Below are 144,179 nucleotides of genomic sequence, written 5' to 3' on the forward strand. Positions count from 1 at the left end.
CATTTTTCTTATATGGAACTGCTTTTTTCCCCATTCCATTTCTTTCTGCTTGGCCTGTAAAGCATTGAGTGTGACCCGTGCCTTAGAAGCTGGATTGCAAAGGGAGCCATATACTCACATCATTATCAGAAACAAACATTTCTTGAGCACTTACATATTAGAAAACTAAATCCAAAATATGGTAGACTGTAAAATCCACCTTGAGCCCCTATGCTGGTATTGTGGAGGCAAAGAGAAAAGAGGGGAAGGGATGAGGAACAGCAGTTCAAAGAACAATAAGATCCTATTTCAGCCATAAAAGGGGACTAACACTCTTCTTCCTCCTTTTTCATTTGGCTGTGTGGGACACAGATGTGATGGTGGATCTCTAGCAGCCATTTTGGACATGAGAATTAGGGCCACATCCTAGGAATGATGGATCAGAGATGTGGAGTCTCAGTCCCTGATAACTTATGGAAATTCCCCAATCTTGTGGTGTAAAACATTTTTCTTTTGTGTTTTCTGCCTCGTGACACCAACCCTAATCCTGATTACAAGATTCAAGTCCACATAATAGGTTTGCCTGTGAGATCTTCCTGGGAATCTCTGGTTCTCTTCAGGAGCACGATTAGCAACTACGCAGTTACTAATCACAGGCTTCTCTTTACCTCCCGTGTTATCTCCTGGTAGTCAAGGGGATTACCCCAGACTCATTCCAAGAAAAGCTACCTAAACACTGGATTGGGAATCTGATCCTACTTGTTTGTGTGTATCAATTATGATGCTTTGGGTTGCAGGTAACAGAAAACCCAAGTCAACTATTTTAAACAATAAAGACATTTTATTATATCATTTGACAAGAAGTCCCGAGGTAGAGCAGTTCCAGAGCTGGTTAATTCAGTGGCTGAGGAACACCATCATGGGCTCAGGTTCTTATCGTTCCACTTTGTCATCTGCAGTGTGTTGGCATTTGTCCTCAAGTTGGCCTTTCTTGGGTGACATTACTCCAAACCTCTTATTCTCATGAAAAACAAACAAACAACAACAACAAAACTCCTAAGATTGTGTAGCCCTTACTATCATTGCTCTTTAAGAGGGAGGGAAACTTTCCCCAAAGTTGTGCATCAGCAGGCTTGCCTTCATGTTTCATTGATTGGAACTATATCACATTCTCACCCGAAACCAGTCACTGCTAAGGGAGATGGAATTACTATAACTGGCTTAGGCCTATCGATCGAGATTCATTCTCTGGAGAAAGAGAGGGGTGTTAGTCTTTCCTGAAACCGTGGCTGCCCAGTAACAAGCAAGACTGGGGGTCTGTTGAAAGGAAGAAAGGGCAGGAGAATGTGTAACCTTGGACCATTCGTTTTCCCTCTCTGTGCCTCAAATTCTTATCTGTAAAATGGGATGACTGGACTAGAAGTTCTCTAGGGCCTTCTCAGTTATATCGTGATTAACATATCTACCTTCCTAATTGATTACAAATGCCCAGTATTGGCAGCAGAAGAACCCAAACTGACATTTAGGGTTCAAGCCAGGGTTCTCAGCAATAGCAATAACAGCCTGAGAAGGTCTAGAAAAGATTCAGAGGTTTTTGGTGGTTGCAGCCTCCTCCTCCAAGGAGCATTTTTATAATATAAAAGCTCTCCTTAGCCTCTCCCAGGCCATTGGCCTTACCAAGGGGATCCAGCCAGCCAGCTATTCATTTATATGATCCTGGGGCCCTACTATGTGCCGGGCTCTATGTCGTGCCTCCACTTTGCTCTGCCATTACCAGGATATAAGGTGAGGGAGGATTGGGGGTGGGGTGGGGGAAGGATGTAAAGTTGAGGTGGCAGTTTGCGCTCTGCCAGCCAGCTGAATTCCAGTTCACAGCCTTCTTAGGAAGCTTGTCAGAGCCCTCTAGCCCCCTGCCCAACCTGGAGCATGCATATCCTTAGAGACATGCAGTGGTTGCCAGGAAAACGGGAAGCCACAGAAAAAAATAATTTGCCTCTCTTTGAAGTATCAAGATAAAGTGTAGATTGAGAGAAAAGATGAGTTAAGTAATGAAACTAGTCAAAGTTCAAAATATTGATTTAGATTGACTTAATCCTGGGTATATTAGAAAGCAATGATGGTGTGAATTTTTGAAAGAAATAAGGTTTCTAAGAAATGTTAAGCTTCAAGCTGTGGCCCAGACAGATCACTGGAGAGTGACAGACATTCATTTTCCTCGGTAGTGGTCAGTGTGGGAACCATGGGAAGAGAGTCTGAGACCCCATTCATTCAAACCCTTGGCTCTGCCACTTACCAGCTTGATAGCTCAGAGTCCTGGGGCAGACTGTCTAATCTCTGGGAGCCTCTTTTCTCTTCTGTTGAATAGGAAGCCCCATTGCTAAATGGGGATGTTAACCCCACTTGCCTCATTGGATGAGTGTAAGAGACAAAAGTGATAAGACCTGAGTCCCAACTCCTTGGACTCCATTTGCTATTCTCTTTTTTTCTTCCCCACACCTATCTGTTGGTGGTGAGTGTTCTATTTGCATTTCTTTTCATTCATTTCCACAGCTTTTTAAATTGTAGGGTTGGGGGTTGTGGGAAAGACAGGAAAAGGGAAGGGGGAGAGTAGTAGCAGAAGAGAAAGAGGAGGACATGGAGATGAAGAAAAGAATTACCTGGAGTTAAGGAACAGAATTCTGGAAGAGGTAACCAAGTTAGTCCTCGATAATTGCTGCTGTGTCATTGGGGAAACTGAGGGCCTGAATGATACTTTTAAAGAACTAGAGTTTCTGAGTATGGCTAATGTGGAACTAAATTCACTAGCCAGGCTTCCCAGCTTAAATAAACTTTGGAAGTTGGAACTTAGTGACAATATAATTTCTGGAGGCTTGGAAGTCCTGGCAGAGAAATGTCCAAATCTGACCTACGTCAATCTGAGTAGAAACAAAATCAAAGATCTCAGCACAGTAGAAGCTCTGTAAAATCTTAAAAATTGTAAAAGCCTTGACTTGTTTAACTGTGAGATCACAAACCTGGAAGATTATAGAGAAAGTATTTTTGAACCACTGCAGCAAATCACATATTTAGATGGATTTGATCAGGAGGATAATGAAGCACCATTCTCTGAAGAGGAAGAAGGTGAGGATGGAGATGAATATGATGGAGAGGAAGAGGAAGATGAAGCTGGTCCACCTGAAGGATATGAAGAAGAGGAGGAAGATGAGGATGAAGATGAAGCAGGATCAGAATTGGAAGAGGGAGAAGAAGTGGGCCTCATACTTAAAGAAGAGATTCAGGATGAAGAAGATGATGATGATGACTATGTTGAAGAAGGAGGAGAGGAGGAAGAGGAAGAAGGGCTTCTAGGGGAGAAGAGGAAACAAGATGCTGAAGATGATGGAGAGGAAGAAGATGACTAGATCATTCTAAGACTAGTTTCCCTAATGTTCCTGGATTTGCAGTAGAGCAATCATGTCATCTTTGTTTCTTCATGTATGATAGCTATCCCTGAAGATAACATATAACTTTTTATAGAAAAAGTGTGGTTTTACTATTTTTGCCTTCTTATCATTCCAAATAAGATTTATTAGTCTGTTTGTGAACATATTGTATGTAGAGAAAAATTCTTTGATGCCCATTGTGAAATTCCCTAGCAATGACTTGGAATCTTAATTTTTCTAATTCAAGTTCACTGTATTAGTCATTTTTAGCCCATAATTAAAACATGATAGCATATACACAGGTTTAGTATGGTGTGTTTCATCATAAGGTTTTAAAGTTATTTATAAACAAATCGAAATCACAGTAGGCTTTAATATGGAATGGCAATAGTCTCTTGAATGGTAAGTTGGTTTTTTTTCAGAGGTGACCCAGCAACCTTTAGTTTAAAGACAATGATTTTTTTTTTTTTTTTGGCTGACAGTATTTGGGTACTTTCTGTCACATGTGTAACTTGGAAAGTAGAAGCAGAATTGTAAAGGTTCTATTCAGCAATAGAGCTCATGGATTTTATGGAGGCTTCTGAAACCTCTGTTAAGCCTGGTGACTAATAAGATTTTATTTTTGAAGGAAAAATTGCTTATACTAAGTTCAGAGATATGTAGGTGAGCTCTTTTTCCTTCAAGCTGCAGATCACGACATGCCAGGAGTTTATTTTGTTTTGTTTTTAGGTGTGCATTCTTTTTCCTCTCAGCAATTCCTTTATGATCACCTACCTTTCTTGTTGCACTACCTTCCCTCTATCTCAAAGGAAAAAAAAAAAAGTTGGAAAACTTGTGGATACCCAGGAAAACCTTTAGTCTTATATCAGAACCACTTTTTCAGATCTCTTAGTTTTAAAAGACCAAGTGAAAGAAATTGAGTATTTTCTCCGATACAAATATTGTTACCCATACAGTTTTATGCAACAGGTTCTGCTTAAATGTAAATCTCTTTTTGTTGATAGCATGTATGGACTGTATTGGTAGGATGGAGAGAAGGAAGCAGGGGAGGCTTTCGGAAGCAGCATCATTGTTCTTCAAAAGTCAGAACAATTGCCTTGTTGATAATTAATGAGACATACATGTCAATATTTTTGAATTGGCTTCCCAAATGATTTGAATACTACTTTGCAAAATATTTTTAATTTTTAGTTATTTTTCATACAGTTAAAAGCATTACCAGACATTACAGCATTTAATCAGAATATAGTAGCCAGTTGGAAAATTATTTGAAGCTAAATTGATATTAAAATTAAGATTTGTCTCTAAATGGATGTCCAGTAAAAATATAAAAGTATTTGGGATAGGTGTGAGTATGCATGTATGTGTTCCTTGTATGGCTAGTAAATAAATTATAATGAGTAGACAAGTACATCTTCTCTTTTGTCGTGGAGGCTTCACTCAGCCATCTAAATTTTTTTCCCCTTTGTTTTGAGTATTTGTAAATATTTTTTAAGTTGGTGTCAGCAGATTAATTGAAGTTATGTTTGAATACTGGGACACATTTAAATTACTGAGTATAGTTCTACTTTTTATTTTTTTATTTTAGAATGTAATACTTTGGGGTTTTAAAGTAAAAATTATGAAGTTATTTGTGGAGAAACTAAAAAATGTGCACAACTGAAATAAAATTCTTGGGTAAGTTTGCTGGGGGGATTGAGATCTCCAAAAGACTTAACATTTTACTCCTTTTTAACAATTGAAATGCCCCATAAAAATTTTCATTGCATTACTTACCAGATTATAAAATACTTATTTTAAAATTAAATCTATGTATTGACTTTCTTATCAATCATCTTATTGTGCAATCAAAAAATAAAGTTCGTTGGTTTGAAAACAATAGCCTCCAGATAACTTTTAAAACTTATTTAGCTTTGTGGGTGGCATTTTCATGCCAGTAAATAAGGGTGGGTGTTATATTTTGTAGAGAGGTTTTTGGTCCTATTTTAATGCTCTTTGTATGGTAGTATATATATAGTGTATTAAGTTCCTAAAGAATCTCTCTTTAAAAAACTTTGAAGTTCATACTTTTGTGCAACTGTGTTTTGAACAAAGCCACGACAGTGTTAAAAACATATAAAAAAAAAAGTGATAAGACCCGAAAATGCTTAGCATGGAGCCTCAATAAATATTAGGCTTCTTTAAGTACTAAGTGCTTACTAGTAAAAAAAAAAAAAAAAATAGCATACAACTAATGTGTGTTAAGAACCTACTATGTGCCAAGCACTGTGGGAAGCGTAATGAAATAAAGACAGAAGGATCCTGCAATTTAAGTGCCTATTTTGTACCAGCATTGAGCTAGATGCTTCCACATATACATTTTTTTTTTAGTGAAAGACAAACACATATGCGTGCGCACACACACACAATCCATGTCTTCATGTACCCTATGAATTTTTAGTAGAGACATGCTGTCAATAGTCAATTACCAAAAGCGAAGAGCTAGAGACAAGATAGGCAACTGACAGTCAACAAGCTACCACTTCCGATCTTCATCAACTATCACTTCCAGCCTCCTGGGAAGCCAGATGGAGAAGCACTTTGTACCTGGGCTCTGGAATTAGCCCAAGGGCTGCAGCTGGAATTCTGGCTGTGCCCCGTGCTGAGTAACCATGAGCAAGCCACTTGACTTCTCACAGTTTAATTTTTTTTTTTTTCATTTGTAAAATCGAGGTAAAAATACTTCCTCAGAGAATTGAGTGATTATTTTCTCATCTGTTAAATGGGACAAAAATAGTTCCAACCTCATAGAATTGAATAACATAATACACCCAAGCTCTTCACACACTGCCTGGGACATAGTAAGTGTAAAATAAGTGAATAAGTAGCACTTATAATAATTATTATTAGCTTCTTCCTGCCCTACATAACCCTTTACCAGAGCTAGCACACGCATTATAGTCATCTTCATATGAGTCATCTCCTGTCATATCCCATGAGGAAAGCAGTGGGAGTCAGTGAAACACGGATGTAAGTTAGTCCTCAGCTAGAATTATCCAGCTCAGGGATGATAGAATTACCCTTTACAGAGCAGGTAATGTGCTGGCCTTTATGTGCCTCTTCACAGTTAATCCTCACAATTATTTTCTGAGGAAAATATCCAGCCCAGGCCCCACACTGTCTCCTTAAGAGCCCCCCTGTTCTTCCTCCAGAATCTAGAAGGGAAAATGTCTCCTCCAACATCAATAGCAGTGACCCAGTTACGGTGTTTCCCTGGCTACAAGACATGCAACAGGATGACATCATTTTATGTGATCATCCCTTACCCAAGTGTTTGCCTGTTTTAATTTCTTTTCAGGGTGTTTAGACGTGCATCTGCATGTATCCCATTTTGATCTCAAATAAGCAAATGGTCCTTTGGTGTATTGGGGTGTACATCCATCAAGGTGCTATTTCTGTGCTGTAACTCTTCAGAGACCTGAACTAGTCCTCCCTAAATAGAAAGGCAGACCATCACCATACCGTGGTTCCAGAGACCCTTTGGAATTAAGGAGGAACCTGCTAGAGAAAGCACATGGTAGTGGTCTCTGGTCCAGGCTAATTGACATTGGGCATCTTAACCCTTTGGTGTGTCAGCTGCCTTTTCTGCAAAACGAAGACAGTGGACTCTGTGATCTTAAGGTTGCTTCACTTATCCATTAACCAAATAACTATTAAGCTCCTGTAGTATGCCAGGCGCTGGGGTTACCACAGTGACCAAGTTAGGCAAAGTCCTGCTCTCACAGAGCTTACGTTCTAGTCATGAAGGAGACAGGTAATAAAGAAATAGCTCCAGAGAATGAGGGCCATGTAAAAAATAAAGGAGGATGACAAGCTAGACTGCGCCTTGGGTAGGGCACGGGGAACCAATTTATATGAGACAGTCAGTCAAAGGGCCCCTAAGAAAGCAACATTTAGCCTGAGAATTGAGTGAGAAGGAGCCAGCCATGTGTGGGGAAGAGGGTTCCAGGCAGAGGGAAAAGTTGTAAAAGTGCGATTTTTTCCATGGGGATACAATGTGGGTCTATAATACAGGAGTCATTGAGCGGCTCAGACAAGGAAATACTGTTTTTACAAATGTTGTGTTGACATCGACCTCCCAGCCCGTGGTAGGGGGCACAACCCAGACTCCCCCTCAGCAAACATTTGCCAGTGCCTACTGCACGCGAGGCAGTCTGCCTCGGAGTCTGAATCACTCTGCAGAGCCAAGTGTGTGGGGGCAGCGGAGAGGAATGCACACTGACCTTTCTGAGCGGCAGTGACAATGATAAATGAAGGGGGAGAATTTGGAAACGTGCCCTTGACTATAAGAGGAAACAAGCGGATTGCAAACTAGGGCTCAAGTTCTGAAGCTTCAGTTGCACCAACTATACAAGTTTTGAAGCTGCCTGCTCCCACCGAGTAGGGCAGAAATTTGGACTTACAGACTGACCTACTGGACTTACCAACTACCCAGCTACAGCCTGAATCACTGAGCCAGAAATATCCAGCCAGTCTCAAATTAAAGCTCACAGCCTCTGTTCGGGGATGGCAGGACTGAGGCAACATAAAGGGCAGTGCTGGCAGTGAGAACACCTGGGTCCAGGCCCCACAGGGCCCAGGGTGTAGGGAGACTCTCCGGCCATCACAATAGAAACGAGTGAGCGTGTGCCCCTCCCCACTGGGAGACCATTTCACCCGTAGCACAGCACCTTGGGGAAAGTATTCCTAGTATCCCCATTACACAGATGAGGCTCCAAGAGGTATTGCAACCTGCCAAAGGTCACTCAATGGCAGAAGTGGGATTTGAAGTTGGGTCAGGCTAATATCAAGTTGTCTGTTCCATTATCTTTGCAACTCCCTTGGTTTCTTCATCAGTTCAATAGGAATAGCATTCGTATGTGTCCCACCCCCCTCCTGTGGTTATTGGAGACTCAGATGAGATGAGAAAGTGCTCTGCAAGCTCTCATGAGCTATACTAGGGTCTGCTGGTCCCAGCGTCGTTTCTAGCAGCACTGCTGTTACTGTTTCCTGCCCCCTACCCACCCCCACACACTGCTTTTCACTCTCCCACTTCTCTGTGGAACACCAACCAGCCCCACTGAACTACCCTGAAATTCTTGTCCACACTGCCCCTGGGGTGCTGGTATATCCACCCACGGCCCCTTTTTCCAGAGCATCAGCCACCCTGTCCCAGTCTTGCTGGGAAGTCTTGGCATTAAGCCAGCAGGAAGGGGTGGTTGTGTGGAAAATCTGAGGAGATGTTTTTCTTTCTTGGGAAGAAAGCCAAACTGCAGTTCGCTGGAGTTCTATAAATTATGTACCCAGAGAAGATTTAGTTTAGAAAGAAAAGGGGGGTAAAAATCCCTTACTGTTTTCTTTGTGAGCCAGGGCCAAACCCCACATATTTGGCCTAACTTGCTGTGTTTGCAAAACAGGCCCATGCTCCAAGAGATGGCCAGAAAGGCCGCAAAACAGCCAGATCTCTGCAGGCCTTTCCACGGTCCACTTTCTGTCCCCCTTGCTCCAGCCTGGGCCTATGGTTTGGTTGGTTTCTTGGGCCTGGAAGGCTGGGAGGTTCTGGGAAAGGTGGGTCACTAAGACTTCTCTCTGCACAGCAGCTTTCCCACTCCCTACCATTCAACCCCGTGAAGCCCACCAGTCGGGAAAGCTGACCTGAGGACACCACCTGGGACACCTCTCCAGGAAGCCTACCTGGGTTCGGAAGCTGGGTTAGGGCTCTTTCCTAGCACCCTGTATCATAGCCCTGGTCCCTGGTCAGTCTTCACAAGCCCCTTGAGGGCAGGATCCCTGTTGGTTTTGATCACTGTGGTATCCCTGATACCTAGTTCATGAAGAAATAAACGAATACTCCTCTGACCTCTATGTCCCACCCTGGGGCTTATTCCCAGTTCAGATCCAGGAATTCCTTCTAGCAGAAGAGAAACATCCTGGGTGTTGTGTTGTTTGTATTACGTTTTCCTCCTACCTGTTATTTTCTAGCCTTATCTCTTACTCTTCTCAGCCTTCCACTAAATGTTCCTTACGGAGTGAACTGCTTGTAATTTCCCACCATTCATTTTCTGCCCCCCATGTCTTTCTCACACTGACCCTCTGAACCCCATACCCTCAGCCTTGAAGAATCAGTTCCCACCTCCTCTCATCTAGAAAGTCTCTCTTAGTCCCCTCCCTGGAGATGCCCCCCACTGCGGGCCATATTTGACTGGTGACCCCTTATCTCCAGTCTAATAAAACCCTGGCATGCCTATCAGTGGACTGACCCCCAACCCCCAGTGATTTGTTTATATAGCTGCCTCCCACCCCTAAACGCCAGGCCACTTGGAAACAGGGACATGTTCTAATCATCTCTGTATCTGCAGCACTTAGAACAGTGCCTGACACACAGCAGCTGTTCCATACATGCTTGTTGAATTAACTAATTAACTAGCATATGTGGAAGATAATAATAGCATGAGATGTCATGGGGCAGAGTGTGATTAGGATCCAAGCAAAGGCTAAGAGCTCAGAGGAAGGAGCAGTGTATGTGGCTGGCGTGACTCAGAGTGGGAAGGGGATTTTGTAGAAGGGGAAACCTATGTGAAGTAAAGCACAAAAGACAGGATTTAGAATGACCACAGGACAGTAGAGGAGAAATGAGAAAAAGTCTGGGCTTATAAAAAACATAAACTAGCTCCTTATCTATTCCTGCTTAAAACACCAGTGGCTTCTGTATTCACACACACAAGAAACAAAAACAAAAACAAAAACAAAAACAAAAAAACATTACAGCAAGGCTTCTGAGGCTCCAGACCTAATCAAGCCCTAAAACTTGGCAGAAAGGGGAATTTGGTCCAATAGAGACATTTATGAAGATGCTATGATCACATTGTTTTTATTTAAAATTCTGGGGGCTTTTGGGGGGGGAGTTAAAAACACTTAACAAATGTTTAAGATTTTTACTATAAATGTATTTGCCTTCAGTTTGAAATTCGGGTTTTTTCCTTATGTGAGCCAAGTCCTATGAGCCTTCCTTTATGTAAACACAGTTGAGATTTTTGCTCTTTCCCTCATGACCCATTTGAAAGCTGCCCTATTTAATGCCATAGGAACCTATTTTGGGGGTGTTTATCTTTAAATTGCTACAACAGATTTAATGTTACGGCCTTCACACTGGCTCTCCTGAGAACCAGGGAAAGAAGGGTTATTTGTGGGTTTTTCCATCAATAGCTGCTGAAGACCCTCTTCGTGCCAAAACTGGGCCAAGAATGACTCAGACGTGGTTCCTGCCCACAAATCGGAGTGAGGAGGTAGGTGGTACTTGATATCAGGTAAAGGTTTTTGGACACGTACTATGGGTCCAGGACTGTGCACCACTTACATACTTTTACACTTTACTCTCCAATAATCATAAGGCAAGACATTATTACCCCCATTTTGTAAACGAAACTGCACTGAGAGAGACTAGAGACTAACCCAAGTGGGCACCTCATGAGTGTGTGAAGTGGGAAACTGAGCCCAGGAGTGATCTCTTGATCACTGTCTTGCCTCAGTGAAAGGCAAACATTAGCCATACAAGAAAAGGAAGCAATTGCTTCAAATGAGTAGTAAAGCGCTATCCCAGAATTCACACAGCCCATCCGTACCCCTACTGAATGAGTTCATGTATGAGTTAACACTTATTGATCATCCATGTGTGCCAGACACTTTTGCATAACTCTCTTCCTCACAGGGTAGGTATGCAGTTTCACACACGCAAACGTAGGTAGTGCAATTCCATTTTACAGTAGGGCTTAAGAGATGCTCAGAGATGCTAAAGAATTTGTGTGCTGGTCACAAATAGTTAGAGACAAAGTCAATATTCTAACTCTGTCTTGTCTGCAAAGCCTTTTGTCCCACTGCTCCCAGCTTAGAAATAAGTAGTGAGTACCAAACTATTTGGTTTTTGCTTCGAACTCCAGGAAGACCAATGAAAAAGGACTTCAGAAATTATCCTTAGTGGAGCTGGGCTTGTCCTGAGGCAGGAACTCATAGGAAATGTATTAAAGAGCTTCCATCTCTAAAAGGACTGACAAGAATGGCCCAGGAGACTAGACAGACAGATCTCCTGGTGCATCACAGCAGAGTGGGGCCCTTTCAGCTATTATTGCCAGTCCAAAAAGAGCATGATCCCCAAGCAAGGCATGGGCCAAAGCCAGATTATCCAAAGGCATAACTGCCACCAAACCAATTCTACAACAAAGAAAAGTATATATTGAATATAAGAATTATGAAACAGCAGGAGCCACCAAGGCAATCCAAGATGGGAGCCCACAGAGGTGGCAATAGGAAAATCAGACCAGAAGCCAGACTGACAGATCAAAGCTTTCTCCACTGCCCAGGGCTTGGCACAGAGCAGGCAGGTGTTTGTAGTAACAGTGGAGTCCCTTTTGGTCACATTAAAGATATTCAAGCCAGTTATATGCACTTGGAGGGTGGATAGAGAAGGGGGTTGGGGCAGAGAATAAGGAGGAGGAGGAAGAGGAGAGGGAACCATTGAATGATGCCTATGACTTACTATGTTTCGATTGTCACTTGGCTAGTTTATGGTTGTCCAGTTGTTTGGTCAAACACTGGTCTAGATGTTGCTATGGGTATTTGTAAATGGAACCAGCCATACAACCAGTTGACTTTAAAGGAGATGGACCCTTGATAATGTTGGTGGCCTCATCCAATCAGCTGGAGGCTTAGAACAAGGAACTGAGAGAGATTCCGGAGAAGAAGAAATTCTGCCTTAAGATCAGAACATCAATTCCCTTCAGGATTTCCAGCTGCAGCTTCCCCTATGGATTTTGGACTTAGGCTTCAACTCAACTGCCCCGCCACATCCTATGGAACTCAGACTTGCCAGCCTCCATTACTGCATTGAGTCAGTTCCTTAAAAGACATTTCTTCATACACATGCATATATCCTGTTAGTTCTGTTCTCTGGAGAACCCTACAGTGCCTTGACGCACAGCCATTGCACTCCATAGGGCATGCCCCTGAGTGAATGTGAGGTGTGGAGATTTGCTTCAATTCCTTCAGGACCCTCTTGGCAAGAGCATCTCATGACATTAGTGATTCTTATGTTTAAAGTTAAGTTCTTTTCATACTTCTACAGAGGGTACTGTGCCAGTTTGAATGTATTATGTCCTCCAAAACCCATTATTTTGAAGCAATCTTGTGGGGCAGACGTATTATGTTGATTAGATTGTAATGCTTTGATGAGTGTTTCCATGGAGATGTGTCGCCACCCAACTGTAGGTGATAACTCTGATTAGATAATTTCCATGGAGGTGTGGCCCTGCCCATTCAGTGTGGGCCTTGTTTAGTTTTCTAGAGCACTATACAAGCTCAGACAGACGGAGCGAGCTTGCTACAGCCAAGAGGGCCACTTTGAAGAACACACAGGAGCTGAGAGAGTAGTTGCAGATGAGAGACAGTTTGAAGACAGCCGTTGAAAGCAGACTCTTGCTCTGGAGAAGCTGAGAGAGGACAAATATCCCAAGTGCAACTAAGAGTGACATTTTTGAGGAACTGCAGCCTAGAGAGGAATGTCCTGGGAGAAAGCCATTTTGAAACCAGAAGTTGGGAGCAGACACAGCCACATGCCTTCCCAGCTAACAGAGGTTTTCTGGACGCCATTGGCCATCCTCCAGTGAAGGTACCCTATTGCCTTGGACACTTTATGGCCTTAAGACTGTAACTTTGTAACCAAATAAACCCCCTTTATAAAAGCCGATCCATTTCTGGTGTTTTGCGAAAAGGCAGCATTAGCAAACTAGAGCAGTTACTTTCCTATGCAGAGTCATAGGGAATTTTGACGGTATCAGCATCTTACCTTTTGTGCTGACTTTGGAATCACTCCAGGCCGCTGACACTGCACTGTCATTGGATGTCTGAGTTAGTGGGGGTTCTTTTGAAGGCCCAGGGCCCAGAGCCTGAAGCCTGACATGAACCGAAATTAGGTTTTGTTTTTAAAATAGAGATAGCCAAATTCCTTGCCACTAGCAATTATAGTGTGATAGGATAACCCAACTAGGAAATGTATTGTTCTCTTCAGGAAAGAAAGAAAAGCATTTTCCCCCTACTGCTCTCCCCCTACGTGCCTTGACTCTACTCTAGGAAATCTGGGATTCTCTTACCCAGAGGGAGAGTTTAGGGACCTTTGTATTCTAAAGCTACCATGACATGCAGCCCAGGTGTTCCCAGAACCAGGAATCATGTACAGTCCAATGAGAGGAAGGTACCCACTAAAGACTGATGTTGGATTTCTCCTCTACCTGAGGAGGGGGGCAGGGTGCTTAAGCTATTTGACTTTTATTTAGAAAAATGAATGAATGCATTGTTTCTTAAGCCTGAGTTCTGTTCCATAATTTCATTTCTGAATGTTATTGTTACTGTATTAATAATAATAATATCTAACATTAGCAGAGGGTTTCTCCATTTACACTGTCACATGCAGAATCTACTGAGCCCTGGAGATTGTTATCCTTTGGAGTTATGGATTACAGAAAGAACACATGCCTTTGACTTCATCCTCAAAGATTGGGACCTCTTCTACAATACCCTTGAGTGTCGTTGACATTTGCCATCATCCATTTCAACCTTTGAGAGAAGTGAGTTTCTTTAAATAACATCACTAAAACTCCCTCACTGTGCACAAATGCCACTTAGATGACCTCAAGTATGTGACCTTTGTGATAATTGGAGTGACTGACTCATACTGGGTGTTCAATAAATGTTTGTTGGGGAAAATAATGAATAAGTGAACAAAGAAATTGATTAAAGTTTTTTCAAAATCTCTTTCTGGCCTATATTATCTCATAAAATAGGGAATTACATAATGAAGTTATGAGTTTAATCCCCACAGAGTAAAACCATAAAACAGGTCCTGATTTATTTGAATTGAACAAACTATTCGAACTTTAAAGTTTATTCCTAAGTTCTAGTATACTTGGATTTAGTGAATAATATGCTATATAATTGTCCCCATGATTTCATTATGGCTTTTTCAATTTGGCTACCAAGACAGACTATTCTGAACAAGTCCATACCCATAGGGATTATATATTCTAGTAGGAAAGACAATTAAAAAATATACAAATAAAACTTGTAATAAGGTGGACAATCTGGATAGGAAAAGATCAGATATAAGTAGGCAAGAAAACAAATATATTTTCCCATCATCCTCCGTTGAACACAGATTGAGTCTATATGTGGAGCCAAACAAGGATTTCATGGAGGGAGGTATAATTCAGAGTCAATTTGGCTTCAAGGAGATACTACTAGGAAGTCTCTTGAAATCTTTTCCAGAATGTTCAAGCAACCCTGCCGCAGGGAAGTGCAGGTGTATTAAGGGGAAAGATACTTTAAAGAAAAACTTTAAACCATGAAACAGAAAGGAGAATATCTTTACATCTTATCTCCCCAATGCCGGTTGTCCCTCTGTATACCTTTATGTCATAACCCCATACCCTGGGGACATTCCTCTCCAACTAAACTGGAAGGATCTTACCTTTCTCTTATTGCCCTTTACATTGCTACTTTGCCCATAGTAAGTACTCAAGAAGAGCTCACTATGTTGAAAGAGGAGGCATTCAACAATGCACACGCGAAAAAAGGACTCCAGTTTTACCCTTAGTGTTCAACTACCACAAAAGCCAAACAAATACAGAAATATTCTCCTCTTGGTAATTAATTTTTTTTAAGCTGCACTGGAATGAAACCAGGATATACATTTTCAGAGCTTTGTAATCACTGACTATTCTCAGGCATCCTGGGAAATGTGAACTTGGATGAGCTCCAAGAGTTTTTGCAACAAGCAAGCAGCTCCCAACCAGAGCCTCTGATCCTCTGATCCTCTGATAGGGCCAGAAACCCAGAGACAAAACATTATTTATCTACATTAACTGTCTTGCTTCCAAAGCTGGAATCCCAAGGACCAGTGCAGTGCTAATGAGAAGATTCTCTGCCAGGATGTCGTATTGAGTTAGGAAGGCCAACCCATTAAACAGTCTGCATGTCACCACTCAGCCCAGACTTAGGAGTCAGGGCAAACATATACAGTGGCTTCTGAAAGGCCCAAGCACTTGATGGTTGAACACCAAGACAATTGCCATCTAGCTGGGAGTGTGGGAAAGGGCACAGACTGCAGAATGTTTCCTGAACTGATGGGCAGTGCCCCACAGGGAGCAGTAGAGGCTGCCAGCTGCAAGCCTGGGCACCGTGAGTGCTCACAAACTCCTGGGCAGGACAGTCAAGGCTTCCTGATTATTTGCTTGAGGGGCAGAATCAACCTCTCTCCTCTCCTTTCAATCCTGTCTTTACCAAGGGCTTCATTCAGGGTCCAACAGCTGACCCAGAAGGGAGATGCAATCTCAGCATAACAATAGTTGTCCCTTGAGTTTCAGGAGGATAATTTAGTACTCTGAAAAACTCCAAGAGTAGGTAACATTTCTCTGCACCCCATCCTGTGTTTGCCTGACCTCTGAAACATCTTGGGATGATTCAGTGAACCAAGCAGAGAAGAGGGCCTTGATTCATGTTAGTAACAGCTAACATTCCCTGCGCCCCATGCAATGTGATAGGTGCTTTCCACTCATCACACCACTAATCCTTACAACAGCTCTGTTATTTAGTAACATTGTGAACCCCATTTTACTGATTGGAAACAAGCTAAGAGAGACTAGGTTAGTGGTTCTCCTAGAGGCAGCACCCCTGCCTTACGGAATCTTCATTTCACATGGATGCTCAACAGTTTGGGCCTCTGTGACAGCCAAGTGCCTCTGGGGTAGTACCAGGCTCCCTCCAGCTCTCCAGCCCCCATGATTACCATAATGAGCTCTAAGCTCAGACCACTGACCTCTGGAATACTTGACGGGCATGCCCAGGAAGTCCCCAGGTTTTTCTATACACCCAGGTCCTAGGTTACCTGCTTTAGTCCACAGCCAGCATCAAAAGATCAGGGAAACCTGACTTCCAAGCCAGATTATTTCATTAGGTGGGGGCTAATTAAGCCATATCCAGCTCCACTAACTCAATAACTTCTCCCCTTCAGAGAAACATAGACAAGAAGGCCTCTGAGAGCTGATGTCTGTGCCCAACTCTAGGAAGAAAATACCAGAGTCACCCTCATTTTGCAGGGCTGGGCCTGGGGGAACAGCTGCATGGAACCTAAAGGGAAAACAGAAGTCAGCAAGAGGAAAGTGTCGGTGCAGGGTTTGCACCACATCTTCCCACCACATCCATGCCTCCTCCCCCAACACACTTCCACAGACTCCCTATTAGCCGCCCAAGACTACCTGCAGAATCACAGTTAGAAGAACAGTAATTTCCAGACGAGAAGCATGACAAGGCAGCAGAGAGCAGTAGAAAGGGCCTTGCACTAGGTGTCTAGGCTCACCAACTAGTTACACTTCTCAGAACCCCTGTTATTTCATCATTGATCTTCTTGTTACAAGAAGCAGGTGTCCACTCAAGCCAGGCCAGGAAAAGGGAGGCCAACTCATTCTAAGGATACAGGTCCCATGGAATCCAGCAGCAGGAAAGAAAAGCCATTTGGCTTCATGGGAAGCAAGAAGCTATTGAGAACTGAGGCTCTGTCTTTCAAGGGTTGCATGATCCATCTCTTCTCCTTCTGCCTCTACTCACTTTCCCTCTTGCTCTCCATGAAAGAGCTTCCTATGCCGCTACTCAATGAGCACCATAATCATCACAATGGCCTTTGTCCCTAAGACCAGCTGAGTTCCCCACAGCTAAATGCATCAGTCCCCCAGTGTCCCAGTTTCAAATTCCCAGGGGAGAAATCTGAATCCATCCTGGATAAGGTGTCCTTCCTTCTCCCAATTAGCTGTGACAGAGGGGCAGGTCACCCAGGACAAACCCAGGCACCTAAGTCGGGCATCTCATCAAGGGCTACAAGGAGAAGCAGCCTCCAAAGAAGGATGCTGTGGGTGGGCAGCCCCCCAAGACATGTCTACTACAGTAATACCAAAAAGTCACTGCCATTTTTTAAGAACCTACCAGATGATGCACACTGAGCTGCATTCGCACACATAAACCTAGCTTCAAACATTCAAGGTAGTTATTAAAAAAAATGGAAACTGAGGCCTATAGAATGGAAGGAACTTATCTAAGTTCACTCAGCTAGTTAGAGCAGGCATTTCAAGTCTGCCAGTTTCCACAGCCAGTATACTTTCCATTTTGCCATCCAGCCTAAGGAGATTGGACCGGACAATGATACCATCTCATCAAGTCAGGAAAAAATGGAGGTTACCATCTCTACCCTGCCTATCCTACCAGATTCTACTGAAGATAAAATGAAAGAGCAGACGGAAAGGGCCTTGGGGAAGATGTGCAAAGATAAATGTGAAGTCTTGAAGGTGCCTGCTGTGACCACCCACGGTGTGTTCTTTGTTCCCTGGGCATTTCCCCAAGAACTGCGAAACGGCTTTTCACCTCTGCTCTGTGGCCAGAGTTGGTCACAGCCACAGCATGCGTCTTAGCAGCCGTCCAAGACCCCCTGGAAGGAGCTGTCTGCTGCTTGCAATCCAGTGGTGTGGCCCCACATAAACAGGATCTGAATTCTCGGCCCTGAGCTTGGCACTCCAAGGTGGGCAGCTGTTTGAGTTGGAGTAACTTTCTTGTTTTTCACTAAGAAACTTAGCCTCCAATGCCAAAAGGGTTGATTAATTGAGCTTAAGTTGGGCATAACAGAGCACAAACCACAGTTACAGGCAACTCTCAGTTTCTAATACTCCCCTTTGAACCCCAAGATGAGGGTTGGGTCATGGAGTTTTCGCCCAGAAGGAGAGGTAGGTTTGCAGGGGCTCGTCTGCACTCTGGCATGCTGAGTATGAAAGATATTATCTGATACCATGGGACAGGCCATGCTCTTTGGCCACTGATGGTGGCCTGATGACGTTCATCTCACATTGACTGAGTAGCTTCTGCAGGCCGAATCCTGGGCCTGAAAAGGAGAGAGAAGCAAACCATGATGCTCAGTGCCCAGGTTTTATAGAGTGAGCCTGCTTTCTTCTGTAGGCTGCTGTCTCTCCCCCAGAGACTAAGGTAACCTTGCAATGCTTGGTAAGGTGAGAAGTGGTAGACCGTTGCTACCCAAAGTGTGGTCCACAGAGCTGCATAGGCACCACCTGGGAACATGGTAAAAATTTAGAAGCTCAGGGCTCACCTCAGGCCAAATGAATCAAGATCTGCATTTTGACAAGATTCATAGGTTATTCAAAAATACATTAAACTCAGAGGAACTGTGGTTGAAGGCAGACTGATATTCCAGGTGTTAACTATGAGTGGAGTTCCTGGTTGAACTCCAGCTAGCTCTGTGCACTTGAGCAAAACTAATAAGGAGATAGGCATGCTCAGAGCTAACTAATAAGGCTAGGTTATATTAGTGAAGTTCACTATGTACCAGGTGCTAACCTAGGCACTTGACATGTATTAACTCTCCTAACCTCCCATCAAACCTATGAGGAAGGCACTATTAATATCTCCATTTTACAAGCGTCAAACTGAAATTCAGGAAAGTTAAGTAACTTGCCCAAGGTCACACATCATATAAATAGTTGAGTCAGGATTTGAACTCAGAGAAAAGACTCTATAGCCATATACTACCTCTCAGATTCAAGGCAGAGAATCTTCACAGAGGTACAACAGGTATATAAGAGAAGCTCTGTTATAAGAGTAATTCAGTCTGGCTGCGTGGTTTAAAGAAAGCCCCATAAACACAGCAACTTTTGAAATGGTCTTTGAACAACAATTAGGAATTTGATGGGTGTTATAAGCTGCTCGGCTTCCCATGGGTAAGAAGGGTTAGTGTTCCCAAAACCAAGATGAAGTTTCCATGCAGCCAGGCACTCCTGTATCCATGCTGTTCTCTCTGCCCATGACAGCCCCACCATCACCCTTTCCACCATTTACCTGGTTACCAGTTTACCTGACAAGCCATCCTTCAGATCTCAGGCTTCCAAGACCTCCAAACTAGGCCAGGCTTCCCTTCAGAACTCTTCTAACACTAATTGCTTTTCCTTCACGATAATTCCGCCAGCTTATAATTAAATGTTTATTATGTGAGAGTCCCCGATTGATTAATGTCAGTCTTACTCTCCCACTGGAGTGTGAGCTTCTTGAGGGCAAGGACTGTACTTATTTCTACCCACTTTTGTATGCCTGGGGTCTAGCACAGAGCACCAAGTCAGTATCCAGTGAGTGTTAAGTACATGTGCAGCAAAGATCATCTGCTGCACTCAATTATCATCACCATCCCCTCCACCCACACGGTTGGAGAATGGGCAGTGACCCAAAGCAGGAAACCACCCTCCCCTTGAGTAATAAATGACAAACAAGAACACTGCCAAACCTGCATACCTTGGGTTTATCCATTTCAACTAATTCCTAATTTGGAGCCACAATAAGCACAGACAAATAGCTGTTTATAATCCTAAAGGTTGTTACTTGTAAAATGTTGTGCTGTTACCTCTACGGCATAAAAGATAAATCGTACATTTAAATTTAAAATGTGAAGCAAGTTCCATCAACCTGTGGCTTCTCTAGAAATCCAGATCAAAAAGGAATGAAACTCAGTTGAATCCTTCTATGTTTAAGGCACTGTGAAGTTCGTTCAAACACCAGTAACGCTGGCCTAACGGGGCAAATTCTTCTGAACTATACAGTAGATTCAACAAGTTTTTGCAAGTAAATTCTTTTTTCAATATGAAAACCTTCTTTCAGAAACTAGCCTTCTTTCGATAAGGAATTAATTTAGTGGTAAATGAAAGGCTCCACTGCAAGTTAGAAGCCTGGTTCATGTGGTCTGCTTGGGAGCTTATTGCAAATCCTTCATCCCAGGTCACTTGGCTATGATGATGTTTAAACAAAGGCGTCTCTTTTCTCAAATCGGGTTGCCATTTATCAAAGATGCAATTCTTCTCCTTCAGGGTCCAGTTCCATGTTTATCTGGTTGTTTATTGAGTCTCAATTGGTCTTTCCTACCCCCAAACATAAGTTCATGTCCAAATTTAATTTAGGGCCAAGGATTTCTGAAAGCAAGTTAGACTTCAGAATGTTGTTCTTTCCTGTAGGAAGGCCTTATCAGATCCCATCACACACACATATTAATTTTGTGAAAATAAACTCACTCGAAAACCACTAAGAAGCCCAGCTTTGGGGCCATTGACAGTGAAAACAAATCATAAATATAGCTGTGAGTTCCACTGGCAGAGGTTTCTTCTATTTTCCAAATATGGCAAAGGATCTGCTAAGGGATGTTCATTTCTCCTGTAATTCTGAGCTGCCTGAAGCAAATATAATTTGAAGCAGAGATATTCAGTAGCCCAGTGCAGTCGGGTGGGTTGACTTGAAGTTGGGAATAATTGATTTCAGAACGAGAGATTTCTCTGGATAAAAAGAACCATGTTTACATTTGCCCTTTGCAACCCTTCTGTTTGTTAGCTAGTTTGTTCACAAAAAGCAAGACATTTTTTGGAATTCAGGGGGGTGATTCATTTATGCCTCCACTCAACCCTCTGCTTTCTGGTCTTGTGTATTAAGGGAAACAGAAAGTTTGACTTCTCTTTGCTAAACAAGGCCCTGCCATATACTTAAAATTGAGGGCCAGGTCCTTTGGTAAGTGCTTTACATGCAATATACCATTTAATCCTCACAACAACGTATTAAGGCAGGAACATGTATGTATCAGCTCCATTTCACAGATGAGGAAAATGAGGCTCAAAGGGTAAATAGCTTTCCCGGAACTTGTAAAAGACAGGGCCAGAACTTAACTCCAGGTCTGTCTGACTACCCACCCTAAGCTAACCTGCCTCTCCAAATTAGAGTTGTTTACTACTGGCCTCAGACAAGTGCCGTGGGTCTGCTCCATGAGGATGGAAAGCTTCCATCCTCACAGGCCTCCTCATCCTCCATCCAGGCTAAGAAAGCTGTTCCAGGCTTGTCTTCTCAGTCCCCATCCTCTCAGGGCTGCCCAAGGTTAACTTAAGCCCTGAGGATCCGCAGGAAGGAAAGAAGAAGCAAGTACTGCAAAGCTTGACTCTTCCCTGTTTGAGAGGGAGGGAGTCTAAATGTACATTGGGTACTTATCTTGGATATAATATCCCTCATAAGGGTAACAAGTTAAATCATTGATCAAATTATGTCTTCATATTCACTTTAGAACAGAGAACCAAGAGAAGACTAAATTGAAACTTTCAGAATCCCTCAGATTTTACCTTCTTCTTAAGTAAATCCTCCAAAGTCACTCTAAGTCATTCATTCATTCATCAAACATTTACTAAGCACATACCATGTGCTAGATGGCAGGGAAACAGAGGTGAATGAAACACAGTCCATGTCTAAGAGACAAAAGCTTCTCAACAGGAACAGGTCATTGTGTTACAGGAGTTGTTGAACACCAGTTAGAAATGAACACTAGCTCAGGAAAGTCTTGATGAAATATCAATAGCTGAAATAGCTGCCAAATGTAGAAGGAAACAAGGGAATTTTACAAACACACACAAAACTTGAGTAATCTATTTCCAGACCTGGAACCAACACAAAACAATGGAGCAACATTGACCCTAAATCGGTATTACCAAATTGGGTTTCATAGAACCCTGGCACCAAGAGACATTCTATGAAAAAGAAACCCATGGTCAAATAAGTCTGGGGAATATTGCTCATGACTGTCTTCCTGGAGAGTCAAAGTGAAGGTGAACTCTCTGAGAAGTCTTATAGTGAAGACAGTTTAGTTTAAATCAGTGTTTTCCAAATTCATTTGGAAGAGGCTAATGAGCTACCAAACAAATGTGGGAACTGCCACAGGCACTTTCTGTTCTTATTTCATATTCACCAAGTGGCTACTGGTTCTTAAAGTGCTGTAATGACTGCCACATGGCTAGTAAAAGGGAATATGCTAGGCAGTCAACACAAATATCCTTGACAGCAGTTTTATTTCTCCTTGGAAAGTCCAAAATGACACGAGTATAAATGAACCTAGCAGACATAAGGCAGTGCAAGCCATCTTCTCAAGGTCTGATCATCCTGAATTGAACTGAACACCGAAGGGTCAGGTCTCTGGGTTGGAGACTCAACTAAAACACAGAGCAGGTACATGAGTCTTGCCACATACTATCTCAAATCTCTAGTTCCATGCGAGTCTGCTAAGGCAGCATCATAGCCACAGCCAGAGAAAGTCACATGTGAGCCTTACCATTCCAGCGTTCCCCTGGAAAAGATGGCCAGGGGATTTGCAGACTGCTTATGAAGTCGGTACACGCTACTAATAACCAAAGGCCCACTATGCCTTCTCTATGAATGCCTACCACTCACTTGCATTGTGACCCTGGGAAAGACACTTAATCTCTCTACCCCTCAGTTTCCTCATCTGTAAAATGGGGAAAATGATTATACCTGCTTCATGTGGGTGTTATAAGGACCAAATAAGTTCATACCTGAAAAGATCTTAGTGCAGTGGCTGGTTTACAGTAAGAGCTCCGGAAGTGTTTTTATTATTATTGTCATCATTGCTATAGATATTGTTGCAGTGTTTACTCTTAGGATGTGCAAATGTAGTAAAAGAGACAAATGGAGGAGTGGGAGAGGAACAGGAGTACCGAAGACAAACATTCTCCACACGTGAGCGTATATGGTTGTACATATTTGAACACTGAGATAAACTGTCAACATTATACACCAAACAATTTATATGAATTATTTCAGGGAGTAAGGTAGAGATGGACAGGACAGGGAGATTATTGAAGTTCACCTGAGACTTTGTTATATTCAGTATGTAATTCTTTATATTAAAACAGATCCCAGGCTACAGCAATCAAGATAGTATGGGGAGGTGGGGCAAGATGGTGGAGTGCTGAGGTTTGGGTTTTAGTTATTTGTCCAGGGCAGTTGGTAGAAAGCCAGGAACTGGACACCGCAGAGCAATTTGACTTTGGGCATACTTCATACAAAACTCACGAACGCGTGGAACAGCTGAGATCAGGGAAATCTGTAAGTTCTTGTGGCCAGGGGACCCACGCCCCTCCCTGCCAGGCTCAGTCCCATGGGAGGATGGACCATCGGTGCTGGGAAACAGGAGGGAGAACTGCAGTGGCAGCTCTGATTGAAAACTCAGACTGCTGATCAAAAACTCCAAACATAGACTGAGACCAGACATCAGAGAATCTGGGAGCAGTCAGCACGGTGGAGAGGAGATAGGGCTAGCAAAAACAGCAAAAAAAAAAAACCCAAAAATAAAAACTAGACTCTTTGGAGTTCAGGTGAACAAAATATGGAGAAGGGCAGAGCTCAAACAGAATCAGGCACATATGAAATCCAGAGGGTGAGGACCCTTGTCTGAAGAGCCAGTTTCTCTGCTTTCTTGATTGTTCCTTAATGGCCCTCACCTTCTTGTCTCTTAGCATTTCAATATCCCATTAGATCTGCAAGGAGGGCCCTTCCTTTTTTTTTCTTTTTTTTTTTCTTTTTCTCTTTTTCTAAAACACTTACTCTAAGAAGCCCATTACAGAAAGCCTCAAAGACTTGCACTTTGGGCCCAGGCAAGAGTGGAGCTAAGATAGCTCTGAGAGACAAAGCAGTAAGTCTAGTGACTGAGAAAATTCGCTAAACACCATAACTTCCCAAGAAAGGGGGGGGCATCCCCTTACAGCCATCTTCCCAGCGGGCTGAGAACACTCCTGCCCGGTGCCGGCACCACAGCCCAGAGCTGCCCAAATAACCCAGTATGATGGAAAGTGTTTCCAGCAGCACATGCACACGCCACAGTATCAGGCGTGGACAATAGCCTTTTGTGAACCTGCAGTTAATTGTCCCGGAGCTGGAAAGGCAGAGCTGTGTGAAAAGGGGGAAATTAACATGCCCCATTCAGCCATCCTTTCAGCAGGCTGGGAATGCCCCTACACAACACTGCGGCCCAGAACTTCCCTTGGGGGATGGCACTCACTTGTGACATAGCAGCCTTCCCTCAGCAGAGGACTTAGGAGGGCACGGCTTGGAAGAGGGACCTACTTGGAAGTCCCATGAACCATACACCAATACCAAGGACTTGTGGGTCAGCAGCGAAGACGAACTGTGGCGAGACTGAACTGAAGAATTAGACTCTTGCAACAGCTTTAAATCTCCAGGAACACCTGGGAGATTTGATTATTAAAGCCAACCTCCCTCCCTAACTGCTTAGACACATGCCCCACATTCAGGGCGGGCAGCACCAACTGCACACGCAAACTTGGTGCACCATTTGGACCCCCAAAAGACTCAGATCCACACTCACCACAAAGACAAAGTTGGGGAGAACTGGCTTGAGGGGAATAGGTGGCTCACGGATGCCACCTGCTGGTTAGTTAGTTAAAGTGTACGCCACCAAGCTGTAGATCTGACAAATTAGAGATAAGTGTTTGAATCAGTCTACGTATCCTGAAAGAACACTATCAAGTTAAGCAAATGCCAAGAGGCCAAAAACAACAGAAAATTTTAAAGCATATGAAAAAGCCAGACAATATGGATAAGACAGTATGGGACTGAGATAAAAACAAACATATAGATCAATGGATTAGAAATGAGAGTACAGAAAGAAACCCTCACATTTACATTCAATTGATTTTCAACAAAGGGCCAAGTCAATTCAATAGGTTAAGAACAGTCTTTTCAACAAATGGTGCTGGGACAACTGAATATTCCCATGTAAAAGAATGAAGTCAACTGCCACCTTACACCATATATAAAAATTAACTCCAAATGTATCATGGAAGAAATATAGGAGTAAATATATATGACCTTGGCTTAGGAAAAGGCTTCTTACATATGACACAAAAAGCACAAGTAACAAAAGAAAAAATAGATATACTAGACTTAATCAAAATTAAAAACTTTTGTGCTGCAAACAATACCATCAAGGAAGTAAAAAGACAAACCACAGACTGGGAGAAAATATTTCCAATCATATGTCTGATAAGCAACTTATATCTAAAATATATAAAGAACTCTTACAACTCAGAAATATAAGTAACCCAATTTAAAAGTGGGCAAAGGATCTGAATAGACATTTCCCCAAAGAAAATATACAAATGGCTAATAAGAACATGAACAGATGTTTAACATCATTATCCATTAAGGAAATGCGAAAAAAAAAAAAAAAAAAAAAACCTGCTATGAGAATATGGTTGAAAGGTGTGCTTTAGAGTCATGGATGTCACTGGAAGGAAAGCTAGAGGTTAAAATATGGGATTGTATAACACAGTGAACCTTGTGATGGATGATGTTTATGATTAACACTACACATATAAATAAGTTCTTTCATGAACTAGTACAAATGCTTGACACTTATACAGAGTTAATAATAGAGTGGTATATGGGGGGAAAGTATCTATTGCAAAATATAGACTCTAATTAACAGTAATATCTTAATATTCTTTCATCAACAGTAACAAATGTACCACACCAATACTAGGGGTTAATAATAGGGGTGGATAAGGGGTATGGAATGTTTTGGGTTTTGTTTTTTTATGTCTATTTGTTATTTTTCTTTTGGGAATAATGAAATGTTCTAAAATTCGTTGTGATGATGATTGCACAACTAGGTGATGATACTTGAGACATTGATTGTATAGTTTGGATGGATTATATTTATATGTTGTGAGAATATATTAATAAAATTTGCAGTTAAAAAAAAAAACCACAATGAGATACCACTTCTTACACACTAGTATGGCTATAAAAAAAATATGTTAGCGGTGTGTCGGTGAGGATGTATAACTTTCATACACTGCTGGTGGGAATGTAAAATGGTGCAAACACTTTGGAAAACCATCTGGAAGTTTGTCAACAGCTTAAACATAGAGTGTCTAGAGTGTCTATATGAGCCAGCACTTTCATTCTTAAGTATATACTCAAGAAAAAATGAAACCATACATCCACATGACACTTTGTACTCAAATATACATAGCAGCATTATTCACAATAACGCAAAACAGAAAACAATTCTAATGTCCATCAATTGACAAATGGATAAATAAAATATGGTATAGCCATACAATGGAATATTATTCAGCATTAAAAAGGAATGAAGGATTGCTGCATTCTACAATATGGATGGACCTTGAAAATATGCTAAATAAAAGAAGCCAACCACAAAAGATTACACATTACATGATTTCATTTATATGAAATGTCCTGAATCAGCAATCTGTAGAGACAGAAAGTAGATTAGTGGTTGCCTAGGAGGTTGGCAGTTTCTTAGTGGTTACTTTGGGGAAGGGGGTAGCTGGCAGGTTTCCATTGGCTGTCTTGAGAGCAGGAACTTGGGAGTGGAAAGTGGGGAGCGGGGACGTGGGAGTGGGAAAGTTTAAAAAAAAATTTTAAACATTATCGCAAACTTGCATAATTCCTAGGGGCCCAGGGTGGGGGGTGAGTGGTGGCTCATCGCGGACTTGCAGAATTTCTAAGGGCGGGGTTGGGGTACTGCCTAACAGGTACAAGGTTTCTTTTTGGGGTGATGAAATGTCCTGAAATTGATTGTGGTGGTAGTTGCACAATTCTATGAATATACTAAAAGCCATTAAATTGGATGCTTTAAATGAGTGAATTGTACAGTATTGATTATATCTCAATAAAGTGTTTTATTTTTAAACTCCCAATACAATAAAGTAATAATAATAATAAGGTCCTCCTATTATAATTACTTATCACACTCCTAATTTTCCTTCACATGCCAGCCACAGTTTGTAATTATATATTTATTTCTGAGGCTGTTTCTTTTACATCTCTCTCCCCACCAGATTATATACGGTAGAGGGCAGGGACTGTGTGTTTCTTGTTTCCCATTTTATCCCTAGTGCCTACAACAGCACATCAAGGCACTCAAAATATTATTGGTGAATGACTGATGATTACTGCGGATTTAGATCCCCTCTTCTACAGTGTCACTCATCTCACCTAGGAAATACCCTATACTCCACACTCCTCTTATTCTGTCATCCAGGTCACAGATAAAAACATTCAGCCAAACCCACAGTCCATTTTCCTCACTCACCAAGACAGACCAGTTCCACCTGTGAAGTCAGGAAGACCAAGAGAAGAGAAAGGAGAAGAAAAGAGAAAGGAGAAGAAAAAGACTGTGTGGGAAATGGAGGGGGGTCGGTAATAGATCTGCTTATATCCAGCAGCAAACCCCTTTCCTACCACTACTTCATTATTTAAAGACCCAGAATAATTGAAGAAATTTGAATTTAAAAATAAAGCCATGAAAAATTTAACAAAACTACAATCATCAACAACTTCTTACCCATTATTTATATTCATTGCATTTTTTTAGTCCTTTACTTGAGAACAGGAGGTCATAGCAAAACCAAACTAACCAGTTGAGCTCTGAGAGGCCAAAAGAATGTCGACCTGTGGCTTTTATTTATGAACAAGGCCCATTCTCTACTAAAGATAGGTGAACTAATTGTTCTGCGTTCTCAAATAAATACTAAAAACCAAAGTGAACAGTTACATACATGACAAATACAACTTCCAGACCTGGTGTCCCCTTTGGAATTTATGATATTGATTAGAGTCACTGATAGCTCAGTGAAAAGAGCACTGGACTTTGTGGACTTCCCCCGAACCCTTACCACTGACAATCTGTGTGACCTTGTAAAAGTGACTTACCCTCTCTGAACTTTAGTTTCCTCAACTATAAAATGGGGATAATTTGAACTTTACCTTCAGAAGTTGTTGTGAGGATTAAGTTAACTATTGGCAAACAAAAGGTCCTCAATAAATATTAGTTGAATGTCAACGTTAATGGCCTCTTGCCCACATACTACCATTGCCCTCTTGTAGTTATCTGAATATCCAAAGCCCCTTAGGGGAATTCACCAGTGTTTGCCTATGCCAAGAGCCCTACTATACCTGTTACTTCTTCCTCTTAGCCTACCTTCTTCCTCCAATCCCTACAATATTCCATTTTCTCATTTAACAAAACATAGTTGAGAGGCAAGCAACTGAGTCCTTGGTTGCAAGTAATTCTCACTGAAGTGTCAATGGCCACAGGTGAAGTACCTGGGTAGCTTTGCAGCTTTATCACAGACTCAGGGTAATTAACTTGATTGTGTTTGCCTTGCACTCTCTCTTCTGCCTTACTTTCTTCCCTTGTAGATTGAGATGATTGAGTCGGATAATGCTGGAACTCCTGTTCAGCATTATCAGTCGATGGGTTCTCGGCATACATTTGTGGTCAGGAAATGCCAGCTCTTCTACCTGAGAGGTCCACGTTTTCTGTTTCCAAGTCCTCATTCTGGGACCACAGCCTTCCCCTTTCACTGCCCTCCAGGACTCTTCTCTGCTTGGCCTCTTCCCCCAGCATAGTCCCGTTTGTAAGCCATTTAAGGGCAATACCTATTCCAACAGGAGGAAAGCCTCAAATACAAACCATATACAGATTTTTAAATTGAACTTATTCAAATACCACTCATTACAAAAAGTATCAGAGGTGACTTAGAAAAGAGACAACATTAAGTTATAATACACATTTATTATGACACCAGATGAGATGCAGCTGAAGTCATTAACTAGGCCCTTAATAGGCCAGGCATCTCAAAAGTTTAGCCCAGTATTTCGGGTCTCTTAGTTCTTCCTTGCTTATGCAGGTTATAAACAAATTCTACTCCACACTGTCTCCATTCTCTACTCTCTGCGCTTTCCAGAACTTTGGGGCTTGCTGTCACCACAGGAAAGGAGAATAAAGGTGACAGGACAATAGGAAGTTCTTACCCCCGCCCTTCCTGGGAGTGCAAACAATGGTTCTCTTGATGCTGTCCTCTGGCACTTTAACCACCACCTTACAGGGCACCCTAAAAGCCCTTGCAGACTTTCCCTTGTTCCTACAAGCCAGTGGTTCTCAACCTTGGCTGCCACAAGAATCATTTGGGGAGCTGAAACCCAAAGCGATTGACTCAGAATCTCTGGAGGACAGGCCTGGGCATCTGTATTGGAAAACTCCTCCAGTGATTCTTATGTGCAAGCAGGGCTGAAAACTACTTGAGTCGATTTTTCACCTTTGGACTTCCTTTCTTGCATTGTCTTCTGGAATTTCCAGGTTCCAAATCTATTAAAATTGAATATTCCTTGGGGTTGGGAAGGAGTGTAAGGAAAGCAAGGACAATGTCATTACTCTTATCTCAAAGGTATTATTCTTAAAAGCAGCAATAAGAAATAATTTCACTTAAGGGGAACAAAATAGTTATTCATGGTATAACTCATTTTCCTCATAGCCCTTAGTAGGCATTAAGAAAATATGGGGATATTTTATTTATCCCTATATTTTGTGTTTTCAGATGCTACTCAATAAATCCAAATGAGAAATTCTCTACTCTCACATATAATTGGTAACAAAATAGAGTTTTTGCAAAATACGAGCAAATTCTATCAAAAGTCTATCCCTGTGGTGTGCTAATGGTCGTTGCAAAAGCCACAGAGATAGGAATCTGTCTTATTTTGAAGATAAAAGGCATCTTTGAACAGATGGAATGAGAGGCATTTATTTATGCATTCATTTATTCAACAATTATGTCTTGAATTCCTACCTGGTTCCAAGCTCTACTCCAGGCCTGGTATCTAGGTTTGCAATTTGAATCCCCCACATCATGTTTCTCCACCTTCAGCCTTACATGTTAATTATTCATATCCTGCATTTCTAATCAAGTCATCCTATGACATTTTGACCTTCTCCTTTTCAATCTTTTTTTTTTCTTCAATGGTTGCTGTCCTCATCCTCATTGAATTTCACTTTGGTCTCTTTGATCTCGTTGTACCCAAATGTTTCTCCTTCAGTTCCTCTAGAATTCTTTCACAGAGTTCAGCCATTTTTGTATTTCTTAAGATATTTAAACCTCTCACTAATTTATGTAGAGGAAAAATTCTTAAAAGCAGTCACAACCTGTTATCAGTTGGCCAGCCTCAGTTTTGTCACCATCTCTGGACATGCGGCCTGAAACTTAGGGGAAAGAACAAAGGCAGATTACACCTCGTTTACCTGCATGTAGGAAGCAAACTCCTCCTCATTCAGGAATTTCCGAAAAGTCCCAGCACTGAGACTGAAATTTAAGCATTTAGAACAGGAATCTCACAGTAGCAGTCTGCTGGCTGAATTCAGGTGGCCTATGTTGATTTGCACTGATAGGATTTTTTAATTGAATTTCAGTGTCTTTCTATATATCACCCTTTCTATTGTATACACCTAGTGCACTTCACTAATTGACAGTACCTTCTGGTTCTTGAAAGCCTTTGAATTTATTACCCCTCATAGAAATAGAAATCTTTCTGAAAAGTGTTAAAACCTTCCTACTCTACTTAAACAAAATATCTGGAATATAGCTTAACCTTTTCCTAATAATTCCTTGCAGAAATACCTTCAAACATTCTTCAGATTTTTGCACACTCAATAGACGCAGGCTACTGTGCTTTTTGAGTTTTTAAAGTTGTCTTGTCCTTTTCTGATTAGCTATTCCATTTCACTGTTGCCAGTGTGACTACCACCCCCCCAAACACACACACACACACACACACACACACACACACACAATAAAAACTTTTAAAAACACACACAAGCCTTTTAACCCTGGACTATTCTGTGGGCTAGGAAACAAGAAGCTGATTTGATTAGCATTGTCTGCACAGTAATAGTAAATAGGATCTGAGATAGGAAGTCCTTAAGGAGGATGCCTCTAAAATGGATAAACTTTAATGCAAGTTCTTCATTCCCCATTTGACTGCTCAGAAACCATCATTGTTCAGTTACAGACTGTAAAAAACATGATTTCTGTCTAATGAAAGAGTTAGTAATCAAAATTCTGCGAATTGGATTCCCCATGAAGAATCAAAAACCCACTCACTAAGCCAAGTAAAAAGCATGCCACTGACCAATTCTTGGCCTTCACTGCCGACTACAAAACAAACAAGTAAAAACAAACAGCCACAGATGCCCTGACATGAGTTGATTAGGAGGCACCAAGAACTTTTGTGCAAGCCGCTGCTCATTAAATGGACAGCTATGGCCAAGCCAGCCTCGCCGAGAACTCCTTCTCACACAAAAGCAGCTGACTCAGGAGCTGGGGGCCGCCTTGCTCCCCTCTCATGGATCAGGCCCAGCACCCCCACCCCCACCCCAGCTTCTCACCTGGGCCTTTACAGTGAGCTCCATTTGGTCTCCCGCTTCCCATCTCTCTTTCCCTGAGTCATCCTTGTCAAATTTTTTAACCCTCTGCTCTCATCCCATTGCTTCCAAATGAAGGCAAGCTTCAATTTGTCTCTCTATTACCTACAGAAAAGAAAGATAACTTTCTTCAACCGCCGTCATTTGGCTGCACCTTAAACTTACTGCAGCCTAAGCCCTACGGCCAATCACATTTATCCCTTCACTTTCTCCCCACACTGTAGTTATTGCCACTTTCTCGTGCTGTTGTGCCCCTCCGGGAGCATCCTGTCTTATCCCTTCTCTCTATCCAACACCATCCGTCCTTAGTATCTCCACTCAGGAAGCTTTTTCCAGCCACTCCACCCCATAGGGGCTGCTCCTCTCATTCAACTCCTTACAATTCTGAATGTTTTAAGGATCCCTTTTATTTTCTAATTGTCCTAGGGGTAGGCCCTGGAGTAGAGCAGGGGTCTTACCTGAAATTTATTTAGTGGCTCCAGCCCAATTTCCATCCTTCTACGTCTAACATGATAAAGAGCACATAGTAGGTGCTCGATGAGCACCACTGACCTCGTAAAAAAGACGACCCGACAAACGGCGAGGTTTGTGTTTGAAGAAGCTGCAGTGCCTCTCCATAATAATACGTTGTCCCTCGTTTCATAGAAAAAGTGGATATGGGCTAGGTTCCCAGATATCTGAGCAAAGAACGGGCAAGTTGGCCTCCTCCCCATCCCCAGCCCACCTCACTCTTGCCAGACAGCATTTAAAATGCACTTCAGTGTGTTCATCTTTTTATTTGGAAAGGAAACAAGTCTTGACATTAGGTTTCTCCCATTTCCCATTAAGGACGGAGGTCATCCCAGGAAGGGGAGGCGTTGTTACCAAAGGGGACTTGTGAGCAAGTAGAGGTGGGGTGGGGGCACTCGCTTACCCCTTCTCTTTAGCATGCTTCACCCTTTGAAGAGAACAAGCCCAGCTTTCATAATGAATTAGTCTCAGGGCTGCCTCTGCCAGAACTCAGCTCTCCCTGGCTGAGGCAATACCCAGAAGGATTGAGTGAGGGCCCAAGGTCAGACAAGGTGCCCAAGCAGGACTGGTTGGAGGAGGTGGTAGCACTAAGACAGCTGGGAGATGAGGGAGTGGAGGAGGGGATAAAGGAGCCAGCAGGGTGTGTGTGTTAAATGGAAGCCCAGAAAAAGGAGAACCCGCAAAATTCTCTCCCCTTTTCCCCCTCCCTCTCCCTCTGTCTCTCAAATACACACGCTGCAGTATAGAAACACATTCTTTGCTTCCCCTCCTCTTCTGTAGCTCTCCAAGGCATTTCTATAAATAAATAAGACCCTAGCCTGCCAGCTGCCCATTAGTAACTCTTGCAGTGTCCTGGCTCTAAGTGCATACATCCTCATACTTGCCTGCACCTCATGGTTTGCAAAGCCCTTTCCCATGTGTCATCTCCAGCTGATTCTGACACCATACACCATAAAAGTACTACAAGCCCCTCCTCACTAATCCCAGGCACAAAATTAAATGGTTACCCCATACCTGCACCCTCAAATTTCTTAGCTTTATACTATATGCTTAAGGTCAGGCTACTCAAAAAATTGCCCATGATTCAGGCCACATCCACCTTAAAACATTTGCACACCCCTGATAATCAGAACCACCATCTCTTGAACACTTGCTCCATTCCAGGCCCTGTGCTAAGTGCTTTACCTGCATGGTCTCATTTAAATTCCACAACAATCCTGAGGTGTCAATGTGATTTTATAGATGAACAAAAGGAGACTCTGATGTTATATTACTGGATTGAGACACTAGGTGTTGAGGATGGGGTGCTGAGATTTGAACCCAGGACTGTATGACTATAATGCACATGTTCTTAACCTCTGTCCTGAGATCCTCTTGCTAAAGTCCTCTGGCATCTAAGCTGCCAGAGCACCTACTGAGGGGTCTAGTCAGACATCTGGAATACCAAGAATAACCAATTTAACTTTCCCCCACATCTGCGGTGGTGTCTTTTACTTTTCAGTTCCATGAGCATTTATTTTGCCAGACTCTACTAGGCACTGAAGATAGGGCAGTAAACAAGACGGACATGTCCTGCTCCCATAGCACTTACAGTCTAGTTAGGAAAGATGGTCCTTAAATGAACATGCAATTAAATTCATGTACCTGTTCACCACTTTCAAATCAATAGAAAATAAACATGACATAGTTTTCCTCAATTGTGCTATGTCAAATCATCCTCCTCCCTCTTTTCTTCTGTTTTAAATATCTCAGACAGATTCCATTACTTCCCTGACACTTTCATTGTTTTTTTTTAAATTAACTCTTTTTTTTATTTTTATTTTTTATTTTTATTTTTATTTATTTTTTTTTTGGTTAACTTTCTGTTTATGCCAAGTGATACTGGTTTTCCATTTACCATAGTAATATAAAGTTTCTTTTCAAAATAAATCTGTTAAGCCAAAAAGAATCAGATTAGGTAGCACAACATTGTCAATGTAATTAATAGGAAATATATATATTGAATGTGGTTAAAAGGGGAAATTTTAGGAGATATATATATATATTACTAGAATAAAAATGTTAAATATATATATATATATATCCATAGGACTGTACAACACAGTAAACCCTAGAGTAAACCACTGAATATAGTTAATAGTACAATTATAAAATTGTTCTTTCATCAATTACCGCAAATGTACCACACTAATGCAAGTGTTAATAAATTAACTTTTTTTTAATTAACTATATAAAAAAAAATAAAGAAAAAAACATACAATAAAAAAAATTCAAACAAACTATAACATAACAAGGGAGTAAGAAAAAGACAACTAACCTAAAATAACTACTTTACTTCCAACATATTCCTACTCTACCCCAAGAAAATAACTTAATATAGCAACATTTCTGTGAACTTGTTCCTACCATACCCATCAGAAATTAACAGACCATAGTCATTCCTGGGCATTCCCAGAACGTTAAGTTTACCCACGATAGCTTATCTGTTCTTATTGGGTTATCGTTCCCCCTTCATTAATTGCTCTCTACTGCTAGTTCCCCTACATTCTACATTATAAACCATTTGTTTTACATTTTTCAATGTTCACATTAGTGGTAGCATGTAATATTTCTCTTTTTGTGCCTGGCTTATTTCGCTCAGCATTATGTCTTCAAGGTTCATCCATGTTGTCACATGTTTCACGACATCATTCCTTCTTACTGCCGCATAGTATTCCATCATAAGTATATACCACATTTTATTTATCCACTCATCTGTTGAAGGACATTTGGGTTGTTTCCATCTCTTGGCAATTGTGAATAATGCTGCTATGAACATTGGCGTGCAGATATCTGTTCGTGTCACTGCTTTCAGATCTTCCAGGTATATACCGAGAAGTGCAATCGCTGGATCGAAGGGTAATCCTATATCTAGTTTTCTAAGGAGCTGCCAGACTGACTTCCAGAGTGGCTGAACCATTATACAGTCCTACCAACAATGAATAAGAGTCCCAATTTCTCCACATGTTCTCCAGCATTTGTCGTTTCCTGTTTGTTTAATGGCAGCCATTCTAATTGGTGTGAGATGGTATCTCATTGTGGTCTTAATTTGCATCTCTCTAATAGCTAGTGAAGCTGAACATTTTTTCATGTGTTTCTTGGCCATTTGTATTTCCTCTTCAGAGAACTGTCTTTTCTTATCTTTTGCCCATTTTATAATTGGGCTGCCTGTACTACTGTCATTGAGTTGTAGGATCCCTGACACTTTCACCTATTAAAATTTAGTCCAGACCAATTTAAAATCCGATTTCATCTCCAACCAAGACTTGCTGCCAGAGGACCTTGGCATAAGGCAGGGACCTCTGCTCTGTGCTTAACTCCTGAACTGCCTCCTCTGGGCTGCAGCTCCCTCCGCAAGGGGAAAGAGGGCTGGAGTTCTTCCTTCCATCCCCTAACCCTTGCCAACTGTAGCCCACCTCATAGACTCATTGCTGAAGATGCCCTCAGCCAGAGGGTGGCCATGTTGGGGGGTGGGGCCAGTAAATCGGCTGAAGCCCAGTACCTCCTGCCACGTCACGCTGTGGGAGAGAGCCTGCCCCTTTGCCATCCTTTCTTTCAGCCCTGCCCTCTCTCGCCCATACTTTTCTCCCCTGGAACACAAATAGACACAGGACAGTCAGCGGTCCAGCCAGGAAACTTGATACCAGTGATTCGCTTAGCATACCCCCCGACTCCGCCCTAGCTTGCAGGAGGGAAAAAGCACCCCCTCCCCTCCTCTAGGGAGGGAATACTCTCACCATGAGCTCTGCACCTGAGGGCTCCGAGGATCCTTGTCCCCTTCTCCAATTCAGCCTTCTCCTCCTGGACCTTGGATGGGAACAGGGTTTATGGTTTCAGGACCAGTTCTGCTTACTTCAATTGTTAGAAACATGGGATGTGTAGCACCTCTTTTTTCACCTTTGGGCATTGGCAGCAATCCCAAGATAACAGAAAAAAGGCTCACTTGACTTCATGTTACAGATAAAATTACAAATGTGAGACAGGATGAAGACAAAGGAAAAGAACAGGGTACTATGAGATGCCCATGCTCTGGAATCAGACTTCCTGGGCTCAAATCCCAGCTCTGCTTCTTACTTACTGTGTGACTTTGAGCAGATTACTTAACCTCTCTGTGCCTCTGCTTCCTTATTTGTAAAATGGTGATAATAATAGTCCCCACCTCATAGGAATAAATGAGAAAATTCAAGTAAAATTCTTAACATGGTGCCTGATAAATTAATAAATGCTCAATATATCTGAGTTCCACAAAGACATGGATTGATGGATCCAGGCACTTCATAGGTGCTCAGCAACGTTTGATGAAATGAGGAATGAGGGAGAATAGTGGGTATGGTAGATTGAGTTATGGGCCCCAGAAAAAACATGTTCTCAATCCCATTCCTGTGGGCAGGAACCCATTGTGATTAGGACCTTTTGAAGATGTTATTTTTTGTTAAGGTGTGGCCAACTGAATCAGGATGGGTTTTTATCCTGTTACCAGAGGCCTTATAAAGTGAAAGCTACGGGGAGGAGCCAGAAGCCGGAAGCCAGCAGGAACCCGGAAGAGGAAGGAGAGGACGTTGCCCTGTAACCGGGAAGCCGAGGAGCCCCAGAATTGCCAGCCTGCCTGAGTGCCTCTGCCTGGGAGGAAATGAGCCTTCAGCCTCCAGAACTGTGAGACAGTTCCTGTTGTCATAGCAGCTGGGAAGTTAAGTCAATGGGGAGTACCTGTGTGAGATTGGTAGTCAGGGAAGACCCCTCTGAGGAGGTGCCCCTCAGCTTTGACACGAGGGTGAGGGGAAGTCAGCCAGGCAAAAAGCAAAAGGGAAGGGAAAGGGACCAATTGCTTTATGGCTCCTTGTGGCAGCATTTCTCCAAATCCAATTTAGTCAGATTGTAGTGGTATCACATTACATAATGGACCTAGGAAAATGTTGCTTTGGACATTTTAATATGATGTGTAAATACAAGGCTATAAGATGCTGTCAAAGAAACTGCACTGGACAATGTTAAATGAGCAAAGAAGACATTATTTATAGCTACTTTGAGTAGACCTCAGTTCTCAAGAAGGCAGAGGGGTGGTTGAGTTTTATAGTCAGGACAAGAGCAGTGAAAAAGCACTATTAGGCCATGGGGAAAGAGGGGAGGGGGAACTCGGGCGAGGCTGATAATTTGGAATAGTTAGCATCTGTTGTTGTCCATTTTCCCTTTTTCTCCCCTGCAATCTAAGTTGGTTTTCTCTGCAGTCCTATAGCTGCAAGATTGGTTTCAAGGTAGTCAGGGCTGGGATGCAACGAATAGGGACGTGCAAGGAACAAGGCTGGCAGCTTGGTCAAGACAGACAAAATTAATCTTGGTCAGTCCTTCCTTTTGTTCAATACAAAACATCAAGTTTCTCATTCAACAGCATAGTCAACTGGGTCAGCTTTTTTCTGTTGGTGGAGAACACGTTGAATTATTTGTTGAGAGATGATGGTGAAAGGTCAGTTATTTCAGGGTCAGGCATCTTAAAGAGGTATGTCTAAAATGAAAAATAAAAATGTTAATATAGAAAGTTGTACTAAAGTCTAAGAGGCTGGTGGTTGAAAATCATTCGATTTTGCAGCACTGCTCCTTGAATTTCCTGAAGCTAAGATGTGATGCTCTTGGTGATGTTGTCCACAGTCATTTAAGGGTGTACATGACGTGAGCATTCTACCAGGCCTTTTTAATGACCCGGAGCAGCTTGTCTGGGTAGAAAACCAGCTCACACATGGTCTGCTGAGACAGTGAGTCCTTTGAGGTATATATCAAGTCAATAGGCTTTTCAGCCTGCGGTACTCCTTTAGATCCTGGGAGAAAGGACAGCTGCAAAACAACCTAGAGTTTCTAATAAGGATTTGGGCAGTCAGATCTCAGTTTTCAGTGACATCAAATCAAGAGGGTGGAGGGAAAATTGAAAACATTGGTTTGGAAAGTTGTAATCAGATATTGAAAGGAACCGTAAGAATTGGAAAATTGGTAAGGGTTGACAAAATATGCAAGATGACAGAATTTCATCCAATTTACAGGTAGGTCACAAAGCTATTAGTTACCTTCAGTTTACAAAAAACTGTAAAATGGCTCAAAGACAATGAACAAGAGTGGAATTTGAGAACCCACAGGAGGATACTAGAGTTTTCTGTTGAAACACAAAATTTCTCTCTACAGTCACCTACCTTTTGATCAAAGATAATCCCAAAGAAAGATTATCCTTGATTATAAAATAAGGCTGGTTTAATTAGATTTGGCCTGGTTATTTAGATGGGTGCAGCAAGAATGATTAGCTACCGTATAAGCCTTTTTAAGTTTGCTTTGTGGGAAGTTTTTATAAGGAATTTTAGATTGATCTTTCAAAAGCCTGTCCAGACTAAGAAGCCAGGCCAAGAACTTGCATCAGATTTAACCTGCAGAACCTATGGATTTGGATGAATTGCTCTCTCCTCAAAGTCCCCCTTAAACATCATATTGTTCCTGGGCCTGCCAGCAATTAACCTTCTTTTCTCACCTGTATGGCTCAGAACTTTGTAAGCCAGTACCAGGCGGTTTTTCCTAGATGGCTTTGTAAGTTTTGGTTCCATAAAGTCAACCTTAGTTCCTTAAAAGTATCTTAGTTCCTTAAAAGTCTTGGTTGTATAGCCAATGTTTGTGTTTAGTCCTATTAGCAAGGAGGACAGATTATTATTGAACCTATGCAAATAATTTTATTGCCTAAAAATAAGAATATTTAAGAGTTTCCAAATTCTGGAGGGATCAGGCAGAGAGAAAATGATACATGTGTCGTTTTTGTTTACCAAACTGGTTTATTAAATTATTGTGAGTTGAAAGTATTAAGTGATCAAAGAGTATGATGTATACAACCTATTCTCAGTTGTTTAGAAAATAGATAAATAGATAAAAAGTTGGATGGATGGATGGATGGATGGATGGATGGATGGAGCAAATGTGGCTCAACATTAAAAGATGGTAGAGGTAGATCTGGGTATCTGGATGAGAGGTATGTTGGAGTTCTTTGTAAGGGATTGGTATTATTTTTACAACTATCCTATAAGTTTGAAATTATTTTAAAACAAAATTTTAAAAAATTGTTATGAATTACAGATAACTTAAAGTAAAAGAGAAAGGGGTTCTTTATATCCAGAAAATAGAACATTAAAGCATCAGAAATATTTTAAACAAAACCTATAATTTTCCTTTATTAAGTCATTTAGTCCTAAATAATTGATTCTTGTTCCACTCTTATCTTGCACTAGAAATCTCATGACCCCATCATCTTTTCCACTAAAAAAGCTAGAAATTTTGACTCAGTCCAGTAGTATGACCTCAAAGTTTTTAAAACAATACCATTAGAAACCTGTGTTTCAGAGTGCCAGGCATAGTCCTTTCATGCATCTTTGAGACAGCCCCTTTTATGTTGAAGATGAAGCACTGTGGCCTGTAACTGATTGCAAGCACCTTTAGGGAAGTATCAAAAACAAACCAACAAAAACAGAAGATTTAAAGTGGCCATGGTTAACTTACCAACATTTTACAAAAATGAAAGATCTGATGAGAGTTCATTATAAAAACCATGTAACTGACAAGGAAATTTGGTTGTTTCTGTGGCTTGTATTATTTTTTGAGAATAACTGGAATTATGACTGATATCATTATACTGTCATTGTCTAACATCAGGCAAAGCAGTACCAGGACATATGGACAGCAAGGACATTGGCAAATCTCTAGGAACTTTATACAATTTCTGAAACATTTAATAATATTTTATCTGTACAAATTTTACCTTGGAAAGGTTAAGTATTTTTTTTAATGTAACAGCACTTTCTATGCAATTCACAATATATCAAATAAATCTAATTATTTCTTGTACCACTCTTTTTACAGTGTGAAAGAATACATCCTTGGTGGTTTTCCAGGGCCCTCTGTAAACTCCCAAAGACAGTTTGAAATAAAAAATATGTCATTTAAGGTTTGATTTTGGGGAGGCAAAATGTCAAAAGTTGTCAAGAGGTTTGAACACTTGGTTGAAAAGGATGACGTGTCACTGTGAAACAACACTTGGCTCTCTATTTAACCAAAGTACAATAAAAAATTTTAAAATAATTATAGGAGGTGACATGATTATTTAAAAAAAAAAAAAACCTTAGTTCTTTCAAAAGTGAGAGGACTTGATTCTCTTAAACAATCAAGGCATGATAAAATCAACATAAAGTACAGGAAATTATTCTGATAATACAGACTCTCTTCTAGGCTAATTACTCAGAAGGTAAAGAAAACCTACAGCCTCTTATTAAGAACAGACTGATAATCCAAGAAATTTTTGTCATTTTAAGGGAGAAAAAAAAACAAATTCTGGTTTTGCAATTAGCATCTTAGTTGTTTCTAAAGCTCTTTTTAAAAGTCTTGTAAATAAATCCGTTAACATCTAGTCAGCTTTTTGACTACAAGAAATAAAATTCCTTTTCTGTAAAGTTTTTATAATTTTTTATATCCATTCATGTTTTATTCTGTACCTTCCTCTTTCTCTTCATGCAACAACCAGCCATTTTACTTTAGGACAGAACTATTCTCTTTTTCTTAACAAAAGCACATCCTTCATACTTTGCATACATGACTTAGCATAAGCCTAAGGTTTTAAGTTATCAAAAGATCTTGGAATCTATCTTGGGGCTGACATCCTACAAAACAAAGTTGCTGTTGAAACAAACTTTGTCAGAATAATGTCTCAATTTGGTTAAATGCAAACTTACATTTTTTAATCATCTTAAACATCTAGGCAATGTAGTACCAGCTTATTTGATCAGTTAACTTGTGTAAGTTTAGGAAGAATGGGCCAAAGTAGAATAAAAATACATGTTTGTATTATACCTAACACTGATAGCTCTGAAGACATAACTGTTTTTATTAAACCCACAATATTGTCTCATTTGCCAAAGATTTACCTAAATTATGTGAACATGAATTTTTAAAATATTTGGAGTTAGTTTTTACAAGAGCACTTTAAAAAAAAAAAAAAAAAAACTTTGGAAGTATTGCAAGTTAATTTAATTTCTGGGATTTTAGGAGTATTTAATTTATAAAAGCACTTATTTATCAAAGCCAATCTGAATAGAGCTCTTTTGAGGAATTTTATAAATTAATTTAGTAATACCATTCAGAGGTAGGAAAATATCATACATATATAATATATATGTACTTTAATGTATAGACTGACGCAAAGCGACAGCTTATAGCTTCAATTTAAAAAATTTCATCAGTGAGTCAGATATAAACACAGAAACCCCAAACTCACTGGTTTATATAAAAGAGCTGGCTTTTTGTCTTTGTCCTGCTCTTTATTTTTTATGAGGGTTGTTTGTGTTTCTGAAAGATGGCACAAGTTGAGATTACTTGAGCAAAAGCTTCCCCACTGATCCTTGTGAGACTTTTTTTCCCCTGGTGTGTCGTATTGTGGAGTCAGTGGACTAAATTTTGGACATGGGCCTGAGGAGAGGCCAGGCAGCTGTCTGGGTGTCCCCAAGTCCATCTGAGTGGAGCAGATATCCAGTCTGTTCCCAGTTAACCTTCTCAGCCGCAGGTGGTTGCTTCTAGTGTCCCTGAGCCCCTGGAGAGTCACCAATGGGGAGAAGGGGGCCGAAATTGCAGAGACCATAGGGAGTTGAGAGCCTGGAGCAGGAAGGGAAAGGATTCAAAGTTGCTAAAGGGAAGGTTGGAGGTTGTGAAAGGAAGAAAGGAGGAGAGCATGGAGAGATCGTAGATGAGCCAGTTTGGAGAGATTTCAAGTTTCCCAAAAAAAGCTATCGTAATTCTGGGGTGTCCTTAGTGAACTCACACCATGGAGAAAAAACAGTGTTAGTGCCATAGTGGCAAAGTAGGCCATCAACAGGAGTCTTTCCAGGAGGAAGGGTGTGGGTACACCCACGGTTATGTTTCCCTGGAGAACCCTGACTAAGTCAGCCTCCAAAGCCTTCATGGGGTGCAGGACAAGAATGCAAATGGAGGCACCAACCTGCCCAGTCTCCCCTCTCCTCCCACCCTGGATCCGTCTTGCACCACTGTGGACCTCACCCTCATGCAGCAGACACTCCAGCCCATGTATCCTAGCCCTGTGCACATGCACTTTCCCACCCCCATCCCACAAATAGCCACCTCTGAGACTGAAGGCCATGTATTCCAGCCTGAGGAGGATACACTCAGAGGTGAGGCCTACAGGCCCTGAGATGGACTCAGCAAATTTGGTGAAGGAACTCCAGGGTCCCCGGGTACAGTGAACCTGGTCTAGAAAGGGGATTTGTGTAAGCTCCAGGTGGCCATGTCCCATTGGACTCCTTACCCTAAGAAGAAGGGTGTGAAAGAATGAAGGTTTTAATCAAAATTTAAAAAAAAGTAAAAAAAAAAAAAAAAAGAAAGAAAGAGAAGGGTGTGGCTAGAGGAAGATCAGAGGACAGGAGGTCTGGGAATGGTACTGAGAACTTACAGTGGAGCACTTGAAAGTGGAACTGGGACAAGTATGTAGAAGTTAGGAGGAGGAATATGCCTTAGAGAATTTGCACACACCCACACCCCACCATACACAAATTTATATGTCCAGCTCAAAACATCTGCATTTCCAGTTATCCATAAAATATTTTTCTATGGGTGCCACACTGTCGACAATCTCTAACTCAGTATATGCAAAAATACAATATTTCTCCCAAACTTCACAACATGCCCCATTTCTGTCTGTGGTACTGTCATTTCCCCCATGTCCCAAGCTAAAACAGGGACTCTGCAATCTCCACCTTCCGCAATACCCAGTTTCTCTGTCTGAACCCATTTAGCTAAAATTTTCAAGATATGATAAAGCAATAATATAACCTATTTGTTGTGAGAGGCAAGACTTTGGAAATTTAGCATTTCATTTGGAAAAATAGCATTTCAAAGCAGTCTCCACCTCTGAGCAATACAAGAACCCACCTCCCTATCATGTTTTAAGTCACAGGCATCCAGTGTCTGCATCCAGCTACAGCACCCCTATAAGCATAATCAAACTCAAATGGCATTTCAATGCCAACTGAAGTTACTTCCAACATAAAGCTAAGATCTAAAAAGAATATTTATGACAATGATAGTCTAAATGAAAATAGTTGTTTGTACATAGAATATTTGTTGTTTGCTTCCAAGTGGTTGTTCTTGGTTTCATTTCCGTTTTTTAAAGTTGTTGGCAAGGACTTTGTTGGCAACAAGACCAAGATTCTGGCTAAATGCTAGAGATCTGATTTCACATGATCTAAAGGTAATGGCAGAACAGAGTGTATCGTAAATCCAAAGGTAAACATATGGACAAGCAGTTTATACACTGTTAACTATCTCTGAATATCCAAAGATTGATTTTGAAGGTTGAATCATCCAGCAGTGTACATAGCTGGACACTCAAATCTTTGTGTGTCTGTGGTTGCAGCTGTTTTTGGTTACTTTGGATCTGGTCAGCATTATAAATGGCAGGGATAAAATATCTGCTGGACGGGTAGGTATGTGTTGATTCACCAGCTCATCTGACTCAGTGGAACCATACCTATCATGAGCTGTTAATACCAGGACTTATTGACAGTGCATGAGTGGGGCAAAGGGGCCCTGAAAGCAGTACCAGCAAATGGCCAGGAGCCCCTGCTACCTATCTTTATGTCTGTATCTTTAAGGATCAGTAACTTTTATTGCTGCAGTGGTGAGCTTTTGGCATAGTGTGTGGCGTGATCATTGTTTTCAAGCACACTGAACCTGGACTGTGTTATAATGGAATTGGAACTGATCTAAAGACAAAAGGGTGCCTCTCTCTACCCAGGTTTAATTTACTCGGTTTAGACAGGTAAGAACTGGGAGACTGTGCTGGGAATCAGAAGGGCAGGGTTGTGCAGATGCCTGTACCTGTAAGTGGTGGTATGAGCAGGGGGCTTTCCATCACACAGATGCTATTTAGAATTACAAGAACGAGTGGTTACCCTGTTATAGATAATAGGATTTCCCTCTTTGTCACCTGGAACCCCTCTCTCTCATTAAGGACCTAGGGAATTGCTGGGCCTTAACAGAATAAAAGGATTTAGCTTTTTTTTCCATGTCTGCAGCAGCAGTGGAACATTGTACTCAATCTGACTCAATCTGGCATCTTGAAATCAAAAAGAAGGCTAGGAAAAAACAAAAGGAAATTATCTATTGTCATGAATTCAAGCCACATCCTAAAGGATAGCAGAACAATGCTTTCAAATCTCAGATATTCCAGAACAATTTATTCTTCTTAAGGGTTATATAGGGCAGGGATCAACCTCCCTTCCCACTCCGCCCCCCTCCAAGGAAAAAAACAGGGAAAAGAAAATAAAGCGCTATGTAGTGCAAAAGGGAAAGTTTCTACTGTGTTTACAATACTAATAAAACCTGTTTAAAAATATAGACATTATTTATATCCAAATTAACATATATAATGCACATATAAGAAATTTTAGCTTAAGAAAGAGAATATTAGCAATGCTTTTGAATTTCCTTTGTGTCCCCCTCCAGTTCCATCCATCCTCCTCCCTTAGAAGTAATTGCTAAGCTGAATTTTATTATTATTCTCTTGCTCTCCTTTAGTATTTTCCCAATATATATTGATTCCTAAAATAAATAAAATATATATATATATATGTTGTTTTATGTGTTCTCAAACCTTATATAAATGGAATTATATTGTATGCATTTTCTGCAACCTATACATTTTGTTCTATTTGATGTTTGTGAGATTCATTCATGTTGGTAGAGAGAAGCTGCCATTCATTCATTTTTACATTTGTTTAGTATTCCATTGAAATAATATAATAGAATTTCTTTTTCCAACCTACCCTCAATGGATACCTGTGTCGATTTAAGTTTTTGCTTTTATAAACAACACAGTTAAACTTGCTTATGCATCTGATACACTCGTGCAAGAGTTTCTCTGTAGGATATGTATATTCAGAAGTGAAATTGTTCTGTATCTTCAGCTTTACAGTGCTAAATTGTTATTCCAAGTGGTAATACCAGTTTATACTCTCTGACCCATTTTCCACAAGTTCGCCAACACTTACTGTTTTCAGATGTCTTAATTTTTGCCATTCAGATAGATGTGAAATAGTATCTCATAGTTTTAACTTGCATTTTCCTGATTATTAATGAGGTTGATAATCTTTTCATATGTTTATTAGCCATTCATGGTTCCTCTTCTGTAAAATGCCTATTGAAGTCTTTTTGCCTGTTTTCCTGTTATTTTTTTTTCTTATTAAATGTTATAATTCTCTATATATTCTGGATACTAATCCTGTCAGTTATAGCTTCTCCCAGTTTATAGCTAATTTTCTCACTTTATGTTGTCTTTTGATTTTAAAAAAAGTTCTAAATTTTAATGTGTTTGAATTTATCGGTTGTTTCCTTTTGGTCCGTGTTTCTTCCTGTAAAAAATTCTTTCCTACTCCAAGGTCCCAAAGAGCCTCCTATATTTTCTCCAAAAAGTTTCCCTTCCTTGTTTAATTATTTTATTCCCTGGAACTGCTCTTTATGAAAAGTATGTGGTAGGGGCCTGGTGTCATTTTCTTCCATGTAGATAACCACTGGTTTCAGCACTAGTCATTGGGAAGTCCATTCTCTTCCCACTTAGTATCATTTCCAGCTCTGTCAAAATTCAGTTTTCATATATGTGTGGGCTGGTTTCTAGACTCTCTATTTTGTTCCACTAGAAATTTGTCCATCCCTAATTTATATCATACTGTATTAGTTACCATTAATTTATAAGAAATCTTAATATTTGCTACAGAAAGTACCCCCATATTGTTCTTTTTCTTCAGGAGAGTCTTGACTCTTCTTGGCCCTTTCTACTTCCACACAAATTTTAGAAGCAATTTGTTAAGTTCCAAAACAAAGCAAAACCCTCTTGGTATCTTAATTTTTATTGGCATTGCATAAAATCAGTAGATAAATATCTTCATGTTATAGAGTCTTTCTTACTATGAATATGAAATAATTGTAGGGACCTGGTATTCAGGGACTACTTTTTTGCAATCCCATTTTAATATTTTTCTTTAACTTCACTGGCTTGGATATCTGATACACTGTTTAAAAGAAGTGGTGATAGAGGACCCTGTCTTAAAAAGAGTTTTAACATTTATCATAGTTTGATATTTGTGATACGTTTTATTTGTTTTTGTTTGTGGTAGATACCTTCTCAAATTAAGGAAATTCCCCTTTATTCCTAATTTTAAAGAGCATTTTCATTAATGATATAAAATATTATAAATATTTTTTGATATCTATTGCGTTGACCATGTTTTTACTCCTTTAATCTATTTATATGACAAATTACAGTAAGAGATGGTTTCATGTTGTATCTATCTTGCATTCTTGGAATAAACCAAATTTGACCATACTAAATTTTTTGCACATTTTTTGCTTCATTTTAATAATTTATTGTTTATAAATGTTTGTATCTATTCACAAGTGAAATTAGCTTATAATTTTCTTTTCCTATAATGTCCTTGTAAAGTTTCAGTATCAAGATCATACTAACTCATAAATGAGTTTAAATTACTCCTTTTTTTTAATACTGTGGAATATTTTCTATAAGATTAGAAATATTTTATCCTAAAGAATATTTTATACAACTCACCTGTAAAACCATCTGGATCAGTTTCGTTGTTTGTAGGTAGATTTTAAACTACCAATACATATCTTTACTGTTTATGGGACTAGTTAGGTTTTTGTATTTCTTCTTGAGACCACTTTGATATAATACAGTTGATCCTTGTTATTCATGGATTTCTTATATGTGAATTCTTCTACTCACTAAAATTATTTGTAACCCTCAAATTAAAATCCTTGGTGCTTTTGCAGCCCTCAGGGACATGCGAAGGGTGAAGAAAAATTTGGGTCGCCTGATGCACATGTTCCCAGCTGAAGTCGAGCAAGGTGATGCTCTGCCTTCTTGGTTCACTCTCATACTGTAAACAAGTGTCCTTTTCACGGTCCATTTAGCACTAGATTCTTCATATTTTTGTGCTTTTTTGGGTGATTTCACTGTTCAAAATCCCTCCCAAGTGTAGTGCTGAAGTGCTGTCTAGTGTTCCTAAGTGCAAGAAGCTGTGACGTGTCTTATGGAGAAAACACGTGTGTTAGAGAAGCCTCATTCAGGCATGCGGTGTAGTGCTGCTGGCTGTGAGGTCAATGTTACACAATCAGCAATATGTATTAAATAAGGTGTCTTAAAATAGAAACACATAGAACAAGACTTTGTATTGATCAATTGACAAAATTATTGTGACTAGAGCCTCACAGCAACCTAACCCTGTATCTCCCCTAGGAGCATTCGTTCAGTATTTGTTAATTCAGTGTTTGCAGTGACTTTGTAGAACATAACTACCATGAATAACAAGAATCAACTGTGTATTTTTCTAGAAATTTGTCCATTTTATCTAAGTTTTCAGGTTTGATAGCATGAAGTTGTTCATAATAGCCTATTTTTTTTTTTTAATTTCTGTACTACCTATACAGTAGTTATAACCTTTTAAATTACCCTTTTTTTTTTAAGCCTTCTCACTTCTGTTTTCATATATCTTACCAAGGATTTGTCTTTTTTACTGTTTACATGTGAACTCATATGATAGAAATTCTTTGAGGCTTAGGTTGAAGGCATATTCTTAAAGAGAACACTTGTGTTTGCTTCTGCCAAGCACCTGTGGATACTGCAACCAGGGACCATTTTAAAATGAATTCTAGGCTTGAGGTTTTTCAGAAAATAAGGAATGTGAATTCAGATTGCAAATTCATGTAAGGGCCAGATTGTGGTTATGAATTTTAAGAGAAGCTTTTATTTGTCTCTCTATCCAGAACAAATGGTGAAGCAGGCATCTTTCCGGGCTTTAGGCTGGATAGCACTCTTATTGCACCTTAGTGGGCCTAAATCCTTTTTGTCTTCTATCCTCTTAGCAGCCATAGCTTTTTTAGGGGGCATCTAGACACTATATCTAATTTTTACATTTTCAAGGCCAAAGTCATTTTGGTCATATTATACAGACTATAACTGGGGACACTGTCAAGCACTTGTTTAGGTATTAGAACAATCACTAAAATGCTTCTAGAAGACAGAGGTGAAATAGCTTTCCATCCAAACAAGGATACTGATTATACTCTTCAATCTTTACAATAATAAGTTGTACTTATGCCCTTCTTGTATTTCTAGAAGAAATCCACATAAGGTGTGAGGCACTGGACTAAGTACATTATTAGTTATTTCATTTAAGATACAACATGATATAATGTAAAGTTACGACAGGATAGCTTGCGGTAACCGGTGTGCCTGATGAGAACTAGAAAAGCCATATAAAATACCAAAAAAAAGAGAACTGTTTTAAAGTCATTGGAGAGTTGCTGAAACAACCAGGACTTGAGATGAAGAGGGACTGTATAGAGACAATGGAAGATCAGGATAGATTCCCACTTCTGAACGAGAGATTAACTTGCAGCAGACCCATGCTAACTCCAAAATCAACTAGAAGAGCTAGAAGAAAATAACAAGAAGTTTGTTTAAAAGAATTGCAGAGCTACTGAAACAACCCAGGACTTTTATGGCTAGGGTGAGCTGTTAAGCTATTTTTTACCTGGATGTATTTGCTGATTCTGGAAAGGGCAAGAAGCTGAGAGTCAGGATCCTGCTGTGAATGCGGCAGGAAGGGGAGGAGGAGCAGAAAACTAAACCTGACACTCCGCCCATTTTCCCCTCAAGGTAAATGCCAAATACTGCAGCTTCCCGGGGCAGGAAGCTAAGGGACATACCAAAAAGACATGAAAAGCTGATCGGAGTTTTTTTTTGCAGTCTCAGTGTTGTGAGGCAACAAGGATTAAAGTTCAAAACTTTCCAGGAGGAAGAACCCTAATAAATACCCCAGACTGTCAGCCCTGGGGGACTGAAAGCTAGGAGTGGGGGTGAAACTAAGATAAAGAGAGCTTTGGCAAAACAGCAAGCCTGCCTCGGCTCAACTCAATCCCTGGTTGGATTGAGGTGACCAGTCTTGATCTGTCTAGGAGAGGAAAGGTTGACTACTCTCTGGACAGAGAATACACACCTGATGAAATTCTCCATCTATTCCTCTATTTTCTTGAAATTATTAATAGCTATTTTTGTTACACATTTGTCATTTATCAGAAAAGAACCTCAAACACTGCTGTTCATCTCCAACCAGAACCACACTGTGAAAAGGAGTATTTGTGGGAAAACTTAGCATTTAGTATTAGTAACAAATGACATTTACTGAGCACATAGTATCGCTCAAATAATTTGTTAAGCACTGCATCTGCATGATCTCAATTTATTCTTACAATCACTTTGTGAGGTAGGAATTTTATCATCCACATTTAAAGAGGGGGACACTGAGGCTTGGTAATATTCAGTCACTTGGTAAAAGTTATACCACACAACTGGTGGAACAGAGATTTAAATCTAGTTCTACCTGACACCAGACCTAGTCTCTTAATAAGAAAATTATGTGATCTATTTACTACTCTGGATCTTTAATTTCAAACTAAGAAGTTGACTCCCATTACCTTAGCCCCATGAATAATTGTTCTTGACTTGCCACGGAAATGATGGACCTCAGCCTTTTATGAAAGCCAGTGACAAGAAGAGCCATGTGATGAGGTTCTGGTATTCCCCTTCTCCAAATGACTGTGTTTCAGAAGGCTGGGCCTCCTCAAGCCTCTGAAGGAGTAGAAGTACGGGGTGAGGGTAGGAGCATCCTGAAATGTCTGAGCCTATCATAAATTCCCATACCCCTCTCCTGGGTTTATTCATGCACAGACGTGGCTTAACGCTGGTCAGTGAGTCGACAGGGAGATTTTAGGGAGTAGGGGGAGGGGAGCTTCTGAGAAAGGTTTATTCATCCATAAAAAGTGACACAAGGAAGAGACAGACCCCTTTTTCTGCTGGGTGGTATTGTGTCTACATGTGATATCTGGCAACCGTGGTGGCCATCTTGCAATTTGGAAGCAAGTTAGCACACGGACAATCAAAGGTGTTGAGGTTGGGATAGCAAACATATGGAAATAATCTGAGTTTAAGCCCCTGAATTAACCAACTCTGAAAACACCCTACATTGGAACTTATGGTCATACATTTTCTTTATTGTTCAAACTAGTTGAGTCAGATGATCATGTCTCTTCCACCCAAAGGTGATCTCATTAATATACTTCTATATACAAAAGATCAGAGAAGAAAAAGGAAGAGAGAGATTATAAAACTAAGAAGTCCATGTATAAATTGTTTAGCAGGAGATGGTATGGAAGTGAAAAAGGGGTCAAGAGGCCTGGCTTTACTATTTCTGTAATCTAGAATGTGCTTCGGCTTCTCTGGGCCTCCATTTGCATCATCTATCAAAACAAACAGGTAGAGGAATCCTCTGACCCATGATATGACTCTGTTCTCTAAGATGGGGTGGCTAAAGACACTTCTCTTGAGACAGCTTAAAGCAGAAATCCTCAACATCGATTGCACACTGAGAAAACCTGGGAGCTTTTTAAAATGCCAGTGCCTGGGCCACAGCTAAGACCAACTAATTTAGAATCTCTAGGGGTGGGACCCAGGCATAAGTATTCCAGGTGATTCCAATGTGCAGCCAAGGTTGAGCACAACTGGTTCAAAGGAATCCTCTCCTTCCAGCAGTGGGCATCCACTCATTGGCAGAAAGAGGTACAGCTCAGAAGCCGGGAGTCAACAACACGGCATATGGGAAACTGCTCTGAGTTTGGGATACCTGCCTGCTAGTGAGAGCATTGTTCAGGCCATAGCTTCTGGTAGCTATCAAAAACTACTAAAACCTACAGAAGAAAGCTGAGGAGACTCTTTGCAGACTGAGGGACCACTCAAAGTTGTCCAGAACTTTTGGACTCATATTGATGAAGATATATAGTTGACTAACCACAAAGGGATTTCCAGCCTTTAAGTTTGGGAATAAACTAAAAGGAGTCATAAATGAGTAAATTAAACCTTTTTTGGCAGAGGTTGTGGGGGAAACAGAATATCGTGTACCCAAAATACAAGCCATTCTCCCAAGTTAAATTTTAAAAGCAGAGTTACTTCTGCTATTAGGTGAGGTATCAGGATATGAAAAATGGATGATTCCATTCTGTAGTGAAGGCCCAGGAACACACTGCTCTCTGATCTGGTCCTCCTTCAGTTGTTCACATGCAGCTGAGGGACACACTATTGGGTCAGATTGGCACAGGTAACCAGCAAGAGCTGATTAGAGTCATGCCTACCTGGAATGATGCCCTATTTAAGAAGGGGGACCACTACGGAAGAGGATCTCTCCATGGGAGACTTCAAGGCGGTGGTGCATAAAGCAGAGGAAAACTAAGCAAAAAGTCACCAACCAGCCTAGAAGTCCTTGTGCAACCTGACCTAACCTGTTACGGGACCTTGGACAAATCACTTCCCCTCTGAATCTTAGATTCTTTTATGAAACTAGGTATTTGAGCCCTGTGGCTTCAAAGTTCCCTTTTGGTCCAAAATTTGATGCTTCTCCACCCTTCTGTGCAGTTTCAAGATTCGCGCCTTCAGGAAGCTAGAGCTCAAGAGGTATAAGCCACCCCAGCCTTTCCCATGCCATCTCCTCATCCCATTTTAAAGCTGAGAATGGCCCTCCACGATAAACCCCACCCCAGCAGAATGTGTATGATGAGCAAGAAAGGCCGATGAAGACAGGGAGAGAGCCACAGTGGCTCAAGCCGCTGCCTCTGGCCCCCAGCCCCAATGGTTGTGGGTAGGATGAGTGTTCACTAATGAGACTGGCACCATGTGAGGACCCTCATGTGGATCCAGTTCCTGGTCTGAACTAACCCCGCTCAGTTGTTCCTAAACAAACCAGAGACCCTCAGTTGATGATTTCTTAGTTGACTAACTGTGGCTTTGAAAAAGAAAACATACTCAAGTCTTATACCAAACACATTTATTCTTAAAATGAAAAGTTCATAAAGGATAGCTATAGGAGAGTGAACTATTTACAGTAGGAAACTTGTGAATGCTAGCCAAACCTCAAATACTATCACAGTAGGGTTATTCCTGTAGGACTTTACAGCATGGCAGATCTCACATGTTAAACATTAACTGCATTCTCTGAACATCTGTCAATGGAAGTACTCAATTATAGAAGCACAGATTCCTATCCTTAAGGATAGGTGGCTCTTACAGAATGGATTTATGCACACCCAAAACAAATGTATTATAACACATCCAAAACAATTCATATCAATTAAAAAAAGGAACATTTTTACTTCAAAGGAAATTAGGTAGAAAGAATAAAAAAACAAGCAAGACAAAAATAGGCATGAGAGAATGTTCCTTCTATGTGCAAGGTACTGGATTCTAGCATAGAGAATCCTAGTGTCAGCCCTCACTTCAAATATCTCATCAAAAAAGCATGGCAGAAAAATGAGTCACCTTCAATATGAAGGATGAAAATGTGTACACTGACAATATTCCCAAAGATAAAACAGTACTGCAGGAGGAATGCCAGTCTACAGAGTGGGCCTTCTTATAAGACCAAAAACTTTTGAGTTAGATGACCATTCAGATATTGGGGCTAAGCAACTGCAGTGTTCTGATTTAATCAAGGCATTTGCAAAGAGCTATCTTTACATGACATGAAGTCTTTCTAAGTTGTTAGCCATTGATGATGGCATGGTTTCTGGTTAGGCAGCATTCTAAATGAGAACCAGAGCATGAAGCCTTGACCACAAACAGGGTCATTTATAACATTAGGACTACAAAGCCAGATTTGCTTAAACTTTCCTCAAATCATGGTTTTGGATAAATCATGTTTGATCAGAAAGGCTCCACTTGTGATCTTGATTCTCCAGTTATAATTTGCCTTTCTCCACCACCACCCCATATCCTAAAGTTTGTTTTTTTCTCCACAAGAAGACATACAATGGGTCTTTTTTCTCCTCTACAAATTATTTCCCCAAGAAAGAACTGTGAAATCAACTTAAAAACACAAAATAACCTTTCATTTTCTCACCAACAATTAAGTATCAGACGTCCTGCTCCCACTGACTTGAACTGCAGAGCACTTTGTATATACTTTTCAGACATTCCTCAGACCATTAATACAGCTTTCCATCTCCATCAACCGTCCTACCTCAATCTTTCCTTGCCCATCATGAAAGCTAGTAAACTGAGACAGAAGGGGAATAGGACACTGAAAAAGTATTGCTTTTATAAAAATAGGTCTCAGGCTGTTATTCAATCCTCCAAAGCAAAGTTGAGCAGCGTCATCCCTATAGACCCGAACACTAAATTCTCAAGCGGCTATCTTCTTGATAGCCACATCTCAAAAGCTCAAACCTAAACCTACTGACAGAAAATAGCAGAAATTTCCTAATATTGAGCATTACAGACCTAAAATTACATAGTGACTATGATAGGTCAAGAGCAGTCAGTAGTTGCTAGTTCATCGATAAGAAGCCAAGTTCTCCATTCTCCCCCAGCTTTGCCATTCTGGGAAGAGCCCACTAGCCAGCCTCGGACTGCCAAAGATTGTTGACTCCAATTCAGTTTTGGGAGACACTTGGTGGAATGCACAGTCCTGGGATGCCATCTGTGTCTGCACCCCATCAGGTTTCCATTGCACATGGACAATTCTATAATTCTGCCCCTCGTTGTTGTCCCAGAAGACCTGCCCATTAGCGTGGTAAGAAATGCAGAACTCGATTTTCTCCTCAGTTGGAACAACAGGGGGTAAATCAATGGCAAATGAGAAGGTGTCACTATCTGAGCCACCATACACATTTTTCATGTAGACACAGTCCATGTCACTGTGGCTTTTCCAAGTATCAAAAGTGATACGGATCTGAACCTTCTTCTCAAAGCTCAGGTTTTTTACTTTCACAGTCCCAGTCACTGTTCGCTCTTGCAAAGAACAGTTCTCCAGACAGACAAAGTTCTTCTGAAAGTGACTCCGGAAACTTAAGTAGTCAGTTGAAGGCTGAGGGAAATCTAAAATCAAGTTTTTCTCCTCATGGAGTTTTAAGCCAGAGGAGATATCATTAAGGTCCAAGAGATCAAACTGGAGATCCCATGCTGGTTCTTCTGGGAGGTCAGAGAAGACATGGATGGCAGTGAGAGAGAGGCCCTTGGAGTCGGCAAACACAACCCGCTTCTTGGATTGGTTGTGTGAGTGCTTCCAGTCGTTCTGTGATTTGGCCTCCTGTTTTATATTGAGGCATGGTTTCAGAGGCTTTAATTTGTTCACAAAATGTCTTCGTTGAAAGTTATCATAAGGGCCCAGGAAGCTCTTGAGAGGTGGTGAATGAGCCAAGCAGAGCCTCATGGCCACGTCTACTGGCACAACTGAACTTGTCAAAGGCCGTGGATCTAAAACCTGGATCATTCTGAAATGCAATAGGAAGGAGGATTATCACCTGGCTCTGGATGATCCTCCCCTGGACCCAAATACATATATACCATTTTTGTAATGACTGAATTATAGCTGGCACAGTAATAATCAGGGAGGTGCTATCACATGTAGAGAACAGTTTTAGGTTATCAAATTTGCATTCTTTATTTAGCTCTACTCCAGGCTGACTACAGGGCGATGGGTTAATTGCTTAAAACACTCAGAGTCTCAGTTTCCCCATCTGAGAAATGAAGGGGTTGGATTTGATAATCTCCAGTGGTTCTCAAACCTGGCTTGGTCACAAGACCTAGGGAGTTGGTTTTTCTTTTTATTTATTTTTCATGTGAATTCCTGGACCATAGAGTCACTGAACGTCTAGGGATGAGGCCCAGGAAGTGGATATTTGCTTAAAGCTTCCCAGGTGATTCTGATGATAAAACAGGTTCAGGGAACCAGTGGTTCCAGACCCTCTGCTCCCTGTAGCTGCCTACAGGGAGCTGTTGAGCTGATCATGCTTCTCTGGAAGGGTAACTCACTTGAAAAGAAAATAGCAATAAAAAACTCTCATGGGACATGTCTGAACATGAGAAGGCTGGAAAGAGTGAAGTAGGAGGATTATCTTTGCACTTTATCATGCTCTTCTTCATTTTGCACAAATAACTGACTAAACACAAGTCAGCATTTTACACTCAAAAATTTTGCATAATCTGTATTTAATATAGAAAGAAGTCCATGACAGGTACACATTTAAGTGGAAAAGGCTGATTACCTGAAAGCAGACTTCAAATATATATACATATATATAATATATACATATGGACTTAAAAATTTTGAAAAAAAAAAAACTATAGAAAAGACACCAAAAAGTTAACAGTTTTCTCTGGGTGATAAGTAATCTATTCTTGTACTTCTTTTGTATTTTCTAATGTTTTGGCAATGGACATTATTTTTATAACTGGAAAGACATAAAGCTATCTAAAAATTTAAACATAGCCATACTTGGCAATATTAAACAAAGAGTGTTTATCGAGATTTTTTCTGGCCTTTAGCCATGATTACATTATTGCCAAGCTTGTGAAATTAGGAATTTTTCCTCTCCCCTAGCCTTAGAGATAAGGGATGTGCTCATACTGTACATGATATTTTTCAGTCTGGCTTTAGTAATTCTGTTCACAGCAGTTCTAAGCACGTAGACAAGTGGTCTTTATCGCAAAATGGACAATAAAAAACATTCAAAGACTTTATTGCTCTGGGAGACCTACAAATTTAGAACAAACAAATGAAAGCTAACTGTATTTATGGATCTAATAATAGTTAACTGGCAGATATTTTAGAGAACTCTTATGCTAAGTTATGTCTGGAGAAGCTATTTCAAGTAGATTTTTTTTCCTTTTTTTTTGCATTTATAGAAAAACAGTTTTAGTGTTGGCATTTTAAATCCTGGACAAGAGTTAAATATAATAGCTTGCTCAAACTCTGAGACTTGCTTTGCTATGACAAACCCTGATAAGAGGAGTGCAGGAGGACGAATGAATGCAAATATAGTTCTGTAATTTTTTTCCCCAATCTAAACTACCTAACCAGCAATTCAATACTACCAGCTGTTCCACAGATTAAGCTGCACGAATCCTAGGTACGTTTGTGCAGGACCAAGAGATAACAACTCAGAATCAATGAGAATTATAGTTGACATATCTTAAGACAGTTTCTGGTTTAGGATGCTGATTACCAAGTCAACTCTGCCTAAGAAACATAGCGCCTGAAGAGGACTGAGAAGCCAAAACTCCAAACCTCCTAGGCTTCCCAGGTGCCAGATTCAACTCAGCCGTCAGTCAACTTGCCTTCCCCAGGAGGTCTCCATTTACAGCGATGACAGGACGAAAACGCAGCCCTATTTTACTGCAGCTGCGCTTTCCCCGCTACCCCAGGGCTGAGAGTTTGCAGTGAACCTACCTGGTGCAACTCATTAGGCAGAGAGGCCGCGGCGGACGGTGAGAGCCTGCACGCCCGCTGCCTGCGCCAGTTCGCACCCACACTTACGGATGACACACCTAGGCGGTCGCTCGAGCAATCTGCTGGTCTGGGCGCCTAAGAGGCCGCTTATCTGCCCCGGACCACGTGAACCAATCCCTTGGACCAATAGTCAGGCTCCGGGCCTAACTGCGCGACCAACCAGCGCCCAGTTGGGGCACGAGCCCCTCGCCTGGGGAACCCGGTCGCCTCTGGCAGCTGGAGCGCAGCGCGAGCTGGGAGGCCTCAGGCGCGGGACGGGCGAGGGCGGGGTCCGGACTCCTGGGCCAGCTGGACTGACTCTTGTAACGCGAACCCGCGACGGGACGAGGGGGCGTGGAGGCGGCTCGGAACGCACGTAGCTAACGCTAGCCAGGAGACAAAGTAACAAACCTCAGCCAGGCGGGGAGCCAGCGCCTCCGACCTGCCTTTTGCGTCTTGAGGGGTCGGTTGCTTGAAATGTTTTTGGTCTCTGCACAGTTGAATCTGAGCGCAGAAAGGTGTGGCTCGGTCCACAAGTATATGTTATTTAACGCGTTTACATTGTTCATTGTCTGAGGTTATCCTCCCGTCTTCTCCCTCACGTTAGCCTGAGTAATCAGAAGTTGGCTGCATAATTTTTTGGTTGGGGTGAATCTGCAAAGGCTGCCAGGAATTACCAGCTTCCCTAACAAATGTTGTTATGAAAACGTGAGCGTCCCATAAAACAATGAGGTGACATTTAATTAAAAGGCGCTTTGCATTTCGATTTATTCTTCAGTTTTCTCTCTAGAAGACAAAAATTAAAGCTAGAAGTGAAGTGGCCTCTCTCGCCACTGAGCCAGGAGTTAACCCAAATCCCTTAACTCAGTTCTGACGTTTTTTGGGCATGATGTGGAAAGCAAAATATTAAAATATCACACTGTAAATTTCAGGACTCTTCCGAGACAGTTACTTTCGCTGAGGTTTAGTTGTTTTGTTTAGTTTGAGGAATATTTAGGCCAGTAGTTACCCCCATAAAATTAAATTTCCAAGTTAAGTAAAAACTATTTTTATGAAACCCACATCCTAGTTCTGCTGTATTAACTTATATATCCAGTAGTCAATTAAAATTGTAATGTTAAAAAAAAAACCTGTCTTTTAAATAACTCAAACAGTGGGATTGTCAATAAGGAGTTGTTAGGGTGAAGAGAAACAGTTCTTGCCGAATATCACTGGTAAAGGTACTTGATGCTTGGGCTTTATTTTTGAAATGAAACATCCCACTCAGCCCAAATAAAACTAGCTCAAAAGGCACACGTAGTCTTTGAGTTTGACATATAATAGCTATGTGAATGTAGTTTCAATTTCCTCACTTGTAAAACGGTGATAAGTAAAGTTGTTCTGAGCATTGAGTAAGATTGTGCAGATAAGAAAACACATAGTAGTGTTCAATCCACGTTAGTTCTGAAGTCGTTGCCAGATCACTAAGTATTATTTCTTGCTCCATTACCACAGGAGGCTGGATGCCCGAGCTAAGATCTATAATAGCTAACGCTTCTTGAGCCTTCATTATGTGTCAAACAGTGTTCTAAGTTTTTTAAATAATGTGTGTCATCTCTTCAATTCTTACTTTAACTATACATTTTGTTTACTATTATTAATCCCATTTTAGAGATAAGGAAACTGAGGCATTCAGCGGTCAAGAACCTGTCCAGAATCTCAGAGGTAGAGATAGGATTATTAATGATGCCAAAACCATAATCACTGTATTATATTTTCTTCTTTTAATATCCATAAACAATTAGAATAATAGTGGTGGAAGATGCCTAAGGAATCACTGACTTCAAACTCCTTACTTTTCAGATAAGGAATCTAACACCAAGAGAAGATGCTTGCCAGGGGCTGGTTAGGTCAGAGCCAAAACTAGAACCCTGGGCAGAGCTTTTTCCTCTACCCACAATCATATGTTGGGCTAAAGAGTGAATGCTAACAGTTAAAGTTATGGAGAAACATAAAGTATCAAGAATTTATTATAACCCCATTTTGGAGGAAAGTTTATATGCATAGAAAATGGAATATGCTTCACCAAAAAATAACAGTGCTTGTCTTTGGATGGTGAGGTTATGCGTAATTAAAAGTTTCTTTGCCATTTTGCTTCTCTGTATTTTTTGTATTGTTGTACAATCGACTTGGACTACTTCTGTAATTTTAAAAGGGTATTAAAACTTTCAGATTCAATTAAAATGAATAGCCTACTACTAGGTGCCAAGAACTGTGTTGGAGGCTTTCACATACCTTATACTTTTGCTCCCACAGCCCTTTTGAGGGTAGTAATTTCCACTCATGCTGCTTTCTCTCCTGCCCCCTGGTGTTGACTGATGCCATAGGAGCCACTCACCCAACCATCTCCTTCAAATAGAAGATGCAGGAAAACAACCCTGGCCCCTAAGAGTAGTTGACGCTCAACAGACCTCTCAACTGGATGGTCCAGACCCCTCTCTATAGCTCCTTCCTGGCTTTTACTGCCTGTTTCAGTTTCCTAGAGCTGCCGTTATGCAAAGTACCAAAATGGATTGGCTTTTATAAAGGGGTTTATTTGGTTACAAATTTATAGTCCTAAGGCCATGAAAGTGTCCAAACTAAGGCATCAACAAGAGGATACCATCTCTGAAGAATGGCCAATGGCCTCCAGGACACCTCAGTTAGCTGAGAAGGCACATGGCTGACATTTGCTGGTCCTTTGCTCCTGGGCTGATTGCTTTCAGTTTCTGATTCCAGTGGCTTTCTCTCTAAGCATCCAAGGGTCCACTCAGCTTCTCCACGACAAACTTTGGGCTTCATCTCTTAACTTAGCATCTCCAAACGTTCTTCTGTTCGCATTTCCAAGCATCTCTAACAAGCATCTGGGTCTGTGTCAGCTCTTAGCTTCTCTCTTAAATACTCCAGTGAACGAATTGAGACCCACCCTGAATGGGTGGGGTCCACACCTCCATGGAAAGAATTCAGTCAGAGGTTCCACCCTAATCAACAGACTAATCAGTCTGCTCCCAGAAGATAGCATTAAAGAATATGGCTTTTCGGGGGACATAATATAACCAAATCAGCACACTGCCCTTGATTCTGGAATGAGAACTGTCACCGAATAAGTTTTCTTAGTTGGGAGTTGCACCAGTGAAGACCTGATAGGTTAGGAATTGTGAGGAATTTTATTATTATTTGTGAGATTCTCCAACTGTGGTTTGGCAACATTTAAACATTGCATTGTCCTACCCATCCTTTTTTTTGTTGGTTTGCTTTGTTTTGCTTTAATCAGTTTTATTGAGATATATTCACACACCACACAATCATCCATAGTGTACAATCAGTTGTTTATACTACCATCATATAGTTATACATTCATCGCCACAATCAATTCTCGAACATTTTCACTACTCCAAAAAAATAAATAAATAAAATAAAAATAAAAATAAAAGTAAAAAAGAACACCTAAAACATCCCACCCACCCCCATCCCACCCTATTTTTCACTTAATTTTTGCCCCCATTTTTCTACTCATCTGTCCATACACTAGATAAGGGAAGCATGAGCCACAAGGTTTTCACAATCACACAGTCACATCATGTAAGCTACATACTTATACAATTGGCTTCAAGAATCAAGGCTACTGGGTTGCAATTCAGCAGTTTCAGGTATTCCCTGCTAGCTATTCCAATACACTAAAAACTAAAAAGGGATATCTATATAATACATAAGAATAACCTCCAGAATGACCTTTCAACTCCATTTGAAATCTCTTAGCCACTGAAACTTTATTTTCTTTCATTTCTCTTTCCCCTTTTGGTCAAGAAGACTTTCTCAATCCCATGAAGGCGGGTCCAGGCTCATCCCTGGGAGTCATGTCCCATGTTGCCAGGGAGATTTACACTCCTCGGGAGTCATGTCTCACATAGCAGGGGAAGGCAGTGAGTTTACCTGCAGAGTTGGCTGAGAGAGAGAGGCCACATCTGAGCAACAAAACAGATTCTCTGGGGGTGACTCTTAGGAACAATTATAAGTAGGATTAGCCTCTCTTTTTCAATAATAAGCTTCATAAGGGCAAGTCCCAAATCCAGGGCTCAGCCTTCTAAATTGGTAGTACCCAATGCTTGTGAGAATATCATTAATTCCCCAGGTGGAGAAGTTTGATTTAAGATGTCCTACCCATCTTAACAAATCTATGAACAGGGACTTATTGAACTGTGCAGTGTTTCCAGGGCTGTGTGTATGTGTGTGTGTGTGTGTGTGTGAGGAGTGGCAGGTTACAAGGACTCATGCACCATAACCTTTTGACCTTGAGGATGTTACCATCTTTATTATAAAAACAAAACAAAACAAATGTAAACTCATGAAACACCCAGGGAACATTTTAAGGAGCTACTTATCAAGGGACTGATGGTTGTATGGCTTACACAAGTAGGTCTCTTACCCCATCCACTCAACACATTACCAGAGATAGTCCCCTGTGGGGATGGGGGTGGGGGGGACACCCTGGGAGATTCCCAGAATTGTCAACTCATTTTCTGCACCCTTGCCCTTTTTTCAGTGCCCATTCAAGAATTTAACCTTAAAGAGTTTAACCTGAGAAATTAACCTTAAAGTTATTTGTATAAAACCGTCAGTACTTTAACCATGTTATGACTTGGGACAAACCCACAATGTAGAGTCAGTGAAGTTAAGAACTGCTCATTTTGATTTAAAGGGGTGGGAATTTTACTTTTGCCAACAGAGAGGTGCCAGTTTACATTTTTCAGTGAATGGTAAGCTCTCTACTACACCAGTTCCTTCTTCCTTCTTTAGCCACACTGAATGGGAACACCAATATTAGGAGAGGAGTGTACTTGTTCTAGTTGGCTAATTTCATTATGATTTTATTATTTGTTAATATTACAAATATTAACAAATATTAATTCATTTAATCTTTATAACAATCCTATAAGATAGCAACCATGATTGTCATCCCCATTTCACAGATAAAGAAACAGGTCTGGCAAGTTTAAGTAACTTGTCCAAGAACATATAGTTGGTAAGTGGCAGAACCAGGTTTCAAACCCCGGCATCTAAATCTAGAGTCCATGCCCCAAGTGTGTGAATTTCTGGGAAAAAAACAAGCACCACACTAGACTAAAATGAAGCTCTGAAGGAAGCCAGAGGGATTCAGAAAGGAGAGGGCTCCCCATGGAATCTCTGTGGGTGCTTCAAGGAGGAAGTGGAACTTGGGAAGGCCAGGAAAATGGGAAGAATTTAAATATGGTGGGGTATCATCTTTAGGGCATTTAGATAAAATTCCAACTGTGTGGCTCAAACAATAAGGGAACAGTTGAGATCACCATTGAAATGGTGCCAGCCATTGTCCTCAAGGAGCATTTTCCCAGAGGGCAAGAGAACAGAGAAGTGTTGCTGAAGTAAACTATGCTACTAGTCATTCAGTTTACACTGAAGGGATTTTTCAAGTGTAGTTTTCACTACCTCTAATTTTTGAGTTTTTACCTTATTCCCTACTTTTAAAACATCACTGTAAGAGCACCAAACAGTCTGAACAGGTGCAAAGACGTGATTCTCGTGACCAACTGTAAAACATTAAGGAAAGTGGAGGGAGAAGGAGAGGGAAGAGAGGACAAAAAGATGTCCCCCTAGCCCTGCTAATAATCTTTTGGGAGGAAGGACATAAACCTCCAAAGACAAGGAACGATACCAGGCAGGCTGAGTGACAAATGAGCCATGTGAATGTTACACCCATTGCTGCACTTGCTATAGGACTTGAGAGACGGGAGAGGCTCCTGGGGGCCAGGGTGGCCAGAGAGCAGCAGGATGTCTTGGGTGACTGTAAGGAGAACAATTTGGCTAGAGATGAGGATTCTAGCTAGGGTGTATTAAGGGAAAGATCAAATAAGAGAGAATCTTAAATATTTTATTTTAAAATCCCCAGCCTATCTGGAACAAAATTAGAGATCTGAGTGCTGTAAGTGAAGTGAAACAATCTGATTATAAGGGAGGAAACATCCTCTCATATTGTCAGCTACTTCTCCAAGTTGTTGCAATTTCTCCATATTCATTGAAGGTGTTCTAGTTTGCTAATGCTGCAGAATGCAAAACACCAGAGATGGACAGGCTTTTATAAAACGGGGATTTATTTCGCTACACAGTTACAGTCTTAAGGCCACAAAGCGTCCAAGGTAACACCTTAGCAATTGGGTACCTTCACCGGAGGATGGCCAATGACGTCCGGAAAACCTCTGCTAGCTAGGAAGGCAGCTGGCGTCTGCTCCAAAGCTCCGGCCTCAAAACGGCTTTCTCCCAGGAGGTTCCTCTCTAACAAGCTTGCTCCTCTTCAAAACATCACTCCCAGCTGCACTCCGTGAGTTCCCTCCCCCCGAGTCAGCTCATTTATATAGCTCCACCGATCAAGGCCCACCCCGAATGGGTGGGGCCAGGCCTCCATGGGAACATCTCATCAGAATCATTTCCCACAGCTGGGTGGGGCACACTCCAAGCAAATCCAACCAACACCAAAACTTCTGCCCCACAAAACTACAAAGATAATGGCATCTGGGGGACACAATACATTCAAACCGGCACATTCCACCCCCTGGACCCCAAAATGACATCATCTTTCCAAATACAAAATACATTCATTCCATCACAATATCAAAAAAACTTACAGCATTTCAGTAACAATAGTTAAGCACAAAATCCCATCAAAATCAATTTAGGTGTGGTCTGTCCCAAGGCACAATCTTTCCTTAGCTGTGGATCCGTGAACTTAGAACAAGTCATGTGCTCCCAGTATACAAAGGAGAGACATTCATAGGATAAACATTTCCATTGCCATAAGGAGAAACAGTAAGGAAAACAGGGTTAACAGGAGCAAAACAGTTCCTAAAACCCGCAGGACAAAGTCCATTAGATTTCAAAGTCTGAGAGTCATTTACAGAACAATGCTGCATCCTTGGGGCTTAAGAGAGCGGGAGCCTAACCCTTCCCAAGGGCCTTTTTGGCAGCTGTTTCCTCTCCAAATGCTTGGGTGAGTGCTCCAACATATCCACACATTGGGGAGACCACCTTCTCGGCCCCACCCTCCTCAAACATCGGGGCAGCTCCCGGATTCCCTTCCATCTCCGGGGCACACACTCAACCCCTTCAGAACAGTGTGGTGGCAGCCAGGCTCTCCCCAATTCCCTGGGAATGTGCTCCGCCCTCTTTGGGACCTCAGATGGCAAAATTCTTCCAGAGCATCGAGGCGGAAAGCCCACCCTCGACCTCCAGGGCAAACTCACCCTTTCCATGCATGTGGGCTGCTCTGCTCTCCCAGCCTGAGACCTCTTGACTCCAGACCTCAACCTCCATGGCTCTGTCTTTGAAGAAATTTTTCCTTTAATTTTTTCCTTGTCTGTCTCCTCCAGTCCAGACCGGCAATGACTCTGTCTATAAAGATCTCGCAAAAATTCTATTGGCTTCGCATGAAGCACACAGGGGTCAAAGCCATTAGACAATAGGACTTTCCACAAATCCTTTCTGCTTAACTCCTTTTCCAATCTTGGCTTGTACTGAAATGGCGGCTGGGTTCCGTGTTTGGTTACATCCTCATGTTGGGCTATAGCTTCAGGGATTCCAACCCCTGGAAGCTCGTAATTTTCCAAGCCATCAGCTTCTGGTTTCTTTGAACCCAAAAGTTCAGTTCTAAGTTTATCTCTCTGTGCTCCCATTTTACTATAAGCTGCAAGGAGAAGCCAGGATACATCCTCCACACGTAGTCTGGAGATCTCCTCAGCTAAATATTCCAGGTTGTTGCTTCCAAATTCTTCCTTCCATCTGACACCAGGACTCAATTTTGCCAAATTCTGTGCCACTTTAAAACAAGGGTCACCTTTCTTCCAGTTTACAACAACACATTCATCATTTCTGCTCAAGTCCTCATCCAAAGTATCTTTAGACTCCATATTTCCATGAACAGTCTCTTTAAAGCAGTTTTGGCCTTTTCTATCAAGCTCCTCACAATTCTTCCAGAATCTCCCCATTATCCATTTAAAAAGCCATTCCAACATGTTTGGTATTTGCAAACTCAGCAGCAAAAGCACCCCACTTCTCTGGTACCAAAATCTGTTCTAGTTTGCTAAAGCTGCAGAATGCAAAACACCAGAGATGGATTGGCTTTTATAAAGCGGGGGTTTATTTCACTACACAGTTACAGTCTTAAGGCCACAAAGCGTCCAAGGTAACACCTTAGCAATTGGGTACCTTCACCGGAGGATGGCCAATGACGTCCGGAAAACCTCTGCTAGCTAGGAAGGCAGCTGGCGTCTGCTCCAAAGCTCCAGCCTCAAAACGGCTTTCTCCCAGGACATTCCTCTCTAGCAAGCTTGCTCCTCTTCAAAACATCACTCCCAGCTGCACTCCGTGAGTTCCCTCCCCCCGAGTCAGCTCATTTATATAGCTCCACCGATCAAGGCCCACCCTGAATGGGCGGGGCCATGCCTCCATGGGAACATCTCATCAGAATCATTTCCCACAGCTGGGTGGGGCACACTCCAAGCAAATCCAACCAACACCAAAACTTCTGCCCCACAAAACTACAAAGATAATGGCATTTGGGGGACACAATACATTCAAACTGGCACAGAAGGGTTAGGGCAAAGAAAGGGCAAATTAGAGAGGGTCTATGAAGAAATCATTAAAACACTACTAAAGGGCATTTTTAAAGCTCTAATATGAATATATAGAAGAACACTCTATTCTGATAAAAATTCTCTACTCCTGAAAAAAAATGGGAGAGGAGATGGATTGTGCAGGGTCAGGGATGGAAACTAGCCAAAACATTCTGAAATTCATAGTTACACAATCATTATCAAAGATCAAGTCTATTGCATTACAGTTCAACTTCAGGTATTTCCTTCCAGCTATTCTAAAACATTACACACTAAAAAAAAAAAAAAAAAAAAAAAAAACACCACAAATCTATGTAATGAGTTAGTAGTCACAGTCATTTGTTAAATCTAAATTTCTCAGTTACACCTCCTCCCTCTCATTTGTTCTTTCTCTCAATCTTCAGGGATATCTGGGCAATGACCATTTTAACTCCCTCATACTGGAAAGGAGTGTTGACCTTATGGAGTAGAGGCATGAAATTGGTTGATGTTCTTGGAGAGACTGGTACCTCTGGGTTTCAGGGCTTATCTGGCATAGAATCAACCTGGAGGCCTTAAGTTTCTGAAAAAAATAAACTTACTAAGAAAAACTTTTATAAAGACTTAGAGCCCAGTGCACTCTCTAAGGTTTTCAGGAATACTGTTGGTTGGGCTTGGCATATGGTGGTAGTTTGCAATATCTGGCTAAAGCTTGCATAAGAGTAACCTCCAGAATGACCTCTCGACTCTATTTGAAGTCTCTCAGCCGCTGAAAACTTAATTTTGTTTCATTTCTTTTCCTCCTTTTGGTCCAGAAGGCATTTTCAATCCCATGATGCCAGGGCCAGGCTCACCCTTGGAGTCATGTCTCACATAGTGAGGAGCATAGTGAGTTTATTTGCAGAGTTGGCTTAGAGAGAGAGGCCATATCTGAGCAACAGAAGAGGCTCTCTGGAGGTGTCTCTTAGCATAATTGCATGCAGGCCTAGCTTTGCCATTGCAGAACCAGGTCTCATAAAGGCAAGCTTAAAGATTGAGGGTTTGGCTTAAGCAATTGTGAGTCCCTAACACCCGAGAGAATATCAGGCATTCCCCAGGTGGGGATGTTTAATAGTTCCACATTGCAAATACTTTTTTATCTTCTGCCCAAAATACTCTGGAATGTATCTGGGTATTACATTAACCTGTACAGAATAATAGGATCTCATTCCCTATTCTAGGTTCCATGTATTTTGGTTGTTTAAATAAAGTGAGCAGACAGGTTAAATTAGATGGTGTGCTACAGAAAATTTAAATTTTGGACCAAATAAATATCTCTTAATTTGGTCTCATAAGAAGTTGAAGTTTTAAAATACAAACAGTAAGAGATGATAACTTAATATATAATAGAAGTTTGCATTTCAAATAAGGGGAGAGGGAGACTGGGTTATCCAATAAATGGGCAGCTGGCTAGCCATTTTGGAGGAAAAAAATGGAAGGACATATGCAAGAAACTATTTTCAGTTCATGCCTTGTGGAAGGGGTGTAAAGCCCTTTGACACAGCCACATGCCCAAATAATACTCCAAGAGGGAATTCTGCAGGGGTCCTGCTGTCCCTGTTCACCTGCTCTGAACGCTATAATTTTTGTGACTTGACGGGTTCTCTTTTAAACTCAGGACTTCAAGGAAGAGAGAAAAAGTGTTGAAGCAATGACTAAATCCACTTAGTAACAGAACTGATACAATGTAGTCTATACGCTTAACAGTTACTCTTCCCTGCCTCCAGTTCCTCCTCTCTAAGAAGCTGGAGAAAGCCCTTCATTGGTGTGGCAGATTAGGATTGTCTGTGCTGGCTGGGTCTGGATGCTTATGTGTGCTCTCGTTGCTATGCATGGACTGAGATGCACACCTCTAATTTCAGTCCCATATTTTACTAAACCTTGGTGTTCTGAATCTTTATGCCTTTGCACTCTGATGCTTGCCTTGCAAACCCGAGAGTCTATGAGATGAAGCAGCTCTCTGTCAACCAGGCCACTGCTACTCTCCAGGCTCACTTTGTCTAGAAACTAGCATTGTTCTGCTCTGTAATCTGGTTTCTGGACTCACCTATGAACTGTGACTATTGGAGGGGTTTTAAAACACCTTTAAGGAGTCTAAACTGAAAACAGGTCTCCCCTTTTAAGGCACCACACTTCCTTCCTTATATGACGAAATTATTTTCCTCCTCTGCCCATCCACTCTCACTCACACATCACCCCACCCCGAACAACTGTGGCCATTAACTGCCAGTAACTACATGAACACTCTTAAACAATCAGTGGGTCAAGAAGAAATCACAAGAGAAATCAGGAAATATCCTGAGACAAATGAAAATGGAAACATAACATTTCAAAACTTATGGGACACAGCAAAGGCAATGCTAAGGGGAAATTTATCGCCCTAAATGCTTATCTTGAAAAGAATAAAGAGCTCAAATCAGAGACCTAACCTCACCCCTGGAGGCCAATAAAAAGAAAGGCAAATTAAACCCAAAGTGAGCAAAGTGTGCATCAAAGGACTTCATCAATAAAGTAAAAAGACAACCTACACAATTGTAGAAAATATTTGAAAAACATATGTCTGATAAGGGTTAATATCCAGAATGTTTAAAGAACTTCCACAATTCAACAACAGAAGACACATGACACAATTTAAAAATGGGAAAAGACTTGAATAGACATTTCTCCAAAGAAGATAAATAAATAGCTAATAAGCACACGAAAAGATGCTCAAAAGTCATTAGCTATTAGGGAAATGCAAATCAAAACCACAAAGAGATACCATTTCATACCTACTATAATGGCTACTATTTAAAAAATGGAAAATAGCAAGTGTTGGAGAGAATGTGGAGGAACAGGAACACTCATACATTGGTGGTGGGAATGTAAAATGGTGCAGCCATTGTGGAAAACAGTTTGGTGATTCCCTGGCAAGTTAAGTATAGAATTACTATATGACCCGGAAATCCCACTTCTCAGTATTTACCCAAAAGTATTGATAGTGGTTATTCAAACAGGTATTTGCACACTGATATTCATAGCAGCATTATTCACAATTGCCAAAAGGTGGAAGCAATTCAAGTGTCCATAAACCAATGAATAAAGAAACAAAATGTGGTATATGCCTACAATGGAATGTTATTCGGCCTTAAAAAGGAATGAAGCTCTGATGCATGCTGTGGCATGGATGAACCTTTAAGACATCATGTTGAGTGAAATCAGCCAGACAAAAAAAGAAAACAAACACTATATTATCTCATTTATATAAAAAAGCGGAATATTCATATTCATAAAGTCAGAAACTAGAATACAGCTTACCAGGGGCCCAGCTGGGGAGTGGGATGGGTAGTTAATGTTTAATTGTATGGAATTTCTGTTTGGGGTGATGGAAAAGTGTTGGTAATGGGTAGTGGGGGTGGAGGCACAACTTTGTGAATGTAATTAATACCACCAAATTGTATATTTGAAAAGGGATTAAAAGGGCAATTTTAGGTTATATGTAAGTTACCACACACACATCCATAGAACTATACAACACAAAGAGTGAACCTTAATGTAAACAGTGGGCTAAATTTAATAGCATAATTACAATAATATTGTTTCATGAACTGTAACAGAGTTATCACACTAATGCAAAATGTTAATAATAGGGGAAACTGTGTGTGGGGGGGTGTTTGAGAACTCTGCTTTCTGCATGATGTCTCTGTAAACCTACAACTGCTCTAATAGAAAAAAGAAAAAGAAAAAGGACAAACTATATCTGGCAATAAGTCCTTTTCCATGTTTCATGACATAGTTACTGGCTATAACATTGTTAGAATATAACGCTTCTTTTAAATCATATGCTATTAGTTGAAAAAGAACATAGGACTATTACCTGAAACAGGACAAAAAATGACTAAATATCATTTTTTCTGTCTTGCCTTTATCCTACCTACCCCCAAATCCAAAGTCTTGATGCTATTTATGCAATTAGTCTTCCTGATGGTTGATATTGGAAGAGATTATTATTGATCACAGGGGCCACACTTGAGCAATACCATTTATTTATGATTAGCCCTTTCAACTTTACAAATTCCTTCACATCCTTTAGTTCCTCTAATCCTCATTAAAACTCTGTGAAGCCACTGTTATTATTACATCTCACAGATGGGGAAACTGAGGTTGGATGATTGTAGTAGCGTTCACCACTGCTAAGTGATGGAGTCCGGCTTCAATTCCAGGACCTAGCCTCATTTGTGAACACCTTGTCGAGAAATAAACTGGCACATTCACAGAAGATAAGCTAGGATCTGATCATGAGCACTCCCTTGGACACTTCTGTTTTCCTCACGCCCATATTTAACCAACCTCCACGTCCTACCTGCTTTTACCTTCTCACTATTTCTCAAAATCCATGCATCCTTTCCACTCCCTTGCCAACTCGCCATCGCTCACTTGGTTTGTTGCAATAGTCTTCTACCTGGTTTTTCTACCCCAATATTGTGCAACTCAAATGCATCTTTTTTTATAACCACCAAGGCGTCTAAAATGTAGCTCTGACCACAAGTTCCTACAAAAGTATCAAAAATAAACAAATGAAACAAACTGCTGACATTCATAGCCCTTTGTAATCCTTGCCTGCCTCTCTAAATTCATCTCCATTTGTCATTCCCTAACCAAACCTGTGTTCAGACACTGTCTCCTTTTCCTGAGTTGCCTTCCCTCTGTTCACCTTTGCTTGATGAATGTCTATTCCTCTTTTGAGGCTCAGGCAAGATGTCATCTCCCCAAGATGCCTTCCGTGCCCTCCCTCCCAGCTGCGCCAGGGGCCTTCTTCAGTGTTCCCAAAGACCCTAGGATTATCTTCATCATTTCACCTACCATCTCCTTTTATAAAAATCTCTTTTGTATTTGGCTCCTCCACTAGACAGTGAGCTCCTTGAGGGCAAGGACAATGTCATATTCATCTTTGTATACCCAGCACTTAACACAATACCCAGCACAAACAATCCATGCCTATTGGGTAAACTGGATGCATTAATTAATTAAAATAGCTGCTGGTTTCAGTGTCCTGCACAGATTATAGAGAAAATAAGAGGATGACCTCAAAACAATGTGAATTCAGTGAATCAGGAGGTAGCAAGAACAATTGTCAAAAGATGCTTAGAGAAACATCTAAACAAGAGTGTTAAAAATCCTAAATGAAGAAAGTGTACTATTAAGTTGGCAGTTGGGGCAAGTTATTTCAAAAGGACCACAGAGCAGTGCCAACCAAAATATCTAATGCCCCAGACTTAGAAGCCTCAGCAAAAGTACAAGTTGTCCTGGGACATGGTAGATTTGTTCTCAGATCACAAGTCAGATACTAAAACCAGGACTGATGTACTCTTGGGTTTTTTAAAGCAAAACATCATCAGGAATTCTTTTAATATATATAAAACCATTTGTCATCCTTTGCTACTTCAGGCTTTTGTCCAACTTCCTCTTTTCTTCTTGGGCCTCCAAATGTCTCCTTCCTCATCTGTCTTCCAATATCGCCTTCCTTCTTGTCCCTTAATGTACTGTTTGTGCAAAATCACCATTGACTTTAAAACCTTCTGGAAAATTCTGCTGGCTAATGTGCACCTCTAATTGTGGAAAGTACACAGGTCACTTAAGTCCCTCCCTTAATATGCTGTTCACTCTGTCTGGAAGTCCTTCACCTGTCTAAACCCTATCCATCCTTCAAAGTCTGGCTCAAATGTCCAATGTGAAAACTTTCCTCAACCTCAGAGACAGAGATTGATTGCCCTATTGCATCCTCTGTACTCCAGACATGAAGTTGATTAGACAGCAAGAATAGCTTTTGTAACACTGTGTGATATTTATTCACTTATATAAGTGTCTCCTGTGTTAGACTATGAATTCCTATGGACAGGTACCAAATTACCTATATCTGTATCCCTTGTATTTATCAATGCCTAGAACATTGTAGACACTCAAAAAATAGTTGTTGAAGTAGTCTGTAGTCTTCTTTGCCCATTAAGGTGTGACATTCACACCTAGAGTTAGCAAAACTTAACCCTAATCAAAGTTAAGTGAAATTCAAGGGGGAATTTGAAGACTAAACAATGTGGATATCAAGTCTTCAATTATTCAAGAAATATTTATTGGGCTTCTATCATGGAGTCCACTGTGCTTGGAGCTGGGGATGCTGTGAGGAAAAAGACCAACAGCATCCCATGCTCTTAATATAATAGACTATTATTAAGCAAATAATTATAAAATTATTTATTATGCAATTGCCATGTGAATATCAAAAATAATCAGAGGGTGCTCTGACATTGTGTGATAAAGGGACATGACCTAAACTGGGGTAAATGATACTCATGCTAAGACTAGAAGGAAAAGGAGGCTTAGTAGGTAAAGGGGTGGGCTTGGGGAGGCAGAAGGAAATTGCATATTTGAGGTACAAGGTGCCTTAGATTATAAAAGGTTCGACTTTCCAGTTGCCTCTCCAGATGTCCCTGCCACACTTTCCCAACTTACTCTGTGCCTTGGGAAGCTGACCTGTATGGACCTCACCAGTGGTTAGATTTGGCTAATGAGAAGCACTGGCAGGAGAGAAGAGGGTAGGAGAAGAATGATGTGGAAGAATTTATTCCCCCCAGCTTCCATCCTGACTGTGGTTGGCTTCACCCTTCTCCTGACAGCCATGGCTTCCATCAGGTGGCACTCTCCACCTCTCCATGCAGAGTCCATCAGTTCAGTAATGGCTCCCTACCTTGTCCTTCAGACCCAAGATTGGCTACTGCTTCTGGGGTTATTTATTCCTAGGGGACTGCAATACCCCTTGTTAGTTTCCTCAAATCCTGCCCACACTTTTATAAATAGCCTCTCTATTAAACACTCCACAAATTATCCATTGGGATTTTGCTGTCTTCCTAATAGAATCTTGACTGATAGCAAGGGCAAATGAGAAGCTACATAATGCAGAGCTTTTTAAATTATGATAAGGGTTTCAGATTCTGCCCTGAGTGCCATGGGATTAAGCAAATGAGATAAGTGATCAGGTTTGCACTTTAATAAATCATTCCAGCAGCTGCTATGTAGAGAAGAGTTGGGAAGAGGTGCAAGAGTAGCAGCAGGGAGTCCAGTTAGGAGGCAACTGCAGTCACAAGGATGATAAATGATGGGCCATAATGGATTGATTTGAGATTGGCTGCAGAGATTATGACACAGAACTAGGGGGGAAAGGGGGCAATGAAAATCCAGCAAGACCTTGAACATAGAACACATGGGTGCATGGCCTCATTGACTAGAGACTAGACTCCAGACTCCTCATTCTGGCTTCCAAGTCCTCTCCACTCTGATCAGTGAACACCACTTTTCCCCTCATGCATCATGTATAGTCCACCTGAAGTGATCTTAACCAATTGCATCACACCTTGCTCCTGGCGTATTCTTTCTGAAACATTCTTTTTCTTACCCAAATTCCACCCATCTTCCAAGGCCCAACTTAAAAGATAATAATCACAGCTAACAATTTCTGGGAATTTGCTATTTGCCAGGCACTGTGTTTCCAACATTAGCTCATTTAATCACCTACCAGTAAAATAGGTGCTCCCATTAACCCAATTTTACAGGAATCTGAGGCTCAGAGAAATGAAGTGTCCATAGTCACACCATGTTGGACTTGAGCCCAGGCCAGGATGACTTCAAAATTGTATATGACACCAATCTAAGAAGGCTTCTCAAGTCATAATATTTTATTGATGTCTTACTAAATGGCAGGCATAGTGATAAGCACTCCATTGAATTGTTTTATGTAATCCTCATACCCTATGAGATAAGAACCAATTTAGAGGATGAAACTAGAGAAAGAAACTTGCTCAAAGGCAACCGGCTCCACAAAGTTTTGCCAGATTCCCCATATTCTTGAAAATGATTTCTCCCTCCTCTGAAATCTTGAGGCACTTAGCAATGCATGTCTCATAGTATCACCATTGCTTTATATTATTGCTGTTTAGCCTGTATTATCTTTTTTATCATAATCTATAAGGGCAACTTGGGCTTAATTCAGTTCACCACCAGTTCCCCCAAAGCACCTGCAATTAGTTCCCCCCAGCTAGTCCCTGACAGTTCCTTGCTCTGAGTAAGCACTTTCAAAACATTTAACAAATGAACACAGGAATGCCTACAGCAGTGCCATCAAGGAACTCAGCCAGTGATGGGGAGTGACAGAGTGTCCTTTTGCATTTGCTCAGGCCACACCACCCAGCCCTCCAGCTAGGACAGAGCCAGTTATCTCTGTCACCAGACTTTCTTAATCAGTGCAAATTAAACATGGGAACTATGTACACTGCAAAGCAGAAAAGGGAATTAGATTTCTATTTATTATAACTAGCTCATTAGGTAGTAAAAAATAATCATAGTGGTATAGAATCGTGGGTTTGAGAAGTCATTGCGCCTAATTCTGCTCTTTACTGCTCTGTAACCGTAAGTCCATTGATGACAACTTCTTTGTGGTGAAGATTCCTTATCTATAAATTAAAAGTAGTAAGAACTAACTGCATGGGGCTGTTGTGAGGTAATACAAGTGAGGCATCTATAGCAGGGTGGCCAGGTAGTAGATGGTAGTTATAATTAGATGTGAAAGTAGTATATTCTGCTCACCACATTTTGAGAAAGTCTTGCCAAACAGGAAATCTAGACAAGGACTAGAGGGTTTTGCCACGTGTTGTCAGAGGAGCTGGAGGAGTTTGGCCTGTGGCAACTCTGGGAATGCAGAAATGCAGAGATACATAAATTCATACATGGAAGAGAGAGCAGACTTCTCTGTGGCTCTGAAGCTGAAATAGGACAAACAGGTGAAGTTACTAAGACATAAATTATGATTCAGTGTAAAAGAAACCTTTCTAACAACTGGACTGTCCAACAATGGATGGGAAAACTAGTGAGAGTTTGCTCATTGGGCATGCTCAGGCAGAGGCTGGAAGATGCATTACAGATGCCGAAGGCAGCATGCTTTATGTGGGAGGCTGGCCTCAATGGCAAAGCAGTTTCATTCCAAGGCAAAGTTTCTGTTATTCTGTTGTTTGGAAACACAAATATACACTGGAAAGTTGGATAATGAAAGATCCAAGTATATCATGCACTAGATTATTATTCGGGGGTGGTGCAAATTAATCTATCAGTTGCAGTGGTTTGGTTCCACCCACATCTGTGTTGGCTCCTATCCCTAAATACCTACAGAGATGATTCAGTGGCTTTCTTCTTAACATCTGTCCAAACAATAAACTCATAGTTTCCTAAAGTTGGATGGGACCTGCAAGGTCTTCTAATCCAACTTTTAATCAAATACCTTTGGCCAGAAGAGCAATTGCGGTCGCAGTTGACTCGTCTGGGGGGGGGAGGTGGCGGCCGGTTACCAAATCCTAGGCTCTCAGGACTGCTTGGAGGATACCGGCGGCAGGGGCTCTTTCCCGGAGGCGAGGGCGAGGCGGGGGACTGCGCCCGGTCCCCGGCGTGGTGGCGTGCAAAATATGGAGGGCGGCGAGAAAGGAACAGGCGGGACACGGTTCTTTTAGGGTGAAGAAGCCAAGAGAGAGAGTTTATTAGGGGAGAGTACAAGCTTATATCGGGCGTTTAGAGGGCGGGGTATCTGTAGAGGTTAAAGGCTTGGATTGGTTCTGAGAGGGCGCGGAGGTTGATTGAAAAGGGGCGAGAGTTGCTCCGGTAACGGTGTCTGGATGCGCACTGGTGGTGATGGGAGTTGCACTGGCAACGGGGAGTGTCCGGGCAAGATAAGGGGGTGGGGAAAAGGCGGTTCCCTCCGGCAAGCCTCCCCTAACAGTGGTATTTTGGGTGAGGAAAAGGGGCCTGCCTCCGGCCTCACTTTCCCAGGCCCGGGGGGCTGTGGAGGGCGCTGTCGCCCATGCCCACCACCCTCCCCAGGGGCTGATCAGGTCCCCCAGCCCAGGCCCGCCAAGTTGAAGCACGTAATCAGTGTCCCACAAGCAATCTCACACTTCTTAGTTGACTAGCAGTGTACAAAGAAAAATGATTCTGCACAGTGGGAATAAACACATAAGGTAATTCCTGTGAACACCCCAACTTCAAGCACTTCCACACCAAGTGCTAATCCCTAGGTTTAATCCATTCATTCATATAATATTTATTGAACCCCTTCTCTTGACAGGACTGAGTGCCAGGGATACCTGCATATTCAAAATGAGATATGCTCAGATCCTGCCCTTTAGAATCTTGCAGAGATGAGAAATGTGTGTAAATTAGTAAAATAAAAAATAGAAAGTAGGGGTGCCATAAGAGATCCAACCAGAGTGATCTGAGAGTCTTGAGGAAGAACAGCTGCCTTCCCACCTGGATGACAGGAAAAGCCTTCCTGAAGGGTAAGAACCAGGCAGTGGAGGAGTAGGACTGGGCAGAGATGGGAAAGAAGGATATAGCAGACTGAAGAACCAGAGGGAGTGAAAGCACAAAGGTGAAGAAATGTAGGGTGTTTGCATTAAATAGTTCAGCTAAAATAAGAAGGAGAGTGGGGATGGGGGTAGGTGGTGAAACCACATCACCAAGGATCCTTGAATACTGCATTAAGGAGTTTGAACATCCTACTGTGGACAAGAGCATGCATTTGAAGGCCATGAGCAAGGGTCACTAAGCACTTATGTATATTAACTCATTTAATCCTTCAACAGTGAGCAAGTATTACCGTTAATCCCATTTTACAGATGAAGTCCACTCTTATCACATGTCAAGGGTTTATAATGGCAAACACACTGAAAAACATACCAAATATTTAAAGTTCTATTAAGCCAAATCCCAAATTAAGCAGCAGAACTATTTTATAGAAAACAGTTTATTGACCATCTGTTTGAGATCTAAATTAGGTGACAGATAATGGCATACATAATTCAACTAACAATGGGGTTAGTGTTTGTGAAAAGGAGGCCATGGTCCTTGAGTGGCTCTCCTGAGGAAGTCTCACTTCCACAGAAGCCAGTGTCGGGTTCAAGGCCGGCCAGGTCAGACGACTGAGTCAGTGTCACACTCCAGTGGCCTCTCACTCCCCACCATGGAAGCATGATGTACCAAAGCTTTGTTTTGAATCAGTTCTAAGGACAAGATTAGTCATTAATGGTTTTCACATTTTGTAAGAGACTCAGGCTAATGGTCGTATTTTACTTTCTGATTTCCTGCAGATTGCCTTGCTGTGTATAATAGAAACGTAGTATTTTATTGGTGATAGAATCATGTCCCCCAGAAGAGGCTTGTTCAGGTCCCAATCTCTGGCCCTGTGGGTGTGCACCCATTTGTAAATAGCAACTTTCAAGATGTTCTTAGTTAAGGTGTGTCCAAACTGAATGAGGATGGGCCTTAATCCAGTATGCTGAAGGCCTTATAAGCAAAGGAAATTGGACACAGAGAGAAACTTCGGGAGCAGCCAGAAGTCAATGGAACCTGGAGAGAAAGGGAAAGACATCACCCAGAAAAACATGTTCTGAATCTTAATCCATTTCTGTGGGTGCAAATCCATTCTAAATAACACCTTTTGTAGATGTTATTTTAGTTAAGGTGAGGCCAGCTGAAACAGTATGCATCTTAATCCAGATTGCTGGAGTCCTTTAAAAACAGAAGAAATTCAGTAATAGTGAAAGAAAGCCATATGGAAAAGCAGAAGCTAGAAGTCAACAGAGTTCAGAAGAAAAAGGAGAAGATACCTCCATGTGCATTGCCATGTGTCAGAAAAGCCAGCAACCCTAAAGACTACTGGCCTGGGGAATAAGCAAGCCTTCTAGCCTTTGAAACCATGAGCCAATAAGTTCCTATTGTCAAGGCACCCATTATATGGTATTTGTCTTTGTAGCTGAGATATGAATACATATATTAACCTGTGGGAAACTGAGTCTTCCATATTGCCTGAGGCATGTCTAGGGTGGTGGCTTGGAACACTAAGCCGCAGGCCTGAGTGCAGGCCCGCCCTGTAAAGATATGTGTCTTGTGACTATGATGACAACGTTTACTATTGTCCTAAACCTAGATTTTTCCTTCTGATATGCAACAGGATGTAAACATAGGTATCTGGTGGGCTCTCCCGAGCCTGAGGACATTTAGCATACACTCCCTGATCTTCTGAAATAAATAACTGGAGCAAAGGTGCATTATTGTCCACTTAGCACGAGATGCAGTGGGCCCCCTGCTCCCTTAATTCTTAACTTTGTGTCTGTGTCTCATTCCTGCGCCGCCCTGTCAGCAACATTAACCAATTTTTCATATATCCCATTTTGTGAATTATCTCAGGGAATTTTAAATGGTCTCCTGGGCCATTGAGAATTTACTTTCAGACTGTCTTATGCCACAGTCCATAGGTGTGTGCTCATTAGTTCAAATTTCTATAACACAGGTTTCTGGTGGAGCTTAAATGGAAATTGAAAATGTGAGCTGCTTTCCCTGCAGTATCTGCTTGCAGCAACTGAATTAAATGGGGATTCTGGGGAGGCTCCCAGGAAATGAAGTCCAATAGTATCAACAACTGGAATTTGGGAACATGCAGGCATGGGCAGTGGTAGTGAGTGTGAGGGACCCACAAGGGCCAAATCAGAAGAGAGGCAAGGGATTGTGAGGGCCCCTGGAGAAAAGCCACCATGAGAAAAGAAAGAGTATGACTTTATGACCTGGACTTGGCAATAGGACCTGAAGGGAGAAGGGAGAAATGGTTTCAGATACAACATGGTGGCTATTACTTGAACTCACCCCTGCTTAGCACTTTATCCTGGAGGAAGTATTTACCCTTAATAGAGCTGTGACACCAGCCTACCTGCTATGGGACCCTTCTCATAGAACCTAATCATGAGGAGAAGTCATTTCTCCATCCATCTTGAAGGGAAATAATGAGCATCCAGAGCCAGAGGGCAGTGGTGGCAAGGTGCTATTGCTGATCTCCAAAGAAGAGTGATTAGAGCTTAGAGCAGGGCACCAGCTGGGGTACCTGACAGCAGGAATCAGGCAGCCCAGGCAGCAGCACTGAGTCAATGCAGGAAAAACAGGGACATGGGCCATAGCCCAAGTATGAGTGACAGTGACAACACAGGCATGTCCAATGAGTCACCTCAGGATGCCATGACACACCCTTGTAACTCCCCTACCTTTTAGAAAGGAGAAGGAGTCACAAAAGTGGTGAGAAGTATGGTAGGTTGAATTATATACCCCATTAAAAACGTATTCTTAATCTCAGTCCCATTCCTATGGGTGTGAAGCCACTGTAAATAGAACCTTTTAAAGATTTACTTTTAGTTAAGGTGTGGCCAACTGAATCAAGATGGGTCTGAATCCTATTACTGGAGGCCTTGTAAAGAGAAAACCACGGCGAGGACCCGGAAGCAGGAAGTCAGCAGTCGTCAGAACCTGGAAGAGATTCCTATGGGTGGTAAAGGCAGGAATTCAAGCCAAGGATCCCTAAGGATCACTGGCAGCCAGCACAAGAATGTTATAGACTTTGGAGAGAAAGCATCACCTTGCTGATACTCAATTTTGGACTTCTCCTAGCCCCAAAACTGTGAGCTGCTAAATTCCTCTTGCTTAAACCAACCTGTTGGGTGATATTTGTCATAGCAGCCTGGAAACTAAGGGAAGAAACAAAAGCGCTTGCCCTTACTTGTACCCACAAGCACAAAAGCAGGTAACCTTACATGTACATTTGAGTTGTATACTTTGTAGCAATATTTTAACAATAATAATTGAGTGTAAATCAGCTGTTGTCCAATAAAAAAATTAAGAATTTTTTATTATAAATTCTTAAAAAAAATTCTCATAGTAAATGCATGGAAAAAATTAGTAGTCACCTTTTCTCCAATATTGCCCATTCTTCACACACACACACACACACACACACACACACACACACAACCATCCCCCTCAGCTAATCAATGTTAACAACTTGTATATATCCTTCTACCCTTCCTGTATGTTCATGCAAACATATACATCTTATAAGACAAATATATTTTTATCCCCTCCTTTTGAAAAATGAAGTAATGATCTAAAAGCCTTATACTGAGAAATACAGTAAAAAATGGGGACAAAAAAAATCACCTAGTGATCTTTTTTACTTTAATTGTACTTTTTCACTTTAATTTTTATTATTACTTTTGTGTGTGTGGTAATGAAAATGTTCAGAAATTAATTTTGGTGATGGACACACAACTATATGGTGATACTGTGAACAATTGATTGTATGCTTTGTATGACTGTATGGTATGTGAATATATCTCAATAAAATTGAATTATTAAAAAAAAAGTTAAATGGAAAAAAAAAAAGCCTTATACTATAACTTGTTGTCTGTTTTTTGTTTTACTTATGGATCCCATGGACTTACTTCCTCAGGTCACAACACCTAGAGCTAATGAAATTTTAATGGATGTAATGTCATTTTAAACCATTTCTGTAGTGATAAAAATTAAGGCAGCTTCCAGTTTCTTGCCTCAGCAAACAATGCTATTACAATCTTTATGTATTAATATTTATATTTCTAAGATATAGATTCACAAAAGTGAGATTGTTTTGTTAATAGATGTGTGTTTTTTAAAACTGTTTAATTCAGGTATAAAACACACACACACAGAAAGTGCACAGGACATACATATAAATACGACACTAAAATAATTATCACAAATCAAATACTCATGTGATCCCTACCTAGATCAAGAGAATCTGCCAGCATTTCAGATGGCCCCTCAGTCCTCCTCTGAATCCCTGCCCTCCTCCCTGAAAGTGACCACGATCTTGACTTCTAAACTACAGTTTAGTTTTGCTAATTTCTGAACTTTCAGAAGATAAATTTTATGCTATGTACTTTTTGTGTGTCTGGCTTATTTCATTCAACATGATTTTTGTGACATTCATCTGTTTTTGCATGTGGTTGTAGTTAATTTTCTTTGCTGTGTGATAATCCATTGTATGAATATCCATTCTACTATTGATGGACATTGGATTGTTTCCAGTATGGGGAATTACAAATAGGGTTTCCATTATCGTTACTGTATATGTGTTTGAATGTAGAAATGTACAATTTGCAGTTGGATACGGACCAAGGACTGGAATTGCTGGGTTGTAGGCTATGAGTATATTCAACTTTGGTTGATAATGCCTAACTCTTTTCAAACGCTGTTGTTCCAGTTTACACTCTCACCAACAGTGTATGTGAGCTCACCCTGCTACACATGCTCGCCAACATTTGATTATTATCAATCTTTCTTTATTTTAGCCATTCTGATGGATTTGTAATAGTATCATGTTGTTGTTTTAATTTTTATTTTCCCAATTCTCTGATGAGCTTGAGCACCTTTTCATCTATTTATTGGCATGAAGTGCCTATTCAGTATCTTGCTCATTTTTCTTTTGAGTTGCCCATCTTTTTCTGATTCATTTTTGTAAGTTCTATGTGTATTATGGGTACAGATTCTTTACCAGTTACATGTGTTACAAATCTTGTTCCACTCGGTTACTTGCTCTTTCATTCTCCTAATTATGGACTTTCTGGTGAATAGAAGTTCTTAATGAAGTTAAAAGTATTTCTTGTGGTTAAGACATATTTTATTCTGTTTAAGAAATGCTTGCTTACCCCAAAGCCATGACAATTTTATCCTATGTTATCTTCTGGAAGGTTTGTTATTTTACTTTTCATATTTACAGCTACAAGGTACCTGTACTTAATTTTTGTGTATGGTGTTTTTTTTTTTAATACTAATATCCAATTGTCCCAGCATGATTCATTGACGATAAAGATTTCTTTCCCCAGTACTCTCCAGTGCCATCTTTGTTATAATCCAAGTGTCCCACATTTTATGTGTGACTTTGTTGCAAGACTCTCCTTTCTGATCCATTGGTCTCTTTGACTGACCTTGAACCAGTGTCACACTCTCTTAATTGTGGTAGCTTTATAATAAGATTTGCTGTTTAATAATGTGAGTCCTTCTATATTGTTCTTCTTCAAGATTTTCTTGGCTATTCTTGCCACTTTGCATTTCCACGCAAGATTTTAGAATCAGCTAATCAATTACCACAAAAATAAATGAATAGATTGCAGAAGAGGCAGGGCAAGATGGCGGAGTGGTGAGGTCTAGGTTGTAGTTACTCCTCCAGGGCAGTTGGTAGAAAGCCAGGAACTGCGTGGACCATACATCGCAGAGGAATTTGGGATTGGATAAACTTCATACAACACTCCTGAACCTGTGGAACAGCTGAGATCAGTGAAATCTGTAAGTTCTCATGGCCAGGGAGCCTGTGCCACTCCCTTCCAGGCACAGTCCCGAGGGAGGAGGGGCCATCTGTGCTGGGAACCAGGAGGGAGAACAAAAGCTGCAACCATAGATAAACTGAGAGCAGACACCAGAAAATCTGGGAGCAGTCAGCCCAGCAGAGAGGAGATAGGACTAGCAAAACAGCAAAAAAAAAAAAAAAAACAAAACAAAACAGAAAACAAAATAAAAACAGAGACTTTTTGGAGTCAGGTGAACATAATACGGAGAAGGTCAGAGCTCAAACAGAATCAGACACATATGCAAATCCAGGGAGGGAGGGCATTTGCTTGAAAAACCAGCTTCTCTGCTTTCTCCATTGCTCCTTAATAACCCTCAACTCCTGGTCTTTTAGCATTCCAATAGCCCATTAGATCTGCAAAGACTGTAAATAGTCCATACTGGGCCCTTCCTTTTTTTTTAAATTTTTTTCTCTTTTTCTAAAACAATTACTCTAAGAAGCCCACTACAGAAAGCCTCAAAGACTTGCAATTTGGGCCCAGGCAAGAGCAGAGCTAAGATAGCTCTGAGAGACAACACAATAAGACTAATTGCAGAGAAAATGTCCTAAACACCATAACTTCCCAGCCCTTTTGGGAACTCAGATCCCAGGGTTTAAAATTCGTTAACTAGCTTCAGTCACCCATGCCCCAGACTGGGTTAGGGTCACCTGGAGAACTAAAGGCTCCCTGCCTTCTTACACTGGTGGGGGAACTGCAGACTGGCAAGCACCACCTGCTGGACAGCATAGGAGAAACACAAAGTCTAAAGGCCTCACAGGAGGGTCTCATTTACAAGGAAACTGCATAGCCTCCTCCTGAGACCTGGGCCTCTCTGGACTAGGAAAATCTGACTGGGGCTTGTAATATCTGAGGAGACCACTACACAAAGAGGCTACATAGAGGCAGGGCAAGAAACAGAAAAACAAGAGGTGAAAAACTCTGATCAACTAAACAGAATCTAAGTTAAAGGTCTAGAATAAGCTGAACTAAACACCACAGGTTAGAGAACAAAGCCAACCAACAAGAAAATCCTAGGTAAAAGAGTGAAAACAAGCTCCAGAATAAACTAATCAAGAAAGCCAGATGCCTAGACAGCTTAAGATAATGAGCCATACTTGGAAACACAAAAGTATGGATCACCCAAAGGAAAAGGAACAAACTAATAGTTCAACTGAGATACAGGAGTTGAAGGAAATATTGCTAAATCAAGTCAATGAGCTGAAGGAAGAATTAATTGGAGATGTTCAAACAAATCTAAATCAATTCAAAAATCAAGTCAGTGAGCTGAGGGAAGACATAGCAAAAGAGATGAAGGATATAAGAAGGACACTGGGTGACCATAAGGAATGATTCATAAACTTGAAAAAACAAATGACAGAACTTATGGGAACGAAGGGCATAATGGAGGAGATGGAAAAGACAATGGAGGGATACAACAGTAGATTTGAACAGGCAGAAGAAAGGATCAGTGAATTGGAAGATCAGACATCTGAATTCACGCACATGAAAGAACAGATGGTGAAAAGAATGGAAAAATATGAGCAGGGTCTTAGGGAGCTGAGTGACAACATGAAACGCACAAACATATGTGTTATGGGTGTCCCAGAGGGAGAAGACAGGGGGAAAAGGGCAGAAAGAATAATAGAAGAAATAATCACTGAAAATTTCCCAACTCTTATGAAAGACAGAAAATTAGAGATTCAAGAAGTACAGCACACCCCAAACAGAATAGACCCCAATAGATGTACTCCAAGACACTTACTGATCAGATTTTCTAATGTCAAAGACAAAGAGAGAATTCTGGAAGCAGCAAGAGAAAAGCAATCCATCACATACAAGGGAAGCTCAATAAGACTAAGCACAGATTTCTCCACAGGAACCATGGAGGTGAGAAGACAGTGTTATGATATATTTAATATACTGAAAGGGAAGAACTGCCAACCAAGAATTCTATATCCAGCAAAACTGTCTTTCAAAAATGAAGGAGAGATTAAAATATTTTCAGACAAACAGACACTGAGAGACTTCGTGAATACGAGACCAGCACCACAGGAAATACTAAAGGGAGTGCTACAGGCTGATAGGAAAAGACAGGAGAAAGAGGTTTGGAGGAGAGTGTAGAAATGAAGATTATCAGGAAGGGTAAAAAGAGAGAGAGAGGAAAAAATAAGACATGACATATAAAATCCAAAAGACAAAATGATAGAAGAAAGTACTGCCCTTACAGTAATAACACTAAATGTTAATGGATTAAACTCCCCAATAAAAAGACACAGACTGGCAGAATGGATTAAAAAACAGAACCCATCTATATGCTGTCTACAAGAAACTCACCTTAGGCACAAGGAGAAAAATAGGCTGAAAGTGAAAGGTTGGAAAAAGATATTTCATGCAAACAGCAACCAGAAAAAAGTGGGAGTAGCTATATTAATATCAGACAAAATAGACTTCAAAAGTAAAATAAAAGACACAAAGAAGGACACTATATATTAATAAAAGGGTCAATTCATCAAGAAAACATAACAATCATAAACATTTATGCACCAATCCAGAATGCCCCAAAATTCATGAGGCAGGCACTGAGAACACTGAAAGGAGAAGTAGATAATTCCGCAATAATAGTTGGAGACTTCAATACACCGCTCTCATCAATGGATAGAACATCTAGACAGAGGATCAACAAGGAAACGGAGCCGTTGAATTATATGATAAATGAACTAGACTTGACAGACATTTATAGAACACTACACCCCACAATAGCAGTGTACACATTTTTCTCAAGTGCTCATGGAACTTTTCTAGGATAGACCACATGCTGGGTCACAAAGCAAGCCTCAATAAATTTAAAAATATTGATATTGTAAAAAACTATCTCAGATCATAACGGAATGAAGTTGGAAATAAACAACAGGCAGAAGATTGAAAAATTCACAAATATATGGAGACTAAACAACTCACTCTTAGAAAACCAGAGGGTAAAGGAAGAAATTACAAGAGAAATTAGTAAATACCTTGAGGCAAATGACAATGAAAACACAACATATCAAAACTTATGGGATGCAGCAAAGGCAGTGCTGAGAGGGAAATTTCTTGCCTTAAATGCCTATATTGAAAGAGAAGAGAGAGCAAAAATTCAGGAATTAACTGTCCAACTGGAAGAACTAGAGAAAGAACAGCAAATAAACACCAAAGCAAACAGAAGGGAAGAAAATAACAAAGATCAGAGCAGAGATAAATGAAACTGAGAACAAGAAAACAATAGAGAGAATCAACAAAACCAGAAGCTGGTTCTTTGAGAAAATCAACAAAATTGATGGACCCCTAGCTAGGCAACAAAAAAAAAAAGAGAGAGCAGATGCAAATAAATGCAATCAGAAATGGGAAAGGAAACATAACTACTGACCTTGCAGAAACAAAGGCGATAATGAGAAGATGCTATGAGCAACTATACACTAATAAACTGGACAACTTACATGAAATGGACAACTTCCTAGAAAAGCATAAACAACCAAAATTGACCCAAGAAATAGAGGACCTCAACAAACCAATCACAAGTAAAGAGATTGAGTCAGTCATCAAAAAGCTCCCAAAAAAGAAAAGCCCAGGACCAGATGGTTTCACATGTGAATTCTACCAAGCATTCAAGGAAGAATTGATACCAATCCTGCTCAAACTCTTCAAAAAAATTGAAGAAGAGGGAAAACTACCCAACTCATTCTATGAAGCCAACATCATCCTAATACCAAAATCAGACAAAGATACCACAAAAAAAGAAAATTATAGACCAATCTCTTTAATGAATATAGATGCAAAATCCTCAACAAAATACTTGCAAATCGAATCCAGCAGCACATTAAAAGAATTATACACCACAACCAGGTGGGATTTATTCCAGGTATGCAACGCTGGTTCAACACAAGAAAATCAATTAATGTAATACACCACATCAATAAATCAAAGCAAAAGAACTACATGATCATCTTGATCAATGCAGAAAAGGCATTTGACAAAATTCAACTTCCTTTCTTGATGAAAACATTTCAAAGGATAGGAATAGAAGGGAATTTTCTCAATATGATAAAGGCAATATATGAAAACCCACAGCTAACATCATACTCAATGGGGAGAGACTGAAAGCTTTCCCTCTAAGATCTGGAACAAGACAGGGATGCCCACTGTCACCATTGTTATTCAACATTGTGCTGGAAGTTCTAGCTAGAGCAATCAGGCAAGAAAAATAAATACAAAGCATCCAAATTGGAGAGGAAGAAGTAAAACTTTCACTATTTGCAGATGACATGATTCCATTATGTAGAAAATCCAGAAGAATCTACAGCAAAGCTATTAGAGCAAATCAAAGAATACAGCAAAGTGGCAGGCTACAAGATCAACATGCAAAAATCTGTAGTGTTCTTATACACAAGTAATGTTCAACACGAGGAAGAATTTTAAAAAAAAAATTCCATTTACAATAGCAACCAAAAGAATCAAGTATTTAGGAATAAACTTAACAAAGGCCACAAAAGACCTATACAAAGCAAATTACAAGAAACTGTTAAAAGAAATCAAACAGGACCTAAAAAAAATGGAAGAACATACCATGTTCATGGATTGGAAGACTAAATATAATTAAGATGTCAACTCTACCTAAACTGATTTATAGATTCAATGCAATAGCAATTAAAATACCAGCAACTTACTTTGCAGAAATAGAAAAACTAATAACCAAATTTATTTGGAAGGGCAAGGTGTCCCAAATAGCCAAAAATACCTTGAGAAAGAGAAATGAAGTGAGAGGTCTCACACTACCTGACTTTGAAGCATATTACAAAATTACAGTGCTCAAAACAGCATGGTACTGGCATAAGGACAGAGATACCGACCAATGGAATCAAATTGAGGGTTCAGAAATAGACTCTCACTTCTACAGAAAATTGATCTTTGTTAAGGCAGTCAAGCCAGATCAACTGGGACAGAGCAGCCTCTTCAATAAATGGTGTTTGGAGAACTGGATATCCATTTCCAAAAGAATGAGAGAGGACTCCTACCTCACACCATATACAAAAATTAACTCTAATTGGATCAAAGACCTAAACATAAGCATTAAGGCCATAAGACTCTTAGAAGAAAATGTAGGGCAATATCTGTGCTGGTTTGAATGTATTATGTCCCTGAAAAAGCCATATTCTTTGATGCAACCTTGTGGGGCAGACATATTAGTGGGGGTTAAGTTGGAACGTTTGGATTAGGTTGTTTGCATGGAAATGTGCCCCACCCAACTGCAGGTGATAACTGATAAGATATTTCCATGGAAGCATGGCCCCACCCATTCAGGTGGGCCTTGATCAGTGGAGCCATATAAATGAGCTGACAAACAGAAGGAACTCAGTGCAGCTGAGAGTGGCATTTTGAAGAGGAGCTACAGCCAAGAGGGACGCTTTGAAGAAAGCACAGGAGCTGCAGATGAGAGACAGTTTGAAGACGGCCGTTGTAAGCAGGCTCTTGCTCCAGAGAAGCTAAGAGAGGACAAATACCCCAAGTGCAACTACGAGTGACATTTTTGAGGAACTGCAGCCTAGAGAGGAATGTCCTGGGAGAAAGCCATTTTGAAACCAGAACTTTGGAGCAGACGCCAGCCACGTGCCTTCCCAGCTAACAGAGGTTTTCTGGATACCATTGGCCATCCTCCAGTGAAGGTACTCGATTGCTGATGTGTTACCTTGGACACTTTATGGCCTTAAGACTGTAACTGTATAACCAAATAAACCCCCTTTATAAAAGCCAATCCATTTCTGGTGTTTTGCATTCCAGCAGCATTAGTAAACCAGAACAATATCTTAAAGATCTTGTGACAGGAGGTGGTTTCCTAGATCTTACACCCAAAGCGCGAGCAACCAAAGAACAAATAGACAAATGGTTTCTCCTCAAAATCGAACACTTTTGCACATCAAAAGACTTTGTTAGAAAAGTAAAAAGGCAGCCTACACAATGGGGGGAAATATTTGTAAACCACGTATCAGATAAGGGTTTAATATCTCGAATATATAAAGCAATCCTACAACTCAACAACAGAAAGACAAACAACCCAATTAAAAAATGGGCAAAAGACATGGACAGATACTTTTCTGAAGAGGAAATATGCGGTCGCAGTTGATTCGTCTGAGGGGGGGGGGCGGCCGGTTGCTGAACCCTCGGCTATCGGCGTTGCTTGGAGGGTACCGGCGGCGGGGGCTCTTTCCCGGAGGCGAGGGCGAGGCGGGGGACTTGGCCAGGTCCCCGGCGGGAGGCGTGCAAGGTGTGGAGGGCGGCGAGAAGGGAAAGATAAGACACTCTTCCTCCAGTAAGGGTAGAACAAAAGGACCTTTATTCCGGGGTGAGCACAGGTTATATGGGCTGGCATAGAGGGCGGGGGTTGTTACAAGCCAATGCTGAGGGGATAAAGGCTAGGATTGGTTTTGAGAGGCTGCGGAGGTTAGGATTGGTTCTAAGAGGGCACGGAGGTTGTTCTAAAAGGTGCAGGAGTTGCTCTGGCAACGGTGTCTGGCAACAATGTATGCGCACTGGTGGTGATGGGAGTTGCATTGGCAACGGGGAGTGTACGGGCAAGATAAGGAAGTGGGGGAAAGGGCGGTTGGGGGAAGGGCGGTTTCCTCCGGCAAGCCTCCCCCACCGGTGGTATTTTGGGTGAGGAAATGGGGCCTGCCTTCGACCTCGCTTCCTTAGGTCCGGGGGGCTGTGGAGGACACTGACCGCCCGTACCCACTACCCTCCCTAGGGGTTGCGCAGGTCCCCTAGCCCAGACCTGGTAAGTCGAGGTATATGCTCAGTAACCCGCAGAAATACAAATGGCTCAAAAACATATGAAAGAATGCTGAACTTCACTGGCTATTAGGGAAATGCAAATCAAAACCACAATGAGATACCATCTCACACCTACCAGAATAGCGATTATCCAAAAAACAGAAAACGACAAGTGCTGGAGAGGATGTGGGGAAAGAGGCACACTTATTCATTGCTGGTGGGAATGCAGAATAGTGCAACTGCTCTGGAAGACAGTGTGGAGGTTCCTCAGGAAGCTAAGTACAGATTTGCCATATGACCCAGCTATTCCATTGCTAGGTATATACTCAAAGGAACTGAAAGCGAAGACACAAATGGACATTTGTAAACCAGTGTTTATTGCAGCATTATTCACTATTGCCAAGAGATGGAAGCAACGCAAATGTCCATCAATGGATGAGTGAATAAACAAACTGGTTTATACGCATGATGGAATATTATGCAGCTGTAAGACAGAACAAAGACATGGAACATATAGTAACATGGATGAACCTTGAGGACATTATGGTGAGTGAAGTTAGCCAGAAACAAAAGGACAATATTGTATGGTCTCACTAATATGAAATAACACTAATAAGCAAACTTTGAGAGTTAAGAGCTGATAACACAGGTTACCAGGAGATAGAAAGAGGGTAGAGATCAGGCATTTGATGCTGAGGGACTACAGAAATGTTCAGCAGGAATGATTGCATAGATCCTGAAATGGATAGCATAATACTGTGTGATGGTAGCAAATATTATAAGTACATGGAACAAAGATGTCTGTGAGTAAAGCTGAAAGAGGTGGGATAGGGGAATGTATGACACCAGAGGTAAAGATAGATAATGAAGACTGGGACTATTTAACTTGGCAGAAACTGGAGTGACCAATGACTGTTGCTAAATGTACAAATATAAAAATGTTCTCACATGTGGGAGAACAAATGAATGTCAACCATCCAGGGTGTTGAAAAAAGGGATGGTATTTGGGAAAAACATAATCAAAGCAAACTGGAGTCTATGGTCAACAGTAACATTCCAGTATGCTTCCATTAAATGTAACAAAGGCAATATACCAAAGTTAAATGTGTATGAGAGGGGGATATAAGGGAGGGAAATGGGATTCTTGCTAGTGGTATTGTTTTTTGTCCTTACTATTATATTGTATTATATGACATTTTTATTTATCTTTCTATTGTCTTTTTTATTATTCACCAAAAAAAATTTTTTTTTTCATAATAACCAATATGTTCAAGTGCTGACTATGGTGATAAATGTACAACCATGTGATGATGCCATGAACACATGATTATACACTGTGGATGGATATATGTTATGTGAACATATCTCTATAATATTGTAGGAAAAAATATAAATAGAGGTAAAGGTGCTGGAGAAAACATGGAGAGAGGGATGTACCTATTTACTGTTGATGAGGAGTCAGAATGGTGTAGCCTTTCTGGAGATCACTGTGGTGGCTCCATACAAAGCTGAGTATGTGGGGCCAAGGGGTCCTGCTACCTCATTGTGGGGTGTGTATTTGGAGGATCTGGGAGCGGAGACAAGGGTGGACATTTGCACACTTATGCTTGTAGAGGCAACATTCATGATTTGCAATGGGTGGAGGTGACCTAAGGGTACACTGACTGAGGAACAGAATGGTGTATGCATACAATGGAATATTGAGCAACTACGAGAAGGAGTGAAGCTGTGAGACACACAACGAGGTGAATGGATCCTGTAGAGAGCATGTTGAGTGAAGTATGCCAGAAACCAAGGCAAACACTATAATGCCTCACCAATATGGACTAACTACAATGTGTAAACTCAGAATTATATCTTAGAGCACAGCCTAACAGGGAAATGATTATTGTAATGGTCCCTAGATTGTAAGTTCTTACAGCAGTCAAATCTATTCCTGAATTGTAATGGCTCTCTCCAAACTCTGAGATTTTGATCCCTTAATGTATAACCAGATTGGTCTCTAGAACATTGGGTATCTGTGTGACACCTGAAACTCAGAGCTAGAGCTCGGCAGATATGAATATCAGTATTTACACATATAGCAACTGTTAAAAAAAAGCTGAAACAGAACCCAGACTTCAAACAGGCATATGAATAAAGCAGATCTGGTTAAGACTAGAGCAAATTGGGCCAAAGGATAAAGGTTGAAACTGACTGTGTTCAAACTTCAACTTCCATGTGAGACCAAGGAAGAGATGTTTATTTGGTGTAGGATCTATATTTTCTAAACAATATAACTTCTACAGTCAGTTTGTTCAAATACTACAATTACATGGAACTTTGAATAGGAAGTGAGCTATGGTAGGTCTGTGTAGATTAGAATGAAATAGCAACACATCCTAAAGTAATTTGGGTGGAGAATAAAAATATATATTCGGGGCCTCCCTGAAGAGCTGGGGTAGGGTGCAGAGGTGTTGGACTTCCTCACCTGGATTGTTGCTGATGTTCTCACAAACGTTGGGGACTGATGGCTTGATGTGCTGAGCCCTCTGTCTTGGGGCTGGCCCCTATGAAGCTTGTTGCTGCAAGGAGAGGCTAACCCTGCTTATAATTGTGCCTAAGAGTCTCCCCGAGTGCCTCTTTGTTGCTCAAATGTGGCCCTCTCTCTCTAACTAAGCCACTTTGATGGGTAACCTTGCTGCCTCCCCTCTACGTGGGACCTGACTCCCAGGGGTGTAAATCCCCCTGGCAACGCAGGATATGACTCGGGGATGAGTCTGGACCCGGTATCATGGGATTGAGAACATCTTGACCAAAAGGGGGATGTGAAATGAAATGAAATAAAGCTTCAGTGGCTGAGAGATTTCAAACGGAGTCAAGAGGTCACTCTGGTGAACATTCTTACTTACTATATAGATAACACTTTTTAGGTTTAATATATTGGAATAGCTAGAAGTAAATACCTGAAACTACCAAACTCCAACCCAGTAGCCTTGACTTTTGAAGATGATTGTATAACAATGTAGCTTACAATGGGTGACAGTGTGATTGTGAAAACCCTGTGGATGGCACTCCCTTTATCCACTGTATGGATGGATGAGTAGAATAATGGGGACAAAACCTAAATGAAAAATAGGGTGGGATGGGGGAGGGGATCTGTTCTAGTTTGCTAATGCTGCCGGAATGCAAAACACCAGAAATGGATTGGCTTTTATAAAGGGGGTTTATTTGGTTATACAGTTACAGTCTTAAAGCCATAAAGTGTCCAAGGTAACACATCAGCAATCAGATATCTTCACTGGAGGATGGCCAATGGTGTTCAGAAAACCTCTGTTAGCTGGGAAGGCACGTGGCTGGCGTCTGCTCCAAAGTTCTGGTTTCAAAATGGCTTTCTCCCAGGACATTCCTCTCTAGGCTGCAGTTCCTCAAAAATGTCACTCGTAGTTGCACTTGGGGTATTTGTCCTCTCTTAGCTTCTCTGGAGCAAGAGCCTGCTTACAACGGCCGTCTTCAAACTGTCTCTCATCTGCAGCTCCTGTGCTTTCTTCAAAGCGTCCCTCTTGGCTGTAGCTCCTCTTCAAAATGCCACTCTCAGCTGCACTGAGTTCCTTCTGTTTGTCAGCTCATTTATATGGCTCCACTGATCAAGGCTCACCCTAAATGGGTGGGGCCATGCCTCCATGGAAATTATCTCATCAGAGTTATCACTCACAGTTGGGTGGGGTACATCTCCTTGGAAACACTCAAAGAATTACAATCTAATTAACACTGATAGGTCTGCCCACACAAGATTACATCAAAGATAATGGCATTTGGAGGGACATAATGCATTCAAACTGGCACAGGATCTTTTTTTTTTTTTTTAATTTTTAATTTTTATTCTGATTCTGATTCTTTCTGGTGTAAGGAAAAGGTTCAAAAATAGATTGGAGTGATGAATGCACAACTATAAGATGGTACTGTGAACAGTTGATTGTACACCATGGATGATTATATGCTATGAATATTTCTCAATAAAACTGAATTTAATAAATAAATAAATAAATAAATAAATAAGTAAATAAAACCCATTGGGATTTCCATTGAAAAATAGGTCATTTGGGGAAGATCTAACGTCTTTATCCATGTATTTTGTTACTTTTATCCATAAGTATTTCAGATTTTTTAATGCTTCTGTAAATGGTAGTTCTTTTTATTTCCATTTTAAATGGTTTGTTTCTAGCATATAGAAATACAATTGGTTTTTATATATTGACTTTGTACTTTGCAACATTGATATACTCTAGTATTAGAATATACTCAGCATTGCTATAGTCAATAATTCTAGCAGATTTTTATTGATTTCTTAGGATTTTCTATATGCATTATTATAACATCTGCAAATATATTTTCACTTTTTCTTTTCCAATCTGTATGCTTTCTATTTTTATATAACCTTATTACCTCTAGTACAATGTTGCATAGGAGAGATGAAAGCAAACATCTTTGCTTTGTTCCTGATCTTAAGGGGAAATCATTCATTAAGTATAATTTTAGCTGTAAGTTATTCATAGCTGTTTTTCACCCAGTTGAGGAAGTTCCTCCTATCTAACTCTTCTGAAAGTTTGGTTTTAGTTTTGTCAGTTGGGTTTGAGTTTTAGTAAATGCTTCTTCTGCATCTATTAAGATAATCATGAGATATTCTTCTTATATGGTTAAATAAATTTACTGATTTTTCAAACTAATCTTGTGTTATTGGAATAAACCCCATTTTGTTATGGTGTATTACCCTTTTTAAGTATTGTTCAATTCAATTTGTTAGTATTTTCCTAACAAATTTTGAGTCTGTGTTCTTGAGAGATATTGATCTGTGGTTTATTTTCTTGTAAGGGTAAGGTCTTTGTTTTTTGAAGCAGAATAATGTTGACCTCATAAAATGGATTTGGAATTGTTCCCTCCATCTTTATTTTCCGAAAGAAAAAAAAATTGTGTAGTACCAGTATTTCTTCCTTAGATATTTGATAGAATTCTCCAGCAAAGTCATTGGGGCCTAGTGTTTTCATTGTGCAAAGGTATTTAATTACACATTCAGTCTGTTTAATGGATACAAAACTGTTCAGATTTTCTTTTTCATCCTGAATTGGTTTTAGTAATTTGTGTTTACCAAGGGATTTGTCTATTTCATCTGGTCAAATCATTGTCACATAGTTGGTCATAATAGTCTTTTTTTTTTAACTTGGAAATTCAACTTTATTTACAAATATTCTCCTATAAACAAAACTGTCATTTCATCCCTTCAAAATACTATCACTGACAATTTCCACAAAAAACATTACATAGTTCTAACCTTTTTGCAGAAAATTGTATTAAAGGATGAGCAACTAACCTCACAAGACAGTCTAAGACATAAAAACAAAACCAAACATACAACAACTTATCCAACATAAATGTTCTATGTTCTGTTGTCAGACAGAATGAAGAATTATACTCACACACCTTAATATTTCCACCAGGAAATGAAAGCATGATAATTTGGGGGGGGGGGAGGCATAAATCCTTCACAATAAACTTATTCTTTCTATGTAATATAGTTTAATTTTGATTGTTTAGGATTTCTCTTGTAGGCTTACATTTATGCTGATTAAAAAAAAAAGTCATCATTGTAAAAGGGACACAGACTTTTCAACACAGATTTTCTACCAGTGAAAATATGGTTTGCTCTCCTCATTCAGGCAAATCAATAAAATACCTAATGCATAAAAGAACTTAAAACAAAAACACAATCATCTTGTGACTGACTGACTTAAAAAATTGGAATTCTCCCTGAAATCAGGGAGTACTGCCCCTCAATAGTTACTATAAATTTGACTTTTCCATAGCTGAGACAATATATAGTCAAAATAGTTAACCAAAAAGTTTTAAATTACCTATTTATCATTTTATATCTAGCAATTAGTTTTTAAAATCCTTTAAATTTTATCTGGGGGGATAATCACTCTCTCATCATAGCTAAGTCATAAGGAATGTCAAAAATTTGGGAAAACAGCAGTAACAACAACAGAAACTCATCCCTGAGGAGTGAGAGACCGAAAAATCTCTATGAACATAGACATGACAGTCTTGTTACCTTTTTAACGAACTTTTCTACACATGGACTATTATTAACAGCCAGCAATCAAATGTATTTCAATTCTGAATAGTTACTGCATCTGTTTTATTGATCTGATATTTTTGTAATGAAACTACAAGTGCAACATTTTAAAAAATCAGATAAATAGGAACTCTTATTTTACTGTCAGCTTTACATTTTTGTCAAGTGTAAGGTTGGCCAGCTAAGATATCTATATTCCAAAACTGACTGAAGTAATAACTTCTGCTTGCATCTTTTCTTCCGAGACTCCATTTCCCCCTTGGATTTTTACCCAAAAATAAAAGTAATACAATTGCAGTTGAGTTTACTGTTATTGATGGCACTCTCATCATGGTTCTCACAGATCGAATATGGTTCATTAGCTGAGGTTTAATTCCTGGCTCCTCTCCGAATCCACCAATTCCCTGAACTGTTCCCCAGCCAATGCTCCTGGTGCAGTACAGCAATGGCACTGCCACAGAGCAGAGCACCTGCAGCAGCAGGTCCAGGGTAAAGGCATGGCTCTGCTGCTGCTTAGGGCACAATGTTCTTAATATCTGTAGGATCTGTATTGTTGTCCGCTCTTTCATGCCTGATATTGGTTATTTTTGTCTGCTATCTTTTTTTTCTTGATCAATTTGGCTCAAGGTTTAGCAATTTTATTGATTTTTTTCAATAAACAAGCTTTTGGTTTCATTGATTTTTCTCTTTTTTCATTTCTGTTTCATTGACTCTGCTTTTTACCTTTATTATTTCCTTCCTTCTACTTATTTTGGGTTTAATTTGCCCTTATTTTTACTAGTGCACGAGTTCAACTCTTTACACCTGTATGCCTCAAACTTGTGATCTCCGTTAGCAAAGGCCTGAGCCTTATCAGGCTGTGATTCAGTCAGTTTGGGCTTCATCAAGCAACCTCCCACTCAAATAAGAGTATAGGGACAGACTTTTACAGTTTAAAAGTAAAGAGCACTCAAGACAAGAATTGAAATTCAACACATATTTACTAAAGGAGCACTTAAGGTAAAAATAAATTGACACATTACCAAGCCTGGGGACTTCTGCCCCTTCCAGATGTAGTTGGATATGAGATCAGAAGACCCCTCTAGTTTAAGTTACAGAGTATATATAGAGCCTTTAATTTAGGATACATTCAATTAAATCATATTCTCTTTTTATATTTGAACCATGGGTGATGAACTACAGGTGGTAAATCATGGGTGACTTAAAAATAAAGGAAGGTGTTCATAGTATTATTAGAGATTCAAACTTAACCTTGAATGTTTGCAAAACTTTACTGAAAATATTTCTACTAATTAAGCTATGACTTCTGTAAGAGCAATGTAACATACTCTATACTAAATTAGAAGGGAGATTACTATTACTTATATCTAACTTATTAGTATAGTTTTCTTTTTTTTATAATTAGTGTAACCATTACATCATGTTGATAAGCATACATTTGATCAAAACTGTATTCAGCCTTGTTACTTACTTACTCCATCTTTTTTTTTTTTTTTTAATAAACGGAGGACAGGATGGTTACATGTCATCTACATTTAAGAAGGTTGTGAAGGGTTTTTTCTTTCCTGAAAATATTCACAGATTTATCAGGCTCTGCAAGACTGTCCTCATGCTCTCCCTTCTTGCTTGGGCCTGTTTAGCCTCTCCCTCAGTACAATCTGTAATATAGGACTTGAAGGATATGAATCATGTGTTCCAGTTATTAGAGTAAGGCCTTTCCACTTCATATCTTTTGGAAATTGTACTTGAGTATTTTTTGGTAAAAGTTCTGTTAAATGTGCTTCTATATCAGAAGAAATAACTGGCTCTTCACCATCAGAACAGAAAGCATCAGGTGGTATGTGAGAGCAGCAAGTCTCCTCAGCTATCTGACCTTTACATAGAGAGGAATCAGTGTCCTTATTTTCAGATTCCTCAGTAGAGATATTATTCTGCGACACTAGCTTCTTAAGTTAGAAACTTTGATCATTAATTTTGGGCCTCTCTTCTTTGCTGATATTAAATGTTTTTGATATAAACATTTATAGCCATAAATTTCCCTCTATGCGCTGTTTTATCTGCATCCCACAAATTTTGATATGTGGTGCTTTCAATTTCATTCAGTTCAAAATAATTCCTTATTTTCCCTTGTGATTTCTTCTTTGACCTATGGGTTACTTAGAAGTGTATTATTTAATTTCCAAATATTTGGAGATATTTCAGATATCTTTTGTTATTAATTTTTAATTTATTTCCAAGGTGATCAGATAACACACAGAGTTATCGTGTTTTAATTTTTTATTATTTTAATTTTTTAACTTATTGAGACTTGTGACTTTACATATGGTCTACCTTGTTAATGTAATATGTGGTCTTTAAAAGCATGTGTACTTTGCTGTTTTTGGGTGGTGTGTTCTGTAAATGTCAATTAAGTTGATTGATATTCTTCAGATTTTCTATAATCTTACTGATTATAGAAACTCTATTTGTTCTATCAATGACTGAGAAAGGAGTTTTGAAGTTTCTAACTATAATTGTGACTCTGTTTATTTCTCCTTTCAGTTCTGTCAGTTTTTGCTTCAAATATTTTGAAGCTCAGTTATTGTTTAGATTGTTATATCTTCTTGATAAATTTACTCCTCTATCATTATGAAGTGTACTTCTTTTTTCCTGGTAATAGTCCTTGTTCTGAAGTCCACTTTCTCTGATATTGACATATCCGTTTAAGTTCTCCTATGATTAGTCCTTTCATGGTATATCTTTTTTCACCTTTTTACTTTTAACCTGTGTCTTTATTATTTATAGTGGGCTACTTGCATACAGTTAAATATAGCCTTTTAAATCATATCTATTCCTTTTAATGGACGTATTTAGACCATTCATATTAATATAATTACCAATGCAATTGTGTTTAAGTCTTCCATCTTACTATTTGTTTCTATTTGTCTAATCTGTTTTCTATTCCCTTTTTTTTTTTTTTTTCATTTTTTCCTGCCTTCTTTTGGCTTGAGTATTTTTTAAGGATTTTATCTTATCTCAACTATTGACTTATTTTCTATACCACTTTGTTATGTTTTTTTAGGAGTATCTCTAGGGCTTACAGTATATATCTTTGCCTGATCACAGTGTACCTTCAAATGCTGTTAATCGCTTCACAGATAACCTTTCAACAGTATGTTCCTATTTCCCTTTTCTGTCAATTTGCTACTGTTCTCATGCATTTTACTTCTACATATATTATAAAGCCTACAATGCATTGTTGTTATCTTTTCTTCTGTGGTGTCTGATCTGATATTAATTCCATCTAGTGAATTTCGCAGTTAATATATCATATTTTTCATCTCTAGAAGTTCTATTTGATTCTTTTTTGTATCATCAATTTCACTCCTCACTGTTATGTTTTCCTTTAAATACTTGAACATAGCTATATTAGCTGTCTTAATATCCTTGTCTGCCAATTCCCTATCACATCTGGGTCTATTTCTATCGACTGAGCTTTTTCCTAGTTATTAGTCATGTTTTCTTTCGTCTTGGCATGACTAGTAATTTTTTATTAGATTCTGGACATTATGATTTTAAATTGTTGAGTGACTGGGTTTTATTGTCTTCCTTTAAAGAATTTTTGAGGTTCAAGATGATTATTTTTTTGCTATTTGTTAGAGGAGGTTTATAGTAGCCTTTACCCTATGGATAATTTAACCCCATTAGTAATCCGTGGTCATGCCAGTGTCTCTGCCGAATGCCCCAAATGATTAACAAGAACTCTCCTCTCTGGCCAGAGGGAACTTGAATGATCCCAGACCTGTGTGATCTCTGGGACCTTTTCACCTCACAGCTGCCCAGTCACTCTTTGTCTGTACGTTTTAAGATTTTACTCTACATATTTGAGTTTTAGTATTCAGCAAAGACTCAAGGGGACCCCTTGCAGATTTCTGGAGGAGTTTTTCTGCAGAGCCCCCACCTGTCTGGAACTCTTTTCTACAATTTCAAGTCACTTTAGACCCCTTGAGCTTTAATCTCTGCCTCCTCAACTCAGTGAATCTACCATGTTATACTTGGGATTCTTTTTCCTGCTCAGTGGTCTAAAAAGTGCTTCCGGCAGAAAACCAGGACAATTAATTGAGTTCATCTCATTTGTTTCTCTTCTCTGAGGGATGATAGCCCTATGATATTTTGTCAGTTGAAGGTGGGTAAGTAAATCCTTGATGACTAGAAACAGAAACAATAATTGTTTTTAACTGTAAAACTGGTATCCTGATGCAAGTCACCTTTGGAGACTTACATTTTCACTCCATATTCTATTGCTAAGATTCATCCATCTACTTATGTGTAGCTATGAGTAACTCATTTTGACTGCTGCATAATAGTACATTGTGTGAATAAATCATGTTATTCATCCATTCTCCTGTTGATGGACATTTGAGTTATTTCCAGCTGTTTGCTGTGAATATTCTTATATGTGGTTCCAAATATATTTTTGTAAGAGTTTCTTTTGTACATTCAATATTTTAATTAAAGTTTTAGTTAGAAATGGACACTGTTTCAGAACCTTTTCTGGCTTTTAATGATGACATCATTTTTAACCTAATTGGTTGCAATAGGAATTACATTGCTGGATTTCCTAAAGACAAATCCTTTTGGCATTCCTAAAATATACCTAGGGTATATTACCCTTTCAGCAGTACTACCAGACTTGCTTAATTTTGTGAGTCTAGTTTATTGAAGTATAATTTACAGATAGTAAAATTCATCATTTTTAAGTATATAGTTTGATAATTTTTGACAAATGTATTCAGTGATATAACCACCAGTCCAATCAAGCTATAAATATTTCCATCACCCCAAAATATTTCAATCCTCTGTCCCATCCCAAGCCTTTGGCAACCACTAGTCTGATTTTGTCACTGTAGTTTTGCCTTTTCCAGAACATCACGTTATAAATGAAGTCGTACTACATGTAGGATTTTGTGAATAGCTTTTATCACTCTGCATAATGCTTTTGAAATTCATCCCTTTTGTTGTGTATATCAGTAGTTCATTCCTTTTTTGTTGTTGAATAGTATTCTATTGTCTGTATGTACCACAATTTATTTATCCATTCATCAGTTGATGGACTTTTGGTCTTTTTATTTCCAGTTTTGGGGCTATCATGAATAAATCCTCTTTAAAAATTCAGGTGTGGGTCCTGGTACAGACAAATGCTTTTATTCCCTGGGGGAAATACCCAGGAGTGATATTTTTGAGCCATTTGGTAAGTATACATTTAACACTATAAGGAGCTAACAAACTGGTTTCAAGTAGCTGTTCCATTTGCTTTACCACCAGCAAGGTATGAGAGTTCCAGTTATTCCATATCCTTGTCAGCATTTGGTATTGTCGGTGGGATATTTGACTTCTTTTTACTGAATTGCAAGTCATTTATATTTATATTCCTCTAGGTCCTTTATTAGATATATGTATTACAAATATGTTCTCCTATTCCATGCCTTGCTTAAGGCTGTCTTCCAAAGGATGGAGTATTTTAACTTTGATAAGGCCCATTTTATCAAATTTTTTATGACTTATGTTTTTATGTACTATATAAAGAATCTTTGCCTAACTTGAAGTCACAAAGATTTTCTCCTGTGTTTTCTTCTAATAATTTTCTACCTTTTACTCTTTCATTTACGTCTAGAATCCGTTTTGATTTGGTCTTTATATGATGCAGTGTGAAGGTCAAGGTTTTATTATTTTTGTTTTTGTTGTTACTGTTTGTTTTTGTTTTTCATATGGACTTCCAATTTGTTCCAGCACCATTGGTTGAAAAGACTAACATTCTCCACTGAATTTCCTTTGAACTTTTGTCAGTATACAATTGCTTGTAAATATGTGTGGGTCTATTTCTGGGCTCTCTATTATTTTCCATAGATCTATAAGAGTATTCTTTTGCCATTATTACACTGTCTTGATTACAGTGGCTTTATATTACATCTAAAATTAGATAGTATGAGTCCTCCAACTTTGTTCATTTTTGTCAGTGGGACTTGCTAAAATTTTATTTAGAATTCTTTCATGTATATTCATAAGCTGGATGTCAGAAGCTTTTTTGTGCTATATTTGTCACGTTTTAATATTAAAGTTATCCTTGCTTCATAATATTAATTGAGGAACTTCCCATACCTTTCTATAGTCTGAAATAATTTGCTTAACATAGAAATTAACTCTTCCTTGAAGATTAGATGAAATTCAGCTGTAAAATCATTTTAGTGTATTTTTTTTTCCTTAAAGGGAGAGTTTAGCATTCTTTTCTGTTTCTTATTTCATTTTTTTCTCTTCAGGTTTTCTAGATCTTATTGCACCCATTTTGCTTGCTTATATTTTGCTAGAAAATCATCCATTTTGTTTATACTTTTAGTTTACTGAAATTTATCAATTTATAATTTATCAGTAAAATTCAAATTTATAAATGTTTTAATAAACATAGGAAACTAAAGTACTTGACTAAGGTCAAGTAATATGCCCAAGAAGACAAAGCTAATAGTTGAGGGAGCCAGGATTTGAACCCAGACTGACTGAGTTTCAGAGTCCTTGCACTTAACCGATAGAGAGCTGGAAATGGTTATAAATGGTGTCCTTCACCTTCTGGGTACTATTTGTGCCAGTTTGGATGTATTATGTCCCCCCAAACACCATGTTCTTTGATGCAGTCTTGTGGGGGGCAGATGTATGAGTGTTGATTAGGTTGGAACCTATTGATTGTTTCCATGGAGATGCGACTCAGTCAACTGTGGACAAGACCTTTAATTGGATAAATTCCATGGAGGTATTACCCCACCCATTGAGGGTAGGTCTGAATTAAATCACTGGAGCCATATAAAAGAGCTGACAAACAGAAGGAACTCAGAGCAGCTGAGAGTGACATTTTGGGCTGCAGCCAAGAGAGACACTTTGAAGAACGCACAGGAGCTGAGAGTGGAGCTGGAGCGCAACCTGGGATCAGCAGACGCCAGCCACATGCCTACCCAGCTAACAGAGGTTTTCTGGATGCCATTGGCCTTCCTTCATTGAGTGTATACTTGTATTGATGCCTTCATTTGGACATTTTCATGGCCTTCAGACTGTAACTTTGTAACTAAATAAACCCCCTTTATAAAAGCCAATCCATTTCTGGTATTTTGCATTCTGGCAGCACTAGCAAACCAGAGCACTATTTGACAAGGTCTTTCATGAGATCCTTGTGAACAAGGTGCAGAGATATCAAGCAGCTACAAAACTTGCCTAACAACCTTGCCAGAAGTGCTCCATCTTTAGTTCTCTTCTTTAAATCCAACAAGGAAGAACAGGAAGGACTTGACATGGAGATCTAGTTAAATATTAAAGCCAAAGACTTGGATGAGAATACAAAACATAAAATGTAGTTCCCAAATTTGCAGTGTTGTGAAAGTGCATCTGATAGATTGGATGGCAAAATGGAACTCAAGAAATCTTTACCACTGTAAGCTAATCAATCAACTAGAATACATTAAACAGATTGCAGTCTCCACAAGACAGGGACCATATATGTTTTATTCATCAATGTAAATCAAACTCCCAGCAGAATTTTAGCTGCTTATTAGTAAATATTTTTAAATTATATATATATATGTATATAACAAAACATCAATGACTGCACAGATTTTAAATGTGGATGACATGGTTAAACTTTGAGACAAGTAGGAAAAAGAAGTTTCAGCTTGCCAAGAGCTCAGAATGAATCAGTATAGTAATGTCATGGTGCAGGATGTGGTGACAGAAAAGTTAAACTAGATCTGGCCACAGGACAAGTCACTTAAACTCACTGTAAAATAAAGTTAATAATAATACATAATTCAAAAGATTGTTTTGAGGGTAAGATAATTTATGTGAGAATTTTTTGCATACGTTTTGTCCAGTATTAAGTATTGTTGTTATTATTAGATTGTAAATCCCTATAGTACATTAAGAAGTACTTTGAGTTTATCTGTAATTTCCCAGTTTTTTTGGTTGTTAAGGTGAAGAGATAGTATATGTGAAGTGTCTAGCAAAAAAAGTGTTTAATATGAAACATTAAACAATTCTTAACATGTGGATTCTCATTTCATATGTATAAAATTGTTTGTATATATGTAATCATGTATATGGAAGGATGTGTGTCAAAATATAATGTGGTTCACTAATGGAGGGTGTTAATAATTGGATGGGAAAAATGTAACATGATTATCTCTAGTTATCTCTCAGTAAATATTTTAGATCCTAGGTTATCTAGAGATACAGTGGAGAATTCGATGGATAAGATCCTGCCCTCAATTCTTTTATCATTTACTTCTTTTAAATTCCTTTACTTTTTTATTAATGAAAGAAACAATAGAAGTTCTGAGCTGCTTAGAGGAACACTTTTTGAATACTAAATTGCAATGGATTTACTCTTCCTGACAGCAAACAACTTGTGACCCCTTCTCCTTTTATAGCAAGAAGACATTAGCTGCCTCTCTTTTTGCTCTAAGTCTATTGAACCATAACAGTAAAATGCTTTGTTACCTATTTTATTTTGATGTGCACTTCTATATTTGTTGCTTATAAGCAAATAGTGGTTGCTTGGCAACCAAGTTTGGGGCTGTCTTTAAGGTAGAGATGAGTTATCTAAACAAAGCGCCCCATTGTCTTCAATGCAGGATTGCCAAAGCCACCCAGCATTCCCAAGGTTATGGAATTCTTCTTGGCTTGACTGACATTCAGTTCTGGTTCAGGTTTTTTCTTATTCATTCATTCATTCAACAAATATGTGCCAGTTAGGTGCTGGAAATAGAGTGGAGATTAAGGTGGACAAAGCCCTATCCAAAGTGCAAAGACTCAGACAGGACATGCGTGGCATTTCTAAGGACAGAAAGGAGGTCATGTGGCTAGAGGGGTGGTGAGTGAGGCGAAGAGGGTGGGAAATGAGCACAGAGATCTAGGCAGAGGTCACCTCATGGAGGGCTTTATAGGTTCTGGTAAGGACTTTAGATTTTTGTTATAAATGTAATGGGAAACCATTGGGGAATTTTGAGCAATAGAGTTTTAACAGGTGGCATCATGAATGCTATATGGAGAATGGACTGTGCTGATGATTAGAGGGGAGTGAAGGGACCAGATAGAACACTCCTGCTGTGTCCAGCAGAAACCCTGAACTGAGAGAACCAGTCAGGTGAACAACCAGGAATCCAGGTTCCATGGGATATTTGATGTCAGAGATTTAAAAAAAAAAAAACACACCTGTAATTCATCTCCCAAATTAGATGAGAACAACCCAATTTGGGAAACAAAGACTAGTTAGTTGAAAGCAGAGTTCAGCAGTGGTCTCAGGGGTTAAGGTCAGTATCTGGGTGAAGAGGGCTCAGATTGCTGATCAGAAAGCAAGAGAAAGCTGATCCAGCATCTGTGTGCCTGGCATCTCCGCAAGTTCCCAAGAGAAGAGTTTTGTGATGGACAGTGATGATCGTTTTCCCCACTGCTGCTGGCTAAACCCATTATTATTCATCAGGTGTCAAGAGTGAAACTCTGCCTTGGAAGAAGAGCTAGGTTCAGATATCTGTAGAGTCCCTGAAGACTTATTAAGGGATTAGGAGTGAGGCAAGGCCTTACATGGTGGAACTGCTCATGATGACTTTAAGTGGGGAAGAGAGAATAGCTGCCTGGGAAAGAAAAGAATGTTACTCAGAGTTGGGACTCAGGATGGGGAGGGGAAAGATGGGAGCAGAGGCTGCCAGCTGTCGGAAAAGCTAGTCGGCCACCAGAGTCACCAAGTGGAGCATGGACAGATTAGCTGCTCCCAGCCATGCCCACTTTCTGGAAGGAATTCCAGTAAAGCCAAGAGCAGGGCTGAGCAGTGAGGTTGGAAATGGTGGGCTTTAGAGATTTGTACCCCAAAGAAGAACCTCTAGCCCCTTATGTTTTCTTCAAAGCTCTCTTTTTCTTACTAAATTTTACCCACTTGGAAACCAGCAAGAAATGTGATATCACATTCATTTACAACCTAGAGATAAGTAACAATTATTGCATACTTTCTCATATATAGAGAGGGATCCTTTAAAAAAAACTTATTGGGTGTGTCTTGTGGGAGTGAGTGAAGATCTACATGACAAGATAAATATAACTTTACACTTTGGTTCTCAAACTTTAGTTTACATCAGAATCATCTGGAGGGCTTATTGACATGGATTGCTGGGCCCCACCCCAGAGTTCCTAATTGATTAAGTCTGGGGTGGGGCCTGAGAATTTGTATTTCTAACAAGCTCCCAGGTTGTATTGAAGCTGCTGGCCATGGACCATACTTTGAGAAACACTGCCCTAGATGTCATTAGGGATCCTTGACAGGAAGAGAAATAAAAATGCACAGACTCTTTCATTAGCATTCTGTTTCCCAATTGAAATTCAGAAATGCACTCCTCTGAGCAGATTACTTGGCTTACTAGTCAATTTCTCATTGTGGGGAAAATATTCATAGGAATGCTAAAGGTAATTCTAAAATGGAATCCTAGAGTGGTTCACTGAACCAGAAGTCCATGGGGTGAACCCAATAAAGTGGAGGTCATTTGAATGCTCTTTAGGGTAGTGACATTAAGATTTGTCCCCTGCAAGGGCAGAGAACACAGAATCCCCTCCCTTGACCAGCACCTCCAGATATGGTGCCCAAATCTTCCCCTTTGAATCCCATGTTAAAGAATGTATCATTTGTTTAATCATTCATTCAGGGAATGATCCCTCTCAGTATTATACACAATCTCCATTCTGTGGAGACTGGTTCTATAGCCTTTAGGACATTCTAGATCAGCATTTCCAATAAAAATATAATGCAAGCCACATATATAATTTTAAATTTAAAAATTAATAATAAGGTGAAATTAATTTTAATAATATATTTTGTTTAATCTAGTACATACAGAACATCATTTCAACATGTAGGCACTATAAAAATTATTGAGACATTTTACATTTTTTGTTTATGCTAAGTGTTTGAAATCCAGTGTGTATATAACAGAGCACGTCTCGATTTGAACTAGCCACATTTCATATGATCAATAGTCATGTGTGGCTAGTGGTTATTGTATTGGATAGCACATTTCCATATATTTTCTTGATAAAAACAAAGGAAAATCCAATTTATCAGATACTACCTACTTATAAGAATTAATTTTCCCCTGTTTCATCAAGTTCCAGCAGTCTCCCAACACTCTCCCCTGTTTGGCTGCCCCTGAGAATGGCTGGCTGTGACAGACTGATAATTGGTCCCTAATATCCACTCTCCCCTTCTTCCATCAAAATAGAACTTTTAGCTGGACATACGGCTACCCAGAATAAACATTGCTTTTTCCCTTGTATCTTGGTGATGCCTTGTAACTACATTTTGGTCAATAAGATGTAAACAGAAATTCATTCCAGGAGTCTTAAGGGACATCTCGCATCCTTCTTTGCCCTTCTTAACCAACTTCCTCCTTCCTATTGGCTGGAATGAAAACCAGATGACTAAACTTAGAGTCATCCTTTGGATCATGAGAGGACCTTAGGAAAGGAGGATGCACCATAATAGACCAGGAGCCCAGTTCCTGGGGATTTCATGGAGTAGAACCCTTAAAGTGAGGGAAAAATAAACTTTTCTTTGAACCAGCGTTGTTTTTCTAACTGTTTCTCAAAGCTAAACTTAACTCTTAATTCATGGTCCCACCCCATTCATCCCTGACTTGTGATCCTCACGAGAAAGAGGATCTAACCATATGTATTATGCATTTTAAACACAAAATAAAACTAATTATAATAGCTAATCATTATTGAGAACTTACTTTAACAGGCTTTGTGTTTAGTACTCATCTCCTTCAAGGCTCACAACAAACCCCATGTAAAATAGGAAATTTTAAAAGTGCCTAAGTGACTTGTCAAGATCACACTGCTATGAAATGTTGAAGTCAGAATTTGAACCCAGGTCTGGGTGATTCCATAAACCATGCTCTTTGCTCCATGGGTGGAGTCTGGGCCATACAGCAGGAGGATAGATTGGAGCATTGGTCCCATCTTACAAGGTCAGGAGAAACTCTGAATTCAAATGCAAATTCATACCCTTATCCTAGCAAGGCTCAATCAATCAGTAAAAATTTGAATGTCAGCAATGTTCTCACCATTCGGTACCGTATCCTGGGGGAGCCAGGCCACCTCACTTAAAGCTAGTTCCCTTAAAATTCAACTCCCTTTTGAGGAGTTTTGCAACTATCCAGATATTTTATACATTTTGTCATCATTTTGGCACTCCTAAGGATTTTTAAAAATTGATATATCTAGGGTAAAACATCTGACTTAATATTGTATTCCTAGTAGATACATATTGAATATACATCATTTAAGAATGATGGAATTATTTTGTGTCTTGTCTTGTAAGTCATAGAGATCTCTGGGAGCTAGCCCAGATTCACCATTTTCAGCAGTGCCACAAAATAAAACCAATAATAACAGCTTTCAGCTATTGAGCACTTACTTTAATTGGACTTATGTTAAGTACTTACCTCCATTAAAGCTCACAGCAATCCAAAGACAGTGGATTTTCCAAGGGAAAAGATTGCATCTTAGTCACTGCTGCATCGACCATCTCTTATCCCCTTACCTGGCAAATAATAGGTCTGCAATAACTTTTTGTTGAATGAATGAATGTGTATCAGATACTTCTTAGTGCCACTTTATATCCTCTCAGTATCACCTGTCCTGTTCCAGCTGCTGCAGAGACCAGCACTACAGAAACTTGGCTCTGTAGCAGCTTCCCATAGGTGCAAAGGTCATGCCTCACCTGCACTCAAGGCTTCCTGTTCTTGACCTGGGGCTTCCCTTTGGACACCTGTAATCATGTATATGCAGTATGGAGGTGAGGGGCAGTAAACACCTCATGGACAAACCTTTGAACAGTGGGAGACAGGAATCATTGAATAAAGTCTTCCCCCTTTCTTCTCTCTATTAGACTATTCTGATAGGCAGTTTCTTTGGCTTCTTGGAGGACAGTCATGATGGTCCCAAGGGATCAAGCAATTAAGTAGCACATAGTAGGACCAACTCAGTAACGCATCCTGGAATTGGCTCTCCCTCCATCTCTGCTCACTCTCTCAGTCCCTCATCCTGCTCCCTGGGCTCATGCATCCTAATAAAGAAATAGCACATAAGTCCTTTATCTTAGGATCTTCATTCTGGGGAACCCAGACTAAGACATAGGGGCTCTACTCCTGAATACGTGGCCTGAAAACATTATCCAGATAAATTATTTATTGTGCCATCGCAGCCATGCCTCATTTTGACTCCTGCAATAGTCTTTTATTTCTCTACAAAAGGTATCACCTCTAATGGATTATTTGAGGAAATGAGGATGTGACATTGCTGTATCAGAGTTCATCTCAGAAAACTTTAATGGTGAATGGTGGCACAGGGATGCCTGCAGCTAGTATCTGAAAATTATACAAATCCCTGGAAGTTTAGCCATTCTGAACTGCTGCTAAAGAGGGGCTGATGGAGCAAACAACTAGCAGTAAAAATACACTAATGTGTTTTTTTCTAACATTTGTTGAGTATTGACTCTGTACCAGGCACAGTGTTAAGTGCTTTGGGGTTCATTACATTGGATAATTTACATCGATAATATAATTTTATTTTATGGATATATGAAGGATTTAGAGGTTGTGAACTTGTAAAAGGTCCCACAGCTGCCAAATGGAAGATGCCAACCAAATTTCAGACTTATTTTATATGACAGAGGAATAAACCTCTGTTTAAGCCAGTGTTATGTTGGTGGTTTCTGCTATATGCAGCTGAAGTTAAGTATAACTCTTATACTTACCTGATTACAAGGGATTTCTAAAATACTACTTTTGGTTCAAGCCCCAGTCCAAATACTGGGGAAATATCCCCCAGTAGACATCCTAGACAGCAGTAATCATAAAATACTCTTCCAATGAGCATCAGGAAAGGAAATCAGTAGACATCATCTGATATAGGAAAGATAATATCGCAGAAAAAATAAGTCCCACAAGATCACAGTTGCTCCATGTTTCATGTTTATAGGTATAATGTGTGTTTTTTTCCTGACCCCAAAATTGACGCATCGGAAGAGATAAACATGAATCTACTTAAAGAGATTCTCAGTAGGGATTTTAGGAAGTAGTTATCATATTTCACTCATTTAAGAGGCATTTATTAAGCTCAGGGAAGCTACAGAGATGAAAACGTCAGAACTGCCCTCTAGGAGGTGGGATCTGCTGAAAGAGGTGCACCAGGAGACAGCCTGCTGCACTAGAGCGTAGTGAATGGTGTGGTTGGCAGTACCGAGGAGGGCATCCCATCTCATGTTGAGGGATGAAGGAAGGCTTCTTGGAGAAGGTGATGCCTAAATGAGTAGGTGTTTCTGGGAAAATAAATCTGGGTGGGGGTAGCAGGAGGGGCAGGGAGAGAGCCCAGGGCATGCCAGGAGAACTCAAAGAAGCACAGTATGGTAGGAGACAGAGGGGCAGAGTGCAAAGAGACAAGGCCGCAACAATGTAGAGGAGCCAGGTCAAGAAGGCCTGCCACCAAGGAGTCTAGATCACTTGGAAAGCCATGAGTTGCCGCAGAAGACTTTTAAAGAAGGAGTACCATGAGAGTTGTGGTAGTTTTCAAAGATCTCTCAGACACCTCTTCCTGGATGAGCTTCCTCGCCCTTCCTTCTCCAACACTCTGAACCAAAGAACTGGTGCAATTTCAAAATAATAACAATAACTTGTAGAAGTCTAGAACGGTAGAAACCTGTGAATGACCCTTGCCCTCGTTTGGGAAGCTGATTCGGCTCACCTAACGCACCTAACTGATATGGTCTTCTTGGGACATACCTGGTGGACTGCCCAAGAGATATGTGCAATTCATTTTGGACACCTTTTCAAGCAAAGCCAGGAGCAAAGACTGGAGCTGAGGAAAGGCCCAGAATTGGGGTTAGGATGCAGTGATAACATGCATCAGCTACTTCAATAGCTGCAGCGATTGAAGACCTAACAGGTGCCCACGTTTAACCCATCAGATTGTTCTTCTAAAGGATTTTTCATCATATCTGAACATTATCTGCAGGGCCTGAGCTGAATTCCCAAGAGCACCTGATGAGATTAAAAAATCCCTGCACCTCCCCTCACAACCCTCCACACACCTTGGCCAAAGGTGGTGGGTCTTCCCATGACTTCTTTTGCATACAGTAAGGTGCAAGAAGCGGGTCCCAGACAAGGTCCATGTCTGCCTTGTTCCGGCTGTATCTCTGGCACCTGGTACAGTTCCAGGCATGTGGTAGGTACTCAATAAATGTTTTGAAATAAATAAACAAATTTATCAGTCAGTGGTCCCTTTGCATATGTAATAATAATAGCAAATACATATACTAATATGTGTTCCAAGCAGTTTACAAGCATTTTACAAACTTAGCCTCATTTTATCTTCCAAACAACATTATATGAAAATGTTCAAAAAATTGATTATGGTGATGGATGGATAACTATATGATGGTACTGTGAACAATTGATTGTACACTGTGGATGATTGTATGGTATGTGAAAATATCTCAATAAAAGTGAATTAAAAATAAACAAAAACATTATAAGGGGAGTATTTTTATTACTCCCTTTTTAAGCAGAAGAATTAGGCACAGAGAAGTTGAGTGACTTATCCAAGGTCACACAGCTAAAAACATAGACTCTGTACCAAAAAAAAAGAAATTAATATTTGGTAAATGAAATAGTAATTTCTGGCTCCTTTGGATCTGCATTATTTTGTCCATTTGGGGTATCTGTAGGTTTTAGTTTTAATAGCATTACTATAACTATAGCATTACTATTAACTATTAATGGCATTTCTGGATTTGCTCATCTTTTGAATATGGTTGCAATCCAAATACTGGAAGAAGAGAGCAAGGCTCAGATAGGAGAAAATCTTAAAATTCTCTGATTCTGTCCCATTACTCTTAGAATAAGCCCCAAACACCTAGCCTTGGCCTGTGTGATCAGGCCCCTACGCTGTCTCTGTGTATATCCTGTCCCCCCAGTCCCTTTAATCACTATGATCTCTGTCATGCTGGCCAGCTTTCTACTCCTCAAACGAGCCAAGCTTGCACACTCCTCAAGGGCTTTGCATTGGCTGTTCCCTCTGCCAGGAATACCCTTCCCCAGAGTTTTCTCCTGGCTAGATCCTTCTCATCGTTCTGACCTCAGCTTCAACGTCACTCCTCAGGGAGGCCTTCCCCTAGTATTCAGTCTAAAGAACTTCCCCTTACCCCATCCCCACCTCTGATTGGCCCTTCTCTCGCTATTAAATTTCCCTGCTTTATCTTCTTCATAGCACTTACTAACAGAAATAATCACTTTTGTTTGTTTTTTGTTTTTCTTATTTATTTTATCTCCCTGCTTGAGAATATAAAGTCAATGAGCTCAGGAACCTTGGCAGCATATTCGTGTTTATGGAACAGCGAATGACTCAACAAATTATTATTGCTCTTTGCTGAGTTACTGACCGTCAGCAAGTCAAAATGAGGAGTGGCATTGCAGGCCTCCAGGCACTCACCTCTTAACACCTGAATCATGCAGGATAAAATGCCCAGGCCCCTGGTGCTTCTGCGTCAAAGACTCACTGATACCATCCTATTGCTCCCCCAAAACAGGCCACCTTGCAAATCTGAGAAGTCAACTTGGGAGCATTGGGCATGAGGGACACATCTGTGAAATCAAACCAAGGGAGGATGTAGCAGCACCAAGGATGATGGGAATCTCTGGAGCGCCTCCCAAGGGCCTGGGGGAAGGGAGTTGGTGCAGCCTCCAGATACCATCAGGGAGGGTTTGCTGCTGCTGCTATTGTTCCAGTTCTGTATACTGGGTGCAGCAAAAGATCAAACATGACAAAATGTTCCTCTGATTTAAACATAATTCGGAAACTAATTCTTTAGAAAATTTCTCCTTGTTGTGTAAAGAATGAAACATGCTAAAGGAAAAAAATTTTTTTTTTTTTTTTACTGAAGCCTCTCTCAGTATCCAAAGTAAAAATTTTAAGTGTTGTCCTTCCCAGGTAGAAATCTAAAAACTGCCAAGGACCAAGGGCCCTGGTCTGGAGCCCAGAAGTTGAGCATATTCACCCCTTCCATCCCTCCTTTTCTCCTTGCCAGGTGGCAGCGACACTCATCGCCAGCTCCAGGCAAAGCACCTTGGAAATGATGTAAGGCACTCAAACATGCTCCTGATGTCAGTAATTATTTCCTGCAGGAAGAGAAACCAGAAAAATAATTGCTCCAGAAATAACTCAAGTCAGTGGGCATCCTACACCCAAACCCCGCCAGGTGCCCACGCCTCCCAGATGGAGGGAATGGTGTGCTTGCTAGCAGCTAATGATGCACACCAGCAGCCAAGAAGGCTTTGATAAAAAGTCTCCTCATGGTCATCGTAGTGATTTGGAACATTTAGCTGAAAATATATTCCTTCCTGTCATTTGTGCTTCGTGACTTTTAAGCTCCCAAGGTGCCACTTCCCCTGCTGCTGGCAGCAGGGATTTTGCAGCAATGCTCTCCAGCAGCACAGCCCAGAAACACAGAGCAGCCGCCCACACACCTCTGCGTTGTGGCTGCCACCTCACTGCTGCTAGGCAAGAGATAATTGATGGTGCTGGAACATGGCTAAGATGCTTCAGCCTACAGGGCAAGCATCTAAAAACAAGACTTTGGTGCCCACCACCAGGGCTCGGACTGTATGTGTGTGTGTGGTGTGGGGGTGGGGTGGTCAGGGTCACCTTGCAGTTCAGTGTGACCTCAGAGGCCATAACGCCCCTGTCTGTGCCCTGGCTCCAACTTGCTCAGCTTCCATGCCACTTTTATGCCATTCTTCCTATACATCAGGGTAGGTGCAGGGTGGGCAGCAGCAGGAAAGTATTAGATAACACCCCAAATCCTGTAAGGTATGCAGGTGGTGAATGCACACCACCCACAAGTTGGATGCGACAGACACATTGTATTTAGGGAGGGAGATTTGCACAGCCCTCTGTGGGAACTGCAAGTACTAGTACATGGGCTCTTTGCATTGTGCCAGTGAGTCTATTAGCAATGTAGAGCTAGTTCCACACCAACTGGAAACAGTCACTTTTAACTTTAGCCAAAGAGAAAACAGAATCTGATATTTAAAGGGAAAGAAAGGTCCACACCTTGGTGATCACCTTGGTGATCATCCGAACAATCAGTTGATTGCATCTGACAACCAGTGTGTCTGTGTCTTTGTCAAGGATCGCCCCACCCCCCAGCCCTGCACCATCCCAACCCTCAGTCACTAAACTCTCATCATGGAAGCTCAGCTACAGCCCATCTCGAGGGTGTAAAACTGGGGATGGATGGGAGGCTCTGAGTGGAACAGCTACCATTCTCAGTAGGAGGGGTAGGGGTGGGCACCCCATTTCACAAGGGGTGCCAAGAGACCATCTGGCTCAAGCCTCAGTTCACAAATGGCCTCAAATTTAGAATCTTGAAATTATATGTAAAAAAGAATTATATGTACAGTCACTGACACGCCTTGACAAGAGTGAAAGAAAATGACATCCAAGATAAAATTTTAAATTAACATCCTGTTGCCAGATGTTACTGCTTGAAGTACATTAAAATAACAACAACAATAATAATACCTAGCACTTATCTAGTGTGAACTTTGTAAAAGGTAATATTCTAAGATTTTACACATAATAGCTCATTTAATCCTCACCAAAAAACAAAACCAAAAAAAACCAAACAAACAAACAAAAAAACAACAGTGAGGAGGTATCACTATGTCTCTTTTATAGATTAGAATAGAAACTAAAGTAAGAAAGATCAAATAATGTGCCCAAGATCACACATCAGCTAAGAAGATGGTATAGCTACGAAGTAGTGGGGTCAAGAATTGAACTTAGGCAGTCTGAGTATATGATGAATAAGTAAATTCTAGACTACAGTTGCACCAGATGATCCATGTAGCCTGTTCCACAGATGTTTACTATATTAATGGCACCAACAATGAAAACCAAAAACACAAAACCTCAATGGCTTCCACCAACAAACATTTATTTTTCTCACTCAGCTAAGGCAACAATTTGGTGGGTCTTGGCTCCAGGCTATAGGAGAGGTTCAGGACACTTCCATGCATTTCCTCATTTTGGGACCAGGAGCTACACTGACATGTTCTTTTCATGGTGGATCACAAGAGCCCAAGAGACCAAGCCAAATCACGCAAGGACTTTTAAAGCCTCTGATCATATTACATCTGCTAACATTCCATTGGCCCAAGCAAGTCACGTGGTCAAGACCAGCATCATTGGAGTAAGGGAAGATGCTCTGTCTTCCACAGAGTCACGTGACAAAGGGTATGGATATATAATTCTGTAACAGTAAGGCAGTGAAGAATTGGGGATAATAATCTGATCTACCAAATGTACCCTGTCCCATCTTTGGGCCCTCAATCATCTTTCTTTATCTGGCTCAGAAAAACCATAAAATCCCAGAATCAAATGAGTCTCTGTTGGTAACTCTGGCCATTGTCTAGGCCTCCACTTCTGGACCTTCACTTCTGCATCCATGAAATGGATAGAGCCGAGCAAGAACGCAGAAAACCAGTGGTGTTTTACCTATTGATCAGAAACAGAATAGTTGTATCCATATATTTCCATTGCCTTTCTTAATAAAATGGTTGCTACTGGTTATATTGAAAAGTTTTGTAAATTTTATTTGTGTTGATAATGCACCATGTTTAAAATGTAGCTAATGACTGAAATCTCACTTGAACTTCAGCCATGTTTGCAGTTTGTTGTTTAAGTACTTAAAAAGTCATCTAAAATGATAGATTATCCAAAATAATGTGCTATGTTGTGGTTTAAGTGTGATTCTCGGTGGTCTGGTAGTATATAGACTGTCATATAATCAGACCCAGCTGGAAGTATCCATTAGGATGGCAGAGAGATCTGAGAAATCAAAGGCTTCAAACAGATGCATGTCGTTCTCCCTGGAGCTAGCAGGGGCAAATTCTCCTATTACGCTATTATATTTAGTGCTTGTGTCCTCTGAAAATATGTTTTTCACAGAGTGCTGGTGATTTAATCTGGTCCAGAGGGCACTGTGACCTGCTCTCTGACTAATATGTCAGCACAGATCTACTGACTTCGCATGGTGGGAACTGAGAGCCAGTGAGTTATTCTTGCCTCATTACATCGTCCTTAAACTTGTGTCTACTATAGGCCTGAGACAGGAGACTACAGCAGGGCTGGATTTAGCCTTTGCATTTTTTTAAATCATCATTTTCAAAGTCATTATATTCATTAGCAAAAATCTCCATTGTTTGAGAAATACCATTCCAGCCTGCTGTGTTAAAGACATAATTTCCTTTCTTCTGTTAGAAAATGTCACAAGCCAGGCAATTTCTCTTTATCAATCCAATCCTTCTAGTCATACTTGTATTTTCCTTGAGCTACCAGGTCTTTTTCACTGTGATTTTACCCAAAACCAAAGACTGACAAGCAACTCTGCCTAAACCAGCCAGGAAGAGGATGGGGGAAGGGTGCTCTCAGTTTCCTTGGAGGTGGGAGAAAAAGCATTGCCCTCACTCTACTCCGCCCATTAACTCCACCCACACATGCTCATGTTCTGTGGATGCTATGAATTACATCACACTTCAGGTCTTCTCTAGGACAGGGCAATGGCCTCTAACAGTTTGCTCTGTCCTTCCCCATGAGTTTTACAGAGACATAACAACACGTAGCACACCAACCTCTCCCTGTGACCTCTCCTCCCACCCATGCAGTTTCCCATGTTCTTTTGAAAATCAGCTAAGAAATCATCCAGTATGCCTATAGATTGCTAAAGGAAAGAAGGCAGATTCTATGTCCAAAGCAGACAAAACATGACAGTCAAAATACCCCAGGAAGTGGGGATGGAAGTTTGGGTTCCACCACTAATTGTGTGGTGAGCCTAGGCAGGTCCCTTCACCTGGCTCTACCTCCACGCCCTTTCAGATCTGCTTATCCAAATAAATTTCCCCCATTCTTCTCTATTCAGCCCAATTGCTTCACTCCTTCACAACCAAACACAATTTGTAATTATTTCAAATATAGATTTATCTTTTTTTATTAGAGAGGTTGTAGGCTTACAAAAAAACCATGCAGAAAATACAGAGTTCCCATATATCCCCCCTCACAAACACAGATTTCCCGTTTACTAACACTTTGCATTAATGCGATACCTTTGGTACAATTGAGGAAAGAATATTGTGATAATTGTACTATTAACTGTAGTCCATAGTTTACATTAGGGTTCACTGTGCAGTACAGTCATATGTGTTTTTTAGTTATTTTTATTCTGCTAACGTAAATACCACATAAAATTTCCTCTTTTAATCACACTCAAATATATCATTCAGCAGTGTTAATTACATTCACAATGTTGTTCTACTATCGCCACCATCCATTACCAAAACTTTTTCCATCATCCCAAACAGAAATTTGACACCATTTAAGCATTAACTCCCATTCCCTAACCCCACCCCTGCTCCTGGTAACCTGTATTCTAGTTTCTGAGTCTGTGAATTTGCTTATTCTAATTATTTCATATCAATGAGATCATATACTATTTGTCCTTTTGTGTCTGGCTTATTTTACTCAACGTGATGACTTCAGGGTTCATCCATGTTGTCACATGTATCAGAACTTCATTCCTTTTTACGGCTGAATAATATTCCATTGTATGTATATACCACATTTTGTTCATCCATTCATCAGTTGATGGACACTTGGGTTGCTTCCACCTTTTTGCAATTGTGAATAAGACTCCTATAACATTGGTGTGTAAATATCTGTTCGAGTCTCTGCTCTCTCTTCTTTTTGGTATAAACTGAGGTGTGGGATTGCCGGGTCATATGGTAATTCCATATTTAACCTTCTGAGGAATCACTAAACTGTTTTCTGTACCTGCTGCAACATTTCAAATTCCCACCAACAATGAACAAGTGTTCCTGTTTCTCCACATCCTCTCCAACACTTGTTATTTTCTGTTTTTTTAATAGTAATCATTCTAGTGGGTGTGAAATGGTATCTCATTGTGGGACTGTTTTGCATATCCCTAATAGCTAATGATGTTTTGCATCTTTTCATGTGCTTTTTGGCCATTTGTATATCTTTGGAGAAATGCTATTCATGTCTTTTGCCCATTTTATACCTGGGTTGTTCTTTTGTTGTAGAATTGTTAGATTTCTTTATATTTTCTGTATATTAAACCCTTATCAGATATGTTGTTTCCAAATATTTCCTCCCAATGTATAGCTTGTCTTTTTACTTCATTAATGAAGTCCTTTAATGCACAAAAGATTTTAGTTTTGTAGAGGTCCCATGTATCTAGTTTTTCTTTTGTTGCTCATACTTTTGGTGTAAAGTCTAAGAAACCTTTGCCTAACACAGAGTCATGAAGATGATTCCTTTTGTTTTATTCTAAGACTTTTAGACTTTTGTTTTGAATATTTAGGTCTTTGATCCATTTTCAGTTGATTTTTGTAAAGGTGTGAGGTAGGGTTCTACCATATTCTTCAGCATACGAATATCCAGTTTTTATAGCACCGTGTGTTGAAGAGACTATTTTTTCCAAACGAGCAGACATTGCACCCTTGTCAAAAATCGATTGTCCATACCAAAGGGTGAAGGTTGAAACTGACTGTGTTTAAACTTCAACTTCCATGGGAAACCAAGGGAAGAAATGTTTATTTGGTATAGGATCTATATTTTCTAAACAATATAACTTCTGCAGTCAGTTTGTTCAAACACACAATTACATGGAACTTTGAATAGGAAGTGAGATATGGTAGGTCTGTATAGGTTAGAGTGAAATAGCAATGCATCCCAAAGTAATTTGGGCAGAGAATAAAAATATATATTCGGGCCCCCCTGAGGAGCTGGGGGAGGATGTGAAGGTGTTGGACTACCTCACCTGGATTGTTGCTGATGTTCTCACAAACACGGGGGACTGAAGGCTTGACATGCAGAGCCTTCTGTCTTGGGGCCTGCCCCTATGAAGCTTGTTACTGCAAAGGAGAGGCTGAACCTGCTTATAATTGTGCCTAAGGGTCTCCCCCTGAGTGCCTCTTTGTCGCTCAGATGTGGCCCTCCCTCTCTAGCTAACCCAACTCAGCAGGTGAACTCACTGCCCTCCCCCCTATGTGAGACCTGACTCCCAGGGGTGTAAATCTCCCTGGCAACACAGGATATGACTCCTGGGGATGAATCTGGACCTGACATCATGGGATTGAGAACATCTTCTTGACCAAAAAGGGGATGTGAAATGAAACAAAATAAAGCTTCAGTGGCTGAGAGATTTCAAATGGAGTTGAGAGATCACTCTGGTGGACATTCTTATGCACTATATAGATAACAATTTTTAGGTTTAATATACTGAAATAGCTAGAAGTAAATACCTGAAACTACCAAACTCCAACCCAGGAGCCTTGACTCTTGAAGACAATTGTATAACAATGTAGATTACAAGAGGTGACAGTGTGGTTGTGAAAACCTTGTGGATCACACTCCCTTTATCCAGAGTATGGATGGATGTGCAGAAAAAATGGGGACAAAAACTAAATGAAAAATAGGGTGGGATGGGGGGGGTGATTTGGGTGTTCTTTTTTTATTTTTATTTTTTATTCTTATTGTGATTCTTTCTGGTGTAAGGAAAATGTTCAAAAATAGATTGGGATGATGAATGCACAACTATATGATGGTACTGTGAACAGTTGATTGTACACCATGGATGACTGTATGGTATGTGAATATATCTCTCTATAAAGCTGAATTTTTTAAAAAAAGAGAAGTTGGAAGAAAAATTAAAAAAAAAAATCAATTGGCCATAGATGTCAAGGTTTATTTCTGAACTCTCACTTTGACTCTGTTGGTCTATATGTCTGTCCTTGTACCATGCTTTTTGATCACTATAGCATTGTAATAGGTTTTGAAGTCAGGAAATGTGAGTCCTGTAACTTCATTCTTCTTTTTCAAGATGGCTTTGGAAATTCAGGCCCATTACACTTCCATATAAATATGATGATTGTCTTTCCCATTTCTGCAAAAAAGACTGTTAGGATTTTGATTGGTATTGCTTTGAATCTGTAAATCACTTTGGGTAGAACTGACATCTTAACAATAGTCTTCCAACCCACGAACATGGGCTGTCCTTCCATTTATTTAGGTATTATTTGATTTCTTTTAGAAATGTTTTGTAGATTTCTGTGTATAAGTTCTTTACATTCTTGATTAAATTTATTCCTAGATATTTGATTCTTTTAGTTACTATTGTAAATGGAATTTTTTTCTTGATTTCTTCTTCAGTTTATTCAATACTAGTGTGTAGAAACTCTACTGATTTTTGCATGTTACCTTATACCACACCACTGCTGAATTTGTCTGTTAGGTTTACTACCTTTGTTGTGGATTTTTCAGGATTTCCTACATATAGGATCATGTCATCCATAAATAGGGAAAGTTTTACTTCTTTCTTTCCAATTTAGTTGCTTTTTATTTCTTTTTCTTGCCTATCTGCACTAACAAGATCATCTAACACAATGTTGAATAACAGTAGTGACAGTGGGCATCCTTGTCTTTTTCCTGATCCTAGAAGGAAAACTTTAAGTCTTTTGCTATTGGGTTTGAGGTTAGCTGTGGTGCTTCATATGTACCCTTTATCATGTCAAGGATGTTTCCTTCTGTTCTCAGTTTTATGAATGTTGGTATTAAGAAGGGTTGCTGGGTTTTGTTAAATTCCTTTTCTACATCAATTGAGATGATTATGTGTTTTCTCCCTTCATTTTATTGATGTGGTGTATTATATAAATTGATTTTCTTATGTTGAACCACCTTTGCATATCTGGGATTAAATCACACTTGATCATGATGTATAATTCTTTTAAGGTGCTGTTGAGTTTGGTTTGCTACTATTTTGCTGAGGATTTTCAAATCAATATTCATGAGGGATATTGGTCTGTAATTTTCTTTTCTTGTGGTATCTTTATTTGACTTTGGTATTAGAGTGATGATTTATTTATTTGACTTTGGTATTAGAGTGATGAACACATAAAATGAGTTAGGGAGTGTTCCTTACTCTTCAATTTTTGGAAGTGTTTTAGCAAGGTTGGTGTTAATTTTTCTTGGAGTGTTTGATAAAATTCACCTGTGAAAAATAAAGTTTCAGTGGCTAAGAGATTTCAAATATAGGCAAGAGCTCTTTTGGCGGTTATTCTTATGCATAATATGGATATCCTTTTTAGTTTCTATTGTATCAAAACAACTAGAGGGAAATGCCTGAGACTGTTGAACTGTAATCTAGGAGCTTGATTCTCAATGAAGATTGTATAACTCTATAGCTTTTATCATGTGACTGTGCAATTGTGGGAACCTTGTGACTGACACCCCCTGGATCCAGTGTATGGGCAGATGAGTAATACAATAAAAAACAAAAAAATATATAAATGATAGTGGGGGGTGAGGAGTATAAGATGTTTGGGGTGTTCTTTTTTATTTTTATTTTTATTTTTTTAATTTTTATTTTTTTGGGGGGAGTAATGAGGATGTTCTAAGATTGACTGTGATGATGAAAGCTTTCCAAGATGACACTGTGAGCCATTGACTGCTATGGTGTGTGAATATAGCTCAATAAAATTGCATTAAAAAATTAACCTGTGAAGCCCCGTGGTCCTGGGCTTTACTTTTTTTGGAGGTTTTTGATTACTGATTCTATCTCTGTTCTTGTTATTAGTCTGTTGAGATCTTTATTTCTTCTTGAGTCTATGTAAGTAGTTTGTGTGTTTCTAGGTATCTGTCCATGTTATCTAAGTTATCTAACTTGTTGGCAGTGTTCATAGTATCCTCTTATAATCCTTTTTATTTCTGTAGGATGGGTAGTAATGTTTCCCCTTTCATTTCTAATTTTAGTTATTTGCCCCCCCCCACCTTATTGTTTTTGACAGTCTACCTAAAGTTTGTGATTTTGTTGATATTGTCAAAGAACCAACTTTTGGTTTTGTTAATTCTCTCTTTCATTTATCTTCACTCTAATCTTTATTTCAATTTGGATTTAATTTGCTCTTCTTTTTCTAGATCCTCCAGTTGTGATGTTAAGTCTCTGACTTGAGATCTTTCTTCTTTTTTAATGTAAGCATTTACAGCTATAAATTTTCCCCTCAGCACTGCCTTTGTTGCAGCCTATATGTTTTGGTATGTTGTGTTATTGTTTTCATTTGCCTCAAGATAGTTCCTAATTTCCCTTGATTTCTTGTTTGACCTATTGACTGTTAAAGAGTGTGTGTTTCATTTTCACATATCTGTGAATTTTCCAGTTCTCTGTTACTGATTTCTAGTTCATTCTACTGTGATGAGAGAAGATACATTTCATAATTTCAGTATTTTTTAATTTATTGAGACTTGTTTTGTGACCTAAAATATAGTCTGTTCTGGAGAATCCATGTACACTAAGGAAGAATGTGTATTGTTCTGCTGTTGGGTGAAGTGTTCTATATATGTCTGTTTGATCTAGTTGCTTATACGGTCATTCAAGTCTTCTATTTCCTTACTGATCTGCTGTCTAGTTGTTCTCTCTATTATTGAAGGTGTTGTATTGAAGACTCCTACTATTGATGTAGAACTGTCTATTTTTTTTCTTTCAAACCTGTGAATACTTGATTTATATATTTTGGGACTCTGCCCTTAGATGCATATATATTTATAACTGTTATATCTGCTTGTTGAATTGACCCCTTTATTAGTATATAATGATAATTTTGTCCCTCATAACAGTTTTTGACTTGAAGTCTATTTTACCTTAGTATGGCTCCCCAGCTCTATTTTGGCTATTATTTGAGTGTTGTATTTGTTTTCCTTCCTTTCACTTTCAATCTACTTGTGTCTTTGAATTTAAGGTGAGTCTCTTGTTAACAGCGTATATTTGTGTCATGCTTTTTTATCCATTCTCCCAATCTCTGCCTTTTGACTGGAGAGTTTAATCCATTTACATTTAATGTAACTACTGGTAATGTAGCACTTCCACCATTTTTCTATTTGTTCTTTGTAAATCTTATACCCTTTTTGCCCCTTAATTCTTCTGTTAATGCCTGCTTTCATATTTATTTGTTTGTTGCTTGGTTTTGTTTCTTTGTATTGTACCATTTTGAGTCCTTTCTCATTTCCTTCTATATGTGTTTTTCATATATTTTCTTTTTGGTTACTTTGGGGCTTAAATTTAACATCCTAAATCTATAACAATCATATACACATACACTGTTCCTATACCCCTTCATTCCCCCCTCCTTTTTGCTGAACATGTTGCAAATGATATCTTTATACATTGTATGTCAAAAACATAAATTTATCATTATTTTTGTACCTTTGGAATTTAGAACCTGTAAGAAGTAAAATGTGAAATTACATACCGAAAAATACAATACAATATACTGGCATTTATAATTATCCACATAGTTACTTTTACCAGAGGTCTGCATTTCTTTTTATACAGCTTTGATCCAGTGTCCTTTCTTTTCAGTTTGAAGAACTCCCTTTAGCATTGCTTGTAGAGCAGGTAGAGTGGTGACGGGATTCCCTAAGATTTTCTTTATCTGAGAATGTCTTAATCTCTTCCTTGTCTTTGAAAGACAATCTCACCAGATATAAAATTTTGGCTCGCAGTTGTTTTCTTTCAGCATGTTAAATATTTCATTCCACTACCTTCTTATCTCTATGGCTTCTGATAAGAAATTGACACTTAATCTTATTGGGACTCCCTTGTACATAACATGTTGCTTTTATCTTGTAGTTTTCAGAACACTCTCCTTGTCCTTGATGTGCAACAGTTTGACTATTATGTGTCTGGGTGTGGTTCTCTTTGAGTTTATATGGTTAAGGGGCTCAATGGGTTCCTTGAATTGTATATTTATGTCTTTCATTAAATTTAGGGAGTTCTCTGCCATTATTTCTTTGCATGTTCCTTCTGCAGCTTTCTCTCTTCATTCTCCTTCTGGGACTCTCATAACATGTCTATTGGTAACCCTGATTGTGTCCCAGGGGTCTCTTAGGCTCTGATTACTTTTTAATATTCTTTTCCTTTCTGTTCCTCAGCCCAAATAATTTTAATTTTCTTCTCTTCATGTTCACTGATTCCTTCATCTCTCAGCTCCAATATGCTGCTTAACTCCTCTAGGGAATATTTCATTTCAGTTATTGTATTCTTCAACTCTGGTATTTCTATATGGTTCCTTTTTAAAATTTCTATCTCTTTAATGAGATTCTCATATTGTTTATTAATTGTTTTCCTCATATCCTTTAGTTCTTTCCTTTATCTACTTGAGTGTATTGAGGAACATTTTTTTAAAAGGTCTTTGTCTGGTATGTCCAAAGTCTGGTCTTCATTGATGGTTTCTGGACTTTTATCATGTTCTTTTGGATGGACCATATTTTTCTGTTTCTTTGTTTATCTTGTAATCATTTGTTGTACATTGTACTTCTTAACATTGTAATGTGTTAACTTGGAATTTACTCCCTAACCTGTTTCTCATAGAGTTTCCCAAATAGTGAATTTTAGACATTGCACAGTAATTATGGGTGTATTGAGCATTGCAGAGAAGTTTCATTGGCAAGAAAAAGAAAGTTTTTCATCCAGTTCTCCACACAGTTCTCTAATGAAAAGAATTTGAAAATAGGTATCAGGCTTAGAAGCTATCCAGCCCTAGTCTTATCTCATGAGAGAGGAAACAAAAGAATATTTTGGAAAACTTTTTCCTTCATGATGATGACATCAAGAGCCAGAGATTTATCATAATCATTCCAAAAGGATGTTTGAATAATCCATTTTGTTTTATCATCCATGAATACCTAAATCCATCCTGAACTTTACCTGTTTACTACCTGATTCTATATGCAATAAAATAATAACTTCTTATTCATTCATTCAGAGCCTCTCGAGCTTTATCTTTCCACATGGGAGAATCCTTATCTTCTGAAAGTATCCTCTCGCAGAAGTTACTCCTTTCCTTTCACCACTTAGTTCTATTCCCCTGGATTTTTTCCAGTCCTATTAGCTCATTCTTGAGAGGGACAGTTAGAAATGGAAGAAAATCCAGCCTTGTTGCCAGTGCCTTTGCCAGGATCTGCCCACATACTCCCTCTGGCCAAGAGCAACCCCTTCCCGTCTTGCCTCTACAGGCCCAGGAAGGCCCAGTCCAGACGCCTTCTCCTACAAGATGGAACCTTTCATTAACAATGCCTTTATTGTGCTCATGTTTCATAATTTGCCAAGTTCTTTCACAGACATTTTCTCATTTGATACAACAATCTTGAGAGTAGGCAAGGAGGATACTAATATCCCTATTTTGTAGGAAAGAAAACAGAGACTCAAAAAGCTTAAATTAATTGCTCAAGGTCATAAAACTATTAGTGGCAGATGCAGGAATTGAATTCAGGTCTCCTTAGTTGTACCAGCCCCATCTATCCCCATTCTTTAACTCCAAGGCTTCATATTCTGGCTCCTAATATCTGCCTCATGTCTCCTCTTCATTTAGGTGCAAACTTTGGAGTCTGCCAGGTGAGAACCACTTCCTCCAGCAACCTGAGACTCATGTGACTTGCCCCTAGGGGGCTGACCCTCCCAACTCCTCTTTTCTCCCAAGGAAGGGAGGGGCCAGACTGTTTCTAACCTGCAACTGCTACTCTAATAGTGGTATCTGAGTGCAGGCCACAATTTCTGCCTACCACTAAACGTTACACATCTTTAACACTTGATTTTAGTCTTAGAATCAGATTTTAGGCTTCTGACAAATAATCCCACCTCTTCCATTTAAAAGACCCTGTATGACCTATTGCTTACAACTGTCAGCATTGTTACTACAGAGAACTTAGTATGTTCACAAAATGCTGGAAATCTCTTTATCCAAGGGTGTGATAAAGGCTATGATACAGCTAAGGGGAACCTGAGGTGCTTAACCCAAAGTGCTTAACCCAAAAAGGGATGGGAGGTGGAGGAAAGGAGAGATGGGTCAGATAAGGCTTCCAAGAAGAAATGGCTGCTGAGCTGGTCTTAAAAATGAGTAGGCACCATCCCATCAATAAGGAAGAGAAGGTGGGGCCCTCTCTTTGCATATGCAGAGACAGAATATGAGAGATTGTGGCACTTTGTAGGGACTACAAAAATTTAGCATGACCAGAGAGCAGGTTGCAATGGAATGTGCTGGGAGATGAGTCTGGGGAGGGCATGGGCAAGGTGAGGAAGGTCCTTGTGTGTCATGCTAAGGTGGTCAGGCTTCCCACTGAAGGAGGTGGGCAGCCATTGAAGAGTGTTAACGTCAAATCAGATTGGTGGAAACTCTGACTGCCTAAGGAGAATGGAACTTTGGGGGGCTAAATCTATTGAGAAGCTGCTGCTTTAACCTGGGTGAGAAATAACTAACAGAACTATAAGATGACAGGCAGAACCTTAGGATGTCAATGAGAAAGAGATGTTGCAGATGGATTCTCTTGACCAAATCCTTCATTTCGAAGATGAAGTAACAGGGAGGAAAGAGTGTGGGGGAAGCAAGCAGCACTCTGCTGCCATCAGTGCTTCTACCTGAACCAGTTAGTCCTGTCTTCCGTGAGAAACAGAACAGTGTATTCATAGGTGCATAGTATGAGGGAATGTTATAAGCTTCTGACAGTTAAGAATGAATTCACCAGGAAGAAATAGGGAGAAAGGACAGTCCGGGTAGAGGGTACATATGAGCAGCATCCCTCCAGGAATGTCAGTAATGTGATAAAATGCCCATCTTGTGTTGCAGAACCCACTTCATGAGCAGAGTCTCGTGTCCGTGCTGGCACTCACGTGCTGAGCTCTGGCCCAGGTACACAGCACACAATTTTGTGAAATACCCCATCAGTGTATCACCTTGAGCTTATTATCCATACATCACCACACAGAGTCAGTGGAAACTTGAATCAAGGGCCTCTTCCAGACCACTGATCTGGGAGAGAATCCCACTAGTGAAATAGTATTTTGCTTCTGGCTCCATGGTGGAATACTATGCAGTCTGTATGCTGTGACAGTCCCAATGACCATGGGGAAATGCTTATGATATAAGTGAATAGAGAGTGTACAAAGTTGCACTGTAATCTGCATGCTGATAGAAATTTCAAGAAGATACCAATACAATGGTTGATGAAAGTAATGGGACTAAAATCCATTTTCCAAATTTTCTACAATATGATGTGAAAAAATACACTCAAAGTTTGAAACCTCTATCCACAATAGACTTGGATTTTGCCTACCCTTTGTTTCCTAGAACACTGTAATACAGTCTCTGGGTCCTTTACGTCTCTAATGAAGTTCATTACCAAAACAAAACATGTCCTGTATTCCATAATTATCAGTTCCACAAAAATAAGTTGCTGATTTTTTTAAAATAGAATTTAGGGCAAGTTTTGTGATACTACTTATTTACAAATAAACTCATTCTAGAAAATTTGGAAAATAGAGACAATCACACGGGGGAAAAATAAAAAATCACCTAATCTCACTTTGTTGACATTTTGATGACTTAATTTTCTATGTATAGCTCTTTAATAGGATCAAACTATTTTGTAATTTGCTTTCATTAAATTTATCAATATATCATAGCTTCTTCCCCATATCTCTATTATTCCTGCACATCATTTCATGACTGCCTACTATGCCATTGTATAGATATATCTTAATTACTTAAACAAGTCCCTTTTGATGGAGATGTAGGTGGTTTCCTTATTTTTCTAGTCATAAATTAGACTAGGATAAACTGTAATGATAAATCAAAAGCATACATCCATGGTTATTTCCATAGGGTAAATTCCTCAAAGTAAAAATGCTAAGCCAAACACACATACAGATTTAGATTGTGCATTGACTAATTACCTTCCAGAAATGTTGTACTGATTTATCCTCTAGGTTACCTATTTTTTTCTCCAATATTGAATACCATAATGTTTTAAAATCTTTGCCAAACTGAATAGGGGGAAATGGCATCTCATTACTTTATGCCAGAAAGTTTTTCAATGTCCAAATAAATTTTATTCCCTGCTTTGTTTATGCTCATTCTCATATTTACTCTCTCAAAAAGCACATTTCTCCGACATTCCACATTTGTTTGTTTAGTGTCTACTAAATACAAAATTCAGTATAAAGTAATGAATTATACTTATTTTATGCTTACTGACACCATCCTTTATCTTTGAATTCTACCATCTTATCAAGAATTACAATGAAAATAACTTATCAGCCCATAATTCCCCTGGTCTCCTCTGGAACCTTCTGATAGATATGAGTTATATTGCTAATTTTCCAATTATCTGGTAACTTTTTATAATTATAGGATTCATATTTTAGCCAATATTTTCAGTTTTACTTACAGAAACAACTAGGTAGATACCATATGCTCAAATGATTTATTTATATCTAAGTTGTCATTTTCTTCTAGAACATTCCATGCACATATCATTTGACATACTCCATCTGCCTTGGCAGCTACCAAAGGCAATTTAAGTGTCCAGCATCCTGTCTGTGGCACCATTGCTGGGATGTATCAGAGGCATTAGATGATAATCGTATCTGAAAAAATATGACTAAAAGAGAGGGAAATCAAGTTTAAGGGGAAAAAATAGTAACAATAATATACTATCTACCTAAAATCCTGTCCTATTTCTATGCTATATCATTCAGGAATCAATGGGTTTAATTCAGCAGTAGCAAAATATCTTCAGTGTTTAGTGCATATATTAGTCCGGGTCTACTCAGGAAAACAGAGCCCATGCCAGGTGGTTCATTGGAAAGAAGTTAATCCAGAGAACCAGTTATAAAAGTGTTGAAAAAGTTGAAAGGCCCCAAAAGGGATTAACTACAGCAGAAAGTTGCCATGACCTTATTATGAAAATCCAGGAGCCAGGGCAACAGGGCAGAAGCAGAGAAATGGGGTATTACATGCCTTGGCTTCCTCCTTTCTTTTTCCCTCCAGTCTCCCTCCCTTCCTGGGCTTCCCTTTGGTAAACCAGAGACAGAAACCAATTGACAAAGAAGCTTGGGAAATACAATCTATAGAAGTAGCCTTTCTGGGATTCAGAGCAGAGCAGAGAAAATAGGTAAGGGATCACCAATCAAACAAGCAAATGAGTGGCACAGTGGACCAGCCAAGAGCAAGAATTTTGCCACAAGGGGGGCACTTCTCTGCTCATGGAAGAAGGACCAGTGCTTCAGTCTCTCTAGATGATCAGATTTCTTGCCCTTAAATTCTAAACTCCTTATGAGTAAGTCCTCTACACCAGTCCCCAGGCTCACTTGTGCTTAGTCATAATCTCTATTTGCACCTTGGCCAATAGTCCCCACATTTCATCATCTTTGTCTATAGAAGCTGATCTAGACTCTGACCAACTTTGAACTCTATGTATCTCTTCAAGGGCTCTGGACTTTATACCCCTATCCAAATCTGGCCTTTGCATAATCCCATGGATCTGTCTGCTCTTCCCAATTCCAGCTCTTCTTTCCTCACAAAATCAATGGAACTAAGAAATAGAAGTTTAGTATATGAAACTTATAAAGGTACTTAGTGTAGGTACTAAAAATCATGTATATCTATCTAAAATTGGGTGAAACAGGAAACAGGAGGTAGATGATGTGAACTAAAACCTCATCTGGTGCAGGGTGTTAGTAGGTAACATGTAAGGTTGAAAACTCAAGATGAGGCTATAGGAGCATGTTCATTAGAGACCTGGATGTAACCAACAGAACTAAAATCAGAAACAAATAAAAAAGAAATAAAATGGTTGCCTTTGGGCAGTGGAGTGGCAGTAGGAAAGGGTGGAACAGGGGTTCTTTGTTTTTCAATATATACTCCTCTGTATTATTTGATTTTTTAAAAAACCATCATAGATTCTGTACTCAGATTTTGCACCTGCTGTTCTCTCTTCCTGGAATACTGTTTCCCCAGATATTCACATGGCTTACTACCATATTTCGTTCAGCTCTTTGCCCAAATATCACCTTCTCAGTGAGACCTTCTCTGATCACTCTGTTTAAAGTTGGAACCTCTCCCCCTCCAGTGTTTTATTTCTCTCCATGCTGCTTATCACCTTTAACAATCTATATAATTTTTTTATTCATTTTGCTTTTTGCTGTCTGTCTTGATGACAGTGTAATCTCCATGAGAATAGAGGCTTTGTCTGTTTTGTTCACTGTTTATTCCCCATTTGTGCTTGCCGCAAATGGGTGCTCAATACTTATTTGTTGACTGAATGTAAGTATATTACTAGGAGAAAAAAAATGTAATATCCAGTATTTTAGAAAAACTGAATTCTTTTTTGCTTGTTTGTTCTTGTTTTGTTTCACATTCAGATAGTTCTTGCTAGATAAACTATGCCTGAATCCAAGTGGGTTACTCTTTCGTAAACGTGTCCTTTAAAGATTTCTTTGAATTCAACCTGATAAAGCATCAGGCTGGTCCAAGTGCAAGGAACTAATGTCATTGGGCAAAAGGAAAACACTGGAAGAACATTTCCTTACCTGTAGGAATACAAGTTTCCCAGGGTGTCACTCAGGAAAGAATCTTTAAAATGAGGTCAAGCTCCATTCAGAAATGACATAACTCAATGACATAAAAAGACTCAATGTCTTGGCTACTGTGGTTTTGTTTGTTTTCTAAAAAACTTTTTAATTATTTAAGTCTCAAAAAAACTAAAGAATTAAAGGTTAAACATCACTTTTAACTAATGTGTCTTTTAAATAACAGAGTTCAAAATGGCATCTTTCAAGGACCTTAAATTCATTGCAGTTAATGTGCTCTTGTCCAATATCTTTTGAAAAGACAAGCAATTCCGTTCAAAGGAAACCACAGATATTAACAACATCCCAAAACACCCACTTTCTTCAGTCCTTTCAGAGGATTTCCCCTTTGACTTTGCTGGTGATTCCTCCCACTAATTGCACTGAATCACTGGCATAAGTCAAGTAGATAAGACCCAGAATGCCAAGTAATACACATCAGTCTGGTTCAAGACTCAATCTCACCACTTACTGTGATATAACCTTGGAAAGTCCTCCCTAATGGAGGTCTTGCCCCTTCAAGCCTCAATTTCGTCATCTCTATAGCAGGAATAATGGCGCTTACTCCACTAGGTCATAAGAATTAGATGGACTAATCACATAAAACATTTGGCACGGTACCTACAGCATAGAAAGTATTTAATAAGAAATGGCTCTATTTATGATTGTTTATTGAGTAGCTATAATATTTCATAAAGTTAAGTTAGAAAAGGTCTCTGGAAAACAAATAAATATTAGATTCTTAGTTTGATATTGTACCCATCACCTCACCCTTTGAGTAAATGCATTTAAACTTTAATTACATGTTTCTTCCAGGATAGAAGAGAGTAGCTTTGACTTATATCATTCAGTTTTGGCTGGTGTTGGTAGACTTGTGCTCTGTTGGAAAAGCCAGTATTATAGTACAGTATGTTCCACTGCTAGTTTTCATGCTTGGTCCTTAGGATGATTAACAAATCTCCATCTGTTGAATATCCTTTTCTGGGTAACGGTTAAGTTTCAAGATGACCAATATCTATGTTTGGGTTCCATCAAGCAAGCCAGACAATTACTCAGAAGCTTGACTTGATCAAAATTTTCTAGCAGGAAAAGGTGACTACCTCTTCTTGCTCCTTTCTGGGAGGAAATGTGAACAATTCACCTTACCAGCCAAGTCACTGACTAGATACAGGTCCAGAAGCCCTAGGATTAGGGTTACCTGATAAAATACAGGACCCCCAGTTAAATTTGAATTTCAGATAAACAGTAAATAATTTAAGTGTGTCCCAAATATTGCATTATCTGAAATTCAAATATAACAGGCATCCTGGATCTTTATTTGCTAACTATGGCAATTCTACTGAGAATATAGAAACAACTACTAACCTCCCCTGTCTCTCTCCCCCATGGTGCTGTCTTCCCTACTAAATTTTGAGCTTCTTGAAGTGTGCCTTTCATCTTTTGGTCCTCAGTGCCTGATACATCATGGTTGCTCAGTGACTGAATGAACGAACAAATGAATGAATGAATGAATGATACATTTAAATGCTCAGCGAGAGTCAGATTGTCAGATTGCAGCACCAGTGCTGCTGCCTTGAGCCCAACAACAACTTGACCCCAGCTTCTAATTGCATCATTTGTCCTGACTCCCAGCATCTCTATGGACAGGATGCAGAAAGGCAGGTGCTCTGACCTGTACAGCCTTTAAACCTCAAGGGTGATGATAAACAACATTGACTCTGGTCTCATCCACAGTTCTGGAGACCCAGTGCAGAATGGAAGGGTCTCGATAGAACTAAAAGAGGGGCCAAGGCTCCTTCGTTCCAGCTCATTTTTGCCAACCAGAAGTACCCCTTGCCAGGGTACTTGAAAAGAAGCCAGAAATCCTTGTATTTATGTGAAATCTCCCACTTTTTAATCATATGTAACTAATTCAAAAATTGTTTTTAAAATATTTTCTGCTCAAATAAGACACATCCATAGTCTAGATTTAGCTCCTAACCCCCAGTTCACATGTTTGGACTTTGCAGTTCAAATTTTCTGTCTCTGCAGAATTGCTGATCAGTTCATATACTGTGTTTTGATTGAAGTTGCCACTGTTCTAAATAAGTAACTTGAAGGCAACACACCCCTTTCTGTCTATTTATTTCAACTGGTTTTAAAATAGTGCCGAAGAGATCAAGGACAAAGGAACAACCTCCGTATTTGTATAACAGCACATTTCACTTTCAATCTTGATGAGTCCTCCCATCTACTCTTATCATTTTTACATAGATCATATTTATCATTGTTACATAGAGACAAGAGAAAGAATATGGATGGTACAACATAAATCTATCCCAACTCCTGGAAATCCAACCCAGAGTAGCATCCTTAGATATCATGAAGTCAGAAATGTTTTTACCTTAAAGATCATGAAGTTTTTAAATTGTTGAACTGTTCCACTGAGCCATTTTCAAATCCACAGGTTAAGGTTTCATAATATCTTATTCTTTCATTACGGTTTTTATTCCCTTTTATCCTACTTAATAATTTAAACATGCTTTGTTATGATTGCTTTCAGCTTATTCTATTATCTCAATTATGTGGGTTGCTAATTCTCCCATTTGTTTGGTCTGTTGACTCTCCCTCGAGGAGGATCTCCTCCTGACGGGTTTGTATTTTCTTACTGTGAACACATTTTCAGCAGGTATTTTTAAAAAATTTTGTCCTATTTTACGGAAGTATTGCTACAGAGAGGTTTCGTTTTGTTACCTATTTGTGTTTTATCTCTTGGCTTGAAGATTCATTTAAAAAAAACAAAGTTTTAGGATTTGTATATTATTTGACTGCAAAATCATACTTTATCTAACAATGCTTTGTTATTAAACATGGACATATTTTCCAATGTTTTATTTAAATAGTACTATGGAAATTATCATCATATTTAAATATTTGTCCGTATTTTTGATTATCTTCTTAAAATATATTCATCAAAATGTCTTTACTGAGGAATTGCATCAACTCATTTAAGTCATTTAATGTACTATGTGGGAAATGATTGTTTAAATTGTATCACTGCCAAAAACCGAACTGGCTAATATGCTGGCAAAAAGAGAATGATTAGCAATTACCCTCCAGTAAACCACAATTTCATAAGCTTGTTTTACTAAAAGTTGTCCCTTGATTTCAGGTCATTAGGCACCAATGATAATGAAAACCTGATACAGGTTTCATAAGTGTGCTTAAATTTCATAAGCTTTGCATATCCCACCAGAAAGGCAAATTTGGTGGTGCTTTCTTGTGGTCTCCCAATATTGCTTTTCAAAGACTTCCCTTTATTTCCTTCTCCACATTTCCAAGTGTTATCAGTCCTTGAAGACCCAATTCAAATGCCATTTCCTATAGGAGCCCACCTTACCAGGAGAATAAATGCCAAATCTCACCCTCCTCTGTTCTCCTACAACATTTCATTGCACTCTTAAAACATTGAATACTTTGCACTCTGTTTGGGGCACTTGTGCCCATATCTGATCTCCCATGTTCAACTGCATGCTTCTTGAGAACAGACTCTTTGTCTGATTCATCTTCATGTCTGTCCGAGCACCTAGAACTCTAACTCTGTCTTGGTCACAGAAAGGACTCAATAAATAGTTGTTGTAGATTTCAATGCACAAATGGTAGCAAACCTGACTACACAAAAATTTTTTAACAACTAACCAACAATGTATTTCTTCTACTAAAGGGTGAAAATTAGTTTTTATTCAGTTATACTGAGGAAGTTTCTCTCTCAGAATATAGAAACTGCCTTGATAAAAGTCACCAAGTGCTAGATTTGAGATCATTAAAACCTCAAATAAATCAGTATGAATCTAAATGGAAATAAAGTGAAATTCAGATATATGATTTTTGCATCTAGTATTGTATTTCATCTACATGAAGCTGGGAATAAACCAAATTATAATGCCACATAGCAAAACTGAGTGATTTCCCCCCTTTTTGAAATTACATTTTTCTTTTGAAATTTTCAGTCATAGTCATAATACTTTAGCTCTTCAAGGAATGAATCTGACCACAATATGACTATTTTGTGATTGTTTTTGTCCTGTTAACAAAAAGTCTATAGTGAATAAACAGATGGATAGATATTTGTTAAGCAAAATACAGCAACATGCTAACAACTATATAATCTAAATCATGGATCAGGGGTTGGCAAACTTTTTCTATAAGAAGTCAGATAGTAAGTATTTTAGGCTTTGCAGGCCCCAGCTACTCAACTCTTTTGTTGTACCATGAAAGCAGCCATAGACAAAACTTGGGGTAATGAACATAGCTGTATTCCAATGAAACTTTATTTACAAAAACAGGTGGCAGGCTAAGCAGTGGTTTGCCAACTCCTGATCTAAGTGTTTGGTATATGGATATTTATTCTATAATTCTTTAAACTTTTCAGTATGTTTGAAACTTTCATGATAAGATGTTGAAAAAAAATCTATGAATTATGCAAAGATTTTAACTATTATGGAAAGGTTTAAACATTAAAAATTTGTGAATCATCGCTAAATTTTTGTTTTTATATGTGCTCTTTGATACAGCCTTCAGATAGTAAAACTTAAATATAAATTTTCTGAAGCATCCTTAGGTTTGGGGATTAAAGTCATCTTGAATAGGAATGATTGATCCAGAACAATTAGTCTCTGGAATTTCTACCCATGGTTTTCTCCACCAGTGCTATGTGGTGACTTTCCACTTAATTGTGACCTTTCCATTTCTGTCAGGAATGGGGAGGTGATGTTTCTGTGGTGCTATTATTTTATATCCAGTGTGTGTGCCTTTTTCCAGCCTTTTATAAACTTTCCATTATTTAAAGCTGACATCTCAAGTTGACAGCAGTGACTTTTCAAATTATGCTATTTCCCTTTGAACATTTCTGTTTAAAGTGATGCTTAATATAATTTGACATGTTTTCATTTTCTTCACAATGTGGATTTTTTACAACTACTCTTTCTAGTGGGTGTGACACTTAGAATTGAAAACATTTTTTAAAATCTTAATTTGTATGTCTTAATAATATCAGCTCAGCTGGACAGAGCAAGATCACAGTCAGACCATAGGACAAAATTTAGGTTCCATGTAGCTTTCTTGATTTAAGCAGAAAAAAAATTAATTGTCTCATAGTTACCGGCTTAATTTATAATCCAAACCAAGTATTAGGAGATAATGGTATTGTCGATATCCCTGGCAGAATTTTTCTTCAGGCCTAGGAACTCCTTCTAACCTTAGGGACAACCATTCTCCATGAAAAATATTTCACCAAAGAAGATATATGGATGGCAAATAAGAACATAAAAAGATGTTCAATATCATTGGTCATAAGGGAAATGTAAACTAAAACCACAATGAGATACCACTACCCAACTAATAGAATAGCTAAAATTTAAGAGTTGACACTTGACCCCACCAAGTGTTGGTGAGGATGTGGAGGAACTGAACTTTCATATAATGCTGGGGGGAATATTAAATGGTACAACCATTTTGGAAGATAGTTTGGCTGTTTATTTAAAAATTAAACACTCTTTATCAGTTTCCACCATACATTTTTTTTTGCTTGTTCTAGAACTTCATCTAAATGGAATCATATGAATCATGTAAGTATATACAATTTTGTGTAAAGTTTCTTTCACTCAGCACAATGTGTTTGAAATTTATCCATGCTGTTGCATGTATCAATAATTCTTTCCTTTATTTTGCTAAGCAGTATTCAATTGTATGAATAAACCATGGTCCATTTATTTATTCTCCTATGGGTGAACATTTGGGCTGTTTACAGTTTGGGACTATTATGAATAAACCTTCTATGAATGTTCTTATACAAGTTTTTCTATGATCTAAACCTTTATTTCTCTTGGGTAAATGCCTACATATTAAATTTCTGAATTATAGGTAGGTGTATGTTTAGTTTCATAAGGTATTGCAGAACTTTTCTTAAAATGGTTGTATACTATCTTACATTCTCACCAACAACATACAGAAGTTTGAGTTTTGGGTGCAGCAGGAGTGGAGATTGACTAAGGACAATCATGAGCAACTTTCTGGGATGCTGGAAATGTTCCATATTTTGTTATTGGTTTGGATTGCACGCCTGCATGTCAAAACTCAGTAAATGTACATTAAAGATTTGTACATCTCATTGTATGCAAATTTTATATCATATGAAAAAATCTGTAAACAAATACTGAACACAAGCTAATGATTTGCTTGCTGAAATATTTAGAGTGAATTGTACCAATGACTGAAATTTACTTTTTAATGCATCTAAAAAAATTAATATGTATATCAATATGTAGACAGAGGAATGGTTGGATTGATAGATATCTGACAAAGTAAGTGCAGTAAAACATTAATGATAGAATTTTGGGGTGAATATACAGATGGTCACTAAAGAAATATCTCCAACTTTGCCTTTTGTTTAAATTTTTTCAAAATAAAATGCTGAAAAAAAAAGTTAAACATACACTTACCGTATGAGCCAGCTATTCCACTCTTAGGTATCTGCCCAAGAGATGTGAAAGCATTTGAAATGGGAAAAACTGGAAACAAATGTCCACCAACAGGTGAATAGATTTTTAATTTGCTTTTGAAAAGGAATGTGAAGGACTAACTTACAACAGATTTTATGTTTTTCCTAAACCACAACAATAAGAAACAAAGAACTCCTTCAAGCACCCAAGCCAAAAAAGAAATAGAATAAGAAATAGAAGGAGATATATAATACTCTTCATATAAATTAAAATTACATGCATACAAAACAATACATTGTGAGAGAATACCTATAAACAAAAAGATACGCATTCAACTTACTGGTATGGAGGGATGGAGGGGCACTCACATATACCCCTCATGACAGTAAGAATGGAAGTTTAGGAATGGTGATTGTGGGAAAAGGGTTGAAGGAAATTTACTGTATTCCAGGCACTGCACTAGATATTTCATTTATATTTTCTCATTTAATTCTCACGATGGTCCTGTAAGGTGGGCTATTAGCTCTGTTTTACAAGAAAACTGAGAACCAGCAAAGCTCTTGAGGTGTAGATTGGGACACAAATCTTGGTTAGTTCTTAAGGGAAAGGCTAAAAAAGTTCTTGGCTATGCTTGAATCTGTTGCCTAGTCCTCACACTAGACACCAGGGTTTAAATAATATAGATGGTGGTGGAAGTATTTATTGTTTATATAGCTCAATGTATCATATTGTATCATCCTGAGACCCTACGGAAAAATCAAGCCTAGAATATGAGCGTAGCTTCAACTGTAATTAGAAGCATTTATTTTTTTCAGTTCTCCAAGCAATGTGGTACATTTCCTTGGCCTTTTAAAACATATTTATTACTCTTTAACTATGTTAAAAATAGAAAAACCAGAGGTCTGGTTTGTTCATATGCTGCAATCAAATTGAGAGCTTACTCTCCAGCTGGTTACTCATTAAGTGGGGTATATGATAATCAGATATTTGACACTGGAAATGATTCAAGTTGAAGCTGGAGCTCTGGAGTGTCTTTTAAACTCATGGCACTGATTCTAGTAGAAAAGAGTTTATGAAAGTTCATTTTTACTCTTATCATAATGTGATGTTGGCATAATGTGAGCATGCACCCTTCCAAAATAAAAGTTTTCCAGAGCACAGATTTTACATTTCTCCTTAAAAAGCGCTTTATAATGAACATTAAACATGTCTGTATTTAGATTTATAAAGAAACAAATGATCGATTGAGTGAAGTCCTATTAATATTCAGTTTTTATATACTGAAATTAAAATTGCAATTATAGATTACCCACATTTCGGTTTATCTTTTTTTACTTCTGTAGTTCAGGTAAAGGGCAGGAAAATGAGGCCGGGTTACAGAGAAAGGAAAATGGGAAATGCAATGGTTACTGGTGACAAAACTTTTTCTTTTAATTGAAAAGAAGGGAAAGAAAATAGACAAAAAAGAGAAGAAAAGTAAAAATCTGAATGACTTGCCATTGGGAAGAAAGCAGCGGGGAGTATGAATTTGGTTCCTGCTTTGTTAATTTTTCTTTAATGTGATATCTTGGTGAATGTGTGCAAACTAAGAAACAATCAGAAGTTTGGCTTTTTGCTTTGGATGATATATTTCCAAGCCTACAAGCCCATCCTGGAAAAACTTACTCTATATGTTCACTGCCAAAGGATCAGCTAATGACTGCAATAAAGAACATAGGCAGGGTCCACATTTGGAGAGTATCTTCTTCCTTTTATATCATAGACTGGCATCATTTTAAAATTAGGGTTCCAAAATTGCTACTTCCTTTCATTTGGCATGTTGGAGTCAGCTCACTGAGAGCCAGTCTTCAGCAATGATTTTGAAACAGAAAGGGAGCATGATAACCCACTAATACTGAAGTGGAGGAAGGAACATGTCAGCTGAAATTTTTGTCATTTAGGCAGGTAGTAGAGCAGGATATGGGCATGTGTTGGCAGTCAGTTTGGTATGGAATAAATGCTGTTTGTTGCCAATCTATATTCTGATTTACAACACATATTTTTTATTTTGTGAGGGGTGGGTAGTAGTGGTGGTGCTGGTAGTGGGGGAAAGATGGGTTTGGATGGGAATGGTTGATGTCTGACCAAATGAATTTTTGCGTGGCTCTTCCCTTGCCTGTCAGGAAAGACTTTGCAAGGAGCAGTCAGTTAAAATTGGTAGGTTTCTTCAGAACTTTCCAAAGGAGGATGTGATTCTTCCTTTACTGAAGTTGATTATAGCACACTACTTTACAACTTAAGCCACGATTTATCTTTTTACAGATTGCTGATAACCCTTGAAATGTAAAGCATTTGCATTCAAATATCACCTGCACGTTGGTCACGTAAACTGATAGGTCAGGGGTTCTGTTCTCCTTCCATTCAACAAATATTCATTGCATTCTTACTGTGATAGTTGTGTGGGGGAGATTTAATAACAGTACAACTTATCCTGGTGGACTTACTTGCGAGCAGGAAACATATTTGTATATATGTATGTATTGTCTAAAAACAGTGAAAATTCAATTTTAAAAAGACCCTACTGTGGTATGGAAAATTGTCTTGAAGAAGATTGGTCTTGACTTGGGCCCAAGGGATGGATCAGGATTTGGAAAGAGAAGACATGTATTCCAAATGGTTGGGACCCAATTAAATCTTTAGAAGAAAATTTAGGGCATACATATACTGTATGTCATTCATAATAAAAATAATTCTAAAAATGAAAACTATAAAACATGCAGGTATGGTGAAATTAAAACAGCTTATTCTAGATATTTTGGTTGAAATACATTATTTTGGTTGAAAAATAAGTCCATCATAGTTGAATCTCTCTCTCTTTCTTCCGCTCCTCTCCCTCTCTCTTCCTTTCTCTCTCCATTATGTTTTGCTAGTGTCTTTAGTACCTACTTTGTCTACTGGGTCATCTAGCACTGGGAATGGAGGGATCAAATACTTAGAGGTGATAAGAAATAAAGAAGCAATGAGGAGAGTTTTTCTTATTTGTTTTTATTTGAGTTGGAGAGCTTAGATTACAAAGTAGTAGGCGGTAAGTTAAATGGGTTGATGTGATTTGGATTTTAGAGTCTTCAAATATTAACTAGATAAACATTGTTAGGTAGAAGTCATTAAAACTTTTACAGAAAACCAAGTGAACATGGGGGATGTCATCAACATGGCAACATAAACAGCTACTGAAAACTTCTCTCCAGAGATTCAAGGAAAAAAAAAGGACAATTCTGAATTGTTTGAAACTCTGGAGGAGGATATAGACTGGAGAAGGACCCTGCAAATGCTGAATTGAAGAAAGAGAAGAAATATCAGGTAGGAATCTTCTGTCCCAGGCCAGCCAGTCCTCTCCCTCCCCCTCACTCAGTCTCAGTGTGGGAAAGGCAACAGAATCAGCAAATGGGACCCCTCCCACCAGGGACACATATGTTAAAATCTCTCACAGCAGTGAGATATATCCACACTGTTTGAAGACCTGGGGGACAGGGGAGGACATTTCAAGGCCCAAGTCAGTGAGGGACAAAGAGACTGAGAAAATGTGAACAGAGACTGTGCTGAAAGCCCCTCCCCCACCCTTGAGGGAAGCAGCAGCTGGTGGCCATTTCCTTGCCTTGGGGATGACTGGAGTACTGGGTCAGCTGAGGGAGCACTCTGCCACAGGTGGAGCCCCACATCAAGCCAGATTTTTGTTGGCAAAGTGAGGGCATAGGAATCTCGCAGTTTCAGCACACCTGTATAAATGCAGCCTGTGCTTGGAGGCAAAGCATCTTCTGAGGATGATTAAGTTACTGAACAGTGTCATCTTCTGGACCGTCAGGAAGTTGCAAGGGAATTGAAACACTTTAAAAAAGATGCTGCACAGTCTGGACTCCTGAAGACAATTGTGTGATGGTGTAGGTTGCGGGGGGTGGCGGTGTGGTTGTGGGGACCTTGTGGATCACACCCCCTTTGTCTGGTGTGTGGATGGGTGGAGGGATGGGGATGGAGACTGGGGGGCAGGTGGGGTGGAATAGGGGGATGCTTTGGGTGTTCTTTTTTCACTTTTGTTTTTTGTTCTTGTTCTGGTTCTTTCTGATGTGGGGAGGGTGTTCAGGGGTGGATTGTGGTGGTGAATGCATGGCTGTGTTGTCGTGCTGTGGACAGTGGATTGTGTGCTGTGGATGATTGTGTGGTGTGCGAATTGTGTTTCAGTAGGACTGAATTTAATTAAAAAAAAAGAAAAGAGAAAAAAAGGGAAGGAGAAAGGAAAGGAAAGGAAGAAGGAAAGAGAAAAGGGGAAAGAAAGAAAGAGGAAGAGGAAGGAAAAAAAAAAAAAAGATGCTGCAGACCTTTTCTTAGGACCACAGGAGCTGGTCTACACACCCCATATGGAAACCCAGCCCTGTTTTGGCTGAGAAATATGGATGACCTAACTGTTAAAGCAGGGCTCTAAAACAAACCCGGGTCTTTCTGGATGGTGGAAATCAGAGCACCACTGGAGACAGCAGATTTGTATTACAACACACAGTGAACTTGCTGGGGTGCCCAGTTCCTACCTTCCATCCCTGTAGCAGGCTACAGTGGGTTCCTGATTTGAGGAGGTAGACTGGGGGGCAGAGCCAATCTAACAACTGGCCAATAAGAGAAACAAAGATAGAGATCAAAGACAACCACAAGAAAACCCTAGGCGAAAGAGAGAAAACAACCTGCAGATAAACTAATCAAGAAAATCAGATGCCTCGAGAAAAAAAATCATGTGCCACACCAGAAAACATGAAGATATGGCCCAGGCAAAGGAACAAAGTAACATCTCAACTGAGATTCAAGAGTTCAAACAACAAATTAAAGATGTTCAGGGAGAACCTAAGATGGTGGCTAGGAAAGACAGGGCAAAGAAACACCTTCATGAAAAATATTAGATAGAGGCCAGAAAGTGACCCAGAACACCAGTTCCAGCAATGCACCAGCTGGACAAAGTCTGCTAAATCCACAGGGACCATGCACTTGGTGAAATCAGGAGTCTGCATTCTGAAACGAGTGAGTGAGCCGCTGAATGACTGGCAGCCACGCGGCGGTGTGGGGAAACTGTGGGTTGGTGTTTGGAGGCAGACTAGTTCTTTTTAAAAAAAAACCCAAAAGCGGCTGCAGATATGGCAACGAGAACCACACAGTGAAGTGCAGCAGGAAAGGGCTGTGCGAACACCTCAATATCTGGCATGGTAAATAGCCTTTCACACTCCCACTGCTAGTTGTCTTGGAGCAAGGAGGGCAGAGGTGAGCCAAAAGGAGAAAAAAACTATGCCCCTCGCAGCCATCTTCCTGGTGAGCTGGGAACACTCCTGCCCAGCACTGGAGCCACAGCCCAGAGCTGCACCAAGAGACCCCATGTGACAGGAAGTGTTTCCGGCAACAACGTGCACATGCCACAATATCGGGTGTGCACCCACAGCTAATTGTCCTGGAGCTGGGAAGGCGGAGCTGTGTGAAAATGGGGAAATTAACATGCTCCATTCTGCCATCTTTACAGCAGTCTGGAAACACCCCTGCATGGCCCAGCGGCCCAGGGCTTCCCTTGAGGGACAGCACACATTTGTGATGTAGCACAGCCTTCCCTCAGCAAAGGCCCTAGAAGGGCATGGCTGGGAAGAGGAACCCACCCGGAAAACCCAGGGACCCTACGCCAATACCAAGGACTTGTGAGTCAGCGGCAGAGACAATCTGTGGCGAGACTGAAATGAAGGTTTAGACTCTTGCAACAGCCTTAAATCTCCAGGAACATCTAGGAGGTTTGATTATTAAAGCTGCCCTGCCTCCTTAACCACTCAGACACACGCCCCCCATTCAGGGCAGACAGCACCAACAACACACCCAAACTTGGTGCACCAATTGGACCCCACAAGAACCAGACCCCCACACACCACAAAGACAAAGTTGGGGAGAACTGACTTGAGCGGACTAGGTGACTTGCAGACATCATCTGCTGGTTAGTTAGAGAAAGTGTACGCCACCAAGCTGTAGCTCTGACAAATTAGAGACTGGTGTCTGAATAATCCTTCACATCCTAAAAGAACCCTATCAAGTTAAGCAAATGCCAATAGCCCAAAAACAACAGAAAATTTTAAAGCATATGAAAAAAACAGACAATATGTATAACCCAAACCCAAACACCCAAATCAAAAGATCAGAGGAGACTCAGTACTTGGAGCAATTAATCAAAGAACTAAAGACAAACAGCAAGAGCATGGCACAGGATATAAAGGACATGAAGAAGAGCATGGCACAGGATATAAAGGACATGAAGAAGACCCTAGAAGAGCATAAAAAAGAAATTGCAAGAGTAAATAAAAAAATAGGTGATCTTATGTAAATAAAAGAAACTGTTGACCAAATTAAAAAGATTCTGGATATTCATAGAACAAGACTAGAGGAAGCTGAACAACAAATCAGTGACCTTGAGAACCACAGAACGGGAAATGAAAGAAAGAATGGGAGAAAAAATCAAGAAAATCGAAATGGATCTCAGGGATATGATAGATAAAATAAAACGTCCAAATATAAGACTCATTGGTGCCCCAGAAGGGGAAGAGAAGGGTAAAGGTCTAGAAAGAGTATTCAAAGAAATTGTTGGGGAAAACTTCCCCAACCTTCTACACAATATAAATACACAAAGCATAAATGCCCAGTGAACTCCGAATAGAATAAATTCAAATAAACCCACTCCAAGGCATATTCTGATCAGACTCTCAAATACTGAAGAGAAGGAGCAAGTTCTGAAAGCAGCAAGAGAAAAGCAATTCACCACATACAAAGGAAACAACATAAGACTAAGTAGTGACTACTCAGTGGCCACCATGGAGGGAAGAAGGCAGTGGCATGACATATTTAAAATTCTGAGAGAGAAAAATTTCCAACCAAGAATACTTTATCCAGCAAAAGTCTCCTTCAAATTTGAGGGAGAGCTTAAAGTTTTCACAAACAAATGCTGAGAGATTTTGCTAATAAAAGACCTGCCCTACTTCAGATACTAAAGGGAGCCCTACTGACAGAGAAACAAAGGAGAGAGATATATAGAGAAATTTAACAGATATATATAGAACATTACATCCCAAATCACCAGGATACACATTCTTCTCTAGTGATCACAGAACTTTCTCCAGAATAGACCATAGGCTGGGACATAAAACAAGCCTCAATAAATTTAAAAAAATTTAAATTATTCAAAGCACATTCTCTGACCACAATGGAATACAAATAGAAGTCAATAATCATCAGAGACTTAGAAAATTCACAAACACCTGGAGGTTACAAATGAGGGGGAGATGAAAACATTCCCAGATAATCAAAAGCTGAGCGACTTCATCACCAGTAGCTCAGTCCTATAAGAAATGCTAAAGGGAATTGTGCAGGCTGAAAGGAAGGGACACTATAAACAATTGACTGAAACAACATGAAGAAATAAAGATTTCCAGTAAAGATCACTTGGTAAATATAAATACCAACACTACTGTATTTTTTATTTGTAACTCCACTATTTACTTCCTACAAGATCTAAAATACATAAAGTGTAATGATAACTCAGTGGTTTTGGTCTCAAGGTAAAATATGTAATTTTTGACAAGAACTACATAAAGGTGGGGGGATGGAGGAGTATAGGAACATAGTTTTTGTGTCCTATTGAATTAAGTTGGTATCAAAGAAAACAAGAATGTTATAGACTTAAGATGTTAAATTTAAGCCCCACGATAAACAAAAAGAAAGTATCAGAGAATGTGATCACAGAGATGAAAAGTAGAGTATGGGTTATGAGAAGTGGGGGAGGGCGCAATGGGGAGTTAATAAGAAATGAGTGTAGAGTTTCTGTTTGGGGTGAAGGGAAATTTCTAGTAATGGATGGTGGGAAGGTGATGGCATTGCAACATTGTGAATGTGATTAATCCCATTAAATGGAATGCTTGGGAGGGGTTGGAATGGGAAGATTTATGCTGTATATATGTTTCCACAATTGAAAAAGAAAAAGACAGTCTAAATAGATAATGGCAATTAAATGCCATAGATGATCCTGGATGAGAACTAAGAATAGAGGAGAAAAGGCTCAAAAGGACACAATTGGGACATAATAAAAAAATGAAGTATAGAATGTAAGCTTTATATCAATGTTAAATTTCTTGAACTTCTTAACTATACTTAATGTGATTACATAAATGAATATCCTTGTTCATTGGAAATGTATATGTGAATTATATTATTTGTTCAAAGATGTGTGCAACTTGCTCTCATATGTTCAGAAGACAGAGCAATAGATGATGGATGATAGGGAGGGAGGGAGGGAGGGAGGGAAAGAAAGAAATGGTAAAGTGACAAGATATTAAAGTTGGCAGATTGGGGTATCAGTGGAGGGGGGTTGGGGTATGCTGGAGTTCTGTGTATGGGGTTTGTATTATTTTTGCAACTGTTACTGTAAGTTTGAATTTATTCCAAAATAAAAATTTTTAAAAAATTGGAGCAAATCAATGTAATCTTAGTCATGAGTTAAGGCAATACAATGATGCATACACTTCCTTAAGGCTTCCTGGACCTCACTGTTCCTCAGACTGTAGATGAGGGGGTTCAGTGCAGAGGTGAAGATAGTAGAATAAACTGACACATTCTTGTCATAGTTAGC

At 39.7% G+C, this 144,179-nt stretch overlaps 2 protein-coding genes, 1 long non-coding RNA gene and 2 pseudogenes across 3 annotated transcripts; 1 reads left to right on the forward strand and 4 right to left on the reverse strand.

The window, feature by feature from the left end:
• Positions 1 to 2,613: 2,613 nt before the first annotated feature.
• Positions 2,614 to 3,380, forward strand: LOC119510509 (annotated as a pseudogene).
• Positions 3,381 to 37,169: 33,789 nt separating this feature from the next.
• LOC119511003 lies at positions 37,170 to 48,919 on the reverse strand. Its single transcript, XR_005212097.1, has 2 exons — positions 48,810 to 48,919; positions 37,170 to 37,681 (listed from the first exon to the last, which is right to left on the reverse strand). It is a non-coding gene; the product is annotated as an uncharacterized LOC119511003 (long non-coding RNA).
• A 3,217-nt stretch (positions 48,920 to 52,136) lies between these two features.
• Positions 52,137 to 56,728, reverse strand: PPP1R3C (protein phosphatase 1 regulatory subunit 3C). The gene is made up of 2 exons (XM_037804618.1): positions 56,553 to 56,728; positions 52,137 to 54,594 (listed from the first exon to the last, which is right to left on the reverse strand). Exons 1-2 carry the CDS (start codon positions 56,564 to 56,566, stop codon positions 53,655 to 53,657), a joined length of 954 nt encoding a protein of 317 aa, XP_037660546.1. The 5' UTR covers positions 56,567 to 56,728; the 3' UTR covers positions 52,137 to 53,654.
• A 275-nt stretch (positions 56,729 to 57,003) lies between these two features.
• On the reverse strand, positions 57,004 to 95,010 carry LOC119509882 (immediate early response 3-interacting protein 1-like). Its single transcript, XM_037803889.1, has 2 exons — positions 94,713 to 95,010; positions 57,004 to 57,095 (listed from the first exon to the last, which is right to left on the reverse strand). Exons 1-2 carry the CDS (start codon positions 95,008 to 95,010, stop codon positions 57,004 to 57,006), a joined length of 390 nt encoding a protein of 129 aa, XP_037659817.1.
• Positions 95,011 to 144,035: 49,025 nt separating this feature from the next.
• The window catches only part of LOC119510979, a 964-nt pseudogene continuing 820 nt past the window's right edge, over positions 144,036 to 144,179 (reverse strand).

This window comes from Choloepus didactylus, chromosome 15 (assembly GCF_015220235.1).
Source record: "Choloepus didactylus isolate mChoDid1 chromosome 15, mChoDid1.pri, whole genome shotgun sequence".
Taxonomy (NCBI): Eukaryota; Metazoa; Chordata; class Mammalia; order Pilosa; family Megalonychidae; genus Choloepus; species Choloepus didactylus.

Excerpts from the sequence above, each read along its gene's own strand:
- LOC119509882 (XM_037803889.1), bottom strand. The coding sequence starts at position 95,010 with ATGAAAGAGCGGACAACAATACAGATCCTACAGATATTAAGAACATTG. Across the intron at positions 57,096-94,712 it reads TGTATTACTTTTATTTTTGG|ATTCAACTGTGCAGAGACCA; the intron begins GTAAAAATCCAA and ends TTCTGCGCTCAG.